The 131,905-nt window shown below is 38.1% G+C and overlaps 7 protein-coding genes across 9 annotated transcripts in view; 4 read left to right on the top strand and 3 right to left on the bottom strand.

The window, feature by feature from the left end:
- The window catches only part of LOC110166138 (probable helicase with zinc finger domain), a 19,858-nt gene extending 19,696 nt beyond the window's left edge, over positions 1–162 (bottom strand). Inside the window, exon 1 of the mRNA XM_055158463.1 lies at positions 141–162. Within this exon, the coding sequence (XP_055014438.1) occupies positions 141–162 (22 nt within the window). The remainder of the gene's footprint in view (positions 1–140) is intronic.
- A 25,981-nt stretch (positions 163–26,143) lies between these two features.
- On the top strand, positions 26,144–44,003 carry LOC110166177 (phosphatidylinositol transfer protein cytoplasmic 1). The gene is made up of 9 exons (XM_055158462.1): positions 26,144–26,149; positions 29,632–29,780; positions 33,869–33,957; positions 34,103–34,110; positions 35,151–35,222; positions 37,798–37,893; positions 38,064–38,219; positions 39,020–39,083; positions 40,317–44,003. The coding sequence occupies exons 1-9, from the start codon at positions 26,144–26,146 to the stop codon at positions 40,670–40,672; spliced, it is 996 nt and encodes a 331-aa protein (XP_055014437.1). The 3' UTR covers positions 40,673–44,003.
- A 50-nt stretch (positions 44,004–44,053) lies between these two features.
- LOC110166106 (von Willebrand factor A domain-containing protein 7-like) lies at positions 44,054–57,273 on the bottom strand. Its single transcript, XM_020931305.2, has 18 exons — positions 57,103–57,273; positions 55,505–55,732; positions 54,341–54,542; positions 54,167–54,252; positions 53,437–53,530; positions 51,907–52,035; positions 51,638–51,824; positions 50,382–50,551; positions 50,192–50,304; positions 49,675–49,791; positions 48,247–48,447; positions 47,808–47,943; positions 47,592–47,744; positions 46,601–46,693; positions 46,335–46,441; positions 46,085–46,246; positions 45,428–45,742; positions 44,054–44,912 (listed from the first exon to the last, which is right to left on the bottom strand). The coding sequence occupies exons 2-18, from the start codon at positions 55,700–55,702 to the stop codon at positions 44,490–44,492; spliced, it is 2,886 nt and encodes a 961-aa protein (XP_020786964.2). The 5' UTR covers positions 55,703–55,732; positions 57,103–57,273; the 3' UTR covers positions 44,054–44,489.
- A 3,249-nt stretch (positions 57,274–60,522) lies between these two features.
- LOC110166107 (erythroblast NAD(P)(+)--arginine ADP-ribosyltransferase-like) lies at positions 60,523–64,825 on the top strand. 3 transcript variants are annotated; one of them, XM_055158346.1, is made up of 3 exons: positions 60,523–60,643; positions 61,431–61,504; positions 63,901–64,825. In XM_055158346.1, the coding sequence occupies exons 2-3, from the start codon at positions 61,445–61,447 to the stop codon at positions 64,681–64,683; spliced, it is 843 nt and encodes a 280-aa protein (XP_055014321.1). In that variant the 5' UTR covers positions 60,523–60,643; positions 61,431–61,444; the 3' UTR covers positions 64,684–64,825. The 3 variants fall into 3 exon arrangements, with proteins under 3 accessions (XP_055014321.1, XP_055014323.1, XP_055014322.1); XM_055158348.1 differs by lacking the exon at positions 60,523–60,643 and adding an exon at positions 60,704–60,758; XM_055158347.1 differs by lacking the exon at positions 60,523–60,643 and adding an exon at positions 61,073–61,082 and having other exon boundaries at positions 61,429–61,504.
- A 2,891-nt stretch (positions 64,826–67,716) lies between these two features.
- On the bottom strand, positions 67,717–70,753 carry ftr84 (finTRIM family, member 84). The gene is made up of 7 exons (XM_020931404.2): positions 70,163–70,753; positions 69,577–69,672; positions 69,244–69,477; positions 69,016–69,172; positions 68,843–68,899; positions 68,682–68,735; positions 67,717–68,603 (listed from the first exon to the last, which is right to left on the bottom strand). The coding sequence occupies exons 1-7, from the start codon at positions 70,748–70,750 to the stop codon at positions 68,068–68,070; spliced, it is 1,722 nt and encodes a 573-aa protein (XP_020787063.1). The 5' UTR covers positions 70,751–70,753; the 3' UTR covers positions 67,717–68,067.
- Positions 70,754–72,123: 1,370 nt separating this feature from the next.
- Positions 72,124–74,297, top strand: tppp2 (tubulin polymerization-promoting protein family member 2). Its single transcript, XM_020931478.2, has 4 exons — positions 72,124–72,196; positions 73,120–73,314; positions 73,403–73,556; positions 73,681–74,297. The coding sequence occupies exons 2-4, from the start codon at positions 73,121–73,123 to the stop codon at positions 73,870–73,872; spliced, it is 540 nt and encodes a 179-aa protein (XP_020787137.1). The 5' UTR covers positions 72,124–72,196; position 73,120; the 3' UTR covers positions 73,873–74,297.
- Positions 74,298–75,092: 795 nt separating this feature from the next.
- Positions 75,093–76,836, top strand: cbln18 (cerebellin 18). Its single transcript, XM_055158461.1, has 4 exons — positions 75,093–75,195; positions 75,415–75,591; positions 75,850–75,981; positions 76,381–76,836. The coding sequence occupies exons 1-4, from the start codon at positions 75,093–75,095 to the stop codon at positions 76,686–76,688; spliced, it is 720 nt and encodes a 239-aa protein (XP_055014436.1). The 3' UTR covers positions 76,689–76,836.
- The last annotated feature ends 55,069 nt before the right edge of the window (positions 76,837–131,905 follow it).

Raw genomic sequence — 131,905 nt, 5'->3', positions numbered from 1 at the left:
CCTCTGCTGGAGATTTAAGGCCGATAGCCGATATGCCAAAAAGAACAAATGTCTATTAAAATGTTGCAACTACATCAGTATATTGGGACTTAAGTTTTTCCACGTTAAGTAATTTCAGTACATATATCTTGGGGCCTTACATTGACATAGGACATTGGCCATTGTCTGCTTTCAACAACAACAACAATAATGATAATGATTATAATAATAATAATAATAATTATTATTATTATTGTTATTATTGTTATTATTATTATTATTATTATTATCATTATCATCATTATTATTATCATTATTATTATTATCAGTTCCTGCGTCAGCAATGAAAACCCCCATATCAGCTGATCTGTAATTCAGGCCTTTTTTGAGTTGCCTAGTCAGCCATGTGTTTTTACAGATCCTTGTGTGGATTCTCTTCTTTTGCTCACGTGATCTTGAAAAACATCTGCTTTGTATGCGGCTGTGTTGAGCAACTGCCAAATGTTTGCGAATGGATGACGCAAGCATCTGGTCAGGGAAGTGGGCAACTCTCCAGATGAACCGTCCGCTGCGGCCAAACTCCGAGCTCAACTTTAGTTTGTTTACCTCCCCCCTTCCTCTGCTGTGCGGCCCCACTGCTCTCACTCAATACAGGCCACACTGAAAGAGTAGTATTCACTAGTAGGAAGTCTGAACAGAATAAACAAAGAACTGGGCAATGTTGAGGCTTTTGACAAATGACACATAATTCAGAACATATAATCGCTGCTAAGCTTTAGGTTTTAGAACATGGCTGTTACTCTGATACAGTTGCTTTGGGAAGTAATCATCTGTAGGGACTGATGCAGCTTTTCCTGTTGTGATACTGATGTCTATACTTTGGCTTGAAGTATCTGCCGATGCCCTATATTAACCGATACCAGTGCAGAAACTGAAAAATATAATTCATTTATTTTAAATACAAACAGAATATGGTAAAAATTAACCAAATGTATTGTGTAATTTTTATTTATCATTTTCTTTATCAAATAATTACTAAAACATTTAATATTATGAGACATTTTGGGCCAGTATTGTCTTATTACACCAATAGACCTAAATGGCATTTGGCTGAACCAATTGTCTTGAAAGCTGATACCTGATTCACATTTTCAGAATCAATGCCAATATTCAATAACATTATTGTATCAGTGCATCCCTAATCATTTGCACTCTTGAATTTATGCATGTTTTGGGTTATTTGGGTTATCATGTGTGTTGAAATTGAAAAATAACTTGAAAAATAAAAATATGACACATTTTATAACCAGAATTAACATGATTAATATTGTTTTTGAACAGATTCTCTTCAATTGACTTACTAAACAAACTCAAATATTATAATGTAAGGTTTTGCAGAATAATGGTCACTGTCTGTATCTCAGAGTTTACTTGCTGACACTGGTATAAACTATACTGAACAAACTGTTGTCTAAATGTCAGACTACATCGCTGTGTTATAGGCCCCTATAATATGGACTGTTGTTTTGGCAACCTGCTGCCTGTTTTTGTGTTGGATTGCTGATCCCCTTTTTAACTTTGTTATGGAAACATGGTTAGGTAGAATCAGCACAACAGTCATGTAAGTGTGGGTCAAGGACTATCACATACTTATTTTATTTAGCCACTTATGGGATTGTGGCATTAAACCTTTTCTTGCTATAAAACATTTGTGTTGTGTAAATACAGTCAAGGTCACAAAACTTGTGAACAAAATAGAAAATCAAGCTATTTAGAATTGTATAAATACCATGACGGTGGTCCACATTGAAGTAAATGCAAAAATAAGAACAGCCAGTACAAAAAATGGGAATGGTTCCAGGTGCTGTGGCGTACATCCAGAGCTGGGCATTAGGTTAGAACTGTTGCTCAGGTGATTTACAGCGTCTATTGTGTTGTCTTGGCAGCTTCTCAGTCCACTACTTTAGAGTGCTGGCTGTCTGTGGCCTTTCCGGGTTGTCTGTCTCATTTTCTTAATAAAATAATGCACTTTTAACGCAATCATATGTATTTTTAGAAATTCCAGATCCATTTACAAATTTAGTTATTTCTTTTTTTATAGAAAAGTATGGGTGGAAGGTAGCCTGCAATACACAGAGACCAAGACTTTTACCTTCTATCCAGTATTGGTTTAATTGCAAGAGTAAGCCATTTAGATTTACCAATTTGAATCAAATGTATTGGTAGGATAAACATAACTAACTTGAAGGTTCAAAATGAATGGCGTCTAGCTTTGAGGCAGAAGCATTTAAAACAAGCTCTTAGTTGTGTAAAGGAAAAGTTGGTGTTTTCATACAAGAAATTGTATTACTAGTGTACTGTAGTGTACTGTGTTATAAAACTACCTTTGCAGAAAATTGCTACCATTAAGGCCATTGCATAGTTTACTATATAGAATCTCTTTGGGATACACTTGTCAACAACATGCGTATTTCAGTTACTCATCATTTTATTGAGAGGCGTCTGCATTTGCCAGTGACTAGATGTGTGACGGAAATGTCTGACATTCCTGTTGCATCAGTTTTCACTTTTCAGAAAACAGCTGAAAGAAATGTATGCATCTCCTTTACACACACATGCACACACGCACGCATGCACCGCACACACACACACATGCATGCATGCACACACGCACACATACACACACAGCATGTCTCATATTCATAGACAGAGGCGGGCCCTCGGGGAGTCACCACAGTGCACTGGACACTCAATAAGTGGCAGTATATTGATCTGGCTGCTGGTGGTCAGGTAAAGCAGAGCACATTACAGGCTTAATAACACTGTGTCCCAGATGTCAGGCGTGTCAGCTGGCTCTGCTGCCCCAGCTCCACATGTGAATGACACTGGGACTGTTGTAAAGGCCCCTGGGATGTCTGACTGCACACTGCTCAAGTAAACATATTATTAGTGCCAGGAAAGGATCGAGATGGACACTTCATATTATTGCACTTTCTAAAAAAAATCTAGAGCTGGACAGGCTCTTATGCTTTGCATTTAAATACCCTTTAGGGAGATAAAGAGATTAAATATATATTGTTACATCAAATGTTACAATGTTCTGTCTGTGTTAAGGCCACCACACACTACAGGATTTTTTGATCTTAAACGATTTTTAAACGTGCGACAAAAAGTACACACCACAGACACAAGGAGACTCAAGTGTTCAAAAGATTAGAGCATTGCACTTCTAGTTTAGATACAAGTCAAAACTGAGTTATTATTGTCTGTGAAATGTGGTGCAGTACTTCAGATACATGATTTTTAATGCACAGAAGGCTGGAGATAAAATACATGGGAAGTAGAGTCATTATCGCAACTTCACCCGATGTAAACAGACACACGTGAGGAACTACTCTGGCCTTTTAAAGGACACTTCAAACTAGAGTCACAGCACTGTTTTGTGGACTGGGTGTCATTTGCGGAGGACAAATTCTATGGATAATGTGGATGAGTAGTTTATATTTACAATTTTACTGAGTAATAATTATTTTTGCTATTTCCAAAGTTTCTGTGTTGCGCCTCTCTGTCCATCACTCCTCTGGCCCTGACGCTCTGTTTTATTAGCTGTTACCGTAGCATCGCTGATGTTTGGTGGTTACGATATATGACAGTGTAGTTCAGAGGCACACTGACACTACATTCATGAGGAGTGCAACGGCTTCAAAATCACATATGAAGACAAAGAGCAGGGTTACGCCTCACCAAACTCAGGTAGAAGCAAATCACAGCCAAGCTCTGGCAAATTCTCCTGTACTGTGTGGTGGCCTCTAGTCACCTAGTTTGAATACTGTGAGTGTTTTTTCAGCAGTAGGCAAATGGTGGGCAAGCAAACAATTGTTATTAATCATACAAATGTAGAAAAACTATCAGGCCATACCACCTCTGATGTGCAGACATTTTACATTTGCTTTTTCTATGGGATTAAGTGAGTAAATCATTTAAAGGTGTCGTATATGAATAGCATTAACATTAGCCTAGCTTCTTACCTCAACCTCATACACTCTCTGTGACACTTATAACTGTTAGTGTTAAAGAATCTTTTTAAATGTGATATGTGTAGTCATTAAAAAAAACAAAAAAGAGGAAACCTTAACCCCCCGTGCCGAAGCCCATGCACTCTCTTTGTTCTGCCAGTCGAGGGAGACGAGAGCATCTGCAACACGTGAAACGTGAAATTGAAAATCATCAAAATCACAAAATCTGAATACATCAACATTGAACCAAGACAACAGAGCATCAGACCCCACCCACCTCTGCAACCACTGTGAATTTGAATCAACTTGATCTGCGGGAGACCAGGCTGAAGGAACTGGTCTCTGTATGAAAAATACCAATGGAAGTGTCTCAGCTAGCTTGAATTTTAGAACTGGATTTCTCCCTGATGAAGGGGTGGCAACCCTTGTTTGAACTGAGAGAGACAAGCTGCTCTCCCATCACTACGTACTCTCAGAGTGTGGTTGGATGGTACCACACTGTATCTAAGCATTTTTGACTAACTAAAATACTACTACTACTACTACTACTACTACTACTACTACTACTACTACTACTACTACTACTACTACTACTACTACTACTACTACTACTACTACTACTACTACTACTACTACTACTACTACTACTACTACTACTACTAATACTACTACTAATACTACCACTAATACTACCACTACTATGGCTACTGCTGCTGCTGCTACTACTACTAAACTGCTGCTGCTACACAACCAAACTAAACTTAAACTTGCAGCTCCAGTAATTATTTTTTTTGGCTTTTGCTTTATAGTTCTCCTTCTGAATCTAGTCACTGGTCCAATTTATATGAATTGCCAATCCATTCTGTTGCTAATTTAGGCAATTGCAGAAGTAACATCACTCTTAATAATCCTGAGTCACGGTGAAACTGAAGATATTGACATGACTGAAGACATTGCCTGTGCTCTCTACATTCCCAACATTGTCACTCAGCTGATAGCCAACAAAAGACATTTCTTCGAAAGCATTTTTCTATTACAAAGTCTTTTTGTTTTGTATGAGGTCACAATGTGATGTGTGTCCATAGCTTTTGTTATGGCAGTCACCTCCAATTAACCACTATTCCTCTGTCTAATCCGCACTTTCCTGAACCAGAGAAAGAGCTGCTTTGTGAACGCTTAGTTCCAATATTGCCAGTTTAGCTATTTACCATTTTTTCAGTCTTATTCAGTCCCAACCCTTTTCTCACATGACATGAGTGACTGTGTGCTTCTTAATGTGTTGTAATACATGTTCTGCTGTTTCCAGTTCATAATACACAGAAAAAATATGAGGTAATTAAGGCAAAAAATAAGAATGTGGTTCTGGTAAAGAAGGGATAATGGTAGAACCAAGTAGTATTAAGTAGGGCTGGTGGAAAGGGGTCTTTCACAGTTGCTTGAAAAAGTAGAGAAGTGTCTTTAGAAGAATACTCTTCAGTGTTCTTTCATATGTGCCATTTCCTTCTTAAAAAAACTTTGACCCTGACTGACCTTTTGTCCACTGGATGTTTAACCCTATGTGTGTCTTTGATCGCGGTCTCACTCATGTCAACTGTGGCTTACATCTCCCTGTGAAATTCCACACTTGACAGTTTATATGCAGTTGATGAATGATGGCACACGTTAAGATTTTTACACCACCAACACTGCTTATTCGCACACTGATGCATTAACACTCATGAGGATTGTGACATATTAAAGCTTCATTTTTAACCATGAATGGTGAGGTATTCAGTCAGTGTTGCCTACATTGAACGGCTACTCTATTAATAGTTTTCAACTTCCTGTTATAACATTTTGAGGACTTTTTCCTACTTAAAATAGTTAATTGTTATGGCAACAGTCCTAATTTTTAGTAATTCTGTAACTCATGGATCATCGATTGGCTGCACTTCTTAGGTTTTTCCTCCCATATCCTTACAAACTGAAGACCATCCGCTTGATTCCAACTGAAACAAGATTATGGTCATAGTGGGGGCCTGTTCTCTTCTAATTAACAATGTGGCGTCCACATTACAACAGCACTTAAAACTTTTTTTCTGCTCGGCCATTAAAAAAGAAAAGAAAGAAATATGGTGAGATGCACTGCACTCATAGTGATATATAGACATAGTGCTTTTTAACAAGTTGTATAAAATATGTTGTCTCCCAATTTGGTTAAGAGATTGTAGCTGTCCACGGTGCTGAAGTGACACCATATCAGATATGTCTTGCCAAGCTCATAGTGTGCTTCGTAATACAACATCAATTTAGCTTAGTCTATCTTGACATGCTATAGCATGTGGATTATTTGAAGTAGTTCAATATGGTCAGAGCAGTAGTGTTATTTCTGCATGTTTTGATTACATTTGTTTTGCAGGTTAAATGGTTTCTCCCTTCTGTAATACTAGTAAATATTGCAGCTGCTAAATACAACATTTTACAGATTTTGTCTATACCCACATCAAGATTTTTGACTGACCTGCAAATGTATAATCGTGGCATCAGCCATAGACAACTAACTCTGAACTAACTCAGTCGCTCAAATGTATACTTTATCTGAAATTATAGAAGCCTATTTTAAAACAGCAGAATACTGTCAGGTAGTGGTCATTTTAAGTGGATGACTTGGGTTTGTCCATGAGAGGGAGCATCACTTGTGTCTTCAAATCTCCTGCTATGACTATAATTAGCTCTTGTGTTTTGGTTGCCTTGGTAGCACCACAAAGTTCTTTTAACAGTGTGCATCATTTGTGAATGTGATAGAAAGATCACTTTTAACAAGTGTCCTTTTTGACCCCTTATCAGGTTAAAAGGTTACAAATGGCATGCTGGGTGCAGTCATCCCATGCCACTCTGTCTCTCTATTCCAGGAGAAGCAGTTGTGTGAACAGATTGTCGCAGAATGGACCTCCTCTGAATGTGCTGCCTGCTGTAATATTGAGAATCATTAGTGTGTGTCAGATTACAGCAGCGTGGACAGTAACGCTATCTGAGCTGTCATTATGCAACACAGACACTCACCAGAGCATGCATCAGTAATGCACAGGTCAGAAGAGGCTGCCACTCACGTCAATGGGTGAGAGAGGCATCCCAGCTGGAGAGAGATGCCAACTGACAGTGGGTCCACCCTGCAGTATTGAACATGGATTAGAATTTACTCAGTGACTATGTTGATAATGATATTGATTTAAAAACTTTGTTGCTGAACTATGCAAATGGTTGAATATTCTCTGTAGAGGAAATCTGTTTTTGTCTTTTTGTATTCCAGTGCATATTTCTTGTAAAATGGCAAATTCTTTAATTTCCCTTGAGGGCTAAAACTATTGCTAATATGCAGACATTTATTTGAGGTTACACAAGTGTGGTCATTAGATGTGTCTTGTTTAGTCTCAGCGGTTAAACTGTGATAAAGTTAGTGAGTTTGTGGCTCTGCAGCAGCAGTGCAGTAAGGAGAGGACAAAGAGTAAGGAAGGAAGGAGAAAACTCTGTCCTCAGAGTCACCGACAATAAAGTCAAACTCCAACCAGCTTCATCTAAAAATAGCACACTGCCCCTGCTGCCTCTGCACACACACATCCTAGTGGGGATTCCCATCAAAGCTGCCTTGACCTATCATGATGTTTTCATTTAGGATCAACAGTCACTGCTTTTGTCTCATTCACAGACTCTCAGTGCGCCTAACAGTTTCACATCCCCCACGCTTTATTCATTTCCCACTCATTCAGTAAAAATACTTTAGCTCACACACTGGGCTTCTACAGAGCTTTTATCATTAGCATCAATGGATGCAACATGATGATGAGAGCTGGAGTTATGTAAGCTTATGGTGTACTGTGAACAGGGTTGTGCAGAGTTAAGTAAACAGATGATAAGGGGCCCTGTTTGATCAACCCTTTTAGTTTATATAATGATTATTTTAACCCAATTTTAGTCACGCTGCAATTATATCATTTTATTGTTTTGCTTTTTAAAGGAAGTATGTGAGGATGTAAGGTGGGACTGTGCTATCTCTGCAGCATTGTCTCTACTTCCTGTTGTTTCTACTCTGACCACTCTACTTGATTGACCTATATCTTGACTGTCTGTGGCATTATTCTCTTGTATTTTTACTGCACCTGAGGCATTTCTTTAATTCTCATAACCTTTTGAATACCACAATTTTCTTTGAGCCAAATCACCCTTTCGTTCTCCATTTGATTCATGTGAAGAGGTAACTGGAGTCATCTGCCTTTTCTGAAGTCCACATTTCTTGCTAATTGGTTAAATCTGCTTGGCACTCGGTGCATTGCTAAGGCTTACCAGTCTGTGGGTTTCAGAAGGAAGAGAAATTAGGGCCGTTGTCATAATGAATAATGATTTAAGATTTTGAATGGGATAAAAGTTGTCAAAATGTTGCATATAACAGGTAGCTGAAATGCATGAATAGGAGCTGTGGGTGATAAAAGCGTCCGTTTATGCATAGAGCTGTGTTTGAGAAAAACAATTGTGAATCTCAATATGGCAATTCACCAGAATAACATAATTATTGTCTCAAGAGTGAGATTAATGTTTGAATTTTCATCACCATACTGCCCAGCCCGAGTGTTATCCCTCTTTTTAAGCTATTAGTTAACATCATATGACTTCATATGGTGCTCCTCAGAATTGTTCCTTTCACACCTGATCAACTTGAATTGTCATAAGTCACTGAAGTGCTTACTGACACAAGACTCAAGCTGAAGGAACTTTATTGCTTCTCAATGGGAGATGGTGAAAACTATGGCCTCCACCTTTGCTTATATATAGATTGCCTTAAAATCTGTGATGCACCAATTTGGCTTTTTCAGACGATACCAATATCTTGGCCTTAGGGATCAGCTGATACGTGATATAAGATGAGATCTGTCTGAAATTAAACAACTGCATAATATAAATATTAAACTGAGCTAAATAATATCAGAAATTATTTATTAACATATTTGCAACATCTGTGTTTTTTTTCTCTAGCGTATCCAATCCTAAAATGATCTAAAACCAAACAATACTGTTCTTTATATAATATAATAAGTTCCATTACCATAAATAGCATAGCTATTGTATTAACTGAAAATAAATAAGAATTAAATGTGCATTAACTATATTACAGTGACTGCAATTCTTCACAAATCTGCTTTAACATTCAGTGCAAGACTAAATGCCCCTTTGTCAATCTGTGGTTCTCAGGTATAGGTAAAAAAAAAAAAGTTTTAAAGTTTGGATCATATAATATCAGTTTAAATATTCATATACTGAAAAGCAAACTAAACATTCAGGTTTCCCCTTAATTTAGCAGTACAGGGTTCTTCCTCAAGGGCACAAGCATTTTTACTTTTTCTGCTGTGAGTCTTTCTCTTTTTGTCCATTATGTTGGTGTGATAGAAATTTAGATTGTGGAAAGATTTCTCTCAATCTGTCTTGCGTAAATGAATGTGATTTCTACCTGAAACCCAGACCAGTCATTAACATGTGTAAAGGTTCATCAGGCACAACTGTCTCCGCCTTCAGGAAGCCCTTTGTTGTCCTCAACTGTATGTTAATTTAGTACCACCCTCTGAAACCAAAGTCACTCTGCTTTGATATGTATGTAACTTGTATTTCTGTATAAATACTCAGAGCTCAAATGCTCTGGAGAGGGAGATGGGAAGAGACGGGAGGAGACAGGGGCGAGAGGCTGTTGGGCTTTGGCCGAAACAGGCCTAGGCCCTGTCCATATCTGCTGTAACAAGAATAAACCTTGGTCTATATTCCAAAAACTCATCGGGCTTCGCAAATGGATTCATTATTTATCTTCAAGAGACATATAATTTTTGCCACAACATTGGAAACTGTGCAATCTTTTGCTTTAACACTGGTGCATGGGGCCCACAATTTTGTGGCAGCAAGACCAGTACATCTGTTTGCTGATTCCGCAGCATTCTTATGGGTCATCTGATAAGTTTCAGAGAAGTAAGGTTGCAGAGCCTTGTTGAACCTCATGCTTAACGCGATAACCATTCACACATTTGACCCAGTATCTGTGCTCGATGATGGTATCAGATCAGTGCATTCCTACTTAAAATAGGTCAGTACTTTTCGTGAGGTTAATTCTGGTTTTGTTTACATCCAGCAAATTTTACAATAAAGTTTTTAGCTAGGATGGGTTGATTCAGGTAATTATATCACAGAAAAGCAATTTGATTTTTAGTCATCGCTCAGGAGGATTGCAGTAACAGTATATTGTCACATACTGCATCTGTCAGTGTCTGTTCAGCAGGTGGAAAACAACTGTGGTCTGTTGTCTGTGGGGGTAAAGTAAAAGCAGCAGATGTTTAAGACGTGCTGTTGCCCAATAAATAAATACTAAAAGTATAAACCCTATTGTGTAAATAATTCATTATTACATTGATTAATTAAAATGTTAATTTGTTTGCCTTGTGTATGGTGTGAACATTTTGAATCGCCCATACCTACATGCACACTCTTGCAGAGCAGTTTTTGGCACCATCTAACAGAGATGGGGCAAGTTTTTGTGCCGCAAGATCTCACAAGATAAAATTGTCACAAGATTGTGCAGATATGGTGAATTATGTTGTGAGTTTTATTTATTTTTTACATGCATTTTACATTTGGCTTCTGAGAAACATCCCTCTCAAAAAACAGTGCTTCAGTGACAACAAAATGTTGTTATGAGGGCAAAATTGTGCTTGAATGCACAAATTATGTCAAAACTCATCCGGTTCTCAGGCGATATCTCATGTCTCAGTTTTAAATTGTGTCCCACCCCTAGTCGTCAGCAAGCCCACCAGACAGTTAAGCTTGCGGCAATGTCCCATTAAGTTGATGTGTGTGACTGTCCTTCCAACAGCTCTGATGGTGTGTTTACATACTCTCGAGTTTCGGGGGATTTACAGTCCTTGTTTGTAAGACTTTTCATGGAAAATTACTAGGAGACGTGCTTGGCAGAGCCATGACCATGATTATTGGACCAATCATGTCTTTCAATCTTAACCATATTTTTAGATAGTTGGTAAACTACATTCATTATAACTTTGTATGTATGAGGTCAATCTGACCTCATTAAACTACCGGTATAGCAATACATAGACCTAAATCCATGTTTTTCATTGGTGCCTGGTCAACACTGAAGCGCTTGGAGATGTCCTGTGATATTGAATTATTTTGCTGACTGTGTGGTCCCTTTGTAATCAATGTCCACTCCACGGTTTGGTTTATTTTCTTTTTCTCCTGTTTGTCACTGCTTTGGTTAGGGATGGTCTGATATGGACTTTTTTGTGCTGAGCCAATCTGATACACTATATTTGTCATGCTGTTGTTGAGCACTATCTATGGAAATATTTGCAGATTTAATCATATTTTTAATCCATAACAAGACCCACAAGTTTGTTAGTTTATTGTAAAATTCACTAATTTAATTTTCACTTTTGTAAAAATGTGGGCTCTAAAATAATTTGCTACATGATTGTGTTAAAATAGAGCCATATTTTTCCCAAAAAATTTCACTTAATTTTTTGTTTTAACTCATTAGTGAGTGGTGCAAACTGTGAACGAATGAAATATTGTTGCCAGTTATCTGCTAAATTTCCAATATTATACTCATAACGATATTTGGGAAACCCCTCCCGGATCACAGAATCTCTGCTCTGCACTTCTGAGCTGATGTTTCCCATGAGCGTTCCTTGCACTCGTTTCCGAAGTTAGAATGAAGCTAAAAATACACCGAAATGAGAGGAGAAGGGCTTAAAATGTCACCTCAAATCTAAAATAGTGGCAGGTAATGGCTTCAGCCTTTTTGAAAAGCTTTTACATCTGACTCAGTTCAACTCTTCCCCAGACACATTCTAACACTATTTTCTGCCAAAGTGAGTGATACGAATTAATTGTTCTGAATACTAAATAAATGATTGATTAATGAGTACAGTCAATTAAAACCTGTAATAGATGACAAAGAGGTGTCAGATATTTTGTCAGTGTTGCATAGGAGTAGATTTTGAAGCCAGGGGGGCCAATCAGGGTATTATGGGAGTCATCAGAATCATGACATATCTAGGCCTGCCACAATAATTACTATGTCGACTTGTCCCTCAGTATATGATAATGTAAGATGATAGAACTGTATATTTTTCAGACTCAATAATTATGGTGTGTACCTTGTGTCAGGAGGGATTTAGGTTTTTCATTTATTTATATGATATGAGCTGTTCGCTAAATAAACACTCAAATATACATGGTCTAGCATTAAAGTGTGTATCGTAGATTTTTATGATTCTTTAATTTTGACTTAATTTGGTGGGATTATAACTGTATAAATGATTTTACACATGGTCTTACACAAATCAAGAAGCAATTTGTGAAGGGAAGTTGAAAAATCTGTTGAAAATTACGGATTTCTACCCCAAAGTTCAGCACAATTTACACTTAAGAAACATTTTTTCTGACACTTTTAACATGAATTCAACAAAATAAAGGTGTTTTCTTATGCTTGTATTTGTCAAATAATAGTATTTGTCACAATTTCCAACCAGAAAGTTAAATGTTACACCTAAAAAAAATCTGCAAAATGGGAAAACTAGTGTGATTTTTTATTTTTATAAATATATTGATCTTAACTGTGTTTTATTAAAATTAGTAGTCTAACCTGTCATAGGCACTTTAAATATCTAAATAAATAAATAATATGAATCAGGTGCTTGCTCACTCAATAGATTTCAGCATCGTTGTGCATTATGTCAGTGGTATAAAGCAGTTTCAGGATTATCATTTATCAAGACATTTTTTGCTAACGATATCTCATGCTTCAAAATTTGTTATTGTGACAAGTCTAACCACTTCTGTACCAACAGCGCCGGTCACTGTTTGTACATGTGCCCACTTGGGGATGCAAAGTGGGTGACAAGCCAAGCATCGAGCATATGTTCCCTCGCTTTGAAAACCACACACAGTCGCTCTCTTTCTCTCTCACGCTCTCTCACTCACACACACAGTCACACACACGCACACACACACACACAAGCTGCTGCAGCATACTATAGTGTGCTTTACACCACTCTCTCTCTTGTGGCACAGGCAGCAGCTGCAGACAGATCTGCAATTCATAGCAGTACACACTGACCTTCACCTCACTGCCTACAGCCAGGTTAGCAACGTTTCAGGGCAATTTTTCCTATTCTGCACATTGTTCACTTGAAGAAAGCTTAGAACAGGGTTAGCCAACAGGAGTTTCTTCATGTTGATTAAACTTAAGAACATGGTCTATGTAGTTCCCCCTGCTTTTTAGAGTGCTGTTGTGCACGTGGGAGTTGTAACAGTACTTTGACTTTTTATAATGTGATTGGATATTTTTATTGCATCCCAAGTAGGAACTGACTATTGCTTACATCCTGCCATAGACATTTTTATGTACAGTGCATTTTTTCATTCAATAATAATTACTGCATATTTATTAATTGGCACAGAATGATATATCTCTGTATTTCCAGGCCAGCATATGAGTACTGGCACAATGCTACAATTTAAAACTGGATTTTGATAGTAAGGCTTGGCGCTTGATGCTGACTTTGAAAATAATAAGAAACAACACAGCTGAAAAAATTATTTGTTTCTCTAATATTATGTAGTTTCACACTTCAGAATTACTTAACTGTTGATACTTTGTGGTTACATCTGGCTGGGGGTGGTTTACATTTATCTCTAATGGTGAAATGATACAACACACACATTGGAAAACACTGTCAAAAAGATAAGATTTTCTACAAACTCAAAAAGAAATACAAAATAAATTAATAATAAAACATTTTAGCAGCTTGTGATCAATACGAACGTTCATGGTCCTGTTTAGGTGTTTGATTTTCAGCTAAAGCGCTGAGAGTGAGTAATTAAAAAATGAATGCTACCTAGCTTGTGACTGTAATTTTATGTGTGGGGAACTTGTTTGACAGGACAAATCAGCTCGTCTCTTGTAGTTCTAGCTAAGTCACTTCTTTATGGTCAGACTGTTCAAATAAAGCTCAGATTAAAGTCTAATAAAGCCTTAGATAGGGCCGAGCTTACAGTTAGCATCATAACCCCTGGGATTGTTGATGACATCAGCCGCAAAACATCAGTACTACAAAATTCTTTTCAGTATCATTACCTGTTTAAATTAGTTTTAGATCTAGTTTCAGTACTTGTTTAAATATTGATTAGTATATGTATGCATTTATTTGACAACCTTACTGCATATAAAACTGGAAATGCAGGGCTAATGTTATGGCATATATTTGTTATTGTATGAGTGTCTAAATAAACCTCAATCCATCAAACCGTATTGCAGTGCCTATTCTCAGATAAACATCCTTGTGTGTGTCATGTAGCCTGTGATTAGTCTGGATTTGTGTCCACGCTGCACCTGTGTGTGATCATGTGATGAATGCTAATAGTATAGTGGGGCTGTATGCCTCAGCTGGTCAGCCTGTTACTCCCACTGTCAGGACCTCAAATCGGACAGATATCACGTCATATGCGGCCACCTCAGCAGTTTATTTCAATCCCACCTGTCTCTATAAAGCAGATATAATGTCTTCTACGTGACTGGGCCTAAAAATAACCCATCAGACTGCTATTTTTATTGTAGGCAATGTTCTTTTTTGTCAAATGTCATTGCAATCTTGTTTTACATTCAGTAGCATTTGTTTTGTGAAGTGATTTCCACAAAACCTCAGCTGAATACAAGTGCTATGAAATAAATATTTTGAAAAGTTTTTTGGGGCTGTGTAATTCAAAAATTGAGAAACTGGGGGCTACACAATTTTGGAAAAGAATAACATTGTGAATTTTGAACAAGACAAGTATGGTGTTTAGATTTGTGATATGTTTATAAAGTAGGATTGTGTTCAGAGTGCACATTGTGGATAACTCCAGGAGTATATGAACCGATAGAGGTCTAAACTACAAGAATTAATATTGAATATTTGAATATGTATATGTGTATATGTATATGTATGTGCATATGCGTATGCCGATACTGAAAAATTACTTTGATCACATATTGGCTTCCAAATATTGGTCCAGCCAATATTCTAGTTTAACATAATTGATATTATAAGACTATGAGACTTTCTGGTTGTTCTGGTTGGGTGTTTGAACTTTGGTTTGTATAAGGCTGTTCTGTAGTTACATGACTGATAAATAACAGCTACATAACACACTCGGATCAGTTTTGTCTTATTTATTTTTGTTTTAAGGAAAATACTGTTTTCGGATCATCAAAATCAGTATCGAAAGTGGAAAAGCGTCATAGCCATATTGCCATTTTTTGCCCAGCTCTCGGCTATTGTTCACTCACTAGAACCAAGGTGAGGCAAACTATTCTTTTGTGCATTGATTTCTGATCCTTGTGTCTGCCTGTCACATAGGCACACCTTGGTTATTGTCTTCATGAGGCCTTCTTCACCACTTCATACACTAATTACAACACTGCTCCACCTATTGACTGTCAGGACTGTGGAGCTGAAGCCGTCTTATCTCCATGGAGCAGCTCTGCACTGCACTCGCACTGCGGCCTGGTTGATTAAATGTGCCCACAACAGAGGAAGATTGTGTATGTGTAGTGGAGGGAGAGGTTAGCTATAAGGAGTAATGAAACTGCAGTGGTGCCTCCGCATACTGTGTAATGCTGCAGTGTGCTACCAGCCCTATATTCATTTCATTGTGTCATATTAACAACAACAAAAGCTGGAAGTGTGTGCCTTATTAGTAGTTGACCTGTCCACCAACAGGGTGTGGCGATTCAACATTAAATAAAAAAAAAAAAAAAAAATATATATATATATATATATAATATATATATATATATATATATATATATAATATATATATATATATATATATATATATATATATATATATGAAAATGTAATTAACTGCACAGACTTAATGTCTAGTATAATACCCAACATTAGGCTTGATATAGAAATTACTACAGTGCAATGTATTTAGCTGAAAGTTCAAGTTATTTTGTACACAGATTTAAAAAGGGTGGAACTGAAGACAGAAAGGATTTAGTCTCTTTATGTTTTCATCATGGTGGCTTGGTGTGCCAATTTTCTAAATGAACACACATGCAAACAATGGAGCCAATTATGGAACAATTTAGCATTTAAGAATTGTGGCTTTGTTTCTGCTGGCTTTGTTTATTAATAGAACAGAGGGTTACTATAAATAGATCTATGCGAACCTTCAGAAACATGCAGTCACTGGTTTGGGTTGTTGTGACACAGCACGTGTGTTTTACTGTACATATATTTTACTGTCCTATTTGAATTATCATTTGCATTATTGTAATGGTGAAGAAAAGTCAAAGCACTTAATCAATATGATAATGGGACATATACCAGATTAATTAGTGATATATAGTCATACACATAAAGATGTCTCTATATATCACATATGTCACCTTGAATAGCAGACAATGTATCAATGTCAGCTGTTAAGTTGAGGTCACCCTGATAATTGAAGATATTTTTCTTCTTTCTATCAAGAAATGTCTTCAGGGCAATCCTTCTGATATTTACTAAAATATTTCTATTAATGAAGAGTATAGGTAAGTAATATTAAATAAACCTTGACTTATGTGTTGTTTGTTTTGCCATCTGACATGAGGGGTAAGCTCAGTTCATGAAGTTTCTGCAGCATTGTGGTGAGCACAAATGGCCTCTCTCTGGGCTGCTGGGCTCCCAGGGGTCATTACAGTGGCCCTCTGCTGTAGAAGCCAGTGATTAGTGTAGCTATTAGTGTAGCTATTAGCCCACATGGAGGCTAAGAGGTGTGTGACCTGGGTCTCCACAGGCTGCGCACACTACCAAATTAAGATACTTAATTTGACTCGTCTTTGTTGTTTACTTATTCTGTTCACTTCTATCGAGAAACTCAGATAAGTTAGATAAGTGCTTGTTTAGAATGAAGTACTCATCACATTATAAGTCAGTTCTGATTGTAGAGTTCAATCTAATTGTTCTCAGGACTGTTCCACTTAGTTTTTCCCACATGCACATCATCCGCCTCCTCCTTCTGCTCCAGAGGAAAGAGTCACACACATTTATGGAACCATTAGGAGATGATTCAAGTTATTAACTCCAGCCACAAGGGATCAGTAAATGGAAATCACTAATGTATGCTGTATCAATTAATGTTATCTGAAAAAAACAAAAAAACAAAACATTTTACCCCGAAGAACACAAATAAGCCCATTATGTTACAAAATGTAAAAGCAAACTTCCAAATAGGGGTACAAAGTAATTTTAAAGCAATTTCAAACTTAAAATATAATTTGTAATGTAGGTTTAACACATTTCTGTTGAATTGACATAATGGGTCTTATTTTACCCCTAATCGTAGTCCTAGTGTTAAAGAGGGGGCGTGTCCAGGTCGGGCTGTACTTTGCTGCTGGAGGCTGGAGTGGGATGGTACAAGTACATTTGTGGTGATGACGTCTGAACCAATCTGTGACCACTGTAGCATTTAAAAGCACTGCCAGTGTGGGTAATGTCTGCAATCTTTACCTCATTACAAGGCAGCAAAGAGGGGTGTGGGGAAAAGTTATGTATGTGTAGAACGATGCAAGTACCCACCAGTAGAGGCAACAGGAATACAGAATTTTGGTTGGGCCATGACAGAACTGGCTGAGTATGCGTTCCAAACACTCCGCACACACGTGTGCCCCTCTCACGCACGCGTACCTCATTAAGCCAGTGCATGTGCCCTCACATCAACCTTTTTAGTTTCTCTGTGTTACTTCATCCATTTGCCTCTCTCTATTTCATATGCTTTCATATGTCTCAACAGTCCCTTCCCGCGCCTCTCACCTGAGGTACGAGTTTCCACTGCTGCAACAGCTGATCACTCACTTTCTCATCTCATGGGTCCCACTCAGGTGGATGTCTCGCAGATTATGGAATACGTTTATTGTCATATAAATGTTTCTGTTTTTACCGCTTTGTGCACAGGTATGGATTAAACCATTAACACATGAGGAAGGTGACTGTACGACCTGCATTTGCCCCACACAAGTGACTGATAAGCGCTATGATCGCACAGAGCGGGTGTAGGTGTCTGTACAGAGCAGTGCTCATGTGCATTATACATCTCTTGAGCCACTGTACAAAGCTCTACTGACTGCTGCTGCAAAGAGAGCAGCACATATGAGACGTGCCTCTGCTCTGCTGTCAATGAATGCTCTTGCGGATCTCTGTCAATCTGGTTTTCTATGGATCTGATGGTAGTCTACCTACTTCTGACTAACATTATGCACCAAAGTGGCACAATAGGAATAATTTTGTCACGAATTTAAATGAAGCTGATTACGGAAAGGGTACGATATGTGAGGATTTCCAACATCGCAGCATTAGGACAGGGTCAGAAAACACACTTTAGGACAGCGGTGTAAGCGGCCTCAGATGAATGAGCAGCTTTTGTACATTTCCATATCAAACCAAACATTAGAGCAGTGCTGAGCTGATATAGCAAGCGGGCAAGGGACTGTGCTCTGCTGCAGAAGGACATCCGGAAGGTGCAGGAACATCCCACATGGCACATGAGCATCAATGTTTAGCATTTATCATTCTAATGTAATTGCAAATGAAAGAAGTCTTGAGCATGTTACATGAATGAATGCGCCACATTACGCCTTCTTTGTTTTTAAATTCCATGAATACATGTACTCTAACACCCGTAACTAATAGACTGACTGATAAGCTAGGATTGCTCAAACGTGTGCATGAAACCAACACTCCAGGTATGTTTTTGAGGAGGTAACAATATTCTAACATGGCCTAAAGCTTGCAAGAATTAATTTTGTGTAATATATGACCTTTAATACTATACCTCTAAATCTCAACTATTAAAATAACCTTCAGATACTTGAATCCTTACCAATAAAAATAAATAAATAAAAATTACATTTTACTTACACTACAGCTAAAACAATATCCTCCCCTTTGAGCCTGCAGTCTACACCAAAGTCTGTGTACAGCCTGTGATGGTGAGGAGACGATCATAGCTGTGGACAGAAAATGATTGCACTCATTCGCTGTCTCTTCGCGCCTGACTTGCTTTATTGCTCTCATTCATTTAACTGCGCTCTCCGTGTCCTTTGTGCATGCAGGCCTGAAACGCTGCGATACACCATGTTGCTCTCCACTAATCCTGTGCCTCTACCCATTTTCTTAACCCTGTGTATTAGCTGTGTCGTCTTTCAAAACTTGACTTCCTGTGACCCTGCCTTTGTTCCCATGCAGGCACTTTGTTGAGTGTGGGGTTGTAGTGATATTGACTGCAGAGAAATGAGAGGGGCTTTCCGTTGACCACACATTGATCGAAACGGTGTCCTCCTCTGCTGTTTAGTCATATCGTGTTGCACTGACTATGCTTTGATAGAAATGCAAGACCCTTCATAAGCTCCTATAGCTGTTTGGGTTAGTTGTAAGTAAGTTTTAATTAAGTTAGTTAGGAGTGAAAGCTTCCCATTCCAAATGACCTATTGTTAAATATGGGATTAGAGTTGGGAGATCAAATTTAATATCACATTCTCATATGTTGTTTTGGAGATATACCAAATTAGAATATATATTGTCAATAATAAAAACAATCAAAAAAACACATTAAAGTGACAGTTATGCACAATTTTTTTACTTTTACAGTCCATTCATGTTTGTACCTGAATCTCAGACAGTTACAGGCACATCTTGTCACATAAAATATTATTATTATTCTACTATGACAATAATGTTGATAAAATTAAATTTTATATCTACTGGGAGGGCAATAGGAATATGATTGTGTGGTGTTAGCTGGTAGTATTGTTCCTTTTTCATATTGCTCTTGCAGTTGTGTGTGTATACATGCGTTCAAGTATCCCGGCTATGATCAGGTTTTTTGAGTGTCCCGGTTATGTGTATGTCCATGTAGACACAGTATCCTGATTTCAGTATCCTGGATATGACAGTATCCTGGTTATGAGAAACCAGGATACTCTCACTGGGTTTTTCTGATAGTATCCAGGATACTGTTGCATGTAGACGCAGTATCCTGATTTCTCTGGTGCTGTACTGAGCATGCGCAAACTCGCATAACAAAAACAACAGAAGCAGTTACTTTCCCAAAATGACTAAACTCCTACCAGGACTTTTTAAGTAATAATAAAATAATATTTTATACTTATAAACAAACTAAAGCAGTCTACTTTTTAAGACAGTCACCTTTTTAACCCAGGCTTACTTCTGTGGTGGTTTATGCTGCTCTTGAAACAAACTGACGTTGTGACGCTGTGTTGCATTTTTTCAGCTTTTTCAGTAAAAACTATTTTTGCTGAAGTTGTGACAGTGCTCCACAGTCTCATGTTCTTGTATGAATGAATGCATTGAATGTATGTCTTCTTTTTTGTTGTTAGAGACCTATTAAAAATCCTTAAGTTGACAAAGTTGCTACATGTTTAGCTCAAGGATTATTTATATCCAGGACACTCTTGATTCCTCATGTATACAGGAATATGAGTATCCTGGTTTCTCTGAGCTCATGTAAATGCCATATCCAGAATACTGTCATAGCCGGATAAGGCTCAAAACCAGGATACTGATGCACATGTTAACGCACTCATTGTCTTGAAATCCACAAAAAAAAAACACACCAAAGTTTATGTGCATCAGCAAGTCAAGAATGCATTGATTGTGGGGCTTTAAAACTGCTTTGTAGGCCATATAGAACTTATACTGTCAAGATCAACTGTCCCATGCAAAATAATACAACCCTTATGATGATGGCTGCGCCAATGGCAACTTCCAGGATAAGGTGGATAGAGGTCCAAATGCAAGGAGCAGCAACTTCAAAATGAAAACAAACAAAAAATGCGTAACACACTCAGATGCCAATTTTTCTTTTTTTCTTTCTTTGTACCACAGAATATGTGTACTGAACAAAGAAAAAAAAAGGAAAAACAAATTCTGATGAAGGCTTTTTGCCATATCTCAAATTTTTTTTCAAAAAAGAAGCAGCTATTCCACGCCATTTCATCAAATTTCCAGAAATTCTCACGCATTGCGTTTTTTCAAAAAAAAAATTGAAAAATTACCAACTGGTCCCTTACTATTATGTACCAATCCTGTGAAATGTTAGTCATGTTTGATCAGTACTTTTCAAGTTACAGCTCATTTAGTGAGGGGAGTATGTGTCAATTTATGGGCCCAAAATGCACGCAATTTTTCCTCGGCCGTTTTCACAGGTCGATATCTCCCTAAGTATCACACATAGAGGGCTGAAATTTTGTAGCCATTTAGTCCTCTACTCTGCGTTCAAATAACATCTATCAAAAGTGGGATCTCAACTCAATGTCATTTTATATGAACTTGAATATGAAAAAAAAAAAGTTAATTTTCGTGGCCTACCATTTTTAGCCCCTTTTTAAACCTACTTGTAGGTGTAGGAGAACCTTAAATTTTTTTGAGAATCAAGATATGTACTAGGACTGTTAAAAAAAACAAAAAAATGCCAAATGTTGAAAATTTGAAATAGATTATGTGTGAGGGTCCTGTTAAAAACAAGAAAACGTAACATAGTCCAGTTTTCACATGTAATTTATGGCATGTGGGTAGTGAATTTTATTTTTTTTTTCTTGAAAGACCAGAAAAAGACCTTTCATATGGTATCAAACATATGTATTTTTTGAAGCTCCTTAAATTTTTTATTGTATCTTGAACATTTGCATTTGACACAATGACACAAGCATACAGTGACCATGTACTATGTTTTATTCCAGCAGCTAAAGCTCCCAAACATGAGGAATGAACAAGAATGAATCAACAGGATGTGTTACAAGATATCTAAAAACACTGAACACAGAACATGTATGTCTTATTCGTCATCAGTATTGGTAGGCACATCTTCATAAACCCGCAGTCGGTCCCGAAGCTTCTGGATTTTCTGGTCGAGGTCACAGCAGCATGGACAGTCTCCACAAGCTTGACCACCAGAATTCTCCTCAACCTGTGGAGGCTTTTTCATCCCTGGTGGACTGGTTTTAGATGGTTCAGTTGACCATGTTGACTGCGGTGTGGCCTTATAACTTGAATCAGGTGCTTTGTCATCTGTCCACTTCATTAATTTCTTGGGAGTAGGCTCTTGGTCCCATGGTGATCCAAACATGTACTTACTCTCCTTAAAATAAAAAAAAAAAAAACACCTTCAAAACAAATGTGCATTTGGAACTATAGAGGTCAACCCCGGAATAAAGATGAATGTGAATTTTTATATGTGATAAATTCCCACAAATCCTGCAATTTCCCTTGAATGGACAATCTTCGCACTTTCCATTTAAGGCTCCATAAGATTTTCTTTACCTGCTCAGGCGATTCGAACATGATAAGGGAACTGTTTCCTCACTTCTTGGCTGCTTCCAAATGTTTGAGTTCCTTGCCCCCCTAAATCTGTTGTAACGTTTTGCATAGTCTTGAACATCAATGTGTCGTCCACAACATCCACAACTAACAGAAGACAATATCATATTGTTGAAAATTACTTGATTGTTTCTTTAATATGAGAATAATCTACAGCTGTTTTCTTGGATGTCAGATAACTTGTCACATTAAAATTATTATCAAACCATTTGATTCAGTCTTTAAATGTTTAGTGACCTTAGCTGCTGGAATAAAACATAGTATATGGTCACTGTATACTCGTGTTATTGTGTGTTGCACTATGACTGAAACCGCAAATGTGAATGTTCAAGATAGAATAAAAAATTGAAGGAGCTTCATAATATACATATGTTTGGTACCATATGAAAGGTCTTTTCTGGTCTTTCAGGAAAAAAAAAAAAAAATTCAAAATTTTTTCATCACTACCCACATGCCATAAATTACATGTGAATGTCGGACCATGTTAACGTTTCCTTACCCTCACACATAACCTATTTCAAATTTTCAACATTTGGTGATTTTTTTTTAACAGTCCTAGTACATATCTTGATTCTCAAAAACATTTAAGGGTCTCCTACACCTACAAGTAGGTTTAAAAAGGGGCTAAAAATGATAGGCCACTGAAATTATTTTTTTATTTTATTTTTTTTAAGTTCATATAAAATGACAATAAGTTGAGATACCAAACTTTCAATAGATGTTATTTGAACACAGAGTAGAGGACTACAAGCCTACAAAAGTTCAGCCCTCTATTTGTGATACTTACGGAGATATCGACCTGTGAATACAGCTGTAACTTGAAAAGTAATGATTGAAAATCACTAAAACTTCACAGGATTAGTACATGGCAGTAAGGGACTATTTGGAAAAGTTTTAAAAAATTTTTGAGATCGAAGTGCGTGGGCCATTTGTTGAAATGGCGTGGAATGAACCCTATCTGAATGCATTATACATTGTCTTATCACATTTCACAACTTATTTACTGTTGCTATTATTTATAACCACCCTGTCATAAATATACTACAGATCAACATTCACAAAAAATCCTTTGTTTTCACGCTTTAATTAATTTTGACACTTTGTACATTAGTTTGTTTCTTTCTCAATCAATGACCAGTTTGAAACCAGAGTGCCTCTTCATCTAACAAATCCAATAAGTACGAGGGCAGTAGCGGCCTCTGTGCACACGCCACGTCTCTGCTACTTAATGATCAATTAAACTCACAACATTCCAGACACGAGACTGAACACTTGGTCCCTTCACCGCTGTAGCGATTCTGTCAAGTGATTACATGTTTTGCTTGCATCCTGGAAATAACACTCCGCTTCCCCAGTCAGAACAAGCTCTTTTTCTCTGTTAGCTGAACATTGCCTATTAAGAATCTTGTTTTTGTCCACTGCACATTTGTCAAGGCGTCCTCAAGCTTTCCAGTGATTGCGCACACGGGCAGACAGAAAGGCAGGGATAATGTATGCATATCCTCACTATTTTTAGCTCTGATCACTGCTACAGCCTGGGTAAGGGCTTTTCTTAGACAGCGGTTTAAAGTGGATACATCACTTTAGTCCAATGCTTTTCTGCTCATTCTTTTCATTCAGACTATTTACTCTCCTTGGATACGCATGATGGAGGGAGCGTGTGCATCATTTACAGTAGCTATAGCAGCACTCTGCGTGGGGAGCTTTTTTTAGAAGCACCAGCTAAGCTCCTGAAATGTCAATGAAAGGATTTGAATAAAAGAGATTATGAAAGTTTTATTAAAGTTGAACTGGTGCAAATCAAATGACGACACTGTATGCAGAGATATGATATTTACAAAGGGTTGTGCTAGAAATCATGGTAATTGTCACAGTAACTCATGGGTTTCAGGTTAATGATTTTATTGCTGATTTGTAGGACTTTGTTTAAGTTGCCATAGACAGTTGCCCTGTCTTGAACAAAGTAAAGCCTTGTACAAGACAGAGATAGACATCCCATTTTCAAAACAATTAAAGCTAAGATAGCGCTCTAAATATGTTATGCGTTAATTAATATCAACAGAAGTGTGGGCGACAGTAGCTCTGACAGTAGCTATTGATCCAAAGGTTGGCAGTTCAAATCCCACAGATGAATGCTATCATGTCCTTGGGCAAGACACTTAACCCATCTTGCCCCCAGTGCCTTTGTATACTGGTGTATGAATGTGTGTGTGAATGGGTGAGTGGTTCCTTGATGTAAAGTGCATTGAGTGCCTTGAAGATGGAAAAACGCTTTATAAAAATGTGACCATTTACCTTTAATATCTCCCTCTTTAAATGTGTTCAGTTTTACAGTTTTATGTTATAAACTGAATTACTTTTAAAGATATAAAAGTATCTGAATTCACCAAACCATAAAACATCCTTTACCCGGGAATCAACTATAATGCTTTCTAAATGTACTTTGTCATAACATAACATAATTGAAGTCCTGCCATACATTTATTTTCTATATAAAAATGGCATTCAGTGCAATTTTCATCTTATCTTCAAAGGTAGGAGGTAGATTGACTTTGGTGTTGCTATAAATACATTTTACCAGCCCATGTGTTGTGCTTAATTACTGTAGTGTTTAAATGTGAGGTGTTGCTTATGGAAAGAACATAATCAAGCCACATTTGCCTGAATCATGCTATTAATCAAAAGCAGCTCTGATTCAGGGCTGATCTGCGGTACGCTCAGCCTCTTCACTGTAATCCCACACATGATTGGGCCCTTGTCCTTCCAGAGCAGACATGCCCTCTGTCCAGCTCCATAATGACCGATCACTTTTTGAATTATACCAATACAGGGGATAAACGATAAAACTGAAACTCAACTGACACTATGACCCAAGAGCAGATTTAAAAGGCAAAAACTAAAATGAAAACATTTAATACTTTGTAACCTGTAATGCAATGTATAACCAAATTGTATGTCCAAAAAATAACCAACAATTTCCAGTAGTGCAAAGAAAAAGTACAATGTCTGTTGAATAAGAAGTTATTAAAGTTTAAAGTCTTTATGTACATTTCAGAATTAGACCTTTAAACATGTAGCAGTATCTGAGTTGCGATGCAAAAATTCAGCATCCGAGTTTAAATTCGTCACTTACAACATTCATTGCTGCAGTGACCTCACTTTTCCTTTGAATCACTCAAGAAACGAGATACTGCAAATTTGACATCAAGATTTCTCAAAAACAAGACCGAGTTGAGCCATAAAATCTTACCACTAAATAAAACAGGTGTTAAGAATGTGGATTTTGGTCTTAACTTTTAAGTTTTGACAAAATATGCAGTTGTGTTTTTCCTTTGTAGGGCAGTATAGATGTGTAGTATTTATTTATTTCCATTTAATCATTATGGATTTATGTAGAATCAATAAGTGGAGCACAAAAGGCTGTTGATCAGAGGTGATCTTAGAATATAGTGGGAAAACAGTGAGAACTAATCTGGATCCTGAGCAAACTTGAGAGTGCAGTTATTTTTTATCTGACTAATAAGCCTACAGCTGCATATGTGAACAATATAAACCAATCCTCAGGTCCTCCTCCTCCGACAGCCGCTGACAGCACGGCAGCAGCTCTGATAAAGGTCACACAGTGCAAACGTGTGCACTCGTAGAGAATACGACCAGTGCTGAGCACAGGTTCATTACCACCATCTCACCATGTCGGTTTGACTCTAAAATGCTCTGAAAGTTACAATGGTGATCTGTGGTGATAACATGTGTTGCACAGATACCTACCTTATCTTGTAATTAAGATTGTTTCCAGTCCACTGCCCTTCCTCGTGCTGCTGAATCCATTATTTCTCAACTGACCCTTGAAGAAGCCCTATTTGTTTTCATGTAATAAAGTAAAAATGATTTCTGTGCTGTATCTAATTAATGTTTTTATCATCAGGAAGTAATGCAGGTTTGCTGTTAGTATGCTTAATTAAAGGTGCACTGTGTAACTGTTGTTGCAGAGGGTCCGCCACCAGCTTGTCTCCATGAAGATGCTATTGCTTTGCCTTAATGGTATGTTCCACCATATGACATTAAGCATATCTATTTCCATAGTAACAGTAAGTGAGATGTGTGGAGGTATCACCCTGCTTACAGTATGAATCTTGTTTTTCATTGAACTGAGCAATAAAGACACCTGTAACTGTATTAAATGTAAGATTTAAGTTTAATGTCATACTGTGGAACATTCAAGGCAAAGCAATTTTAGCTCCATGGAGACAAGCAAGTGATAAACCCTCCACCACAAAAGTTACACAGTGCACCTTTAATGTTAGCGTCAACATAACCGCAAAACTTGACTATGTGTGGAATGTAACTTTGAAATAAAGTACTTCTGTTTTCCATCTTTTCTAAGAAAGTAAAAATCAGGTATGGCGCCTGTTAAGTCTCACGGCTTAGAATAAGAAATTGTAGGGAGGTGGGTCGGTTGGGTCATTTGCTTCCCATTCATTTTTATCACAGAGTACCATCTTGGTTGCACAAGTGGTGGTAATATAGAGGCGCACTGTGTCTTACTCATTTCCTTTTCTAATCCATCATTGCTACTTAACTTTGCTGTCTCTTAAAGGCCTTGATCCCATCTCATTTTGAAGACTTTTATTAATTAGCGTGAATTTCTATTTGCTCTTCACAGACAGAAGATTTACTGTAGACTAGATCATGTGGAGATTGCCGACTAAATTGGTCTCACATCAAATGAATATTCTGATGTGTGTCTCAAATGGAGATGATGTTATTATATGAAGAGTAACATTAATTAACTTGTCCAATGAGCACCAATAACATCATTCAAAGGCTTCCAGCAGGGCCTAGTACCTTCCACTGTAATCACCCCTGGAAATGATTAGCTAATTAAAAATACACAGGAAGCATACATTCACACGCATTCATGCGTTGATGTACAAGGTTTATAATATCAGTAACACAGATTATCACTACCACTACCACTACTACTACTACTACTACTACTACTACTACTACTACTACTACTACTACTACTACTACTACTACTACTACTACTACTACTACTACTACTACTACTACTACTACTATTACTACTATACTACTACTACTACTACTACTACTACTACTACTACTACTATTACTACTACTACTACTACTACTACTACTACTACTACTACTACTACTACTACTACTACTACTACTACTACTACTACTACTACTACTACACTACCTACTACCACTACTACTACTATTACTACTACTACTACTACTACTACTACTACTACTACTACTACTACTACTACTACTACTACTACTACTACTACTACTACTACTACTACTACTACTACTACTACTACTACTACTACTACTACTACTACTACTACTACTACTACTACTACTACTACTATTACCTACTACTACTACTACTACTACTACTATTACTACTACTACTACTACTACTACTACTATTACTACACTACTATTACTACTTACTACTACTACTATTACCTTACTACTATACTACTACTACTACTACTACTACTTACTACTACTACTACTACTATTACTACTACTACTACTACTATACTACTATTACTACTACTACTACTACTACTACTACTACTACTACTACTACTACTACTATTACTACTACTACTACACTACTACTACTACTACTACTACTACTACTACTACTACTACTACTACTACTACTACTACTACTACTACTACTACTACTACTACTACTACTACTACTACTACTACTACTACTACTACTAACACTAATACTACTACTACTACTACTAACTACTACTACTAACTACTAATACTACTACTACTAACACTACTACTACTACTACTAACTACTACTACTACTACTACTACTACTAATACTACTACTACTACTAACACTAACTACTACTACTACTAACACTAATACTACTACTACTAACACTAATACTACTACTACCTCTACTACCACTATTACCTCTACTACTACTACTACCACTACTACCACCACTACTACTACCACCACTACTACTAATACTACTACCACCACTACTACCACCACCACTACTACTACTACACTACTACTACTACTACCACTACTACTACTACTACCACTACTACTACTACTACCACACTACTACTACTACCACCACTACTACTACTACCACCACTACTACTACTACCACCACTACTACTACTACCACCACTACTACTACTACCACCACTACTACCACTATTGCCTCTACTACCACTATTACCTCTACTACCACTACTACTACTACCACTACTACTATTACCACCACTACTACTACCACTACCTAACATTTCTGGTGGCAGGTCTGCTCACTGATTGTTATTCCTTTGCATGGAATATGTGTGAAATTTGTATTGAACTAGTTCCATAAAAACAAGCATGTGACATCACAAAGCTAAATTGTAGGCCAGATCTATGTAGAAGTTATCCCACTCACAGTAAGAATGCCTGTATTTCAAGGTATTTTTGAGCAATAAAAACTAACTTTAAGTGAATGGATACTTTTATTGCCATACTGTAGAATATTCCAGATAAAGCAATAACATCACTGCAGACCCAAGAAGGTGGTGGACCCTCTCCAAGAAAAGTTACATAGTGCACCTTATTAATATTTACAGTCATGGCTAATTTGCAATGAAGTTTTATTTCAAAAAATACTTTTCATCAGTCACAAGTTTTTTTCTGCTTTTCAGTAGCTAAGATTTTATTGGTTTTAAGATTTAGACTTTATTGATCCACAGGGGAAATTATTTGGACACAGTAACTCACACATCACAATACATTATAATAACACAGAGTATAAATGGTAGTAATAAATTCTAAACAACTAGCAAAAAAGACAGCAAGAGACTGAAGTCAAAATGAAATGGAAAATAAGTTTTAAAAAAAATCAAGCAAGAGGTCGCAAGGAAGAGATGATGATTGACAGGACATAGGGTTATCTGTTACATAAGTGTGAGTTGTTGTACATCTGTATGGAGATTGGTATGAATGTAATCCTGTATCTCTGACTGTTTGAGCACAGCTGACTGTTGGAGATTACTGATTATTGCAATATGTCATAATTGTACTACTGAATGTTTTTTTTTTTTTTTTAATTATATTCAAATGTGTTCATGTGTGTTTATGTTTTGTGTTTCAGTACCGGATCGGTCAGCTGTACATGATCAGTAAACACAGCCATGAGCAAAGTGACCGGGGAGAGGGGGTGGAGGTGGTGCAGAATGAGCCCTTTGAGGATCCAGTGCACGGCCAAGGACAGTTCACAGAGAAACGGGTCTACCTCAACAGGTCAGACACCTCCACTCACAGCACTCTCATTCAGCCACTGTTTCCACTGTTTTTCTAAATTATAACTTTATTTAATCTAATCAAGGGAATATAACCGATTACATTTAACATTTCACAAAACCTATACACATAATACAAAATAATAGATTTTAATTATAAACTGCTTTTCAGGACACTCAAATACAAACACTTTACAAAACACATTAAAACTGTCAAAAGTGCAATAAACAAATACAGCAAAGATGAAAACACATAATCATAGAGAAAAAAGTTAGACATTAAAAGCAAATTTTCTTTAATAATATTTAAACATGATATTTATTTTTTTTATCTTAGTATAGAACTGTATAATTTGAATGGAATTTTGTGTATTGAAGGTGTAGATAAATTACAAAGACAAAAACATAATGTAGCAACTAGGGCCCGACCGATATGGATTTTGTTGTGGCCGATATGATACCGATAAAATGGGAGTGGGCGCTGCCGATAGCCGATATAATCACCGATATATTCAGTCATGTAAAAATTCACTGCAAATCATGACTTGTTTAAAAAAACTTAGGTTTGGTTCTAGTGGATTTTAAATTGGGTTTATTTAGGCAACATTTATTGTTATTCTGCCTCTTTGCATCATATTTACAGACAGTAGATCATCCTAATGGCATTTTTGCATAACATTCTAGCTACTAGTGATGGGTATTCCAGTTCTTTTTAGAGAACCGGCTCTTTTGGCTCTGCTCACTAAAAGCAGCTGACTCTTTCGGCTCCCAAGTGGCTCTTCAGATTGTTATGTTGCAAGCAGGACTAAACAAGAACTGAACCAGGACTGAAAAAGGACTAAACCAGGACTAAAACAGATCTAAACCATGTGTAAAACAGGACTAAACCAGAACTGAACCAGGACTGAGTGTTGGGACTCGGGGTCTATCTCTCTCCGTCTCTCGAGCCCAAGATTAGTCCTGGTTTATTTATTTTATGCTGAACTACAGCCAAATATGCATGTTTTTTCTATCCTATGCACACGCAGATTTCTGAAAGTTTCGTTTTCAGCTGTTGCCCACTGTCAAACTGCCACAAGTCTGCACGCGGCCTGAAAAGAAAAAAAATTGAGACAGAGAAAACACAGCTCCCAATAAGGAGCAGGCTCCTGTTGTTTGCTTCAAAGAGCCGGCTCTAAGAGCCGTGTCGTTCGCGACCGACCCAAAACTACTAGCTAGTAAAGAAACTACCGCTATTAGCCTTAAGCTGTAAATGCTGTGTGCCGCTGTAATTAATTATATGCATAAATGTGGATCATTCACACCTCTATTCACAGCTCATTTATATATCAATGCTGGTCCAGAAACATATATACGGCCAATATAGTCACTTTACAATAGGCCAATAGAAAACAGCCTGTTTATGTGCGGGAGTTACAGCAGCTAATCGCTAACCAAAACTAGCTTCAAAGTCAACATATTTCCAACACTCACCGCCCACACAGGCTCCTCCTCACATCACAAGTCTGCACTAATAAATGTCCTTTTAATCCAGGCTCAAACCAATTGTCCATAAAAAGAATATAATCTCAGTGTTGCGCACATGGATCTCTGTCTGCGGGTGTAAACAAGAGCATGTGCATGATGTGACTCTGGGGGTGTGTTAAGGGAAAGCATGGACACACACACAGACAAATTACTCCGCAGATAAATACTGATGCGGAGCCACATATTAGGACATTTATCTGTCTGTAAATTGGATTACATAATGTAGAGAGTATAGCATGCCCATGTGAAATATCAACCCATATCAGCAAACATATTGGTCAATAGCCGATATGCTTCCAGGTGCCCATATCGGCTGATAATATCGGCCAACCGATATATCGGTGGGCTCTAGTAGCAACAATGTGTGACTGCAACAGAATTTGGAGGAACTGTATAAAATAGGAAAAGATGGATGCACAAATGCCGAGGGTCATTTGAGCACAAATACCTGCGTCAGCACTCACTCGACTCAAAACCAATTATAGTGAGTCAGCAGAACTGCTCTGCAGTGGAGCACAGGGAGCAGGAACACTATTGGACTCGGACAACCAGTGCCACAAACACATTCATTAATTATGTCTTAGGTTAACAAGAGATCTGAGGTCTTATCAGTAATATCTTTTGACACAGTAAATATGATTTGAATATTGATGGCACTGAATAAATGAAACACACATACTCTTGATAACTATAATAAAATGTGTTTGCATGACAGATGTGAACACAACATTTAAATGTCTTATTTTTCTTGGAAACCTGGGACATTTCGTATTGTCATTAATATACTGCCTTTGAGCATAGTCAAAATGTGCAAACATTGTAATGTCAACAATATTAATTTCCACCTCCTTCATATCTCAGCCCACTGATCTTTCTTTCACGCTCTGCATGATAATGAAGGCATATTGTGTCTAAAGGTCATCTATTAAAAATCTTCTCCTATTAGCCATTGTTCTGCTTTAAAATCATGCTATGTTTCTATAAAAAAAACTGCAGAACTAAAAACTATATTAAAGAAGTCTACAGTTTTTCATTCCAAACACCACGCAGAGCTGTTCTAGGGTGAGTCCATCTGTCTGCGGGAATGCTACTCATGTGAATCAACCATCAGGGACCAGGGCTGGACATGCTCTCACAGTCTGCCAAACTCCATTATAATTTCTGTAAAAACATGGCCATTCCCTCTAATCATATTAAAATTATTTTGTGATTCAAGATATGGTGACGACTTGGCTCCAATGACCATGTGTACTACTTCTTGTACCAAGCTAAATATTAACATAGGATAGTGTGAAAAAGTCTGAGCTCCCACCCAGCTTGCACATTTGGCAATGTGGGCTCCATCACAGCAGTTCTCTGGCAGAGATGTTTAAAAGAACAAGGAGAGAACAAGCGCAAGAATCAGCAGATGGAAGTGTGGGTGGAGTGTCAGTCTCTTTTGTTGAGAAAAAAGGGGGATAGGGAGCGAGAGAAAACAGGGAGAAGGAGGGAGAAGGAGGGAGAATGAGAGAGCGAGTTAGAGGAGACAAACCCAACACTCAGAGCACAGTGTCCAAGGCTGTTTTTATTCAGGCTTCATGCTGGGTGTGCCATTCCAGTCCAGATCAGGAAATAGTTCAGCCTGTCAGTCAAAACCAGCAGAGATGAGGCAGAGCTGGGAGAAGTGTTACTGCAGACAATGGCATTTCGCTGGATAGAAAATGGGATTGTCACAGGTTTTTGGTATTCTTCTGTGCTGTCATGTAATCATCAGTCCTACTTTCCTAGACTATATAGACTAGGGCTGGTCGATATGGAGCAAAAAATATATCTTGATATATTTTGCTATATGTCGACATACGATATATATAGTAAAATAGTTCATTATTTTAATAGATCCACGTTCCTAACCAGCAGTAAGGAGCACTGAGATATCCCACAATCCACAGCAGATCAAACCAAATGTTTCCAAATACTATTTTACAAGTTATAACTGCAGCAGATTATTAATCAAAATCTTCTGCATAAATAAACTTTACATTACTAAACTTTACAACTTATAAACCATAACAACTGCATCAGCCCTTTTGAGATTATAATGTGCTTAAGGCAGTTTTTAATCAAATTTTTAATCAAAAAATCAACAGCTGAAAGCATGTTGTTTGGAGCAGAATGAATGAACGGCACTGATGTCTGCCATGTTTATGCTTTTTTCGATTTCTATTCAAAGCAATTTTAATTTGTTTTGGGGAAAAAAAGAAAAAAAATCTAACTAATCTAATCTATGTAAATTGTAAATGATACTGTAGTTTTTTGTTATATCACCTAGACATAATCATATCTTAAAGAATAGTGGGATTGTATAATGCCATCTGTAGTGAAACATTAGCTCTGTCTCTTCAGGGCCATCTCTCTCTGAATCAAACCACTTTACACTTCCTCCTCACCAGTCTTGTCTGAGAGCAGATTTTTCTTTTACAAGTGAAACACTCCTCCTTTGATTGTAGCAGACTACCCAAAGTCATCTTATCCTCCTCTCCATGTCCCCCTCTCTCACCTGTCTCTGTCTGCATCTCTCTTCAGTAAATTACCCAGCTGGGCTCGAGCCGTGGTGCCCAAAATCTTCTACGTGACGGAGAAAGCCTGGAACTATTACCCTTACACCATCACAGGTCAGTGTCACCTTTTGCACCCAACATTATTCTTTTTCTTAAAATGTGCTTTTTCTAGTACACTGTTTATTGTTGAGTACACAGCTTTAACAAAACCTCTTCTTATATTTTCACATCTCTATTGGATCTCTGCTTTCTACAAAAGAATACACTGTGAGTATATATATATATTTTAAATTAAATGGTCTATATCAGGGGTCTCCAACCTTTTTCCTCCGGTGAGCTACTTTTATAAAACAGAGATGACAAGAGAGCTACTCATTTTAGCGGTCACAAGAAATTGAGTAAATATAAGGGCCACAGCGAGCCTTAAATGAGGTACAGTTAGATGCCTATAAAACATAAATCATTATTCATTTATTAGTGTACAAATTTAGGCATCAAAATGATACATGTACAATAGTAATAGCCATTTAAATAATCAAATTTGACTTATGCAGCATAATACTTTCATAAATTCATTCAATTCATAAATCCCTTGGTGAGCTACTTGAAAGGGAGTGGAGAGCTACCAGTAGCTCCTGAGCTACAGGTTGGAGACCCCTGGTCTATATTATGAGGTTCTGATGTATATTATTATGTTGTTTCCTCATCAAAAAACTTATTTGGAGTTGTGTTTTGTTTCATTCACACATGTTTAATACACAAACCCTGCACGTTTAGGCTGTGTTTTTCTCTCAAACAGAAAACACTCCACCTTGTGATGTCATGTGGTAATCCAGGAAGTGCTTCACACACCTTCACTTGAATCTTTTGGATGATTTCAGCCCTGGAATCTCTAATTCTTGATAATTGCCAATCTCTAATAAGATAAAGGTAGAAGGTAGCTTTTAACTTAAGATACCACTACATGACATCACAAAGGGTTACTTAAACATGTTTGATTGAAACAACTCAAGATATGTTTTGAGGAGGTAACAATATTAAAGCTCACAAAACTCCATTTTGTGTAATTTAGGACCTGCAGTGTGTCTAATATTTACTGTCTAAAGCCCTTTCCACTTGTATGTGAATCATTGCAAATAAAAGGACACTGTGACAGTGTTGTGACAGCATTGAGATGTCTTATTGTCACCATTTATAAATGGTTGCTAAAATGACTCACTTTATCCCATACAAGAATTAGTCACAGATGCTTACATCTTACGTACATTTTTGTAGTACTTACTTGTTGTTGTTTAAATTTTTTGCAGTGTTCATTTTTACCCAAGTTTTCCATCCACATAGAGACCAAATATGAAGACAACAAAGGCAGCAATGACCATGTAAGTATCAGCATTGGATATATTACATTTAATTAGGGCTGGGAATCACAGGGTCCATCACGTTTCAATATGATGCACAATATATGGCTTACAATACGATATTATCGCAATATGGCGATACATGGGCTAATTGATATATCACATGTAATACTTTGTGATATGTTGCTGTTCTTTTAATGAACCAAATACATTTTAGCAACAATATTTCTTTGTTACACCACTACTTGCGTAAAGTTAATATGAAAAGCTATTTTAATCATCAAAATATGATTTGAATGGCTTCGTGGAGACTTAACGGTCTCTCACTCTCCCAATCATGCAATATTTTGTTTTTATTTATTGTGTCTGTGCACTTGGAATAGAGAGAAACGAAATTTTTATTCCTCTGTATGGCTAGTACATGTGAAGAAATTAAACTTTGAACTTTGAAAACAGTGAATATGTCAAATGTAATGCCAAAAATTACTCATGCCGATATATCGATATAGCAGCTCAAGATAATGATACTGTATCACCAAATTTAGCATCACAATATTTTGATATTTTTGCACACCCCTTCCGTTAATTGTGAAGACCTTTCTTGTTATATAGAATACACCATTTTAATAGGTTGTTTTAACACAGAGGCGGGCATCAAATAAAACACTGATGCTACATGAGTAAGACCATTTGGCAAGTAGGTCTTTCTTTAACAACATGGACTGTGCTACAGCCAGCTCTATATGTGAGCTTTGAACTTCTGCCAAAGGCTCCTCCACTTGTTGGATAGACTAATTTCATTTAGGCAGTTGGCTATATTTTATTACACTCTGCAGTTTATATGGGCATTAGTCATCCAGTGAAAGGCTGCCATTGCCTGGGCAGTGAGTATAAAAAATAGCAGAACTGTGCGCACTAGACAAATGGCTTGAAATACATCACGGCAGGAGGCCAACACATTAGTTTTTATAGTGTCTTACTTACTATTATGTCAGACTGGCAGGGCTTTGCCAGTTGTTCTGTGAGGCCCAAGCACCCCATGTGTAACCTGCTCAAGTGTCTTATTTGAAAATCACATAAAAACACAGATGGGGAGTGAAATGGACAGACTGCCTCGGTGAATCACTGTGATGTTTTGATAGACGTGCATAATCAGCGACAAGACAAGGTGACAGATTAAATACTAATATATTGGATAATGCCCCTAGCAGTTGTCTGAAATGGAAAATTCTTGCTTTAAAAAAACAGCACATGTTCAAGAAATAAAAGAGCTAAAATGTCTAGTGGGCATGTCTTGTGCTATTGCTTACAGTGTTATCATTGAAGTCTACTATTTATGTAGCTCTGAGCGTGTAACAAATATAACAGGCAACTCAGCTCAAATTGGAGTGCATCAATTATTGAGATCTTGTGAAATTTGAGTTAAAAAAACATCAAACATTTTGGCCAAACTGTGTGATATTTGTATTTGTGACTATTTCAGCCAATATCAATATTATCTTTTTAATCATTTACCCAAGCTGTCATTATATATTTTTATTTTGTTTTCATTGACGTCATTCTTTTCTTTCTCTTTGTACAGTATTCCACATCATCTCCAGCCTGGTTCCTTATTTTCACACTTCTTCACACTCAGCACTCTCCTCTGCCCTGTCCCCCTCCTTCACTCACACACACACACATGCACGCACGCACACACACAACATCACCGCACACGCACACCATCACCACACACACACATTTACCCACAAGCCCCTCTCCCTCACTTCTTATCTGTCGTTTGTCAGCGTTTACCTCCTCCACTTGTGCCTCTGAGCTCCTCTCTCTCTCCTGCTCTCACGATTCGCTCTTTCAGTTGCTGCTCTTATATGCACTGGCATGTCACCCCATTGCACCAGCACATCGCTTGTAAAGCACACTGTAGACATTGGAACAGTAATGGATACAAACGTGCACAATAACATGTAGATCAGCTCATACCACAACAAATAAGAAGTATATGCATGTATTAGATGTAACATAATTAAATGGTCTAGCTGTAATTTCATTCACAATAAAATGACTTGTATGCATTTAAGATATGCTGTTTATGCTAGACAGATCAGATTACAAATTACCTCTGCAGCAATATAAAGCTGTGTATTTTAAACTATGTATCTTTCTATTTGTGTATTATCTTCTTCCAGTATCTGCTATGTTCCTGTTTAACACAGAACTATTATTCCAGAAAAACATCAGATAAAAATGCAGCTTAATGTATGCCCTTATCTCCCGGAGCATGTCTTTGCTATAACAGTTAATGCTTCATAAATCTGGATGCCTCTGACATTGCTGTAACACACGTGGCTTATGTCCTTGGCGCTGCGTACAGGAAGTGGATATTCAAGATTATTATCCAACACTGTTCATAACTTTGGGCAGATTATTTAGAGCATATCTCCTTTGTAACATAATTTCTATGTAGCAGTATCTTAACAATAAGATGTTTGCTAGCTGATAACATGAATGTGCCCAGAGTGCCCTCTGCTGGTTTTAAAGAAGATTCCTTGTAGACAGTCACAGTGACAAATGCTGAATCTTTGTAATTGTTTTGCAGATTTTCGACACAGAGTTAAAGGACCAAGAAAGGGAGATATGTTTTGTTGACATTGCATATGATGAGATCCCAGAACGTTACTACAAAGAATCAGAGGTAAGTTGTTTCTTGTTGGTAGTGAACATAAAAATGTATATGGAGTCTTTCTATCTTTGATGCATTTGACAAAATTGATAAGGGAACTATGTAGGGTTTTAGGTATCCAGGTGAAAATGGACAGTTTGGCAAACAATAAAAGGTTAAAGGGCTTCCACTGTTTGTTGTAGGATTTGCGATACTTCAGATCAGAGAAGACGTCACGAGGGATGCTTCAGGAGGGCTGGAAAGACACTCAGGAACCCATCATGTGTTCATATAAACTGGTCACTGTCAAGTTTGAAGTGTGGGGTCTGCAGACACGAGTGGAGCAGTTTGTGCACAAGGTCAGTGATTTATTTTTAAAGGTACAATTTGTGACTTTTCTGGTGGAGGGTTTGCTGCCTGCCATTCTAGTAATAGTTTTGCCTGGAATGTTCCACGGTATGATATTAGACATTTTATTATCTTTATTGCACTCCCTCAAACAACATGCATTCTTACTGTGAGTGCCTCTCAACAGATCTGACCTTAACTTGGACTGATGCCTGCTTGTCTCTTTGGAGACAGATGAAGCTTAAAGCTATATTTTAGAATATTCTAGGCAAAGCAGTAACAAGGACACAACGTGGCAGACCCTCCTACTGATACGTTGCACTTTGACATCATGATGGAGGTGTTGTAAAATATTCCACCATTAAAGATACATGTAGGAGTTACCATGGTGACACAATGCAGACAATAGCAAAACAAAAAAGTTTTAAGATGTCTGAAAACAAAAATACAAAATTTAGTTTAACAGCACATTTTCAGGAGCGTGTGATCAATACAAGCATTCATGGTCCTGTTTAACTGTTTGATTTTCAACAAAAAGGTGACAGTGACTAACTGAAGAACTTGGGACTGTAATGTTATTTGAGAGGGACTTTTAATGTTTAACTGCATAAATCATTTCACCTATTGTATTTACAACTAAGTCAGCTCTTTCAGCTTAGATTTTGTTAAAATATCGCACAGATTAAAACTTCAGAGTGAGCAGTACCTTCAGTTAGCATCACACCCCCAGGGAATCAGCTGCAAAGTATCAGTTGTGACTTTTGTAACCATAAGAACAGTTTTATACACTTGTTATACGTGTTGTCTGTAGGTGGTAAGGGATGTGCTGCTCCTGGGTCACAGACAGGCCTTTGCGTGGGTGGATGAATGGATTGGTAAGTATTTTGAGACTTATTTAGATTTAACATAAACAGAAAGTGAATTTGTATCATTCCACACTGTTTGTGAATCAGCATGAAATCACACTAATCTTTCTTCTACTTCAAACATTGTCATTGTCACTCTTTGTTGAGCATGCATTCACAGCTATCCTTTCATAACAATCCAAACTAATGTATTATATAATTGCCAGCCAGCCGTGTGCAAAATAAAATAACCAAGCATGATATCTACCTCGAATGAAAATGCATGAACTCTTTGCACCCAGAGATTGCTACCATTTCTAACAACTACAAGACTACATTCTTGTTTTCTTTTTCTCCACCCAAATCACACTACAGTATTTTGCCTAATTGCCAACTGGCAATGAACTGCATTGCTCTAACCCTAGATTGAGACTTCTGTGGGCACAGTGGGCACATTCACAGTGCAACCTTCTGATTCTTGGGGGTGTCTTTTTTAACTTTTTGTTGATCTCACTTCTGTGACTTGGGCCTGTCATTCTCTCAATGGATTTAAACTTTTAATAGATCCGACCTTCCATTTTAAAGCATGGACTAACCCTGGTTGTGACCCTTCCTTTTCCTAAATAAATAAATTAAAGGAATTTCAAAATTTCAACCCCCATTCCACACCTGCCCGTTCTTCCAGATATGACTTTGGATGACGTGCGGGATTACGAGAGACAAATGCACGAGAAAACCAACATTAAAGTTTGCCTTGAACAGCAAGAGCATTCCACAACAAACTCATCTTCACTGGATGAAATAGAGATCCATGACAAAGCAAGCGTATGTCATTTCATTTTGTCTTTTTGCCATTACCTTGCCTCTCTTCTCATTTCAATCTTCAGGCTGTTTTGGAGAAAATATGTCCATGTTGAAATGGTGAATAGGTGTTTTAATTCCGGTGATTAGGATGATTTAATCAAGTGTTACTTCTCAACAATGAAAATGTTAATTGCTTCAAAAAAGTATACCTTACCTTGCTAGAGTGAAGATGGAGATAGTGTTTAGGTGCATTTCATTTCATAGAATCATTCAAACACTAAATGGTTACAGTGACACTAGAAGGAAGCAAATGAAAGTACTGCATGTGTGAATTCTCTCATGGTGATACTTTCTTGTGTAAAGAACATGTGTAAATAACGCAATGTTTAGTGTGAGTAATTTTTTTGTAAATTTGTAAAATCCTTAAATGGTAATAAGGTTTTTGTATTTTCACCATAGACATGACAATGGATGAGGTCCGAGAGTTTGAGCGCACCATCCAGGAAGCCACAAACCAGAAAATTGGGATGTTTCCACCATCCATCTCCATCAGTGAGACTCCTCTGTCGTCCTGCGCTCTGACCGGCCCGGCCAGCGCCCCTTCAACCCCCATGTGCACGGACGCCCCTGAGTCCCTCTCTGTGCCCAAGGATCGGCCACGCAAGAAATCTGCTCCAGAAACCCTGACCCTGCCTGACCCTGTCCCGTCTGGTGTCCTTCAGGGCTCTGCTCCGGACCCCAACTCAATGTCAAACCACGTCCAGTCCTCCACACCTCCGTCCTCCAGCAGTGAGCTGGCTGAAATCGCAGAATAAAAGACTGAAGTCTCTTTATCATTAATTACTCTTCTGTAGCTCCATGAGACCAACTTTCCCACACCAGTGCCCAAACACCTTTACTTTGATTTGTATCAGTCCAGAACCACTTCAAACGTTTTCATCTGTGTCATTGAATCCATTGAAATCTGTTAATCTAGCCACCGTGGTGTGGCTGCCTTCCAGTGTATGTTTGAGTCCAGCTTACCATTTTTATTGTTACATCCCCTTCTGAGCTATTAATACATATTAATAGCTTTTAAACTATGAAGTAGTTGCCTTATTGCCACAGAGACAGTGGTACTCTTATTATTAACACATTTGCTGACAATGTGCCCAAAACTATGACTGTTAAGCATGGTCCCTTTTCAGTCAGTAGTTATTATATGAAGACTGTGTTGAAATTGGTGATACTGAATAGAATAGGATGGTAGTAAAGTACAGTAGTGTTAGATCAATTATTGGAAAATACAGCCAAGTAACCTGCTATTTTTGCCATTTAAACAGGGCGACTGTTCAGATTGCGATTTTGGATCTGAATCAGTGACATAAAAGGATGCAATATTATTACAATCCTTAAGAAATCCTCAGGTATCCCCAACTATCTGTCTTATGTTTGAAAAGGCACGGATACAGGTGTATCTTTTGCATTTTATACCTCGACAGTTAATTCAGTTCAGTGAAAGCACTAGTCAAATTAACTTTTAATGCTTCTACATCAGAAAAGTTGAAATATTAGTTTTATCAGCATTAACACACTTGTGATGTTAAGCTTCAGGTTTGGTTATAGCATGGCCGTTCAATAGGTTGTGTTCATGAACTTTAATTTTATATTGTCATAATTTTAGAGGGACTTTATAACTCTATGTAAGATTCATTGATTTTGCAAGAAATATCCAAATTTAGGATCTACAATGTTGACACTTGAATCACTATTTGCCATATTAACCTTACAACTTAGTCCTTTCAACTGACAATAATAACTTGTTTGTTGCTGAACAATGGCACCACTTTCTAAAGCTATTATGTAAATATTATTTCTCTTTTATTGATGTGCATTTATGCTGACAAAAGATGAACTTTATGCTTTTGGTTTATTTGTTTCATGTGGATAGGCTCTGTGATTAGAGATACCATCCATGAACAAAGTCAGCAAATCTGCTGTCAAACATTTTAACAGCAAATTCCATCATAAAACTCTGACCTGCCTCCAGCTCAGTTTTGTTAAACCATAGGCTCTAGAACACAACCTATTAGTGAAGACTGATGTTTTATACAGTGTTTCCTGAACTGAATACTGGGCAAGTATTATTTGATGTCATTGTACAAAATTTAAGAATTGCCTAAATGATCACAAACAGGTGCACGGGCATTCTGGGGTGCTTTGTCTTTAGCAAAGTTAAGGATGGGTACTTGAATTTCAGAGGCAGATATTCTGACGTTCACTTTGACAATTCTTCAGTGGCCACAAACTGACTTAAACAGTATGTTTATTTACAGTAACCATATATGTAATATTGGGAAAACAATCTTTTAACAATAGTGTTGCATGGAATCCTTATCAAATGTATATTCCATGTTAGTTGTGTATATATTGTAAAATGGATGGACTGGTACAGTATTTAGTGCAACAGTATGAACAAGTGAATGCCAACTTTGAAGGTTCTTTATAAATTTTGTCTATAGCCTGATAGGAAAGTGAACTGAACTGTAAGCATGCCCAGAGAATATACTGTAACCTTAGGCCTACAAACTCAACTCAGTGCCTCTGCATGCAACTGTATTATAACATCCACATAGGAAAACCAAATCAGTTTTAGTGAAGAAACTGGAAATTCCAATGCATTTAGTTCACCATTTCATTGATTATTACCAAAATATTCCTCAAATCAATCATATCAAATATTATCATCAGGCTGTCAAACAACAGGGCTAACCTTTATTATTTCAGTTAGTGTAAACATGAGTTCCTCCCGTTTTTAAGTTAACAAATGCATTTTGCACTTTTTCCACTTGTTTCCAGACACCTTATTTGACAATGAAGGAATGTGTTACTTACAGTTCTGTTGGACCAGCGTCCTGTGTCAGCTCATAGAGTTTTAAGGAGTCTCGCCATAAAAAATACTCTCCACATTTTGTACAGTTTCTCACATGCTTTCGCTTAACAAAACGGTAGCTTTTTATCTGTAACTGTAGCTTTTTTCATTACCTTAAAATATGTATTATTGATTAATGGCCCCTATACACCACTCAGGCAAAACATTATAACCACTGACAGGTGACACTGATCACATTTCCATGACTGCACCTGTATTTTCCAAGCAGCTCATGGAGTATTTCATCAGGAAAGCTAAGGCTCTCTAACTCTCTCACAATTGGCAAAATGCTGTATTATTAGTATTGGTATATTTACGTCTACAAATATCCAAGTTCAGGGACTGCATTAAACATACAAGTGTAAAATGTATCCCAAATCTTACAGACAAGTGGTAGATTACCTTGCATGACCTCATTCTGTATTTGCAGTATAGGTGGTTATAATGTTACATATATAGGCTGCTATATTACCTTAAAGCTTGACTGAAGTACAGACAATTTCTGTTGTCAGGAACACAGAATCACTCACACATGGGCCATTAACGTTCATGCAAATTATCCAGTTGTGTAAGATTGAAGCTCTGCTCTGTTTAAAAGAGTAACACATGGGGTATTGTATATATTGTTAATGATAACTTTAGTAGGTTTCTTACTATGAAACTTGTTGCATAGCTGTGACATGAATGTGTGCAAGAAAAGAAGGAACTTATTTGGAGAATATTTGATTCTTGGTGTAGAATGAAGTGTCTGTATCTATGAAGTTTGGCTCGACTCAAACCTCTTCTCATCGTAGTGATGCACTTTGACGCTGGTGACATTGCAGGGCAAAATCCTTAGTATTAATTGTGTTTCTGAAAGTTTTCTTTACAGTGAAGTGACAGTTTTCAGTGTTTACTGGTTAATTAGAAACAATCAGGTTTTTAAATTCCTATTTTGTAGTTTTGATTATGTAATTGCTTGTCTTGTTAAATTGATCATTTGATCTTATTTTTTTTCCAATGAAAGGACCAAGATTTGATTTGACAGTGCCCCTTATCTTCCCACAGCTGTTGCTTTGCTGGATCTTGTTGTGTAAAAGTCTGCTTGGTTCTCTGAAGTGCCATTCTTGTTGGCTGCTGGAAGTTGTTCTGAGTTCTTCCACAGATTATTGGTTATATTTTTACTGCCCTTCTGTTGTTTATGGTTCTTATGTTTTTGGAAATGGATAAATAAAAATTTATTAGGTATTCCATCATTTGTCGTTTTGTAAACTCATTGATCGTTAAGTGTATAAATTTAAGTCTTTGTACACATTAAAACCTTTTTGATTATAGAGATTGACTTCAGGTTTATTAGACTGGTATGGTTCTGGTAAAAATTCACAAAGCAATCAAATAAACTGCTAAATAGTTATTCATCTCAATGTAATCCCATGAAAATAAAAAATATAAACACATGTTACATTTTTGAGACACCACTGTGCTTACAGGAAACTGAGACAGACTATTCACCCCCATGCAAGAAAAATGTGGAATTAAGTACTTGCCTAAAGAAAAGACAACTTAAAACAGGAGTAAAAGCAAAGATGGCACAACACTGTACCATGGGTTATATTCACAGATGGGTCTCCTATTAGTAAAATATCTTAAGAGCACTTTGCCTGCTTGATGGATCTATAAATCTTCTATTAAAAAATCTTCAAGCTGTAAGAACATGGGAGCTAATCTTAATGTGAATTCTTTTAATACCACCAAACTAGAGGGAGCAGCAGACTGGCCCACAGAGGATGCCTGACACTCACTGAGTGCAGACCAATGGCTGTAGAGTTTGTTGTGGTGTTTGTTGGAGCCGCTGTTGTCGCTGCTTTGGCCTGTCCGGCACACAGTTGCACGTTCCCGACTTTATCCAGAATCCTCAGCTCTACGCTCTGTGAACAGCAGGAGGCACTGTACGTGGCCACAGTGATGTTCACACCACCTGATGATGAGGAGGTGGTGTTCAGGGTCCCACTGCCCTGGCGCACCGTCACACTATCTATGCCTGTTCCATTAACACCATCGCTGATGTTGGCGGTGAGCCCCCATTGAGAAGAGGAGCACACGGAGGAGGAACAGTCTCCTGTTGTACTGACCACCTCACACACCGGCCGGGTCACGTCTGTCACCTGCACAAGTCAAAGTCATGTACAGTATTTGTAAGTAAAAGTAAAAATAATGATCTATAGTGTAATTTTATAAACAAACAATGAATAATTATGAGACCTATGTTTTAAATATGAAATAATAATATAATAATAAATAGCCAGTTCACATTTTCATTGATCAAGCTTTTTATTAGTTCAATAGATTTTTATAATCTAATTGTAGCCTATTACTTGTAACAGTGCCATTAAGTGGGCCATTCTACTCATATTAGAACAATGAATTACTATTTATTCACCCCCACAGTATATGAATAATGAAGTACTACAGATTTTAAGTGAGCAGTCACAATAGGGTTAAATGGATTGCAAACAACTGGATGGCAAAATACAAATATTTACAAAAATATAACAAGTTCACCTACATACTAGAGTTAAGATTTAAGAGTGGTAGAGAAAAATAAGGTTTTTGTACGACATAGAATGACCACGAGTTGCTTGCAGACTTAAACCCCTCTAAAATGGGCAGATCTTCTCACCTTTGCAGCCACAGAAAAGCGGAGCACAGTGTAGTTGATGTCGGAGGCAGTGGAGTCCTGAGCGGTGATGGTGAGGGTCACATCTGACCCCGATGGAGCACTGGATGGGACAGTGATGGTCACAGTACCATTGGCCCTGCCCTCGCTCATGGTGACGGAGGATGGTGAGCTGGAGGAGTAGCTTCGGTCATTCTGGGCATTTACTGTGAACTCTCCAGATGCATTTTGATTGACCGCCCCATTGGACAAAGAGGCCACAGTGAAGGGGATGGAGAGGGAGGAACCTGGTTCAATGGACATGCTGGACACTTGGGCCTAGACATAACACAGTAGAAGTATTGGATGAGAGAAAAGCAGGTTCAGCACGAGCTATTTCTTGTAGGCGGGGCTGAGTTATAAACCCTAATGTAGAACTTCTGGTTTTATTGCCATAGTTTTATTGCCATGGTATGCCATTCTACGGGGCTGTTCAAACTGCAGTTTCTTGTCTGGGTCTGTCCTCTTGTGTTTCTAGTTTCATACACAACAGTACATTTTTTTACATATTTCATTTGATAATTATGGTTTAGATGCACAATCAAACTTTGGAATTGAAATCTTAATGATTATATGAATATTTCTCATTATTTTCATGTCCAGATAAATATGGAAGCTTACTGTGACAGAGATACTAGAAGACTTTATCTGAGTGGATGCTTGTCGCTGAAAGCTGGTCGGTGTATTCCTGGTGGTGGTGCTGTCTTCTCCTTTTATACGAAGCACAAAGTCTCCAGATGGGATGTTATCAAAGAACACAAGAATGTTCCCATCGCTCTGTGGCTGTGAGTTTAATCAAATAATCAGACAAATTATCATCAGATGAGATACACTGTGATTGAATATTATCACATGCTGGACATGGACATGCCTTCAGTGTCCCATTGACTTCAGTCGGCCCAGAACTGTCATACAGTGTGACCTCTGTGATTTTCACAGCATCACTGGTAACTGTCACCAACACTGTAGCATTACCGCCTGTGAAGAAAAAAACAAGAAAAAATATACACTGTAACATGGTAAAAGTATGCAAAAAAACAGATATATGTTTGTCAGTGTGGCCCAACACTGGCATGGCACAATATGTAATATAAAGACAGCTGAAAAGAAGCAGAATATAGGATCTTCGCTTTATACCAGTGACAGGGCGTCCCTCCTTCAGACTGTAGTCTCCATGGGCTCCCTCATGGGGTTCAACCAAGTTATAGATGAAGTTTACTGAACTCTGACCTACAAAAAAGCATAAGTGCATTGGTTGGAGTTAAACTAAAATATAATGTCAACAACCACTTTTTGCAAATATCTATTTTTAAAACCCCTTTTTAAACATGCGTGGACTCCATTTTGTCCAAACCCTGAGCCTGCCAGGAACACCCTATCACACTCTTAAAGTGATTATTACATTGTAATAGGTTTGTATTGGGGAAGCTGATTCTGTCTTATTCCTAAATTCTTTACTTGGCCTGTTTTATTCATTCTAAATTATACATTGGTGGTGTTTGGTGTTTCCACCACTGGTGGAACACAGTGGCTTCTCTGTGGTGCCTTCTGTAACACTCATTTCATTGCTGTGTTTGACTCCTAGTGTTCATTTTGTGTGGTTGATGACTGGTTTGATCACCTGTTTATTCTGAGCCTCTCTCAGCCTCCAGTCACTCTCCAGGGCCCATCTCAAGGGATTCTGCTGTTTGATTCATAGGCCCATGTAATCACTCACCCTGGCAGTCAACTGCAACACCCCGCAAGTATTAAACTATCAATTTATTACAAAACATTGTTTGTAATTAAAGGGGGAGATTGTTACGGCCCCTGGCCGCCAATTGTCCTCGTGTGTGTGTGTGTTAATTCATTATGTTACACTTATCTCTTACATGCAAGTTAATTTAATTACAACTTTTTTTCTTTCTTTTTTTACCATTTTCCATCATGGTTTTTGTTTAACTTCCTGCCCCTAGAAGAGCTGGGCCAGAACAGTTTTTTTATGTTAATCTTTGGCAATTTATTTATTTTAATTTAATTTACTTTAAATTATTATTTTTAATAAAGATAAAACATTTAGTAATGAATTGTGAGAGCCAGCTTTCCCCTATGCATTTTATCATCAATCATGTTATACTGCACTACTGACCTATGACCTTAACAGAGTATGGGTCATTGGAGTTGACATCAATTTTCCACAATCCCGTTTGGTTGTCAGTGTTGAGACTTAAGCGCCGGAGGTTTCCTGCTGTGGTCATTGAAGCCAAAGGTCCATTGGACACACTGGAGCTCTGGGAGGCACCTGCATCAGAAAAAGAAATGATTTATTTGACATTTTCCAACAGCATGAACAAACCGGGTTTACCTGAAGGACTGGAGATGTTGAAGGTGAGTGATGAGGCGCCAGTGATATAGAGGGTCATGTTTTTTATTGAACCATCCACAGTGAAATTAAATTTCTCAGGCTTTCCTGGATTACTCACCACTTGAAACACATTAACCTGGGAAAAAAACAAACAAATATTCCCATGTATAACTTTAAAATAACTTGTATATTACATAATTTTAATATATGCAGTATAACTGCATATAATTATAATTATATATAATTATATAACTAATGTTGCCAAATGTTAAACAAACAACAGTTTAGTATAATGAATGAGTGAAATGGCATTGGAAAATTAAGAATAATGCATGTAAACATCTTTATAAGAGATGGTCAGTCAGCAGAGATTATTTGCTGACTTCACTGTGAATGTTGGAATATTTTTCCATCTTCAAGGCACAGTGCGACAGCTCACCACAGCACTGGCTGATGAGTCCTCTATTACAGTGGTAGCAGCGGACAGGCCGGACTTGGTGACCTCGATGGCCTGCCCCCCAGAGGCTTTGGCCAGGTCGCGGTACAGCTGAGCGTCTGCCTGGCTCAAGGCCCGGACCGGGGCGCTCTGTACTCTTCTGCGCCGCCGTGATGCCAACACATCTGTCAACATGAACGTCACCTGGAGACAAATGCAAAAAAGACAAACCCCCAAAGGTCCCAAAAGGTCATGGTCAGTGGTCACATTTTTATATAGCGCTTTCACACCTTTAAGGCACTCAAAGTGCTTTACATTAAGGACCCGCTCACCCATTCACACACACAAACATAAGTGTTTGCACTACACAAGTGTATGCACTCTGGGGGCAAGACGGGTTAAGTGTCTTGCCCAAGGACACAGCGGCAGCTTTTATCTATCAGAGCTAGACTCACTCTGCCAACCTGTGGGTCAGTAGATCTGACCAGAGCCACTGTACAGTTTTTAGAAGCAACATCATCTGTATCCAATCTCTAAAAATAGTAATTGTCAGAATAATTCTATTATCCCATATTTGCTAAATACTTGTGTGATATTCTAGGCCTATGAGTTAACCATTTATGTACTACAATTCTTTGATTTATAATGTACCAATCACTTGTATGAAAATGAATAATCTGTTTGTGTTTGACAACTGTGTGCAGTGACCTATCGCTCTTGTGAACCTCGAGATGATTCCTCACATGAAGCCAACTCCCACTGTCACACATGCAAGAGTTATGATGGTGTCTGTCCATACCTACGGCACCTCCTGATTGTTAATCATGTTTTATGTGTTTGTACTATGCTTAGCTGCATCAGTTTCTTATTATGTCTTTGCTGGTTTCCCCTTCCCCTTGAGAATTATCATTCTATAACTAGGGCCTCCCTCCTAATGAAATAAAAAGAGGAGAGCGGCCTTGAGTCATCAGAACGTGTGGAGACTGTTGGCCTGATGCCCACTCTCTGCCCGTTCTCCTCATGAGTAAAACTGAATTAATCTCTTGTCTTTCTTCTTGTTTTTAAATGTCTAGATAAACCTAACAGTAATCCTAAATGAACTCACCTTTTATCAGTGTGATGCAAAAAAGAAAAAAAGTTTGGAAGTCTATTACAAAGTGTGAATGAAAATGAATCACCATTTCTTTACAATAATTGTGACAACCATAAAACAGTTTCTTCTTAAAACGATCATTTTACATTGTGACATTAGAGGTAGATTAATTTGAAATGTCTGAATAATATCAAAATTGAGTATTTGAAGAGATGCAAAATTTGAATATTGTGGTATAATCTAATTTACTATTATCCACCCATGATGCAGCCATACTTTTCTATGTGAGAAAAACAGACAAATACATTAATTAATAGGATTTTTATATAGGTTCTTACCACAGACTTGGTGCTCTCGATCAAAGCGTAGATGGTATTTTTCAGATGAGCGTCTTTAGCAGGAGCATCCGTGAAGACAAAGATCTCAGAGGAGGGAGGTGCAGCGGTCATGGCAAGCTGTCAGTAGAAATACTACAGATGAAGTATTTAAAGTATCTGCAATAATCTAATGTACTTGAACTGACTGTATTAAATCACAGTACAATAATGTTTAAATTCTCTATATGATGTAACATTGAACTGTAAGTTTTAAGTCGTATTATAATGCTGTTATCTCACCAAAAGCATACCTTGTGTTTTGTTTCATTCACACAACCCAGCCTAATTAAATAATATGTGAATATATATATAAATATGTGTATGTATGTGTAGATGAAACAAAATACAGCTCCAGGTATGTTTGTGATAAGGAAACAACATTATAACAGACCAGAAAATAGCGTAATATGGGCTCTAATGTAATGTAATATAATGTTAAATAATGTTTAATCTCCTAAATATAGTTGTAGAAACACACCTGTAAACCAGACAAGCACATCTCAGGGATATCCCCACCTCCACTCGCTGACAGCTTATTGATTTCCGCTTTGAATTTCTCCGCATCTGTGGTCATTACCAGAGGTCCAAACTCTGTGGGCATCATACATCATACAAATAAATGAACCCACTGATTTGAATGGGAAATGTGCAATGAAGTCACATCATACCTGGGTCATTGAACGGCACCAGTATGTAAGCAGAGGGCTCCTGCTGTGATCCTCTTTTGCTGTCAATGATTTCAAAAGAGACACGTTTTGCCTCTGCAATATCGTCAGACATGCTGCCGGTGGTGTCAATAACGAAGCACAGAACGGAGGACTGGGAGAGGCCCATCAGTCTGCCATGACAACATCCAAACATTTAAAACATTATTACAAAAATGGTGACTCACTAAATTAGAATAAATGCAAGAATATTTATAAAACAAGATACATTATCAACATATCTCAATAAGTTAGATTGAATCTAAAAGAGGTGAAGTATAATTTTTAATCCATACCATTGCTTTCTGTGAAACATTAAACGATAACAAAATCAAGCTTAGTAGCGACATAATAAATACTCTACCTCCAAATGATGATAAATGGTCACGTTTTTCTATAGCGCATTTCCACTCAAAGCGCTTTACAATAAGGAACCACTCACCCATCCACACACACTCATACACCACCGACACTAAGTGTCTTGCCCAAGGACACAATGACCGCATTCATCTGTGGGAGCTGAAATCACACCAGCTGATATTTATGTCAAGAGCAGAATTTGAAGCGCCAACCTTCAGATTAGTGGACGAACGCTCTAGGAGTTATGTCAAACGATAACTCCTTAAAGAACCTATATTACACACATTTTTTTATCTATATTACAATGCTGTATCCTCATCAAAAACATATCTGGAGTTGCCTTTGTTTCATTAACACATGTTTAACACACAAACTCAAAAGCTGTCTTCTTCTCTCAAACTGAAAACACTCTGTTCTACCTTCTGATCTTACTGAGTGCACTCCCTTGTGTTTTTAAACTCCACACCTTCAGTAGAATCATTTGAATAATTTGCAGCCAAACTTTGAAGGTACATCTGTTGTTTTAGCCTCACTGAAAAATAAAGATGTTATAGACTTTTTGTAGCAATCTCAAAGAAAGAAAAAAAAATCTTTTCAAAAAGGCAACAACTTAAGGCTGTTCTAGAGTCTTGTCAAGTAAATTAATTCAAATGAGGCAAAAAAAAAAAAAAAAAGCTGTTAACTTTAAAATTACCACTTGATGACATCACAAGATGGAGCAGAGCATTTTGAGCTTTGGAGATGTAGACAGTCTAATAATGCAGGGTTACTCAAACATGTGTGAATGAAACAAAACACAACTCCAGGTCTGTTTCTGAGGAGGTAACAACATTACAACATGACTAAAAGTAGACTTGAACCTGAGAAAGTTCTTGTCTCCCACAGCCAGTCTGATGTCCTCCAGCAGCTCTACGGTGGCATTCACAGCCAGATCTGCAGCTTGGTGATGGAGGCTACCGTGACTGGAGTGCACTGTGTCCTTACTGATGCCTCCTATGGGTGCCCGTTTACTGGTTTTATCAAAGGACCCTCCGTGACTACATTTACCTTCAACCCAACACAAAAGAAATAAAAAATAAGGCCACTGAACAAAAACGCTGGCGAGACAATTAAACAAAAGTGAAAGTACCAGCAGGTTTTTCTGAGGAGAAGATGTTGAAGTATCCAGAAGTGAGCAGGCCCTGTTGCAGCAAATCAGGCAAGAGGTTGTTGGTACAATCCCCATTAGTACAGTTTCGACATGTGCTCACATTTGGTCCTATAGTAAAGGAAAATAAGAAGAAAGCATGTATTGGTGAATTTCAGATGACATTGCAGTATTCTATTGGCCAATATTATTTAATACAGGGACAGCTGAAATTATTACTGTTAGAATATTATTGTAATATTGCATGTTCTTGAGTCAGTAGTAGTAGACAGATTCAACATTTGTGCATTTAACTTTTGGATATTTCATGGTAAAGTACAATGTAATCAGTAACCTGAAAACCACCTATTACTTTCCAGCCGAAGAAATCAAACATTCCCTGTTTGTGTGATGCTAACTATAGAGCCTGTTCTATCTGAGGCTTTTTTAGACTTTAATCTGAGCTTTATTTTAACACAACATGACCATAAAAAAACGACTTAGCTAGAACTACAACACGTGAGCTGATTTGTGCTGTTAAACAAATCTGTCACGCAACATTACTGCCACAAGCTAGCTAGCATTAGCCAACAGCTTTACAGTCAGTCTCACCTTTTTCTTTTTTTGTCTCGAAACAGGACCAACACTTGTATTGATCCCAGACTCTTGAAAATTTGTCTTTTAAATTCATGGTATATTCATAGTTTCAGTTTTCAGACAATCTTATACCTTTTTGACAATGTTTGCTAATGTGTGCATTGTTTTCACTATGATAAGTCCTAAACATTTCCACCATTAGAGTTACATGTAGAAGACCCCCAGAATGATATCGCTGCAAATATCAATATACTATACCGTGTGTGTGCGTGTGTGTATGGTACGATATTTATTGCGATATCGCGGGAAAGCCCACGATATGGTGGGGAGGCTCACGATTAGGGATGTGACAATATCCAAATCTCTCGTTTACGATTATATTTATTGCAATACTTTGTGGAGGCTAACAAAACTGTTAATATGCTACTTTTTCCTCTAAAAATGCCTTGACAAGACTTAATCCAAAGAACTAAGACTTAAAAGTGCTTAAAGTGTTATTTCTCCTTGTAGTCTGCACTGAAATGGAGCAAAGGATCATGGTCTATGTAGTTCCCTCTGTCTTTTTGTAGCTATTGCTGCACCATAACTCTTAACTTAAGCAAAGACACTTGCAATTCGATATATTGTGATGGTCCACGATATTATTGTGAGAACTTTGACGATACGATATCACGATATATCAGTTATTGTTACATCCCTAGTAGACAGATAGATGAAAGATGAAAGCACTGGCGATCTGTTTGCCCTTTCACTCATCTACATTTTTACACAGGTAAGAATTACAAGAATCACACCTCCCCTCCCCATGTTGGTGCTTTCACCACAGAGTGTTTGTCTTTTCAGAGCATTGCCACTGGGGCGTGAAAAGTATGGAAACAATGTGGTCAGTCATACACAGTGGCATATTTTCATCAAACACAAACAGAAGGACCGCACCTGCCAGGTTCTCCAGGCTCTGGTCGGGAGTGATGAGAGCGCTGTATGGAGAGGTCTTTCCCAGCTCCACCCAGTTACTGTGACTGTAGAAGTCCTTCACAAACAGAGAGACAAGGGCTAAATTATGAATCTACTGTATATATTGTATTGATACTTCACAGTGACAGCATACTGGGGGTGTTCTACATGTATCTCTAATGGTGGAATGTGTAGGAGTTACCATGGTGACACAATGCACACATTATTAGCTGTCCAAAACATTTTAAGATGGCATGAAAACTTAAGAAAAACTTACAAATTTGAATTAGAACAGCACATTTTTAGCAGCCTGTGATCAATACGAGCATTCATGGTCTCTGATTTTCAACAAAAGTGATGAGTGTGAGTAATTGAAAAATTGTTGGCTGATGCTAGCTTTTGATTGTAATGTTATGAGAGACTTGTTTAATAGATTGTTCATCAGATTGTGTTAAAATAAAGCTCAGATTAAAGTCTAATTATGCTTCAAACAAAGCCAAGCCTACACTACAGAAAAGAGTGAAGTTGTGAATGTTCATGTATGTTGGCTACATCACACCCCCAGGGGATATTAATAACATTAGCTGTAAAGTATCAATACTAAAACAATTGATTCTATTGTGTAGACAACAAATCAAATATTTTTAATCACAAAACAAAACAATAAACAAACAAAAAAAGATGTGTAATGTGAATATTTGTGTGTTTGTACTTGAAGGGTGTGACATGCTCGTCCCAAAAGAAACCGTCCAGCCATAAAGTTCTCCTGCTTCACACTGGATTTCACTGCAGCCACATCTATGGACGTAAAAACATGAGTAAGTGATTCTTAAACAGTAGAGCGATGTTTATTTTTATACGAGTGCTGCTTTAAATATGTATAAACCTGAAGTGAGGACCTCTCTGCCCCCCTTGAATGTCTCATCATCAAAGTGGTGCTCCTCGCTGAGTGCGTACACCAGGTCGACCAGCGCGTTACTGAAGTACATGGAGGCGATGGATGTGTGGTACATAACAGTGGACAGGACTGAAGTGGAGTTTCCTGAACACGCCGACTGGACTTTTTCCACTGTCAATGCATTGTCAATCTGGGAACAAAAGGGTGTTGCAAATAATTGTAGAACTTGTCACATAAACTCAAAAGCATAAAACGTTACCCTAAATAAATATATTATGTGAGTTAATGGTTAATGAAACTATACAGATTGAGAAGACTTAATTAGAAGCAAAATTACTTGCCTGGAATCATCAACATAACATAATACGTGTATTGTGATCTTACAGTAGTTCCAGTATTGATCAATGTAGGGAAATAACTGAATACATGTACAAAAATTAGTAGCCTATTCTGAATACAAATTTTCAGTACCTGTATTTCAGTATTTAATTTGGTGGTATTCAGAATACAGTTACTTTCCTAAATTAAAAGGAACACACGGCGGTACATTATCATGTAATTTCAGATTTATACTACAAATTATTAGAGATTAGATTAGAGAGGGTGTGTGCACATGTTTTCCTTCTCAAATTAGACATAAATGAATGCATGATATAGATGGCAACAGAGATAAAGCAATTTGTAATACTATGTAGTATATTTTACTAAACTATAATGCAACTTGGTGAAAAAGTATTCTAAGTATTCAGAATGCAGTACTGCAATTGCCCCATGTAACAGAATACATTCCAAAATCCATTTTAATTCAGGTATTCAGTATTCTGTATTCTGTAACTACATATACTTTCTAAGTATTCCAACACTGATATTGATCAAGATCAATCAAAACTCTTCAACTGTTGTCTATTTTTGTCCTAATCATGTAATTTTCTTCAGGATCAATACTTGTACAAATGAGCATCTAGTTTTTTTTAGCATTCTGGTTTTAGTATTGTTTGATATCTGTATCATTTGATAATTGAATAGTGTTTTTTGAGTCAATGAAAAGGCAAAACAACAAAACAGAATGAAAAAAATAATGGTAAAAAATATATAAATTATTTTCCAACAGGGGATTAAAAAATTCACTGAAAATTAGAAAACTGTTTTTACTGTAAGGCTGAAAGGTCGGCTCTCAGAGGCTGCGATATCTCTGCACACTTCTGCGGTCTTCCTCAGGACAGCCTGTCTGGTGATGTCCCGGTGAGTGGAGGAGTTTCCCCTCAGAGAGAAGAGGGGCATGAAGCTGTGAGCACCATCCCATAAGATCAACACTGAGACCACAAACACTATGGACCTGCTGGTGACCATTGTGGAGAAGATGCCCAGCAATCAGGAGGACTGGAACCAGTGAAAGAGAGGTAAGATAAATACAAGCAACTTCAATCACAATAAACACATAGGGATGACACTTCATAGCAAATACACTTTAAAGGTACTTTGTGTAACTTTTCAAATGCTTTTCTCTATGGAGATGTTATTGATTGGTCTGGAATGTTTTCCCAGTATGGTATTAAAACTTCTCATCTTCATGGAGACCAAACCAGTCCAGGTTACAGCTCAGCTCTGTGGAGAGGCAACACCACTTACCGTCAGCCTGCTCTGTTTTTTTTTTTTTAGTTACAGAAGCACCTGTAATTTAATAAATGTAAAATAGAGCTATTTAATGTCATACTGTGGAACATTCTAGGCAGAGCAATGACATACCCATAGAAACAAACAGGTGACAGACCCCCAACCAAAAAGTTACATATCGCACCTTTAATTATCCTTAACAAAGCATGAACAAAGACTTTTTTTATTAATTATTTTTATTATTCAGGCATAGTAACTACTTAATTAATACCATAACCCCTAACCTTTACTTAAGTAAATGGGTCAAATGCAGAGGACAAATTTCGTTACAGCGACAAGAGTTTAACCTTAACATTAACCTTAAGCCTGCTTGCTTAATAACCAATTTCTTCATTATTAATTAAGCCCTTTTTTATTAAATATAATTAAGGTGTAGTTCAAGAGTCTCTAGCCTGTAGCTTGGGAGCTACCAGAAGCTCTCCACCCCCTTCAGAGTAGCTCGCCAAGGGATTTCTGAATTCTCTGTATTGGGCTGAATAAGTAAAATATAATAATATAATAATAATAATAATAAGTAAAAAACATTATAAATATATAATGTTCATGCCTAACTTTGTGCGCTGATTAATGGATAATGGTTTATGTTTTATAGGCATCTAATTGTTCTGTGTCTAAGGGTTGCAGAGGCTCTAATATATACTCAATTTCTTTGCGACTGCTAAAATAGGTAGCTTTCTGGCATTTTAGTTTTGTAAAGTAACTCACTGGAGGAAACGCCTGGTGTAGTTATTATAAAGTGAAGTGGTACCTATTAGGGGGGTGGATAAAAAATGTTTATATGCAAAAGAAGGGTCTCATTTCTAACTTTTGGTTGGTTAAATTAAATCAAATTCAAAGACCTGCTAGACAACTTTTTTAACAAAATTTGTGAATTGTGAACTGAATTGAAATTGAAATTATCATAAATAAATGTATTATTTTTGCTTTTTCCATCTGTTTCACATCAGTTTGGGCACAAAAAATTTAGCTTAGAAGCATGAGAAGTTTACATTTTAACACAGAAAAAAGAGACTATGCTTATTATGATAAATTATATAAATTATTAGATGGTACTAAAACTGAATGAGCTTCCGTACCTGAGTATATTGTATAAGGCAGTGTCTCAATCTGACCAGAACTGAAGAAGTCACTTGGATGAGCGGTGAAACGTCTTCACTCTAAAACTTTTGTCCAGTTGACAGAATAGAATTTTTGTTTTGCTATAGTTAGTTTGTGTGTGTTCTTCTGTGTCCTCTCCTCCTCTGCTGCAGTCTGAGGAGGACTGCTGTGTCTTATGAGACTGTATCCTTATGCCTCTCCCTCATCACCCACTGGTTGAGCAATAACACTGATACACAGTGACTGAAACACTGACTAAACACACATTTGAAAAAAAAAAAAAAAAACTTATCTGACCTCATGTTACTCATACTTTAATATTTGCTGTTTTATCAAGAAGCAATGATGAAACAAAATGATGAAAAAGTGGAGAATTCTATTATAGAGTTCCATATTAATGACATTACACCAGGAAGAATTTTATCCAAAAATGTGGCACAATTTACTCACTACAAACGCATTTTCTGATAATTTAAAGATGATTTCAACTAAATAAAGGTGTTTTCTTATATTGTTTATTTTCCAAACCATAATTCTTGTGTGTGTCATATGACTTTTGGCCAACTCTACAGTGTGGTTTCTAGATAGCAGAATTCCATATTGTGATGTTTTTTCCATCTAGAAAATAAAATTTTAAATCTAAAAAACTGGCAAAATGGGAAAAATTTTGTATTTATTATTATTTTTTATTTTTATTTTTTTTTTAGCAAAATGTTATATCTAATGATGTTATTTTTGTTTTAGCGATGATGAGTAATCAAACCTGTCATAGGCACTTTAAGTTGTTTTCAAAAGTGTTGGTAAAAAGACATTCCTAAATAGCCTGGACTTGGAGACCAAATAATTGCTTAATGGTATTGGTCTATATATATTCATGTGCTTAATGTTTATATTTTGAAGACTTTGCCATTCAAAAGGTATAATATTTAGTTTTAAATTGTTAAATACTATGGTATTTTTTTCATCAATCTAAAGTTCAGTATGATAACATAATGCCCAGTGATATAAAATTTGCTGAACTTCAACTTTATAGACACAAACTAGTCATCTACTTGTAACACTACTATGGTGCATTTTATTTGTGTTGTTACCATGGCTACAAGATCATTTATGTGTGTACAGCTGTACTCCCAAAATGAACTGTAATTCACCGAAACAACAAAGTCAAAAAGATAAAGTGCCACTGGTGACTTTGTGACCAACAATGTCACGCTGAATCAATGGGTCATTATGAAGAAAAAAGGGAACCAGTCGAGTTACATGCCATCCAACATGCGTGTCCCCATTCTCAAACGTTGTGTTTGAGAACGAACGGGGTGTGGCGTTTTCAGTGTTTTCTAAGGCCCACAACTAGTACTGACATCTCAGCTGTTTTTGAATTAATATTTTAGCCATAAGTACGTATGACAGAATTTTTATGATTATCTAAGTTTGACTAAATTTGATGGGATAATCCCTGTTTTAAATATAAATTACAGTTTTACACCAAACAAGAAGCAATTTGCAATATGTTGAAAATTTGAAAATTGAAGAGAGCTTTAAAACATACTGATGACGCTATGGAGAATTCTATCCAAAAGTTAGGCACAATTTACTAATTTATGCATTTTTACATACACAAAAATAAATAAGTGTACATTAGAGAGGTTTGCTTGGTAACAGGTATGGAATTCCCTAATCTGATATCATGATTTCAAAGGAGGAAGTAACATTTTAAACCTAAAAAAATGAACAAATTAGGAAAACAAGTGTGAAATGAGCAGTGTAACCTGCAATTTAAATCCTACTAAGAGAGCCCACTTAGCTACATTGGTTTTGTAATTAGTAAAATCAGATTCAAACAAAAATACTTTAAAATCAGCCTATTCACATAGTAGATGAGTTTTAGGGATATAGACCCTGAGTTTAAGATGAGGTGGACAGAAAAAAAATAGCGATGATGTTTGTCAGAAATGCAAAAAATAAGTCAAGTTCATCAGAAACATGCATAAACAGATTATTTGAGTCTGTACTTTTAAAATATCACTTCACACTGGCTGTCCTTTCACTTCATGTGACCTTCTATTTTTACAATTTTGAAATATCCTATCTTAAAGTATTTCGTAACTACCTCTGATTCAGCTGAGCAGGCACTGAAACTGACTAGACTACTTCTTTTTGCGCTTTGTGGCGCCCACATAACTACAACAGTAAATGCAACTTAAATGGCAACTAAAGATTTGACCAATGACTCTAAGAAAGTCAGATTTCGGGGATTCTCCAGATTATCACACAGTAATTTTGTTTGTTTGTTTGTGATATTGATGCAACCATAATGAAGAAACATAACTGTACCACACGTCACCTATAGAATAAAATGCTATGTGTTGCTGCAGCACAGGGCAAACAATGAAAAAGACAAGATTATGGATAACTATTTACTGTTAACCTTTCATGAGACACCCTACGTATATGTATATAGGAGTAGACTGTTACTCATATGCAAGGTGATTATTTACTAGATATGGCATGTAGTACAGATGACCTCAGATACATGACATTTTTAAGTATAATGTTATTAGTCAGCATAAAGTTTAGTGCTCTTATTATGGAAAATTGTGCGAATAATAATCCATTTGCTAAGTCATGAAATACAAAAGCAATTTATTTTTTGTTACAGCAAACATGCACATATGGACACAAATTTCCATCACACTCTCTATATTTGAATCATTATTTAGTTTTAAGTGGTGCAACAAACAATATAGCCTAGAGCGAATAGTAAAGATTCAACAAAACAAATACAAAAATTTCAAGGCATAAATGATTTTGGTAGACTTGAGAAAATACAGTGGCTTGATAAATAAGTGCATTTACATGTGCACCAGTATCCAGGTTATGAGTCTTATCCTGGTTATGGCGTTTACAAGCGCTCAGAGAAACTAGGAGGTATTTTGTGCGGTAACCACAGTACAGATATGGCAAGGAGCTAAACATATAGCAACTTTGCTAACTGAAGGCTTTTTAATGAGTTTCTAAAAACCAAAAATTATGACACATTCAAGTAAGAACATGAAACTGTGGAGCACTGTCACAACTTCAGTGAAAAATACAACAAAATACAGTCTCACAGCGTCAGTTTAATTCAAGAGCAACACACAGCCTGGCATTAAAATGTAACTGTATTAAACAGTAGACTGCTTTGTGTGTGTGTCTGTGTATATATATATATAGAGAGAGAGATTTTGATAAAAACTGTTTTTACTGTTTTTGTGACGTTTTCGAAAAACCCATGAGAGCATTCTGGTTTCTCACAAGGATACTGAAATCAGGATACATGGACACTCAAAAAACCCTATCATAACAGGGTACTTGAACGCATGTCTACACCCTCAATAAGAGTTCCATGAAGTGTTTTGTACTGAGAGTCCCTGGGCTTGACTCAGCGGGTGAGGGCTGCTTTATTGGAGGTGTTACTGATTGATAATGGCCCACAGCTTGTGCTCTGTGCAGCTCAGTCCAGAGATTCTCCACAGTGAGGTGAGCAAACACAAGACCACTAGTTGCTGAGTTAGTTACTGACACTAGTTGTCATACAAACTATTTCTATCCATTCTTGGTGTTTCTTAACCCAGAAACACTGCACTAAGATGTGGTAGTATCCATTTTTTTTACATTTATATTGCAGTCTATTTGTAGTGTTATGTTCAAGGTTTTTTAATTAACACTAGAGTCATATCTTACTACTTTTCTTTCTGTGATGTAACATGTGCTTTTGGCCGCTTTGCTGCCAAGAAAAACATTAAAGGACCCATATGACACTATGTTATGATCTACGTTATAATGTTATAATCACGAACATACCTGGCATTGTGTTTTGTTTTGTTCACACTTTTAACACACTAATTCTACTTATTTATTTATTTACTTACTTTTCCAACTTGATGTCATGTGAGAATACAGGAAGTGCTCCACAGTGTTTTTAAACTCCATACACCTTCACTAGAATCATTTGCATGATTTCAGCCCTGGAATTCCCCATCTTTACTGAACTAAATGTAAAAGGTAGCTGATAACTTGAAAACTGCCATCATATGACATCACGAGGTGAAACAGAGCATTTTTAACTTTGGGGATGTAGACAGACTAATAATTTAAAAAATATGAAAACATGTGAATGAAACAAAACAAACCCAGGTATGTTTTTAATGAGGTAACAGCAGTCTAACATTCATGGCTTAAAGTTCACAAGAGTCAATTTTGTGCAATATAGGAGCTTAAAGTGACTACATTTAGATCATAACATTTGAAAATTGCTTGTGTGCAGATATTGCTTTGAAGATGTGGTCAGTATGTTCAGCTCTACTTCTGTTCCATACAGTTCTAAGAGGATTTGCACAGGTAAATGGTGATCTGTCTATGGGCCTGTTTACACAAGAATACTTGCGGGTAAAAACGACAAGATATTTTATCTGAAGTGCCATTTAGACAGTGGCGGCATTTTTGGGGCTTAAAAAAGCAAAAAATCTGAAACCACCCTCCAGAGTGGAAAAGTTTAATATGTTTCACTGTAGCATTTCCGTCTACACTGCCCAAGACTCAAAACTCTGGTCAGATCTGCTCACATCACATACATCACCACCTAGCAGCCTGACATGCATACCCAATCAAATTCCACACACTTTTGCATCACTGTATGCACACAGATTTCCTCCCGAAAATGCTTGCCTAATCGCAGAATAAAAACTGAATACGTGATGCCACTTTTGCGTCTTCTGTTCAGACTGTCATCATATAAACATACAGTCCCTGACAAAAGTCTTGTCGCTTATCCATTTTGTAGAAACAAAAGCTTATAACCTGACTTTAAATTAATCGATTGGTTTTAGAAATGTCTCATATGAAAGCTAAAACCCTCCCAAATTATGCTCAATATACTAAAATAAATTTGCTTCACTGAAGAAAGATTGATCATTTAATGAACACAGAAAGGTCAGATTTTGGCAAGACAAAAGCCTTGTCATACGATGCACCCAATCCTAGATTACAGCCTCACCTGTGATCAGTTACTGATCAGTCAATTAGTGGGTGTGTATAAAAAGAACCCCAGCACACCAGACCTTCACATCAACTACAAAATGACCTCTGACAACATGCCTAAGATCCACCCTGAGACCAAAGCGTTAATTATCAAGAGGCTGAAGACCAGATCCACTGCTGAGGTGGCTGACACCTTCAATGTGTCTCAGCATCAAGTACAAAGAATAAGAAAAAGCTCTGAAATGACTGGAGATGTTTTCGACAAGCCCAGGTCCGGCAGACCCCGCAAGACAACTGCTCGGGAGGACTGTTTGTTGATTCGAAAATCCAAGGCCCCTTTTCCACTGCAGCAGAGCTCCACCAGGCCTGGTCACCTCAAGTCCCTGTGTCAACCACAACAGTTTGTAGAATTCTGTCTGGAAATGGCCTCCATGGTCAAATCAGTGCACAGAAACCAGCACTAAACAAAAGGCAATTAAAAAACCGTGTGGCATTTGCCAAGGCCCACAGCCTGCTAAAAGGATGGACACTGAAAAAGTGGCAGAAGGTGGATTTCTCAGCTGAATCCTCGGTTGAATTACATCACAGCCAAATATTGCAGGAGACCTACTGGAGCCTACATGGATCCAAGATTCACCCAGAAAACACTTAAGTTTGGTGGTGGAAAAATCATGGTCTGGGGTTCCATCCAGTCTGGGGCTGTGCGAGACATTTGCAGGGTGGAAGGCAATATGAATAACCTAAAATATCAAGAAGTATTAGCTACTGCTTACATTCCCAACCATAAAAGGGGTCAAATTTTGCAGCAGGATGGTGCTCCATCGCATACTTCTATCTCTACATCAAAGTTTCTCAAGGCAAAGAAGATCAAGGTGCTCCAGGACTGGCCAGCCCAGTCACCAGACATGAACATCATTGAGCATGTCTGGGGTAGAATGAAAGAGGAAGCATGGAAGGCAAAACCAAAGAATCTTGATGAACTCTGGGAGGCATGTAAGACGCTTTCTTTGCTATTCCTGATGACTTCATCAACAAATTGTATGAATCATTGTCGAACCGCATGGATGCAGTCCTTCAAGCTCATGGAAGTCATACAAGATATTAAATGTGGATCTCACAGCACCACTACTTAATTCACTGATGTTATGCAACATATTTTTGTATTTAAAGTAATTTATTTGTTCAATTTTCTGTAGGCGACAAAACTTTTGTCTTGCCAAAATCTGACCTTTCTGTGTTCATTAAATGATCAATCCTTCTTCAGTAGTATATTGAGCATAATTTGGGAGGGTTTTAGCTTTCATATGAGGTTATAAGCTTTTGTTTCTACAAAATGGATAAGCGACAAGACTTTTGTCAGGGACTGTAGCCTATAATTAAAAAGGTGCATTGAGTAACTTTCTTGTGGATGGGGCTGTCAAATACTTTTCTTCATGGAGGTGTTATTGCTTTGTCTGGAATGCTTCACAGTACGTTATTAAACCTGTCTATCTTCATGGAGATCAAACCAGACCAAATTACAGGTCAGATCTGTGGAGAAGCAACCTTGTTCAGTCAGAATACCTGTTTTTTAATGTAATTTTGAGCAGTAAAACCACCTGTAACTGAATAAATGTAAGGTAGACAGAATGTCATATTGTGGAACATTCTGACAGAGCAGTGACATGTCCATAAAAACAAGCAGGTGACAAACCTCCAACCAAAAAGTTACCCAGTGCACTTTTAAATGTAACTTATACTGTTAAACTGTGTTACAGAAACCTGCTCCACCTAAATACTTAACACTGGACATGGCTCTTAACGCTGTGGATGACATGTACAGTGGCTGCAAAGACCAGATGGACTCCAAAGTGAGAAAAGAATATCTACCCCTGGAGAAAAACAGAGCGCAAAATAATTTTACTGTTGCCTGGCGTCTGGCTGAGAAAAACTACAACAAAATCTGGAAGGGCAAAAAGGGAAAAAGACCTTCAACTTCCCTTGGCAAAGAACAAATCATGTCTATTTATATGTATACCCTGGACGAACCCAATGTTTATATAGATTTTAATAACGCCGTGCGCACGCAGGGACAGAAATACAAGAGCTCTTTTAAATACCACTCGCTTCACTACTTTCTGACCAGCGCCATTCAGAAACTTAATGCGCGCAGAAACGAGGCGGAGCGGTGCGTGACCGGGTTCCGCAGGGTGAACGGGTACTTCCCTCGGGATGTCCTGAACAAACACGTGCGCTTCGGCTCGTTTACCTCAGCATCTCTGGGTTGGTACCCCAGTGCTGCGAGATTTGGGGACAGGAGTTGTTTCGAGATCACCACGTGCTTTGGAGCGGACATCTCGCTCTTCTCCAAACTCGGAGAGGCAGAGAGAGAAGTGCTCGTTCCGCCTTATGAGCTTTTCAAAGTAACACAGATAAAGAAACTGTCTGAGAACAAGCCTCTGCCCTGTCAGTTTGTCTACATGCTGAGCAGCACAGGTGTACTCTCCAGACTCAACTGCGCACTTGATTTGAGCTCAAGTAATCATCAGAAGTTAGCCTAAATACTCTTGATCTCCAAGTTTAGGGGTAACGTTCATTGTTAATTAGCTTAATAATGGCCAAGAAATTGAACCACTTCATGTTTAAAAGGTACAAAGCAGAAAATCCTCACATTTTAATAAAGGCATTTCATGTTGGCGTCAACTTTTTTTTTTTTTTTTCATTTGTCCTGCTTTTAATTTTGAAGACTCCTGAACATTTTTTAACCCTATGTGTACGATTCAACTTTTAATTTAGGATGTGGTGTTTTAGGATGGGGGTGGGGATAATGGATCAGTAAAAACAAACTTTTTCAACACAAAAATCTCAAATGCAGGATCGCTTGAGTCAATCAAAATACAATACTGAGTATGCTCACAACTTGGGAACGCAGTTATAATAAAGTTAAACACTCATAGAAGTTGACCAAGTATAAATCCCCTTTTGGAGCTTTGCGTTTTACCTTTTTCAGTTTAATTAAATTGAGTAATATTTTCTCTTGTATACAATACATTATTTACACACCATAAGTACATATTTTTTTAATTTGACGCTGACAAAATAAAGCATTGCAAAAACATTTTAGAAAACGCATAACAAATAAGGCAAACATGGCATTACATACAAGTGATTCAGTCATGTATTTTAAGTGTGTTCCATACAGGTACTCGGTTCCATTCTGCTTTCAGTGAGAATATATATATATATATAGTGTAGACACTTTTAAGACCATGTGTAATATACAAACCAATGTAATAGATTGTCTCATAATGTGCAGAGTTAAACCTTCTTGCAGCAGGCTAGTTTGTTGACCTTGTACAGGTGCAGAAGTGGCTGCATGATCCCAGTGCCCAAGGACACAGCTACACACACAGTCATCAAATTAATGTATTCAAACAAATCCATGTAATACTGCAGTGGGACTGGAGCAACTGCGAAACTAAAATTAATAATCATATTAATTAGGATAAAAAATATCATTTTAAAGGCTTTTTGTTTTGACTTGCTGCTCTCTGCTCTTTTGTTTATGTTTTCCCCTGGTCCCGGGTTCTTCAGCACCTTGAGGACAGAAAGACAGCAGAAAACTACAATTGCCATAAAGAGCAAAGTCTGGATGAAAAATGTAAAATGATGAACTACAACTGTGAAGTATAAACAACAATAGATGCAGGAGGCAAAAATGCAGAGCCAAGCAACACAGCAAAAAGCCACTCTGTATCGAAGAGGTTTATACTTGAGAAAATACACAGGGTGCACAACGCCAAGGTAATAGTCCACACAGATGCACGTTTGGAAGAGTGGTCTGGCAGTGAACAGGAAGCCCATTGAGAACAGGTAGGGGTACATGTACTGAAGAATTTGGGTATTATAGGTGATAATAAGCCATATTGCACCCAAACCAACTAATAAATCAGACAGAGACAGATTTAGAGAGAAAATATCAGACTCCATGGTCCTCTTGGTCCCAGTGAACATCAGCCAAATGACGTAGCAGTTCAGAGGCAGCAGCATCACAATGTTGAGTGAGCTCAAAGCCTGAATTAAAATAATGTTAATGTCATCAAGCCATGTGAATGTGTCGTTCATTTTTCTGTAACAAGAACAAAGAATTTCAGACAAAAAGAATAAAAAGTATCCTATAAAGATTCCCATGTGTTCCTTACCTCTCCAAAGATTTACGCTCTCCAACAGTGTGGTCAAACTGAACTAATGCTGTGAGAGGTTACGTGGTACCTGTTTTAAGTGCTGCCTGCTTTGCCTATCAAATGCTCCAAAACAACAATGTTCAGCTGCTGCTAATACAAACATGCCCTAAATGAGCGTGGTTTGACAAATTAAGTGATACTATTCAAATAGTGGATTGGAGTTAGATTACGCCGTAACAAACCACCCATTTATTAGACAACTTTTGATTAAAATGTCTCTTTTTTTTTTTTTTTACCCAATTTTAGACATGAAAGCACATTGCATTTTACTTGAAGCTGCAGGGGAAAAGGAGACTATAATAACTAATTTAATTGGATATGTGCAATATAATAGTGCAATATTTGTTTAACATGTTTTAAGTGTTTGTTTTTGTGTGTGTTTTAATTTGCAGTGTTTTAATTAATAATAATAATCATCATCATCATCATAATAATAATAATAATCGGGGCAGGACCAGGGCAGGCAATGTGGGCAACAGTAGCTCAGTTGGCAGGGTGTTTGTCCATTGATCTTCGAATCAGTTAGTGGTTCTAATCTCTCTTTCAATATAATCATCATTGGTTGAGCTGTCAGATCCACTGACCCACAGGTTGGAGGTGCAATCCCAGCTCCCACAGATGAATGATGTCATGTCCTTGGGCAAGACACATGCTCCCAGTGTGTGTATGTGTAAACTGTTGTATGAATGTCTGTGTGAATAGGTGAGTGCCCTTGACGGTGGTAAAGCACTATATAAAAATGTGACCATTTACCATCGTTTGACCAATTGACCCCCTTCTAGCTTCTAAGTAGCTTGCCAAAGGATTTCTAAATTATACATAGTGTGCTTAATGGCTCAAATTTGATGAACCACCATTGTAAATTTTGATGCATAACTTTGTGTACTAATAAATAGATAAAGGTTTATGTTTTATAGGTATTGAACTGTTCCCCATCTAAGGCTTTCTTGTGCTCAATTTGTTGTAACCACTAAAAAAAGCAGCTCTTTGGCATTTTCTTTTTGTAAAAGTAATTCACCAGAAGAAAAAGGTTGGAGACCCCTGTTCTAGAGTGTTTTTAAAGAGCAAATGTTGAAGTGACCTCCCCTTTTAACAATAGTCTGATTCAGTTAGTGGGACCTGAGACACTCACTACTTGTTGTGCTCAACCTCCATTGCACAATGCACTTTTGTCAGTGGCTGAAAAAAGAAAATAAGAATTGTTCCGGTACAGGAACCCTGTTTGGTGGTATTCAGTGAACAATTACTTTCTACAGTAAATGCATCATGATATTTGATCACGCAGTTTAGTGCATGTGTGATTTTTCTTCTTTTAATCAGTGAGATATCAATGCAATAAATGGTACAACAAACATAAAGTTATTTTTAATCATAAGCTTTTTACACAATGATATAATACAACTTAAAGTATTTCAAATATTCAGAATGCAGTACTTTGACTGAACCATAACAAAATATATTTTACATCAGGTGTTCTGTACTCTGTAACTAAATACATCTTCAAAATATTCTTCCCAACTCTTCATTCAAAACTTATGTAAATAGACAGAATTTAATTTTCTTGCTATGTAACCTATCTAAAAGATGGAGGGACTGGAGATCTTTATTGAAGACTTGTGTACTTGTGTGCTTCTACCAAACTACTACTACTACTGTTATGATTGGTGTCTGTCACTGTAATAAACTTGAAATCATTTTAACTCAGTTGGAAGTATTCTTTAGCTGACAGAGCCACACTGACGACCCTACTCCAAAACCAGCAAACAGCGGATCTGAGAACTCTGCTTTGAACTTATGTATGAGCTCCATAGATTCAGACACTGCATAGAAGGACAGGCTTTTACCCGCGTAGTCCAGGTACACCCCGATCCTACTGGCCCTGGGTGCATTGGGGAGGTCTCGATCCACTTTATTGTGCCAAGCAGAATATCCATTATCCGAGCACAGCAGGCTCCAGGACCGGTCATTGTATCCCAGAAGGCTGTGTGAGTTCTTGCCCTTACGACTGATGCTACGATAGGCCACGCCCACAGAGAACTCCCCGCTCCACTCGGCCTCCCAGTAGAACCTGAAGCCGCTCAGGGGCTCTTTGCACAGGACCTGGGAGAAGCCGTCGAAGCGCTCAGGGTGGTCCGGGTAGAACTGAGCCGTCTTCTTCCTGGTGACGCGGCGGTTCCCCTCTGATAACACCAGCTCTTTGTATGCTGTGTTGGGGTCAAAGGTCAGCCTGCAAGAGTCTATAGGGAAAGCATTAAAGCCTATATGATGTACTAGCATACAAGGATGGACATTGCATTGTAGGCTACATTACTCACATCTCAAAAAGTCATTTCTTGTTTTTGGCTCCTGAAAGTCCACTCTTGAGGGACCTGAGAAAAATTGCAAAGGATATTATTTATTGTTATATATTTGTACTGTATCTTATTTGCCTAAAGCGTATTTGATATAGACAATATATGTAGAAATATTCACTTACTTTTTACTCTTTTATCTCCATTTCTTGGCAGAAGAATATACACTGGAGTTTCACTAACTGTTGAAAACATACAGGGAACCAGGTTGTCATGTACATAAAGTATAAAATATACAACGCCAACTGCTTAACGACAATCAACAATGACACTATGATTCTCTTAAAAGACCCAAGACCTGTTTTGGAGATCTTGTTGAGTTCCTTCTTGCAGATGTCGTCCAGATGTTCCTTCATGTCCATAGCAGTTTTACTGATGTCTCCAAAAGAGAACTGGGGGTTCATGAGGACCTTCGGCACCATGGGCTCAGGAGCCACACACAAAGTGGGGAAGTTCTGTGTGAGCATGTCATCATACACATGGTTATATGGTCTAATACTGCTTTGATTGTGAGAGGAGTTTCTACCTGTAAAAAGTGTATATTGTCCTCTGTCTCCAGAATTTGCCTGAGCTCCGCGTCTCTCCTCTGCAGCTCCATGATCTCCTGCTCCAGTCGCTCCACATAGCTGTCGGCCTGTAACATGGCTGACTGCATGTTGGACATGATCATCTGGTTTATCTCTGATTTCCAGCGCTCCACTGCCTGCAGCATCTCATGGAAAGTCTTATCAGTCTCTGTCTGGGCCCGCTGAGCTGCACTCTGTACACAGAAGGTAATGTGACTTCACACCAGCAGAGGGAGCCACAGATGCACAGTTCAGAGCAGTGACTCTTTGTATTTATATGTTTTTTATCTTACCTTGAGAACATCCACATTGTGTTTCAGCTCCTGTAGCTCTTTTGCCCTCTCTTGTATTAGATGCTGAACTTCAGTCTGAGTCACAACCAAGGTTTTCTAGTGACAAAATATAGAGTGAAATGTGGTTATTTTTGACATGTTAAAATATTATTTTCTTATTTTTATATATTTTTTTCCATATTTGTTTATTGAACATTTTAACATTACCAGACAAAGAGTGCTTTATGTCACAAATCGCCTTATTTTAAATTTTATTTTATTATTATTTTCACTAGAATTGAAATACACGACAAAGTAAAACAATATGAAACAAAAAAGTATGAAATGTAAAATTAGTTTCCCTGTATGCTATTCATGAGTTTTGTTGCTCAACTTAAAGCAACACTACATGGAAAAAGAAACATAAAATCATACTCTGGAAGATTAGCCAGAGGATCAGCATCTCCTTAGAAAGAAGCAGATAAGTGACATTGTGAATGACAAACCTATCATTAATGTTTTTGATGCAGTTACTTTTAATTCACCTCACATTTAATTGACATTCCTACAATAATATTTTAGGTTTATAGTAATTTATGTGTTGAACCTGTTTCTCGATGCGCTCTTCCTCTGCTGAGGTGATGTTGTGTCCACGGTGCTCTCTAACTGTACACAGCACACAGATGCACATCTGGTCTGAGCGACAGAACAGCTCCAGGCCTTTCTCGTGGTGGGGGCAGATCTTCCTGTCCAGGTGCCCCGTCTCGTCCACCAGCTTGTGTCTCTTAAATGTGGATGATTCATAGTGCGGTTTGACATGGGTCTCACAATAATACGCCAAACACATGAGACAGGACTTGACTGCTCTTTGGCGACGGCCCACACAGAAGTCACAGAAGGATTCCCGCTGCAAGTCTGGGAAAGGGGTAAGCTCTGGTAGTTGTCTCCTGGCCTCATGGTGGACATCTGGGACATTTCTTCTCAGAACAGGACGTGGGGTGAAGGTGGAGCGACATTGGGGACAGTTGTACACCCCCATGTGGTCAAACTGGTCCCAATAAACTTTGATGCACTCGAGGCAGTAGGTGTCTCCACAGGGTATGGTCACTGGGTCTCTCAGCGTGTCCGCGCACAGGGGACAATAGGCCTCGGGGGGCAAAGGAAAGCCAGACTCAGCCATGTCGTACTCAGCCATGGAAATGATGTACCGACAAGCTATCTGTCCACTGTGAGCCTTTCAAAAGAGGCACTCCTCATGTTAACCAACATTTAAAGGCAAGGGTTTGTTATTAGTGTAAGCAGTAGCTTTATTTCCCTTCCTCTCAGAGTGTGTGCGAAACCTTGACAGATTGTGCATAACCAGCAGGTTTCAGCTAGTAAACAACTTTGGAGGTCACTTTTGTTTATCACTTCTGAGTTAATAAATGTAGTTTATATAGACCACTATGTTGTAGGCACATTGTTTTTTTGTTTTTTTAACAGTGTAAAGAGCCTTGTTTTGTTTTGTATTAGACTTTACAATATATCTAAAATAGAGTAAATTATCCTGGAACAAGCCATGAGATTGCAAGTCCTGTTGTTGAATCTCTCCACCTGACTGAGAGCTGAGTTCCATGATGGTCTGTGATGGCAAAACAGTCTGCTTGTCTCTGTTTATGGAGTCAACAAATCCAGTGTCTCTGTTTGCGTAAATGCTGGTATATGAAATGGAAAATATAAACATGCAACATTTTATTCAAGTTAGTTAGATGAAATGTATTTGCAGTTTTGACAAATTGAATAACAATGCTACACATCCGTTATCAACATCCATTATCAAGATTATTAGATCATGTTTATGTCAGACAACTGTTGGGTGAGTTTCTTATTCAATGAGTTATTTCCAGTGTAACAGAGAGATAAGATGATGTGTTTTAAATGCATATTTGTAAATTATCATTATTATCATTAGTGCAGCATCACAACAAAAGTAATAAACAGAATAAACTAGACAGCTGTCCTATCTCACAAAATATAGTGTACACCCTACTTAGTCTGTACACTGAAAATAAGTTCATAAGCTCATAAAATAAATAAAAAATTAAAAAATACTACTAATACTCCTACTACTACTACTACTACTACTACTACTACTACTACTACTACTACTACTACTACTACTACTACTACTACTACTACTACTAATAATAATAATAATAATAATAATAATAATAAAATGTATTACTAACAATTGAAACAACATTTATGATTTTTTTTTTTTTTTTTTTTTTTTTTTTTTTTTTTTGTGGTTGTAACGCCTCCAAATAAAGGATCAATTTCAGTTTTATTTTCTCAGCCAGAAAAATAAACAAGTTCCAAACAACAACGCTGTAACCATGAAGTCAGGTGTAAATTATAGAAGCGGTGGATCTAAATAGGGAGATGAGAGTCAGGCCGACCATGATGTCATACTTGGTGCTGGTTGGTGCCCTCTCCCTCCTCCTGTCTCCATTGTCTGTCCTGTCTGTGTCCTCGCGAGACTCTATGGGCGGGGTTTGGGGAGGAGACACTCTGGAGTCAGACGAGGAAGAGGAGGACGAAGGACTGTGACTACTCGCAGGAAATCAGGAGCATCCCAAAAATAGCATCCATCCAAAGACAGGTATATCTTTTATCTTTTACTTATGTTATTTTATTTTGATGTGTTTACTTACAAGCAGCTGTATAACTTCAACAATATGAATGAATATAGCATGGTCTGTGATGATGCTGTTGTACCACATAAAAGGGTAGATTTAGGGTAGATTTTGACAAGGTGTTGTTTATTCATTAGTGCAAAACATATTTGAAAAAAACAGAAACTAAATGTTATAAAATGAAATAATGTACTGAATTGCAAACCATAAGGGAAGCTGGACCATTCGGAAACTGAGATGATTGAATTAAGTTGGCCCGAGAGCAGCTCGGGTAGCAGGAAGAGAGTGTGATGGATGATTAGTATAAGTGTTTGCACATCAGTAATAGAAAATGTCCATTTAGGAGATTCGTCATGGAGGGCATTTCTTGGCAGCCTGTGGTTCAATTAGTTAATGGAGTCGTCATTTCAGAGTTCTTCCTTTTGAGCCAGGTCCCTTTTCGAGATGAGGTTCTTGATCAAAAAGTAATTATGCAGCAGCAGTAGCAGCAGCCCCAGAGCGTGTGGGCAATGAACCTTAAATTAAGGACTTATCTTGATTAGTAAACCTCAGGTCAATATGAAGTTACCTGTGGTGCACCACAAGGATCAGTTTTAAGACCATTACTTTTTAATCAGTAGTAGTAAACATAGTAAATAACATTTGTTTTGCCCATAGCAACAAAGTCACGATGATGTCTCAGTACTGCCTGGTAATAAATAAACACTGGTTTCAACAATACCAAGAATTCAATACCAAAGTGATGAATTCCAGCTTGCATGTCTAAATATTTTAATGCTGTCATCAAATACTGCACTCATATAACCCAAACCAAAAACAGACTTTGATTGAACATTTAATGTTGTTGTGAATGTGAGCATATCTGAGGAGATAGTGTTTTTTTCCACAGTATGGCTGACTCCTCAGCAGCATCATTGGCAGATGTTGAAACTGCTTTCCAGAAGTTTGCAGTTCATGGTGACACTAAAGCCACTGGCAAGGAGATGAACAACAAGAACTTTGCAAAACTGTGCAAGGACTGTCGTATCACTGATGGAAAAAACGTCACCACTACAGATGTGGACATCGTTTTCAGCAAAGTCAAGTAAGAAAATATTTCCAAAAGGCTGACCATATTATGAACACTATTTTCGGTAACACAAATCCATGTATTTCTACTTATGTTTTTTAAGGGCAAAAACAGCCAGAGTGATAACTTTTGAGCAGTTCAAGCAGGCCTTGGCAGAGCTGGCTTCAAAACGCTTTAAAGGAAAGAGCCAGGAGGAGGCGCTGCAGCAGATGTACAGCCTCATTGCTGGGAAGGAGCCTGCTAATGTTGGAGTCACCGTGAGTTATTCTAAATAATAATAATAATAATAATAATAATAATAATAATAATAATAATAATAATAAAGCAATCTGACTACTATAAAAGTGCTAGTACAAAATAGTGTTGTTGTGTCTGTTTTAGAAAGTTGCAAAGGCTGCTGCGGTGGACAGACTCACAGATGCCAGCAAGTACACAGGGGCACACAAGGAGCGCTTTGATGAGTCGGGGAAAGGGAAGGGGAAGGCGGGCAGAGAGGACATCGCCGATACTAGTGGATATGTGGGCGCGTACAAAGGCAGTGGCACTTATGACGACAAAGTTAAAGAGGCTTAACTCACCTATTATGAGAAAAGTAATAACGTTCATCTATTTTTAAATAGAAATACCAATGGGGTAATGAATGATACATGATACTTACTGGCAAGATCCTCCCATGGAACATAAAAAAAACTATTATCTTGTAGCCCACATCCTCTATCATAATTAAATTTCCATTTTACTCTGAATGTTAAAGCAGTGACCAAAATGTTGGTATTAGATTTGCATTGTGCCTTATGAATGAAAGATATGCCATTAACAAAATGCAAAAATATGTAAAATGTACATTTAAGTATAATCTCAATGTCTGTTAGCAATCACAAAATGACCAAAGTGTAATAGAACAATAATAATCTTCCAGTTTATCACTTGCATTGTGTCTTATTTATTGGTAAGTTTAGTTTGAAATGTTACTATATTGTGTTGAATGAATGTGAATGTACAAAAATAAAAATAAAACCACAGACTTATATGGTTTGTGAACATTATGAGGAAACCTCCCGACTGTAAAGCCACAGCAAAAGACAGACACAAATAATACATACATTATGTGACAATATAACAATCTGAGAACTAAATTGTGACTAATGTACTTTTTACACTGTGCTTTGGGAAAGGAATAAACTATGAATATATGTCAACATAATTACAGAGCTAACAAACAACGAATGTTAAATGTTAAATACTAAAATACCAAATAGTATGAGAATGCATTATAGGCCAGCAGATATCTCTAGCACCATCACACAGGTCTTTACCTGAGGGTCCCTGGCCTCTCATTGTTTAGATGCTTCACACACATATAGGACATATAAGACTGCAGTAACCTGAACCAGATGGGTCATCAAGAGCCAAATAAAACAATGTGCCTTTCAGAACAAACTGAGCGATGCTATCAGTTCACCTGACACCTCTGGCCTTATTAGCAGCTCACACACAATGGCTGTACATGGTCAGAAGTTTTGAGCACAGGTCTACAGGGGGCTGTGCTGGGGTGGACCCTGTCCCAAACAGGACACATACATTCACAGGGTTTAGGAACAGAACAGACTCAAAGTTACAGATTGTGCTCGACTGAAAACAAGATCCACCATCTGAATCAAAGGTAAGCATTAATTTCATATTCTGCCAAATTTTTTTAATATGCTCTTGTGACTAAATGTTCATGCTGTTCAAATGAGCTAATGTCCTCCTGTATTCCTGCAGGTTTGCGTGAGTGACTGTTGTGAAGCACCATGAGGCTCCTAGTTTATGTGGTGTTTGTAGGGGGACTTCTGCTGGACTGTGCCAACACTCAGAAAACAACAGTCACAGTAAAGGATCTTAAAGAAGCAGCAGGTAAATACAGAAAATACTGTACATACATGTTTGTATAATCATAGATGATTTACTAAAACCATTAGAAGGCGGTAAAGGCAGTAGTTACAATACTAATAGAAGATACGAATATATTACAACACAATACACCAAAAACAAACAAACAATAAAATTACTTTATTGCATTTGTTAAATAGTTTCATAGATTGACTAGTAATATTTTTCTTTTGCCCCCATCAGAGAAGTGGGTGGGTGATATTCCCTGTCTAGCGTGGGACTGCAACTGTGCCTTCAGGTCGCAGAGCTGTTGCTGTGGAAATGTGGAGCTGCAGATTTTGAGAGACCAGGTTATGGAGACATTCCAGGAAGTGTCTGGGAAAATCAACCAGCTCTCAGATGAGATCCATGAAGTCATAGGTAAACTCACATAGAGGCAAAGAAACAAGCCAAAACAGTGGTGCATGTATCTAAAAGGACACTCAAATTCTAATGTATCGCTGTCACAGAAATGTATTAAAAAAAATTGTTTACTGTAAATGAGTAAATTTGAAATAGTTAATTTCTGTCATTTGAATATTGTGTCTTGTTGAGACTTTTCTACATTTGTCTTTTTTTTAGTGTTGTGTTATATAATTAAATTCTTCCTAATATTGGTGTGGCTGCCTTCTGTGACAGGACCAGTAAATGTAGCCTTCACTGTCTTCCTGGGAGAAGACATAAAGTGTATTGGACCATTTGAGAGAAATGTCACTATCCCTTACGATGTCATCTCCCTGAATGAAGGACGTGGGTACAATTCTGGGCTGGGTAAGTATGTTAATAATATTGGTAAGATTAATAAATGATAAATAGTTAAGACACTGTAAATAATGACTATCTGCTACTTTTGTTTTGATTGAAAATGGCATTGTTTAAGTAAGTGACCCACTGACTTGACTAAACACATCAAAGGTCTGATCAACAGTTCATGAATACATAAACTGTGAGACCCAGACATGGACAGAACAGCATTTGCAATTAAAAGAAAGTATTAAATAGACGTGTCAGAAAAGAGAGAATTACTCACTTAAATGGTAATGTGCATGGTATGCATAATTGTGATTGCCTGGCAAATCCAGAATATCTCTATATTTTTATAGAGATTGATGTCTGTCTGCTCCCCAAAGCCTATCCGTGTCATTATACTATTGCTGTGTGCTCCTTTAGGACTATTCACGGCTCCAGTGTCGGGGGTGTATTCCTTCTCTCTGTCAGTGTACTCCAGGCTGCAGCAGGCCGGGCTGCACATGTACCACAGAGTACAGCTCACAAAGAATGGTCACCCAGTGGTGTCTGTGTGGGAGGACAACTCTGAGGACATGGAGGACAGTGGCTCTCAGAATGTGCTTCTGTCTCTGCAGCAGGGGGACCAGGTGTGTGCAGAGCTGGTGCAGGACAGGAAGCTCTGTGGCAACATCAGGGGACTCAACAGCTTCTCGGGATTCCTCATCTACCCCACGGAAAATGCCTCATAATTTGTCTTTAGACATTTTCATGTAATGTACTGACTCACACTTATCCAAGCTTTGGACTGGCACAAAGCTTGTCAAAGCTTTTAGAGTTTTTCTTTTTGCTGTGATTATGTTTTGAAGAGATCCCTCAGTATCCCAGTTACAGTCTGGCTATTGTATGGAAACATTTGAATCTAATGATGACCATGTTGCTTGTTTCATCAGTGATGTATCTGCAGATATTACAATTATATACCTAAGTAAAACAAGTATGACAGGAGTAATAAAAGCTAATTTCATTAAATTTCAGAGACTACTGCGTCTACTTTACATTATACACACCACTGAGAGCAACTCCGTGCTCAGAAATACAGTAATCACTGGCACCACCTTGTGGCAGAGGAGAGAATATATTTCCAAAATAAAAGCTGGTGTGGTTCAGTAATGTATCTCAGCGTCACATGCATTGTATATGTTGCACAAGTAATCACTGTGAACAATAAGAAACATTAATGTTACACGACTGTAATCTGGGCTGCAGAACACATGACCTCAGTGTCATTATGTGAGTCGATCCAGCAATTTGTATGTCTCTCTTCTTCCCCAACTCACTGCCCAGCATGCATAACCATGTGCATGATGTTTTTTTTTTTTTTTTTCTATTCCCCAAAGTGTAACACACATTTTGTATATCATAATATAGGCGTGTGTCGCTAACTAAAATTCCATATACTGCATTTTCAAAGTTGTCATTATGTTAAACCACAAGATAAATCTGAAAGTGAAAATAATTAATGCATTGTTAACAAAATATGAATACAATTAAGTTGTCTATGAAATCCAGCTTGCATATATGTCACAAACAGTACAATATATAAAACGTATGTGAGGTGTTGCTCATACTGTGTCAGTGTCAGTGGTCTAACAGCTCACCACAGGAACCAGAGCAACAGCCTTTTCCTGTCATTGCATCTTGTGTTCGTGGTTCATTCTCTTCACCCACATTTCACCTCAAAATGTGAGATGTCCAGTAATTATACACACAAACTCTAACAGTGTATGTGATGAAAAATTACATTACACCATATATGCCAAAGCAGGCATGGAAATTGTTAATGTTGTGGTGCAGCAGTATGTCTCATGGGGCACATATTCATTAACAAAAACATTTATTAACACATTTTGCAGTGAAAATATTTTACACCCAATTACATTTTATCTTTGTAACAAAGTCCCCGCCCCCATGTTGCCATGTCTGATCAATACTGTTGCTGTAATGAGTTTTCTTATCCATCTGTATTGTTGTTACTATAAAATATAAAAATCAAGGAAGCAAGCCACGCTATCTAATCTTTCCCCTTGTACAGAGTTGTCTAGAGTTGCCGTATTGAATTCAACCGTGAGGACATTCAATATGGCATTTTTTTTTTCTCTGTTGCTTATAATGTGTAGTTGGGAAACCATTTGCTAATCAGAACTTTGATGCAATGTCCTCTCAGTCTGCTGAAATACAAGAAATGCTTAGATGTGTTTCTAAAGATGAATTAGCATTATTTATATGTATTATTTGTTTATTTATTTAAACTTGATGTACTATAATCTCAATACAAGCACGGGTGATGCTGCACGTTTACCACGCACGCACAATGCATTACGTCATGTTATAGATATATTGTGCTGCTTCATTATTTTTCCAGCAGATGGCATCGTTGCCTAATGTAATAAAATATTTTCCTCCAATCTTCAGCACATCTCCCAACTATGTTCAACTATATTATGATTTTACACGTTAAGAGCAAAGAATTCCTGGTGGAGACAGGAGATGCAGATAAAAAGGTCAAAATAGGTTTATAGTGTATTTTCCAACTATAGTCACACTCAGGGAAAGTTGAGTTTATGGATCATCAGTTTTTAGTATTTTTTTTTTTTTTTTTTGGTTTTGTTTTTTTTAGATTTGGAAAAGAGAGGAAACAGGCTGTCAGACCGTAGAAATCTGGTGCAACAGACCAAAGAACATCAACGGTAAAAGACAAAGGAAGGATGGGAGTGACAGCGGTATACAGTGGATACTGTACCTGCGGAAACTGAAGCTGAGGCAGAGGAGAAAGAATAATAGCCAATTCAGTGGAGGATACAAGTTGTGTGAAGACCAAGCACTGAGGTATAAGACACTGTACAGAACTCACTATGGTGTACAAGAACAATGTTGTGCTCCCAGGTCCCGGAGCCAAGAAACTCTGAAAAGATGTTTGTATGGGGGGTAGGTAGGGAGCTATGGTGCGTCATGGGACTCCAGCAAGCAAAGTACAATGCAGGCTTCATGAGAGAAAGTGATAAGAAATACAATGAACAAGGTGTTACGGCCCCAGGCCTTAGTTGTAATATTTCTGCAGAGTTCTCTTGATTCCTGCTGCACGAGCCCTGGTCTGTGATTGGTGGGGCAAGTCCACACCCACTTCACCTGCAGCCACCTCCCCCTATTTAAGGAGATTGCCAGCACCTGTTCGGGGCTGCTGGCCTTGGTGGCCAGTCTGCCATTTTGGTTTCGTGTATGTAGTTTAGTCTCATTCTGTTTTGTGCCTTTTTTGATTTGGTCACTCGATTCTGTTTGTGGGTTTATGTGGTTTAATTTGGGGAACTTGTGTTTTAGTTTAGTGTGTGTCCCTAAGTTTTACCACTTGTTTTTGTGTAAGCCTGCGTGACCCCTTTTCTGGCACAAAACTCTGTTTATTCTGCTGTTCTGTTTCTTAGTTTAGGTTGTTTTCTGTATATTTTTAGTGTTTTGTTAATTTACCTTTACATTCCTGTTAATTAAACATTACTTAATTTATTCCATTTTACATCTTGGTTTTATTTTTGTTACTTCCCTCACCCCAAACGAGCTGGGTCGTAACACAAGGTAAATTGTGTTTTAAAGTATGGAACGGGGGAGAAGGATGAAAGCTGAATGATTCGGAGTGTGCAGAGCTGGTGTGATGGTTACGTTAATATTGACAATAGTACAAGATGACAGGTTTAGATTGGATTTCTGGATCCTGAATAGGGTTTTCCCACACCTGCTGCTGGCAAACACAAATAGAGGTGACATAAGGCAATGACGCTCAGTAAATGTATGAATAGAAGACATTTACTGTTGGGTGTTTGCATCGTACAGCATTAAAGGACTCATATTACGCCATTTTCTGATCTATGTTATAATGTTTCCTCATCAAAAACTCACCTGGAGTTGTGTTTTGCTTCATGTTTTAACACACAAATCCTGCATATTTAGGCTGAGTTCTTCTCAAACAGAAAACACTCCCACTTCCACCTTATGTTGTCATGTGGTAATACAGAAAGTGCTCTACTGTGTTTTTAAACTCCATACACCTTCACTACAATCACTGGATGATTTCAGCCCTGGAATTGTTTATTTCAACTGCACTAAAGGTAAAAAGTAGCTGTTAACTTGAAAAGTGCCTCTTCATGACATCACAAGGTGGAGCAGAGCATTTTGAGCTCTGGAGATGAAGAAAGACTAATACACCAGGATTACAGAAACATGTGTAAATGAAACAAAACACAACTCCAGGTATGTTTTTGATGAGGTAAGAATATTATAACATGGCTTAAAGCTCACAAGAATACATTTTGTGTTATATAAGACCTTTAAGTTCAGTTAAATGTCATTTTCAAGAAATCATCCTCCATCTTGAGGGGGTGCATAAGGTGGTGATACAATATACAGATTAGAAAAGATAGCCTGGTAAGATTTAGATGGACTAAAAACTGAAGAAAAAATACAAAAGGAGCCTGTGATCAATATTTGCTAGCGTTCATGGTCTTGTTTAAATGTTACATTTTCAATAAAAATGGTGACTGACTAAATGAAAAACTTGGTTAATGCTTGCTTGTGATTGCAATGCAATTTTAAACCTTTTGAGACTTTTTGAAGATACCAAACATCTTATCTTGAATTTCCCTCAGGATCAATAAAGTATCTCTCTCTCTACTTGTTATAGTTTCAACTAAGTCAGTTCTTTTTGACGAGACTGTATTAAAACCAAGCTCATATTAAAGGTCAACTTGAGTCACAAAGAGACAGAGCAGTGCTTCCACTTAGCTTTATCCCCCCAAGCAATCTTGATGGCACTAATGGAGCTTAACTGTGGCCACCTCCTCTGGTTCCTGAAGTAAATTTTCCATTCTTTTTCTCACAGACCTTTCGAAAATTAAAATATTCAGAGTTCAAAGGGACTGTGGAGGCTAAGCAGCTATGTAGTAACTAATATCCAAAAAGTGCTCATTTTAAGCCCAAAAAGCAGAGTTAAAACACAAGATTTGGCAAATGCTTTAATAACTTAGCAGTTTCAGAAGCAGATTTTAAATACAATTATAGGTCATGAGTTACCTAGCTGATTAGCCCTGAACAAGCTTTCAAACTTTAATTTGAAATAGACTTTTCAAAGAAAGTCAACGGGAAAAATGAATGAGAAATTTAGTTCTGAAACTGGGATTGGATGGTCACTTTTGAGCTCCATAAAGAATATCTGAGAACTTGGTCAAGAACAAGGATGCATTATACAACCAATATATGAAGTAAGTGATCATCAGAGGGCAGTAGAGTGCAGCTCTGCTGTGTTTGCATGTTATATGTTTTTCATCACAGAACTCTATAATAAAAAGTGAAACTGATGCACATATATAAAGTAGAGAATATTAGTGTATTGTGTTCACAGTTTACAGTCCTGTAGTGGAGTGTTATTGTGGTGAATAGGCTACAGTTAAAAACACCCCTCGTTGTCGTGGGTCAGAGAGAGCACAGTCACACACATTTATCAGAGGAGGACTGCTGCTGTTAGGCTTCAAAAGGCTAGTGTGGACTTGAAGGAGAAAGTGGATTTCTATCTCCATTGAGTTTTAATCAGGTGTTTCTATTTTTAGGTGTGTGCAAAAATATCAGAATATCGATATATTATGATATTAAATTTGGTGATGCAAGTATTGTTACATGGGCTGCTCAATATATTGCCAAAAGTGATTTTTTTTTCTGCTTATTTAGTGGAAAGAAACTTGTTTACACAATACACGTGACATAGTCACTGGCATAATTAGACTTAGATTTTAGTGATCCACAAGGGAAATTATTTGGACACAGTCGCTCACACATCACAATAATAACAAAGAGCAAATATATAGACTATAAATAATTAAAAATAAGTAGCAATAATAGCCTGGTGTCAAATAAAGCATATTATATAAATATACAAGTAAAAATCAGAGATTTGTAGTACAAGTAGCAACTGATTTAGTTTACACAAAACTAGATAATCCGTGTATCATTCGTTCATTCATTTTTCAATATAAAACCAAAAATAAGAAAACAAAAAAACAGCTGTTTTCTTCATTATTTGTCTCCAAAACCAAAATGAAAAAACGGATAATGATTTGTTTTTTCAGTTTTCGATTTTGTGTTTAAATGAAAAATTGAAAAAATGGAAAAAGACCGTTTCCTGTTTACATGACTTCCGTGACTGCGATGCTGGACTGAACCAGGACTGATCCAGGTCCGGGATCAGACCGGAACCACACCAGAACCAGACCGGGACCAGACTGGGACCAGAGCGGACTCCGAGGTTTGACTCCGAGCCTCCGTGGGGTCCGAGCCTCAGCTACGAGCTCGGTCTGGTCCCGGCCTGGTCCCGGTCTGCTCTCAGTCTCGGTCTGGTCCCGGTCTCAGTTCTGATCTCAATTTCGGTCTGGTCCCGGTCTGGTTCCGGTCTGGTCCTGGTCTGGTTCCGGTCTCAGTCCCATTCTGGTCCCGCTCTAGTCCCGGTCTAGTCCCGGTCTGGTCTCAGTCTCGGTCTCAGTTCCGGTCTGGTCTCTGTCTTGTCCCGGTCTGGTCTCAGTCTCAGTCTGGTCCCGGTCTGCTCCTGGTCTGGTCTGGGTCTCTGTCTGGTCCCAGTCTGGTCCCGGTCTAGTCTCGGTCTCGGTCTGGTCCCGGTCTGGTCTCGGTCTGATCCCGGTCTGGTCCTGGTCAGGTCTTGGTCTGGTCCTGGTCTGGTCTCGGTCTCTGTCCTGCTCTGGTTCCGGTCTGGTCTCGGTCTCAGTCCCATTCTGGTCCCAGACTGGTCTCGCTCTGGTTCCGGTCTGGTCCTGGACCTGGATCAGTCCTGGTTCAGTCCGTATGCAGCGCAAAATTTTGGCATCACAGTCACGGAAGTCACGTAAACAGGAAACGGTCGTTATCCGTTTTTTCATTTTGGTTTTGGAGACAAATAATGAAGAAAACAGTTTTTTTTTTTTTTCGTTTTCTTATTTTTGGTTTTATATTGAAAAATGAATGAATGAATGAATGATACACAGATTCTAGATCTACACAACTGTTAGAATGAGTTGTAACATGAAACTGAGATATAAACAAGATGCTCAGCTCAAACTGCTATGAAACCAAAGAAAATGACTTTTGAGTTAATGTTTTTCACCCAATTATTATCTGTGGGTCTTGAACATGACTCAAGTCTTCATTTTATGGAGCTCAACAGTGACTGCCCGCTCTGGTTCCGGAAATCAATTTTCCATTCATTATTGCGGACGTCAACAGGGCGGCCACTGAGCTTCTCTAATGCTCAATGTGATGAGGCCTGTGTGAACAATGACAACGTTGTGCCAAACACAATGAATAAATGAGCTTTAATGTTCTACTTCTGTTATTCTGGAGTGCTGTATGCACTTGACTTTTTCATTTGGGCTTAAAGACTTGAATTTAACTGTTCACTCTTAAAACTTTAAATAGTGAGCAAACCTGCTGCAAAGCTTTTCAAGTTGACTGCCCCAGGACGAGTTGATAAGTTAACCATTTCTAGAGGTCAACTAATATTAATGACTTTACCAAATAGAGAATAAAAAGCTTGCAGGACTTTTAATGTTTTTGTGTGATCTAATAGTCACATGTTTTGTAAAAAAGGAATAATTAGTTGACCCAAAGAAATGATTAACTTATCAACTCTTGTTGGCACCATGAACTCAAAAAAGCTTTGCAGCAGGTTTGCTCAATATTTTAAGTTCAGCCAACTTTATTTTTAACACTGTATGTGTCACAGAGCTAATGCTAACCTAAATTGAACTGAATAAATAATGTCAAAGTAACACATCAACTTGACATTAAATGTATTTTCATCAAGTTATTCTTATTCTTTTATTTGTTTTTACAGACATATCCTGTGCTTTGTTTCTTTCACACATGTTTAACACACAAACTGCATATTTAAGCTAAGTTCTTCTCTCAGACTGAAAACACTTTGCTTCTTCTTGTGATGTCATGTGGTAATGCAGAATATGCTCCACTGTGGCCACTTCTTAAACTCCATACAACTTCACTACAAGCATTTGGACAATGAGATCACAAGGTGGAACTGAGCATTTTGAGCTTTGGAGATAAATACAGACTAATAAACCAGAATTACTCAAACATGTGTGAATGAAACAAAACACAACTTCAGGTATGTTTTTTGAGGAGATAATAACATTCTAGCACCAGAACTAAAATGCCAACACTGTACTGTGCTTAGAAGCAAAGTTAAATTCGTGAGCAGAACCAATTCGCGACAGTCAAACAAAAACATTTTAACTTTAAAACTGAATAGGTGATCTATTTAGAGCAGGACCGGGCATTCTTTACCTCAGCAGATATTTACCCTCTTGTCCTATTTTCATAGCCCCTTTTCTTGCCCTCTCACTTCCACCCGCTCCTGTACATGTACTTCAAACAACCTCAAGGTGAAAGGCTTTGAAAGTCATTCACAAGTTCCTAGAAATCACCAAGACACTTCCTCATATACTCCAGTAACAACCGCCTACTCAAGTGTCCCTTATTTTACAAACGAACCAAGCCAAATTAAAAAACCTTGAAGCAGGGCCTAGCAATCAGCATAGGGACAGAAGCAGTGAATGCTAACCAGCGTATGTACTCAACGATGTAGAAGGAACACAGCTCTAAACCTTTGTTGCCTCTCCCTTTGGTGCGTCTCCGTATACAGTAAATCATCATTGACCAGGCGGCCGGCTACAGATGAGTGCTATAATGAGTTTACTGACACAACCTCGCTGGATTTGAGGAGTCATCAACTTGCAAATTGCTTTGTGCCGCTAACATTCATTTAGGAATATGCTGTGTCAGGTGTGCTTGAGTCGACTGGTAAGGATTTATACTATACAAGGGGATACGCGCAGATACGAATGACATTTTTCACAAAAGTGGCAAACACTACTGTACTGTATACCGGCATTTGATGCTGTATACTTGCAACTGCAAAAGTGGAACAGTCGATTCACTAACACTGCCAAAGAGATGGGAGTAGTTTAACAACATCATTCAAAAACTTTAGTTACTGCTTAATGTGTCTGGGTGAAGGATTTCAAGATATTTCATTCAAGCATGTCAATAATTTCTCTCATAAACAGAACTTGGGAGTGGGCAGTAACTAAATAATATTAATAGAGCACTATGTAAAGTTTTGGTGGACGGTTTTCCACCTGCTTGTCTACATAAAAATGTAAAGATGCCATGTCTAGAATGTTCCACACTATAGCATTAAATGTATCTATCAAGTACAGGTTTATTTATTGCTACAAAACAAAACAAAAAAGACATGCAATCTTAGCATTCTGAGCATTGTTACCCTTCCATAGATCTGACCTGTCAAGTGGCCTGGTAAAGTTTAATGTACTGTGGAACACTTCAGGCAATGCCATAACATCTCAATAAGCAGGTGGCAAACCCTAGCCAGGCTGGCGCCACCTATTCCCTCTGCTCAATTTCATTTCTCTCCAGTGACTAGGTCAGGAATCAGAATACACTAGACGGTTTGCAAAAACCCTGGAAGTGCGAGTTTGGGCACCAGCCAATCAGTGAAGAGCCATACATTCTGTGTTGGCAACGAAAAATCGAGGATTTAAAGCCATAACAAAGAGAATGTTTGGTGAATTTTATCAAGGGGAAAGATGTTATTGGCTTTCTTACTACAGGATTTGGGAAAAGCTTAATATACCAGTTAGCCCCTTTAGCTGTGCATTACATACATCACAACCAAACAGCAGCAATTGGTTAAATGAAAAAAGTACCCGCCTACCATTGAGCAAACGAATTCTAACACGGCCATGTCAGACGGTTTCTACAAAGTGAAATCAGGCTAGACAAACCCTCCACCAGAAAAAAAATCCTGCAAACTGCAATACTTTAGCAAAGATCTGTGCCTCATCAAGCCAAAAGCTTAATAAAAATGAAGTAGAAATGTTGTCAAATGTATGTTGTATTTTATGTTTTCCAACTTTCAGATTATGTACACTTCACATTGCTTTTGAATGCTTAGGTAGCCTTACTGTTTTGTTGACGTCCACCTTGCAGTACCTCTATAGATTTGATTTAAAGCCAGTTTGTGGTTATGCCCAGTGCCAGTTCCAATTTGCTACGATAACTTCCTGGATTTGAACGGACATTTTACACAGAGACAACTACAGCAGGACGGGCGGTTGATGAAAGGGCTCTTAGATGGCATCGACCACACACTCCACACTGAAGCTATACAGTCTTAAACACTGTAAATCACAATGTTCAAATGAGAAGTGAACAAGGCTGGCCCATTTCCAAATGTCCCCAGCCTCCTTTACTGCTGCTTTGAAGAATGACATAATTCTCCAGCACAAAAACACCTGTGTTTCTTTAGATCATTCTCCTTTCACACTTTTGGGTTTGCAATGGAGGTTTTCTTTATAAAGTTATATTTTGTTGACCTCAACTTACTCTCTAAGTCTTTCAGATGAAGTCACTGTTGGCCGCCTTGGAGCTTCTGTCAGTTTTGTTTCTTCTGAAAAATGATTTGGTTCAATCTAAAAGTTCTACATCAATGTTTCTTGATGTTTGCCTGTAATTCATCCAAATGACTGGTAGTTTTCAAGCAGGAACAAGTACACAATGGAAGCTAAAGGCACTCTATGCAACGTTTTGGTTGGGGGAGTCAGTCGCCTGCTTGTTTCTATGGATATGGCAATGCTCTGCCTGGAATGTTCTGCAGTATGACATTACACAGATGTACCTTATATTTAGTCAATTACAGGTTGTTTGATACCTCAAAAATATCTAGAAAAAAAACAGCACTCTAACTGTGAGCTGGAGTTGCCTCTCCACAGATCTGACCCCTAAATTTGTCTGGTTTGGTCTCCATGAAGATAGAAAGGTTTAATACCATACAGTGAAACGTTCCACACAAAGCAATAACATCTCCATTGAGCATTTGACTGACCCTCCACCAGAAAAGTGCACAAGTACACAATGCACCTTTAGGAGGAGACACTACATACAATATATATATTTTTTAAAATTTTGTTTTGTTGTTGGTTAGTTTGGTCTCTCAGGATATGAGCGTTTATGTGGTTGTTGTGTTCATGTTCTTATTTGAAGAATGAGGCTTGTTTGTTTTAAAATCAATGGGTCTTATTTAATACACCGTTATTACAGTGTACTCACATTTTGTAAAAGTACCACTACTGCTTCTGTTACCAGCACGTAACATATAACACAGCAGTGCCCCGCCATTATAGCTACTGATCATAACATCCCACTTTCTTTGAAGATGAACAATGCACAGTAATATTACCATCTGTGCTGCAATATATATTACTTCACGTAAAGAAGTAAAGAAACCCGCCCCATTCTACATACAATCAGGTGGGGACGCTTTTTTTTTTCAAGCGTTCATGCTGCCCTCCACAAAATGTCTCTCTTGGCCCATGCTTAGGACCACCCCTGTGTGTCGACTGTCTCAGTTCTTGTTTATCTGGTATAGGGTTTGTGTTACAGTTCATAGGTGCGGCAGGTGGATATGGGTGAACATTACTGGGCTCACTGGCTGTTGATGGAGTCCTCAGGAGATTGTGGCAATTGTGCCGGAGCACTTGTCCATCCTCCGATTGTGGAGCTACTACACAGTTCCTCTTGAGTTTCTGATATCAGTATCCTTGATCCTGATTGGGTCATTGCTCACCAGAGGAGAGTAGTTTGGATGAAATGTCATAAAATGCCTTTCATTTCTCCTTCTGTTTGAGTTTGTTGTCCAGTTTTGCATGTTTCTTTTGTGAAGTAGTCCTTGTGTAGCTTTTTGCAACTTTCTGTTCATTAATAGTTCTGCAGGTGATACTCCGCCCTCAAGTGGAGATGCATGATAACTGAGAAGTGCCAGGTAAGGGTTGGAGTTACTGTCCGCTGCTTTCTTGAGCAGTTGCTTCAGAATGTGGACACTTTCCTCAGCTTGTTCATTTGACTGTGGATAATGTGGACTTGAGGTGACATGACAGAACTCATACTGCTCTGCAAACGTCTGCCATTCCTTGCTACTGAAACATGGACTATTCTCACTCTCTAAAATGTTTGGGATGTCATGCCACATGCAAAAGTACTACTCCAATACCATCTTTGGACACGTCAGTTGATACTTTGAGCCTTTTGGTGTCATCATACTAGGCTAAGATTGGTGCTGTAGCGAGAGTCTCTTTCAGTCTTTGCCATTCTTGCTCATGTTTGGTAGATCACTTAAAGTGACAGTCATTGTGCAAAAGCTCACGGATGCAGGATGTCTTTGCTGTGAGGAATGAATTTGCCTATGAAGCTGACCATTCCCATAATGCACAAAACGCCTGTCTTGTCTATTGGTCTTGGCATGTTGAGTGTGGCTTTTATTTTGTCTTGATCTGGTTAAATGCCTTTAGCTGTGAGTTTGTCTCCATGTAAAAGAATCTCTTGCACTGAAAATCCACACTTGCCTCTGTTCAATGTTTAGGCTGTATTTTTGAATGCGTTCCATCAAATTGTGTAGTTTTTGGTTGAGCTCCTGGAAAGTTGAGCCCCGTACAATAATGTTGTCTATGTAAACTCCCTCTAAGCCCTCAATGATCTGTTCCTTTGCTCTGTGGAATATTTCTGGTGCTGACTTTATTCCAAATGGCAGTCTAAGAAAACAATACCTCCCAAAGGGTGTATTAAAGGTACAGAACTTTGTGCTGGTCTCATCCAGTTTTAACTGCCATAAGCCTTGTGAAGCATCAATCTTTATGAAATAGCTAGCTCCTGACTATCTCATTGATCATTTCACCATGTGTGGGTACTTGCAAATACTCTCGCTTGATGTTCTCATTCAGATCTTTTGGGTCTATGCATGTTCTTAACTCTCTATTCTTTTTCTTTGTGACCACAATAGAGTTGACCCAATCTATAGGCTCCTGAACCTTTTTAATTGCACTCAGACTGGTCATCCGGTCCAGTTCTTTTTTGAGAGAATCACACAGTGCGACTGGAGCCCTGCGAGGTGCATGTACAACTAGCTGTGCCCCTTCTTTTAGCTAGATTTTATATGTAAAGGGCAGTGTACCAAAACCTTTTAATACATCTGAAAACTGCTGTACTATTGAGTCAGTATCAGATTTAGCGTGTTACAATACACTCTTGGGATTAATGCTAACTCTTCACAGGATTTATCACCCAGTAGTGATTTACATTTTTCATTCACAACCAAAAAGTTTGCATGATGCACTTCACCTTTTACAATTCTGCAAATCTGCAAATGCCTAAACACTCTATATTGGATGCCCATTGTAATCATAACAGTGGGAACAACTGAATTGTCCACTCTGCACTTAAAGAAGTTTTAATATTTAATTTAATCAACTTAATCAACTCAAATTTAATACTTAATTAAATCAGCTCATCAAGATTTTGATGAAATATACAGAAGTATTTTGATATCTAACTCCAAGTCTGTTTTATTAAAGTTTTAACTCCAAAAAATGAGGCAAAATCAAAATTTATAGGAACATTTTCAGTTAGCTCTTACGTAGTCAAATTCGAAATAAGATATCCAAAATCCCCCCTTTTTAGCATCTAATATGTCAACAAAAAGAAACAATAGTCTTCATAAACATGGCTTTTTTCATGATTCTGTTTTGGAAAAAAAAGTTCCAAAAATTGTAGATTTGGGCAGTTTTTATACATATAATGCCTTATTTTTTATATGAAAACAATAACTGAAATGAAAAACTTGTAATATATTTTTTCTTACATTTATGCGAGTAAACTACAGGAGAAGTTTCAAAATGATATCTCTGAATTTAAGATTTTTTTTCCTGCAGTGTCTCGCCATATTATTAAATGTTCTGTTTGTTGCACCCCCGAAATGAACGACAGGACTCGCGTTCATTTTAGCTTTTGGGCAAGTTTAATTTTAGATTTCGGTTCATGTGTTAACAAGTATGTTTCGTTTTTCTGCCTTTTTTTTTTAGCAACAATGAAGAAGAAAAATGCTTTCTCATAAGTCTTTTAGTCTCACATTCTTAAAGTAACAGTACAGTAAATACCCCGTTATTATATAGGTACAATGAAATCATAGAATAAATAATATTATCAATGAAGTATGTATTTATATCAAATTAAAATTATTTTAGCTATTTAAATGAAACATTAATTTAGTCTTATGAATTTTATAACAGAAATATTGCATTTTAATTTTCAGGGCACTACATGTTCTTTAGACTTGTGAAAAAACCCTTTAGATGTACTCTCACTTTATGAAATAAAGGAAGTAGGTTATAACTTCAATCCAGCCACGCATCATCAGCATCAGAAGGGAGATTGTATTTATAGATCACAGGTCCCTTTGACTAGCACAGCCCATAATCTGGTCTCTCATCTGGTTCTTTTCCTGCTTTAGTGGAATGACTATAGACTCAAATCACAGAACAGTCTCGTCAGAATTACGCAACATTTCAGGGTGAACAAATTTTCCAAAAAAGTTGAAGTACTGAGGATCAGCCCCCACAACATTGGATTCTAAGAGCTGATAATCTCCACTGGCCTGATTTGATACTTGAGGGACAGCAGTCTGATTTCTCGGTTCTAATCAGTGTTGTTTTTGGCATATTTTAGCCCCGCCCCGGAGAGAGCAGACCTGTGATTAATGGACAGCTCCAAAAGAAAAGTCCTGGTGGGCCGACAAGTGCACAGGCAATCAGCCAATCTCTGGATTTATTTTGTTTTGTTATACAGCCCGTGATGGAGCGTCTGGAGTGACATTAATACATTCTCCCAGCCTCAATGATTTTAAAACAAAGCGATTTTTCTTTAACAACAGAGGAGTGCGTTTTATTGAGAAACTTTACCATACTGTGGTGAATGTATTTGACAAAAATGGCAACATCTTTTTGTACTGGTTTTGAGGTAATTCATGTTTCACAAGACACATTACCACTAAGACTGGAGTAAAATAAATACCTCATTTAACTGAAATTGGTCTTCATAGTGGGCTTGCCTCTCTATAGAGCTTACCTGTAACTTAGCCTATGGTGTCAACTGCATAGAGATAATTTAAAGGGCCTCTATACTATTTGCTGATCTATGTTATGGTGTTGTTTTCTTATCAAAGACATACCCTGGAGTTGCATTATGTTTCATTTTTAGACTATTGCACAGAGGGTGAATATTTGGCCACACACTGAAGAAATCTAAAATTCATTATCCAAGTTGAAATGTATAAGATACTTTTTTATGTAACAGGCTAATATGGCTAACCCTAACTTCAACTGAATTATAACATTGACCAAAAGATGAACTTCAACACAAACATCAATGGGACTAGATCACTGGTTCTCATCAAGGTTCTTCTTTTTCCCCTTGTGTTTTTGGGTTTTTTCTTCTAACTTTGCTTTTACTTCTCTTATTTGTATCAAGTATTTTGAGTGAGATGACTGCTGTTATGAGTTTGACTGATAAAAGAATACAATGAAAAGAGGCCTTTTCCTTTTCAAATTATATACTTAATTTTCTTTTTCTTATTGCTTAAGTCAAGGAGAACACTTTTCATAGTATTTTGTATGCTTCCAACCATGTACGTAATTGCAATACATACCTGTTACTTCTTTGGCTGGGTTAAACCAGTTTGCGGTCAGGGCCCTTTATATATTTTTATCAGTCAGTGCTCTAACTCAAGTGTTTTGAGTTGAGATGCGAGCATTAGGCATCATTCATGAAACATTCTTACAAACAAATCTTATTCTATAAGAACAAATCCTACGAACAGTCAGAAACACTCATAAATTCTCTGATAATGTGACTAAAATTCAAATTCCTCCATGATAGTAAATTATATATTTTATATTTATAATTATTTACCATAAACATATTACTCTGTGATCCAAGAACATGTATGAGTTGTTTTATAGAGCATGTTTCTATTGGGTCTAACAGTCTTATAGAGGCTGCAGTGAGCCTCAGTCTGTCCCAGCCACAGTGCTCTTCATATGGACCACTGTCACAGCCCTGCGCCTGGTCACCGCGCTGGACTCATCACCCCCATCACCCCCCTCACCCTCCATGACCAGAGTGGACTCTTATGCATCCCGACCCCAGTCTCCCTCACTTGCTATTTACAGTAGGTTAGTGACTGTCATAATGATAAACCCATTGGCCATATTTGGATGTTCAGGCGGCATTTCTAACCAGAGACATATTAATTTTCTATGTAAATGAATTGTGTGAAATTAATTGTAAATGAGCGTGAAGGTGTTTGTAGCTGGGTGTTGGTGAATTCAACGTGAATTCGTCATGTAAGAAGGAATTTGGCTGCTTAAGAACGCTTTGTGAATCTGGGGCAGAGTTCTCTCAGCATCTTCTTAAAGTGGAAGTTATGAAAATTTTTTAAGGAAAGGTTCATGAATGAAGCCCATAGACTGTAGAATATTTTCCTCCTACATTATCTACTGAATCCCCCTTCTCCCCCTGCACTTGTGCACGTTATATTGCACTTTATCTCCCAAGGCCAGTGCAAAGAATCTAATCTTTTCTACCTTTAAATAAACGTAATGTGATATAATAACAACATCCTCAGGAGAAATGTCCACAGTGTTTTCCTATATGGGACTGCCTCTCAGGGCTTTATACAGTGGTGTGATTGCATGTGTGCCTCCTACACCGAAGGCTTGTATGTGAGCTACTGCTAACAACCTGATTATTGCACTTTGTGGACTGTGAAGTGGCAGGTTAATAGGTGTAACTGTGTGCCCGCCTCATCTATTCACATCAGGAAAGTACACCATGCACACACACATGCACACAAACACACACACACACACGTGCGCAAACACACTTGGACACTCAGTGAAGGTGAGGCAAATAAGATCAGGTTAAAATGTTGGTTAAGTTTACCAAACTCAACTACTACTACTACTACTATTGATGGGTCCTGGTTAATAGAGATACATTGTGCAGTTCTTTGTGTGTTGCTTTTGGTTAAACAGTAAATAGAAGATAGATAGATTTATATGTAGCACCCTTGTACCATGATTGGGCACTGAAAAGTGCTTTTACATCAAGGATCTATTTCCCTGTTCACACACATTCACAGAGCAGTTTATGTTGATACAAGTAAAGGTTGTTTTGAGGGTGTGCGTGTTTGAGGCCCATCTCCGTTTCAGAATCTCAAAATTGCAAATAATCTAAAGGAAGAAGTGCAATGACAATATTTGTTTGTGTTGCTCTGGAGAGTCACATATTAGAAATACTTTTAGACACAGTTTGAAAACCTATTGATGATTTACAAGAAGTGCTCTGGAGTTGTTTGTATAAAGCAACAGCAGGTAACTTTTTTGCCCAAAAATTATTTATATTTTTATTTAATTTTATTGGCTGTATTTATTGCACTGAAAAACTTTTAAATCATGCATCCTTACTCTGACTGGGCTTACATCTCCACAAACCTGACTCTTACTTGGCCAGGAGGAGGGACTCCTCCTACTTGATTGGGTGAAAATGTTTTCTCTTTAGCTATAATCTTCCACAGTATGAAATAAAACAAAAGTATTTGTCTCCCTGGAGAATGTGTGATGGCTTTAACTATTTCTTTAGATGGAATCAAGCATGGTCTATTTCTGTTTTTGTTATGTTAAATTGTAAAACTGAAAAAGACAAAAATCGTTCAAAGTCATCATGGAATTACAAACCACAATTAAACATAATTTATTTTTGATTAGCATCCTCCTGGTGGACATTAAACTGTGTCAGTTAAACTCCTCAAAACTGCATGGATGTTATGAAATACAATGCTCCCACTTCCAGCACTGGTTTGACAGCTTTGTGGAACAGGTTTTTATTGTGCTGACCCTGAGACGAGGCTGAAATGAAGAGAGCAGGAGCCACAGGTGCGGTGCAGTCAGGTGGGCTGTGGGGTCAAAGGTCACTCACACATTACAGGTGCATCAGGTTGGTCAGTGGAGCAGCAGAGGTTCACAGCACTGAGGGGGGTGGCCTGTACTTCTGTGCATGACCCTGTGTCCAGATGGTCACTTCCTCATTTCTACTGTACCATCTGGGACTTTTATGGGAATTCTTTTCATAGCTGATGATTAAAACCAAGTTTACCATGTTATGCTTTGTTTTTGCCAAGTTGTGTATCTGTATATTGACAGAACAGACACTGGAGAGTCTCTGGAGGGCAGATGTCATTGACAGCATGCAAAACACTTAACATATGAGGAGAACATTTCACCGGAGGACACTCTGCTTTTAGAAAGGTACATCTTTCCATTTCCGTCATTACTCTTTCATGAGGAACACAGTGTAGTATTCTTCTGTTGACTTTGTTGGGCTCAGTCTGAGGGTGATTAAAGACATCCGTCCTGCTGCTGCTGGTATGAGCTCAGATCACAGAAGGTGAGGATCTCTGTGGAGAGAGGCTGTCCCTTCATACTGTGCCTTATACTGTGTATGTGTGTGCATGTGTGTGGATATACAGGCACAGCGTGGGCAGAGGGTGTCAATGTGAAGCATCCAGATAATAATGAAGGTGGTCGGCTGAGGGAGGAGATGGAGAGGAGGTCAAGTACAGCTGTACAGATACTGTACATTATAATGCTTCCCTCCGTTGCATTTAAGGAAAATTATATTTACATTAATCCATTTTATAATTTCATTTGTGTTTTCTTTGCGGTGTTCATGGCAGACAAAATGATGAATGGCTGTAGCCTCACAGCAAAAATGTGTTGGGTTTGACTTCTAGGCCTTCTTCTTGACTTCTTCTGACTTCTATGTGGTGTTTGCATGTTTTACTCATGTTTGCCACTAACATGCACAATAACAATTTCTCATGAAATCTAGCTTGAGGTTTAGAGATGTGTCCCTGGGTACTGCACTGCATTCATGCACTACTCCTGAATACCCCATACTGAGGGATGGTTCAAATGCAGAGTGTCCATTTCCCTTTGGGGACAATACATATATTTTAACCTATAATATAAATAGTAACAATACATCACACAGGCTCAGACATATACACAAATAGGAGGAATCTGCTTCTAAGATGCATGCTGCACTTTGTGCACATTTGGGCCCTCCTCCCCACTGACAAGAGGACAATGGACAATGGAAAGACACAGAGATGACCTATAGACCTGTACATGATTATGTCCAGCCCATGCAGATAGTGTGATTCTTCTCAACTGTGCATGTTTCTTTACCTCTAATTTCTGACAAAACAGCACCAGTGTGAATGTCATGACCATAAAGTTAAAATAGAACACTATCGATGCATATGTATGAGGCCAAGCCAACACTATTTAAACTTCTTTTGTGTATATATGCACACAGACTTAGAGATATTAAGTAAACTGCCTCTTTTGACATGTTATGTTGTTTTGTTATAACAACACATACTCTTCCATAAGAATAAGTAAAATACTACACAGTGTACATGTCACAAAGCACAATGCAGATTCCAGTGAAATCACTCAAAGAATATCTTCTGAGGTGAAACTAAATGCCAATGAATGCACATTATTTAAATATGAAAATATTTTTCTTCTGTAGATATTTTTCTTATGTATGAACCTCCTGAGACCCCAGCTGAGTTGAAGTTGGGCACAGATGAATAAAAAATGTCTTCCTAATGGTCTGAAAAGCATTCAAACAATCTCATTTTACAAAAACCCAAATCGAGATTGAAGCCGACTTCCTGACAAGTGAACCCGATAAACAGGAAATAGCTAGGAGTTTGGAGAGAGACATGCAATGGTCCGAATCGCATCAGGACTCACGCTACATTTACTATGAAGCTGAGCAAAATGATGGAAGAGAAAATGGTCAGGCGGGGGTTTCTGCTCTCATCTTAAAACTATAAGGTAATTACATTTTTTCATGTAATTTCACAATATAATGACTGTTTCATACTCTCCTTTTGAACTGCCTGAGTATGAAGACCTAAGGGATATTTTTCTAATAATAGTAGTTGTGCAGTTTGTAAAGTTTCTTGAATGTAATCTAACAATGTAGAAATACCCAATAAAGCCAACCAGAGCTGGAAGACTCAAAGGAAAATATTTCAGCAAGTCGGTCCCTTGTTATTTTATGCCCTCAAAGACTTAATTAGTTTTTGCTTTTATGACACCTGCAAGCACGGGGGACTCAGAGCAACGTCATTTCAACATAATAACACTTTTGTGGGAGTGTGTGTTTTTTAAGGACACAGCAAACCCCCAGTATTACAAGTAAATGTAGCTACAGATTTAAATACACAATTTTTACATTATATGTTTATTTTGGTGTTTAACTATTTAACTTTTCACTTCATTCATAATAAAAAAAAAAATAAAAATATAGTGTTTAGTAACTACCATAAATTCTAACCTATTATTTTGTAAACCTGACTTGTTTGTTTATGTTTTATTAAGGCTGTAAACTGTAATGGTAATGGTAATGGACACATTTTTATATAATGCTTTCCTCCTTCAAGGCACTCAAAGTGCTTTACATCAAGGAATCACTCACCCTTTCACACACTCTCATACACCAGTGTACACAGACACTAGAGGTGAGGTGGGTTAAGTGTGTTGCCCAAAGACACAACAACAGCATTCATCTGTGGGAGCTAGAATCACACCGCCACCTGTGGGTCCGTGGACCTGACCTCTTAACCAGTGATGTTTATGTCAAGAGCGGGATTCGAACTGCCAACCTTTGGATGAGTGGACAGACATAAATAGTAATTATAAAGTGCTTCCCAGTATGTGCATGTATAGGTGACTGAATGACGAAGACAGACATGCATTTGTTAAATTGTTAATAAAGAAGCATGAAATGGTCTGTCTGGTGGAGAAACGAGTGAGAAATCCCATCTGAAGCTGTCGCTGTCCATGGTGCTGGTAAATGACTTCATGAAGAGGGAATCATACACAGTATAAAGGAGCCTCATTTCTTCAAAGAGGGACAGAAATGAAAAGTTCAAAGTCAGACTGTTGCCCTGATAAAACTGTGCTCTTAAGTGCATATATACAGCAGGTGGACAGACTGCACAAACTCTTTGAATGAACCATGATTATAATGCAACCCTCATAGATGCATTTAGTCCTGCACATACCATACACTTCATACACACCACTGCTAAATACATTCAGAAACAACTCCTTTCACCAATGTTTATAATTTTACAGATAGGAACAATTTCTTCTTCTTGAAGTAAATATACATACTAATTTATGTAAAAATCTAACTGCGTCTTATAAGTTCTGATGGGGGGTCTGCCACCTGTTTGTCTCCATAGAAATGTTATCTCTTGTGCTGAACTGATATATGAACCTTCATAGCATTAGTGTTTCTGTTTTATGCAGCTAAACTCTGGAACAGATGTTATATAGACCTTTACTCTGACAATGTTTGAATCCAGATTACTTTTAATGCCATACTGCGAAACATTCCAGGCAAAGCAAAAACATCTCATTAGAGACAAGCAGGTGAAAAATCCACCATAGGAAATCTTACTTAGTGCACCTTTAATCAGCTGAGATCCAGAGGAAGAAACGGTCTGAGCGATATTAGCTCCCTGCCCCCACAGACAGGCTTTGACGTTAGGAGAAATCAGGACAGTGTAGCTTTTTAACCACGCCTTTGCAAACCTGCAGTCTCAATAGCAATGAGGCATGTAAACTATCCCTAAACAAATAAGTAAATACCATTTGTTTTGTTAAATAACTAAATGTAACTGATCGATCCGCTCCCACAAACCAAACTAGTCAACATGGCTTATTCTTTGTAAAATTGTGATTGCTCAAATACGGTGAATCCAGTTACTCTGTAAGGTGATTACTTTCAGATGAAATGAAATTACTCTCAACCTTATACTGCTGAAGGCTCATAGAGTCAGTGGACTCAATTGTCAAAATATTCCCCAAAGATTTTTGATGTGATTTTATTAGAGGCATCTTTTAGCTAAGCAGATGAGTATTGCTGTAACATTGTACTGTTGTACTAAAAATGTTTATATGGTGTCATTAAAGAGGCAGAAGCTGATGAACACTGTAAACAGTTATTTGCTATTTTTGTTGTTGTTGTTCCAGACTTTTATATAAAAGCCATAAAATCCTCAAGAGTGGTCTCGTCTGTGCAGCCAGGGTCAAAGTTGAGGGGTTACATATGGATGACTACAAAAGTCCACAAACAGTATCAAACTGCATTACATTAAATGTGCACTGTGTAACTTCTGGTGGATGGTCCACAATCTGCTTGTCTCCATGGTGATGTTGTTACTTTGTCTGTAATGTCCCAGTATGGCATTGAACAAATCTATCTTGCATCCATCTTGTTTTTTTTATTGACTTAAAAACTTGCATTCCTAGTGTGAGCGGGCTTGCCTCTCTGTGTCTGTAGAGGTAAATGAAAGTAATGCCATACTGTGGAACATTCCAGGCAACATCTCCATGGAAAGAAACTGGTGATGGCCTCCCCACCAGAAAAGTTATAACTGCCAGGGAGTTAAGCCAAAAGCAATGGTGTTCAATGAGGAGCCAAAGACCATCACTGAAGAAATTATTTATGAACATTTCTCCGCCCAAGAGGGGGTAGGTGCATTACTAAGTTTGATCCCAGTCAATAGAGTAAATTTGTTTTCTAATGGGACTAGGGGTGGGCCAGCTTATTCATAGAGAGACCAGTGGGACCTGCTAAAACATTTGGACTCACTTGAAGTAAGAATCAATAATGAGGAAGTGAGGGGAGTGAGGGAGGCTTGGTATTCATGTGTTTATTGCTCATGCTTATATACTTTGTAGAATGTAGAGGCAGCATTTTTTCATTTCTCCAATACATATTAAATAACATATTAATAACTTTAAAAATCTATTACCTATGTCCAATAATAAACATGTATATCAGTAACATTTGTACTTTCTTATTGTCATCTTGTTGCATCTGTTTACCTATATCCACAATCGACAAAGCTGATCATGCACTTCCAAAAAGGGCCAAAGGTTGCTGGTCATCTCAATACATTTAAATGTTTTAATTTTTTTTTTTTACATTATTAGACACATCTGAATTAGACTGTGACACCTCCATGAAGACAAGAACGTGATGCTACCATGCCAAGTTTAAGATCTGTGTAAAGGGAGTCACACTCACTGTAAGAATTCAAGATTTCAAAATATTTCTGAGCAATAAAAACAGAAAATGCAATATTGATAAGTGTAATACTATGCTGTCGAACATTCTGGGCAAAGCAGTAAAATCTCCCATGTCCCTCCAGAAAAGGTACAGTAGCCTTGTTTCCATTGGTTCTCTTTGGAGTGGATCGGTACAGCCCACAAGTGTCTCCACTGTCTAAAGAGAACTGTACTGCCATGTCTGAGTGATCCAGAGCTGATTTTTAGATTTGATTTATTAAGAAAACATGAGTTATGTTCAGGTGATGGCAGGGCTGTCAAGTAGCACAGCCCTACTCATGGACCTGGAGCCTTCCTCAGGCCATAGAGATGCTATTTTGCTGGAGGGAGCACCAACCAGGCCCTCTCCAAGGCCCCAAGTGAACCGTGCCAGTGAAAAAAAAGCTTTAGTGCATCTTTAAATCAAAAGAAGTCAGTGGCTAAAAAGCCCATTTGAAAATGGCATGGCTGTAAACTCAGTGGTGGTTGATGAATCTCTTTTGTATTTGACCACACACCTTCTCGCTGCTGCCCCCTGTTCATTTACAGAGTGTCATTACCGAGAAGATGAATGCCTGGGTCAGATCATTTACAATAAGCTGTCCAAATGACGTCATCCAAACTCTTCCGGCGCAATTTCCAATTACTCTTCCACAGGCTTCAGTCACACCTGCACCAATCTCCGAAGGTGATCGCTTGCACATTTTTAGGATCTGAAGACATGCCGTATAGAAAATGTCACCATAGAAGCTTGTAAGCAGTATATACCTAACCTTTATGAAGCAAAAGAAAAGGAGAAAAAGAACAAAGTGAAGTGCATATGAATGAAATGAATGATCTAAAGAAAAAGAAATTATTTAAAAGTCCTATATAGTCCAATCATGGCATAGTACAAGGTTCTGCACCATCCTGTCACTCCAACCACAAAAGGGTGTTCAAAGTGAGAAATGATTCAGCTGAGAGAGGTTTTGTCCCAAAGCTTTAAAGAGACATACTGTACTGAGCTGACTTTTCTCCAAGCTATAATAGTTCTTTTTTATCGTAAGTGCACTCTTGGTTGCTTTTCAGTGATTCATGCATGTTTGACTAATCCTGTTTGTCTGGTTTGTGACACGTCCCTGCACCAGCGGTGATGCACTCACTTACATTCACATAATGTAAAAAAAAAAAAAAAATGTATAAAAGATCACAGACAATATTTTCATAAGCATTTACTCTGAGCTAAAAATCGGTGCAAAATACTGAGTGATTCTCTGGTAGCACTACAAGCTCAACACAATTATTAATTAACTGGAAATAATGGGACGGTTGGCATTGGTGACAGTCGGTGTAAGTCAAAAATCAAATTCCTTCATACCAATTATTTTTCCTTACTCATAACTAAAAAGAAATGGAATTGTAAGACCCTCCTTGTATATATGCCATGTTATTATCTGTGAATCAACAAAGCAGGATTACATATTATGCTCCTGGGGTTTACAGTTTCCCATGAGACTTGGAGGCAGCATTAACACCATGCAGGGTATAATGGACTGGAGTCGGAAAGCTTACATTTGTGTGTTTGTGTGCAAATGTAGCTAACATGTACGCCCGCTTGCTCCCTATAGACTATTTGTTCATCTCTCTCCAAATAATGTGCAGAGAATCTAATCCCATTAACTCTTGTGGCTCGAAGCTGCCAATGCGTCATCAAAGTCCTCTGTGGAGCTGCTAGTTAAACTGAGAAGATCAACTGAAGAGACGGTGGCACAGTCTGCGATAGATCCAGAATCAATGGGCCAGATGAAATCAAATGTTTCATGTGTGTTCAAAGATGAAAGGAGGTGAGGGCGATTGATTCTGTCCATAGAAGTGACGGCCTCTTTGCATCATGTGAGGGTCCTGCTTGGTTGCCTCACGTCTCTCTGATTGATTTTGCCCTTATGTGGTGCGCCCTGGTGCTGTATAGAGGAGAGGTGCTGGTGAGGCGGAGGGCGAGCCATATGCCGGGCCATATGGGACCGCTGGGTCCTGCTCAGTCTGCTGTGGAGAGAGTAAACATGTCTACAACACAAGAACACACTGGGAAACACACAGACGCAAAGATGACAGAGGATAATTCAACACTGAAGATAGAAAGAGCACAGGGCTGGGATTGGGACAGGTGGGGGAAATAGCTGAGTGTTTTAAAGGCATTGCACTTGATTTTTGCTGTTGTAAATTTGAAGAACAGAACTATTAGGGCGCATATTGCTAGCCTGATTCATCAGCTGGTTTCACTTTGTGGAAACTGTCTGACCTCGCAGCATTAAGATTCATTCGCTCAACAGTAGGTGGGTACTTTTTTTATTTAACCACTCATTGCTATTTGGTCATGACGTTTGTAATGCACCAAATCCTGTAGGAAGAAAGGCAATAACGTCTTTCACCTTGATAAAATTCACCAAACATTCTCTTTGTTCTGGCTTTAAATCCTTGATCTCAGGAATTGTTGCCAACTCAGAATGTCTGGCTTCGTCTACACCCGTCTTGACTGCTTTGTTTACTGTTGTGCTTTAACTACAAAAGGGACCCAGACAGGAGCTTGAGTTTGACGTCAGTGAGTTTGGCTCTTCACAGCTCTTCACTGATTGGCTGGTGCATGGTCTACAACTTCCAGGGCTTTTGTAAATCATCTAGTGTATTCCCATTCCTGACATAGTCGCTGAAGATAAATTAAATTGAATGGAGGCACTAGGTGGCGCCAGCCTGGCTAAGTTTAAAGGGTTTTGTTTCTTTCACACATGTTTAACACACAAACCCTGCATATTTAGGCTGTGTTGATCTTATTTGGTAATGCAGAAAGTGCTCCACTGCGTTTTTAAACTCCGTACACATTCATTAGAATTATTTGGATGACGTCAGCCCCAGAATTGTCATCTCTTCTGAACTTAAGATAAAAGGTAGCTGTTGTGTGATAAAGGAACTTTAAGTTTGAAGCTGTCCAAATGTATTGCTCACTTTTTGTAATGCTCTCATCTCATTTATTAGTATTTTAGCTTCAGAGGCCAAAGCAAAGTGTTACCATCACGCTAAGGTTAACAACAATTAGCATGCTAACAACATATCAGATTTACATTCTGGTTTGCCTGCAATAAAACTGTGAATACTGCCTGGTAGGCCATGTTTGTGCAGATTACATTATTCAAAATTGTTGAAGTTACTCATTCCTGTACAATTACAACAGCTTTAAGATATATTTAAAAGCACTTTACCAGATTTTTTGTCTTACAAGCATGGATAACAGAACTAGTTCATTTAAAACAGTTTGCCAAGGTCCAAAGATAAGTCACTTTCCTTCAGAACAGCATTCAGAACATCCTAATTAGTTTTGTCATCGTGGTAAAGCTAACAACAACTGGCATGCTAACTGTGACTTCCTGATTCTTTGACAAGCATATACTATACATATTTTGACCTCAAGATCATGTACAGGTCCACCACCCACTTGTCTCCATGGAAATGTTATTGCTTTGTATATGTTCCACAGTACAGATTAAACCTAACTCTATCACAAAGGAGACAAGCAGGTTATAGATAGTTTATAGATATAGATACTTTGCTACATTACAGTTCAGATCTGTGGAGAGGCACCCCTATTCACAGAAGGAATTATTGTATTTTTGAGCAATAGAAACTGCTGTAATGAATAAATGAAAGATGCATATTGTGGCGGGCAGCAGGGGGCGCCCTTACTTTTTAATCACCTGACGCCAACTTCCTGTGTCAGCAGAAGTCGGGCATAAATACACCAAGTGGCAACGCCGCAGTCCTGACTTCTGCTGGCTGGTGTCAGAAAAGATTTTAATGCCCTCCCTCATCTAGTTTAGCTCTTTTAAACCATTTTTAATGGGTTTTAATCATATTTTTAGAGCTAAAGAAACTGGTAATTGAGATTTTAAGGTAGGACAGGTGTTATTTTTTACATAGGGTTTTTACATAGAGTTTACATAGGATCTTTAACATAGTTTTAAATATTTTAACACTTGTCTGTCCTTTTTTATCTCAGGATTGGTCTGCTACTGTTTTTGTTTATTTTGTTTATGGTGTTGTTTTTTACTGTTGTGTTTACTGTTTAAAGTTACGTTATATAATTATGTTTAACCTTTAGCTCTATTGCACTGTAACTCAATTCAATCTTTATTAAAGGTTGTATGGAGGATTTTTTTTGTTTCAAATTGTCAATGATAGCATTATAGAGATGCAGTAGCCTTGTAATTATGATGACCAAAAAAAAGAGAATAAAAATTCATCAACTCTGGACGTGGTGGGGCTAAACATTTGCCAATAGATAACGACACTGCCTCGTTATCTGTTAGCTGACAGGCTGTCAATCAAACTCCCTACGTTTCTAGCGTAACTGACTTGCCTGCGCGCCTCCGGTACGTGGTTTGCGTACGCCTGTCACGCAGTCCACAGACGCAAGCCGCACAGACGCTGTTTACTCCACCAACGCAAGAGTACTTAGCGGCTTTTTTTTACCTATATCTTCCTCGCAGTTAGCACAAAGTTTGTTGCAATGGCGACAAGAATCCAGGAGCAGTTAGCCGCAAAAGAAAGTCCGTTTTTGAGATTGCTGAAAGAAGAAGACAAGGGGAAAAGCAGCGAAGCCAAACTAAGGTGATTCTTGAAGATTCATTCCAGCGATGGCGCAACTGAAGCAGACGCAGGGTCTAAAGACTGACGCATTGGTCGCCAAATTACTCCTGGACAGGTCACTTCTGCTTATTATGAAAACGTACTTTATTTCCAAGAGCTAGACAAACGTTTTTCAGGACACGAAAGCGATATCCTATGTCTGAAAATGTAATTTTCAAGGCAAAGAAAGAGTCCGCTTGCTGCTGCGTGTTGTAGCTAGTTCATTCGCACTGAATCTCCGCGCAACCTTCTCTGCTCCCCTTTCCTGCTCCTGTCCCCCGCTGCCCGATCTCCCGCTCCTCTCCGCTCTTCTCCCTGCTCCTCACTTCTCGTCCGCGCACGAAATGTCCGCACACCCGCTCCCCCGCTCCTCACTTCTCCGCCTTGCCTAACCAACACTGTAGTTAGTTGTTTACAAGTCATGTGCAGCGCACCGGCTGTAAACAAACCTGTTTCTGGCGTAAGGAGGAGGCGGGAGGAGGCGTTTTCTACGTAGGGTAATAGCTGTGGTTAAATATGGGGGCTTTTAGGTTTAAGTTCCGGGGTCATACTTGGAAGGGGTTAACCTGTACCTATTAATTTGCACTTTGGGTTTTAAGTTATTTTGTTATGATTGCATGGTAGCATTTTCCATTTTGTTCAGGGCTACCCCCTCTCAAGTCGTCCTTGTTTGGTTGATTTTTAACATTTATTTCTGTTCCAAGACCTGTTTCCTCTGCCCAGGGGCTGCAAGGTTTTAGTCTGATTTTAGTATTGTCTATTAATAAACACTGGCCATCTTTATCATTTTAACCACTGCCTGTCATTAAATCATAAAATTTTTTATTTGCTCCTTTAGCCTTTTAATACATTTTAACTGCATATCAGTCAGGTCTCTGTCCTTTTATTACAAACTTACCTGTGTCCTTGAGTATTTTATGACACTGTATTTTAGTAGTTTAAACATTATTTATTGAAAAGCTACCTTAGGTCACAATATGTTGAATGTCATAACATGGAACATTCCAGGCAAAGCAATAACATCTCCATGGAGACAGGTAGGTACCAGACCAAAACAGTTGCACAGTGCACCTTTAAATTAGACCGACAAAGTAACGCTAATACACGCCGCATTATTTTACACTGACAGCCTTTCTATGATGAAATATGCTGCATCCATAGAGGGCGACGCGTAGGCTTACGACATAGAGAACGTCCATGATGCGATGTTTCATTCCTTTAGCTTGTGCACGTTTTTTGCTGAGTAAAGTGGATTTTTTCCCAAGATTCCTGGCGGCTCACCACATTTCTGTCAAGCCTCGACAAGCTGTGGACTCCTTTATGGATGCTTTATAATCAGTGCTGTGTGGATTTGCCAGTTGCCATATGCTGTTTGCCATGAGGAGTGCCAGCATTCACTTTCTTTTCCCATTGGATTTTTTTGTAGTCTCTGCCTGGCTTGTTATTGCCCACTGGGTGATGAATATGTAGTAAGTAAACTGCTTTTGTCATGTTGTGTTGTGACTACCAATTTACAGTACATTATCAGAGAAAATCATAGTTTTACTATCGTTCATAAATGAAGAGAGTATTAACTATTCATAAGAGTTATTATTGGGTTTGTGTCAACATCCAATAAATAAAACATGACTCAATATATTCCAATTGAGTCAACATTTCATTCTTGATTGTAGTTTGATTGCAAGCACACGCTCAGAGCCTGAGCCATGGGACAGTGATGACCCTTTGCCATTTTGTCCAGGGAGCAAGCATTTACATTATAGTTGGGACACACTTTTTCATCTATCTTTGTTTTTTTTTTTGTTTTTTTTTTCATTATTATTTGCACTGTAAATTCTCACCAAAAACATCAACTATGAAAAAACAATATATAAACTCAAAGAAAAATAGCCATCATTTAGTTTGAACCCTGGTTTGTATTTTTGGCATTTCCTGACCCTGAACTGGCATACCTGTGATGTGAAAACCATTTCAGGAGACTTCATCCAGAAGCTCACTGAGAGAAGGCCAAAGGTTTGCAATGCTGTCAACAAAGAAAAGGAGAACTTGAAAATAAAAAATACATATAAAAAAAAAAAGTTTAACTTTTTACCTTTACTACATAATTCCATACATGTTACATTATATATTTGATTTCTTTTGTATGTAAACTGTAAAAACTGATCAATGAATGGGAAGGTGTGTCCAAACTTTTAACTGGCAGCGTTTGTTAAACTACAATAATTCATCTCTATATAAACTGTAAAAGTTGTAAATTTAAGTAATAAAACTTTATTTATGTTATGCCTCTATGCTACTGTGTCTCTTGGTTCACTCTGCTGGCTTTGCCCTTCACGACAGTCCAACTTCTCATCTAGCCTCTAATCTGTCTTGCTCACATGCTTTCCTGCTGCAATCTGCTTCTCCCTCATGGACAAAATGAATGAGATTATGATAATGCTAATGCTACCGGGGCCCAAGGTTATATCTCAACATGAAATAAATGGCAACCCGAGAAATAGCAGCGGGTAGCCAATCAGAGTCTTTCATTGTGGACCATGTGACTCAGGGAGATTGGTTTGGAGAATGGCATGCCACAGTATGATGAGTGATCACTGAGACTCTGTCTGTATCATGTTTGTTTGTGTGAATGCATAAATACATTTGCATGTGTGTGACAACTCTATCTGCACTATGTGTGATACAGGGCAGGCTTCTTCAATGGCAAGATCAAAGTCACAGAGCAATGAAATATTTAAAGCTTATCTCCAAATTATGGAGATATATGCAAGTATTTTTTATTTTTTTTTACAATAACTGTTGAGATTCAAAGAAAATGTGTCTTTCAAAAACCAATATCTGCCCTGACAGAAATGAGTTTGGACAGATCTAAAATGGATGGGGCCTTTACAGAAACTTTCAGAATGAAAATTTGAACAATAATAAATTATTATAGTAATGTTTGTTGAATTTCTCGCATTCACGGAATAATTTCTTTATTTTTATTTGAGCAGCTTTAAGGGTCAGTATTATGCAATTTTCTGATCTATGTTACAACATTGTTACAACAATGATTCTGTTGTTTCTGATCTATGTTACAACATTGTTTCCTCATCAAAAACATACCTGGCATTGTCCATCCAACCATTTTCTTCCACTTATCCAGGGCCAGGTCGCAGGGGCAGCAGTCTAAGCAGGGACTCCCAGACTTCCCTCACCCTGGACACTTCCTCCAGCTCCTCCGGGGGGACCCCAAGGTGTTGCCCAGAACACCTCCCCAGGGAGGCGCCCAGGAGGCATCCGGAACAGATCCCGGAGCCACCTCAGCTCTCAACATGAAGGAGCAGTGGCTCTACTCAGAGCTCCTCCTGCGTGACTGAGCTCCTCACTCTATCTCTAAAGAAACACCCAGCCACTTTGCAGAGGAAACTCATTTCATCCACTTGTATCTGCAATCTTGTTATTACCCAGAGCTCATGACCATGGCATTGACCTGCCATTGTGATTTGTATAATTCACATTCATTTTACACACAAACCCTTCATATTTAGGCTAAGTTCTTCTCTCAAACAGAAAACACTCTGTTCCACCTTGTGATGTCATATGGGAATACAAAATGTGCTCCACTGTGTTTTTAAACTCCATACTTCTTCACTAGAATCATTTAGATGATTTCAGCCCTGGAACTGCCAATTTCTACTGAACAAAAAATACAATGTAGCTGTTAACTTAAAAACTACTGCCTCATGACATCAAAAGTGGAACAGGGCATTTTGAGCTTGGGGATGTAGAATGAAACAAAACATAACTTCAGGTATGTTTTTTTTCAGAGGGTAACAACATTATAACATAACTTAAAGCTTATAAGAGTCAAATTTGCATAATATAAGACCTTTGAAAAACAATGTTGAGAGAGATTTATGTAGTAATTTAGTAATCATATACATACATATATATATATATATATATATATATATATATATATATATATATATATATATATATATATATATATATATATATATATATATATATATAATGTCAACACATTTTAATTGTGATACTCTTACAAAGAAAAACTGAAATAATAAAAAAAAAGATGCAGATATTATATTCACAGCTTCACTCACACTGTATACTGCGCTCTCTAAGCCTTTCACTTCTTGGGCCAAGTACCATCCAATCATGTCACCATTTTCTCTTCATGTACCTCCAGCAGCCAATACTGCTCTCCTCCTCTCCACATCCCAAATCTGATCCATTCTCCTCCTCTCACACCATCTTACCAACCATCATTCACACACAGTGACAACAGTGCCACTCTTCACTCGTCTTCTTGGTGTTGAAAGCATCATTTTGGAGATGTTTTTGCTGACGAAGCCCATGCACTACTCAGGCAGACCGCAAAAAAGTCAAAGTTTTCCTTTTCGTTCTCCCATTACTCACATCACACTTTCATTTTCGCTCACTGTGTGAATTAATTCCAGTCATTGGATTTAGCCCCAATAGCTGAAGAAAAGATTGCAATTTTTCACAACAGTGACATGTTATAGACGGCGCAGAGGGTTCACTCTATTATTAACCTACATATAGAATTTCATTAGTTAGGGGTTTCAAAATGTTGCGAACATCTATCATTTAAATAGCATCAAATACAGATGTTCTGTTGGATGTGTTTGTTTGGCTTTGTGATAATTATGTGGAAAAGGCTAATTAAAGGCAAAATCCTCAGGCATTACTTATCATGTTCAACGTTCCCATAATACTCTTATTTTAGAATGTGGTTTGTGGTTGATTTGATTGGTAGTGATCAAAACAGCCTGGCTAATAACTAACTAACTAACTACTATTATCCCATAGTATCCTATATAGAGTATTTAAAGGTCCTATATTACATTATTTTCTAATCTGTGTTATAATGTTGTTTCCTCATCAAAAACATACCTAGAGTTGTGTTTTGTTCCATTCACAGGATTTTAACACACAAACCCTACATATTTAGGCTGAGTTCTTCTCTCAAATAGAAACTCTTTGTTGCACCTTGTGATGTCATGTGGTAATACAGGTAGTGTTTTTAAACTCCATGCACCTTCACTAGAAATATTTGGAAAATCAGTCCGGGAATTGCCAATCTCTGCTGAACAAAATGTAAAAGGTTGTTCTTACCTTGAACATTACAACTACATGACATCACAAAGTGGAACAGAGCATTTTGAGCTTTGGAGATGTAGACATAGTAATAATTCAAGATTACTCAAATGCTTTTAACACTTTAATTAAGGTTCCTTTATAACACCCTCTAAAAGTTTTATTTTTAAATGTCATAACAGAAAATTTGTTTGTCATGGACAAATTACAGAGAGCTTATTTCGGGGAACAATCTGAGAAAGTCTCAACTTTCTAGGGTGTAAAATCAGTTTCCTTAAGTATTAGTATGCACTCTTCTACCTTAAATTTGAGGTATTCAAATGTTTAATTAGTTCATGTTTTGTTTTTGACTCTTGCTGTTCTGAGAGGAGAGGGCTGAGCAGGGAGTGGCTTTGTTATTCCTGGTTATGTAGGCTTGTGGACGGAACTTTAGACAAGACACGTGGTCTTGTATAATCAAAAGGAGCGTTGGAATAATGTCAGTGAGAGATCGTAAGATCACTCAAACATGCACAAATGATTCAGAAAACCAAAATCTAGGAAAAAAGGCTGGGAACAAAACAGTTTAACCGTACAACTGTATTATGTATATAACATGATTACACATCATACCAAAATGTTGCATAAGCTATTTATGATAAACAATTAATTAGGATAGGCTCGCTAGTCAGGGGACCTCCTCTAGTTAGGGGCGGCAGTAGCTCAGTTGGTAGAGCATTTGCCCACTGATCTAAAGGTTGGCGGTTTGAATCCAGCTCTCAACATAAACATCACAGGTTGAGCGGTCAGATCCACTGATCCACAGGTTGGCTGGTGTGATTCCAGCTCCCACAGATGAATGCTGTCGTTGTGTCCTTGGGCAAGACACTTAACCCACCTTGCCCACAGTATCTGCGTACACTGGTGTGTGAATGTGTGTGTGAATGGGTGAGTGGTTCCTTGTTGTAAAGCGCTTTGAGTGCCTTGAAGGTGGAAAAGCGCTATAGAAAAATGTGACCATTTAGTCTGTTCGATTTTAAAAATGACACTACAGTCATCACTGCATTTGCATTTGCAGCTTTGAGACTATTGCATACAATTAAAATTCCCCATATTATTTGAAGACCCCCTGAAATCATTTTGCAACCTTCACAAGGGCCTTGACCCCAGGTTGAGAACCACTTCTCTAATGTAATGAAAATCAGCTAAAACACCAAGACAGTAAGTCCAGCATCAAACTAAAATGTTTCAGGCAGTAGTCACTCCTTAAATAGTGGTCAGTGGTGCTGATGCACTCTGGGACACACATGATGGACTAAACCACTGCAATGAGTTTGTGTATTATTGTGTATTTGCTATTTTTTATTAATAAAGTATTGGCCATATGGAGTGTTGACTGGTTAATTTGTTAATGTTAAAAAGATTACTGATGCATTCATTTTGTTCAGTAAAACCTTGATACACTGATCTGATAATTGGGGACCTGAGCTTTCTAGATGAATTGCAGTGAATCATCATTACGAAATACTTAAAGAGATTATTCAAACTACATTTAATAACAACTTTTAATTAAACACTAAATTAACATTCATGATATCTAGTTGCTCCACTGATGGTAAGCTAATGGTAGACTGAAATGGTAAACTATAATTATCAATTACAGTCCAGATAACACTACAAAAACATATTTTATAAAACATGACGACGCCAGAATGTTGCATAAGCTGTTTAATGTATAGGCTCTATTGGAATGTGAGCTCCTCTAATGCTGGGCCTTGAGTCCTGGGAGAGCCTCAAGTCCTGGAAAGGTCTCGAGTCCTTGGAGTGTCTCTCCATGAGTCTTGAGTCTTGGAAAGGCCAAGAGTCCTGGAAGGATCTCAAGTCCTGGTAGGGCCTCGAGTACTGGAAGGGCCTCTAGTCCAGGTATCTGCTTGAGTCCTGGGAGGGCCTTGAGTCCTAGGAGGATCTCAAGTTCTGGGAGGGTCTTGAGTCCTGGGATCTCCTCCTTGACAGGAACAGAATGAGTGTGCTCCACAGGCTGTGGGTCACACAGGAGACTACCTCAGGGTGGACAGTATCTGTGAGCAGGTCTGAAGTCACACTGAGGGTTCCTCTGTTGGTTTCTCTGAGGCTTTTTGAATGATGTCCTCAGGAGGGGGCAGCAGACTCCAACATACAGTACAGGTGTTTTTACAAAAGTACGCTGTGTGACTTATTAACGCGCTTGTTTGTTGAGGCTTAACTCATCTTAAAATAAAAGGTCCATTTTCATATTGTGACTGTGACTCATGGTTACAAAAGTAGAACTGGGAACTGCAACACCACTTCATAAACTTTATAGCGATAAAGCCTTTGTACATGTCTTTATGAACCTGTCTTCTGTTATAATCAAATTAAGCATTAAGGGCTTGAATACAGCCCATGAATCACATGGTTTGTTGATAATAGTATAATAAGCATGTTTTGTTGGTAATGTCTTATTAACATTATAAAACATCTACAAATGATACTTAATGCTTTATTAGTGCTTACAAATGACTAATTCTTATTATAGCCATATAAATGCTTTTCTAAGAAACCTTATTTTAAAGTGTTGCAAACTGTTACGGCCACAGGCCTCCAGATATCTGGCATCTGGAGCCCCTCCCGCTGAATGGTGGAAACCTGGACACCTGGCCAATCCCAGGCCTACACCTGGAGCTCCGGCCTATAAAAGGACCCGCCCCCTGCCACTCTGGGCAGCTGTTCTGTTTGTACTTGCTTGCCACCTTTGTGTCTCTCGTGGTGTGTTTTGTTGAGACTCTAGAGTCCTGGTGACTTAGACTGGTTTTTGTTTTTCTGTTTATTTAGTGTACTGTTTTGGTTAATTTTGCCTTATACTGTTAGCCATGAGCCTCTTTTTGTTAAACTCTTGTAAAAATCATTGTTTTGTTAGTTTTACCTTACAATTCTGTTAATAAATCAAACTTTAGTTTTACCATTTTACAAATTTGTTACTCCCCCTGTTAGCAGAGCTGGGTCGTAACAATTATCCCGGACGAGCCCCCAATTGGCCAGGTGTTAGGTTTCCACCATTCAGCGGGAAGATGCCAATGATCTGGAGGTTGAACACAAACTCAAGGTACATTTTTGAGAAGGAAACAACATTCTAACATGGCTTACAGCTCACAAGAGTTAATTTTGTGTTACACTGGACCTTTAATTGTTTATCCACGAATAAGGCGCTACATTGAGCCACACCAGTACATTTCTTTTACAATATAAAATCAACAGTCTGACTATATTTACACCAGACCAGCACTGTTCATGTTTTATAAGAGCTTTAAGAGTTGGTGAAGGTTACAAAATACTCAGTCACCTCTTGCCTTTCTTCTGCAGTGCGTGTGGACGATCTGTCATTTGGATTGACAGTTGCCACCTTTGCACTGATGGCTGAACAGTGTCACCTTTGTGAAGTGGTGCCTCTGACTCTTTCACAGTAAACATGGCCATTATGCTGCTCCACAGACACAAGGAAAGACAAGCTGATTTTACAGAAACAGGTGTTGCCTTGACACACTGTTATTTTTGACTTCTTATGACTAGTCCCAGAGAAACTACTATTTTGGTCTGTATACGCCTTTTATTGGAAAAACATACTCAATGAAATTAGGCACACCATTCATTCATTAATCTTTTTCTTATCCATTCATCCTGAAGTCATTATTGGCATGTTTATTTATTGATTTGAACGCAACATTTTTGGTAAGAATTTATGGATGACTTTGGGAGAATAGCCTTTTGATTATAAAGCATTTGTTTCATATAGTGCATTTCTAGACCCTTTACAGTCTTGTGCAGTTTTATTCAGTCACTCCACACATGCACTCTCTCACACAACATTCATATTAGGCAATATGGATGAAGTGCCTTGCCTAAGGACACAAAAACAACATGAAATAATCAGATCCAAAGTGCTGCACGTAGTGAAATGAAATCAACTACTTAATAAAAACATAAAATGGAACAAAAATAATAAAACTGGATAAAAACAACAGAATATGAACAACACGAAGAAAATGCACTAATAGGTATAACTAATTAAAATAAATAAAACAAATCAATAAAAGACTTTCCTGGGATCGAGAATACACACTTAATATTTTACGAAGATGTGATAACCAGAGAATCTCCCTGTTTTCAGATGGGCGTGATTGACAGGTAGATTAGCCAATCAGGAGCACTATATTGGAAAAAATACAAGAAAACAATATCACAGGGGACTGAAAAACATTGTGAGTTTCTGTGGAATATGAAGTGAGATAAATTTGATTTTATTTATACACTATAAGCAACCAATGAACTCCTTTGTTTCCCCCGAGACACTGAAAAAAAACAAAAAACTAAAATCTGATTTCATTATCACATTTGGCTGGGCTTCAGACACAACAGAGGGCAGAGGGACAGGACTGATATACATCTGTATAAAAACATGATACATGATACAGACAGATATCATTCTGGATTTGCTAGGCGAATAAAACCAACCAACCAAATAACCAACCAAATGAGACCACACAGCTTACGCAGTGTTAAAAGCCAGAGAATGAAAGTGGGTCTTAAGATGAGACTTGAAACACTCCACTGTGGGGGCAGAGTTGACGGGGCAAGAAGGCAGACCAAGCACACCAGCGCCTTTTCAATCCGTTTAGTTCCCACTTCAGCAACCAAGCATGCATTACAAAGTTAACCCAAAATTGTTCAAGGTCCAACAATACCACCCTGGGTTACCTCTGCAAAGATTAATTTGTGAATATGTGTACGATGCTTATTTCAGACCACAAGAGTTCAGAGACTGTGGAACAACTATGCACAGTGGATATTTCAGAGCCTATAGTGCGTGCCCTCTCTGCTGAGAGTACAGGGGTTACGTGTTAAGGACAGGACAAAGTAGTGAAAGAGAGTGAGCATGGATGAACAAATGTATTCATGTTTAATCAGCCTGCCTTGACCTTCTTTTCACAGAGTCACCCCACTTTACCCCTCAAGGTTTTAGCCTTAATAATGCCCCTTCAAACACAGTGCCTACACAGGAGGCGTAGTGTGAACAGCCAGTCATTCGATTGTTATGCGAGCACAAACGTATTTATAGCTGTTAGGGTCAGCAAAGGTTCAAGAACACCTCCAGCACTCAGTGGAAGCCTATAAATATGCTTGTACAAAACAGGCTGGTGCAAGTGAAACTAGAGCGGAGAAGATTTGGGATTTTGTTCAAAGCTAAAGCTGTGTATTAGAATGTGTTACGAGTGTGTAAACAGAGCTATAACAAGTGGAAATGTTGAAGGTCTTATTTTTTGCATTCCCAGGCTTTTTAGACTAGTTTTGACACTGTCTTAGTTTTTAATATTGCTCAATCTAAGTTAAGACTGAATTTGTCGACACAAAATGCCAGCACAGCGCTCAAGACTGCATCTGCTGGAAAAGTGAAGTATTTTATATGAGGCTACAAATGACAGTTAACATCAACAGTGATATCAAAATGTTTTAGATCAGTGGTTCTCAAACTTTTCACACCAAGTACAGCATTTAAAAACATTTGACTTTCCAAATACCACCGAATCTAAACCCATAATATCAAAACTGCCCAAACAAATGGACTGAACCAGGTCCAAAAAGAGACTTAACCATGGATAAGGGGAAAAAAAAAGATACAGCTAAATTGTCCAGGCCTCTATCAGTCACTTATCAGTTTGTTCCAGTGCTCAGTGGCTCAGTAGTTAGAGGTGCTGCGGATATGGAGGACAAGTAAGTGCCAGTAACACGCTCAAAGTTGCAATTTTGTGCATAATTCATTGTCTCCTGTACTATTATAGCAACTGTTGCCCTGGGGTAAACTGACAGAAGCAAGGCTGCCTTTCCATCCACGTCCTAACCAGGCACACCTAAATAGGTTTTGACAAGGTTCTAAATAAAGATCAACCCAAATAGAAGCCAAAAACTAATATATTTTTCTCATAAAACAAATACTCCATTCAACCTGCAGAGGGCAACATTAAAAGTAATGGTACACACACCACAGTTTGAGAAACACTGTGTTAGCTCAAATGTTTGATAGAACATTTCTTCCTTACAAAACAGCATATCCATTGTCCACCTTCTTACCTCCACTTGGTTATAGGGTCAGTAAAATATATATATTTCTCTGCCTGTCATGTCAGGTTTTGCATAATCTGTGATGTGTTCATATGGCACACATTTAAAATAAATGTGGATGCACAATAATGTATACTCCAGTTAACGTGATATATTTCCATGTTTTTGCCTCTTTGAATATTTCTCATTCACGATGCATTGGCCTTTACATACACTGAGAACGGGTCAGTGGATGTGTTTAGTGTTAGGTCAAGCAAGTGGGTACAGCCTGGCTCCAACTATGGCAAGAAAAAGGTTGAAAAAGCTTGCGTTACAGGATTTTATACACCAGCACTGCAATACATCTACAGAGTGGTTTGACTGAGTTTTAGATTTAGTTAGCTCTAACGCAATTAAGAAGACCCCAGTTGTGTTTCAAAAAGCAAAATTATTTACTTATACGGTAAAAAAAAGTTTAATAAGAAAACATTTTCTAATTCTTCATGCTTGTCATCATATTTCACTGACTATAATAAGCTACATCCAACGGTGAACTTAATGACATAGTATTAATAACATAGGAAATGGAGTAGACCGGTGCGTGGGTTAACTGGGAGCTATAATCAGAAATTGGATTATGTTTATTACAGTGTATTCTCTGTGCATCTGCCAGTCACTGTGTTTTCATAAGTCCACATTGAGTTTGTATGCAGTGGCTGTTTCTCTAGAGTCATATTTCTCACGTATTACTGTGCGCTGTGTAACTGGTCACTGGTATTGCATCGACTCTACTTCTAAGACAAAGTAACTCTGAGATATCCATAATGAAATTACTGCCATATGGGCCATTAAAAATTAGTAGCTTAGTTGGTAGTGTTCCTCCACTGAGCCAAAGGTTGTTGGTTTGAATCCTGTTCTCAGTATATTGATGGGGTTGTCAGATCAATTGAACCACAGGCTGGTGATGCTTTTTATTAATTATTATTAATCACTGCATTTATATAGCACCTTTCAAGACACCCAAAGAACTTTACAGTTCATTATTATTCACTCACTCCACACTGGTGATTGTAAACTACTATTGTAGCCACAACTGCCCAGGGGCAGACTGAAGTGAGGATGTCAATCTGTGCTATCAACCACCACCATCACACATACACCACTTTCATACTACGCAATGTGGGTGAAGTGTTTTGCCACAATGACAGTTTTTGCGACTGGTGCCCCTTGTGGCACCTGGAATTCCTAGTGGTTTCCCATCCAAATGCTAACCAGGCCTGGCCTTGCTTACCTTCTGAGGTCTGACGGGATCAGGCTTTGACAAACTGGTATGGCCAGAGATGGATATGATTTCAGTTTCAACAGATGAGTGCTGTTTTTATGTTCTTGAGCAAGACACTTGACCCTTCTACATTGGTGTATAAATGGCAATGAATTGGACTTTATGTATAGAGCCCTGAACAACACTGAAGATGATGAAAGTGGTGAATGGTAAATGGGCAATTTTTTGTTTTTTTCTGTAGCACTTTTCCACCTTTAAGTCACTCAAAGCTCTTTACATCAAGGAACTACTCACCCATTCACACACACTCATAAACCAGAGTACACAGATAATGACTAAGGTTCAAGTTCAAGGCCAGGTTCTCTTAAATAAACTTGTAAATAGCCTGTTTGTTTCATCCCTTTTTAAAAATACTTTATACTATTTTCCCCCACCAATGTGGTAAATCAAACACCTTAATACTATAAACAAATACAATACATCAGTTTGATTACATTTTGTTAACTTGTCCTTTCTGCAGAGCTGCCACAACAACAGCATGCATCTGTGGGAAATGGAATAGCACCGCCAACCTTCAGATTAGTGGACAAACACCCTACCAACTGAGCTACTGCAGCTTTCCAATAAAATCATACACAATATAAAAAACATGGAAAATGTTAAACAATGAAATAAAACAAATTGTGCAAAGAGTCACTGCTTTATTGAGTATCTGGATAGTCTTGAGCCTGAATTTAAACAGGGCAAAGTCAATGAATATGTGTGTGCGTGTGCATGTGCGTGTGCGTGTGTGTGTGTAGCAGTGAGCGGTGCCTATGAGTGCCCCCAAAGGTAGAAAAATGCGATATAAAACATGAACAATTTACAATAATACAAAACCTCAAAAAGTAACAAAAAAATAATAATAAAAATAATCTATACACATACATAATTGTATTATATACAAAAGAATGGAAAGATTGAAACCCCATCTCTCCAAAGGCCAGGCTGTGAACAGTGATGAGAGGAGTTAAATACCTGTGACGGACACTGTCTGACAGGCCAACTGGGTAAACAGTGACAGGTGCTCACTGCCTGTTCCACTGAGGAGTCCAACTCGCTGGGGTCCACGCTCAGAATGTGGGCACTAATCATAATAATGCAATGTTCCTGCAGAAATACACCACCACAAGAGAGAAGGAGAAAACCCTGACACTGTAACTAAAGCTTCAAACTGTAGTCCCAATACTAAAATACTCAATACCCTTTTCTGATACTAAAATAATAAATACAAATTTCAATACCACAATAATTATACAAATGTTTTTTATACAGTAAAATTTCATTTCCCACACAAAATAATAGCACTGTCTTTGAAGGGGATATATTATGCAAATCATTAACATAAACTTTTTGAAGCTGCTATAATAGAGTTCCCTTACCCTGATTCATCAGTCGGTTTCACTTCGTAGAAACCGTCTGACCTTACAGCTTTAGGATTCGTTAGCTCAACGTTTTATTTAACCAGTCTCTGCTATTTGGTCGTGACGTATGTAATGCACAGCTAACGGGGCTAGCTGGTATATTAAGCTTTTCCCAAATCCTGTAGGAAGAAGGGCAATAACATCTTTCCCTTGATAAAATTCACCAAACATTCTCTTTGTTCCTGCTTTAAATTGTCAATCTCGGGAATTGTTGCCAACACAGAATGTATGGCTCTTTGCTGATTGGCTGGTGCCCAAACTTGCATGTCCAGGGTTTTTGCGAACCCTCTAGTGTATTCTGATTCCTGACCTAGTCGCTGGAGAGAAATGAAATTGAGTGGAGACACTAGGTGGTGCCAGCCTGGCTAATTAATTAAGACTTTTTAAAGTATAGAATTGCATTAACAAAAGATAGATAATTACCATAGTCTCTGACATATTTGAGGTAGAACAATGTTGCTTGCGATGTTGTAGTAATAGCGGCAGCAGCAGCAACAGCCGCCATTCCGAACGACACACTGGCTGTAAACAAACCTGTTTCTGGAGTAAGGATTAGGCGGGAGGAGGTGTTTCTACTTAGGGAGCTGTGGGGGAGGGGGGGTGGTTTCACGCATGTGCAGCATTTGAAAAAGGACAAACAGTCGCTGAATTTCTCATTCCTTGAAAAATCCTCTATACAACCTTTAATTCATTAATCATTGCATTTATATAGCGCCTTTCAAGATACCCAAAGCACTTTACAGTTCATTGTTCATTCACTCAACAATCGGTGGTGGTAAGATACCACTGTAACCTCAGCTGCCCTGGGGCAGACTAACAGAAGTGAGGCTACCAATCTGCACCATCGGCCCCTCTGACCACCACCATCACTCACACATACACCATTTTCATACTAGGCAATGTAGGTGAAGTGTCTTGCCTAAGGACACAACAACAGTTTTTGCGACTGGCGCCCCACTGTGGCACCTGGAATTCCCAGCGGTCTCCCATCCAAGTACTAACCAGGCCCGGCCCTGCTTTGACAAGCCGGTATAGCCACGGCTAGTGTTCCTTCATCATCAAAGGTGTATTTAGAAAGATTTTTTGCATGTTTGAGTAATCCTGTATTGTCTAAACTTAGATTTAGACACACTTCATTGATCCACAAGGGAAATTACGGTAGCTCATACATCACAATACAGCACCAGAGGTTGTAAGAGAAACAGTACAAAGAGAAAATAATGATTGGTAGGACATAGGGTTATCCATTTCATAAAGGTGAGTTGCACTCCTACAGTTGTAGGGAGTATTGTATGTATGTATTGTATGAGTTGATTCTGAATTTCTTAAATTTATTTGCATTCATTCAAGTTTTTTTTTAATTGCGAGTCATTAATATTGTGTAGCTATTTTTAGCTAGTTTTGCTAGAGTGAAATGCAATTCATTCATTGCACATTCATTGTTTCAAACAGGAAATCAAGCTGTTTTAGATCAATATCTTGATCCAACAGAATAAGAAAAAGACAATTTATCAGACATTTGCCAGTATTTATGCTTAAATGAGCATCTAATTTTGATACTAGTTTTAGCATGAGTTTATATGTGGGTATCGATTTATCTTAACACCCCTGGTCAGCTTTGACACGGCGCAAGAGATAAATACATGCAGTATTTGTGTACCATTGAACGTGCTGTTCACAAACTCAGCCCGGTCAAGAAATCAATGCCCTCAACTTTTGTATAAAACTGAAAAAGTTGCAGACAGAAAAAGAACAAAATGTAAAAAGGTTATTACCGTCCAAATTGCCCTTCCCTCCCCCTCACTTCCACTTTTATAACTCCTGTTTTCAGCCATTAGATTATTTTCTCCATCTCCTCGCCCCCCCTACGCCTGCCCACTCCCAAAAATAAATGAGAGAAAACAAGCACATTTAGCCCGTTATTGTCTTCCCCTACTCTCCTATTCCAGAGACTAGGAAGCAGGATGCAATCCGTCACACTTGACCACATACGTACAGATGCACACAGCCGTACAGTGGCGAGCAGACAGAGCCGTAAACACATTGATAAAACCATTTCTGTAATAAGGCGTGTTTGTCAAAGTGTCATCACCCGGGCCGGGAGCCATTACCACAGCGATACATTTATAGTGGGTCTTTAAATAAACGGGCTGGGCCTTCATAGCCTGTAGTGATACCCATCTGAACGCCCACGCACCAACAGATCCTGCCCCCTCCCCTTCTACTCCATTCTCTCTTTCACTATATGTTTTTTTTTTTTTTACCATTTACGCAGCGTGCTTAATGGGAATCCCCTCTCTGTGGTGAATGAGGCGCTCACCTTTAGTCAGAGCAGTGTAAGACTGAGTAAACACCAGGATCTCGGTAAATGTCGCTGAATGGAGGTGAAGGCAAAGCAAGGCTGAGGTTTCAGAGTTAAGACTGTAAAGGTGTAGAGGCCATGTCGTACTCACTGAACTCTCTGCAAAGTAAACATGCAATTAATGCTACAAAAGGAGGTTAGACTTTTAAAAACTTTCTGTGTGCACTGTGTAACTTGTCCGCCACCTGCTTGTCTCCATGGAGATATGCCTAGAATGTTCCACAGTATGCCCATAAACTTAGAAATCTCTATGAGGACTTGCAAGCCAAATTACAGGTTAGATTTGTGGAGAGGCGACCCCTCTCACAAGAATTAATGTTGTTGTTTTATTATTTATTATTATTATTATTATTATTATTATTATTATTATTATTATTATTATTATTATTATTATTATTATTATTATTTCTTTTATTTTAATTTTTTTAGGCAATAAACACAACTGTAGTTGAATAAATGCAAGACAGATTAGTTTAACTGTGGACAATTTAAACCAAAGCATTAACATTTCCATGGAGATAAACAGGCTGCAGACCCTCTCCAGAAAAGTTGCACCGTGCACCTTTAAAAAAGGCATGAACGAATAAAGACTCATAATGAATATAGTTTATTAGTTTGTTAAGAATCATTTAATATGCTTAGTTAACGATTAGGACTTAGGTTTATGGTATGAATAATTAAGTTGTTAAATCGTTACTCAGCCTGGACCATTCTTCATGCTGTTTTAAGTTATTGTAGCTACAATTGTGTTTCCAAAGAAGAGAAGAACAAGAAGAATTGAAAGAAAACAGAGTATGTTCCTTTTTAAACCTACACACACTGGGACACATAACACAAGTATTCAAGCCTTTATCAGTCACTTCTCAGTTTGGCAGAAGTGCAGTGTGGCTCAGTAGTTAGAGGTGCAGCCGTTCTGTCCTTGACCTGCTAAAAGAGGCACTCGTGAAGTCTGTGTAATACACGTGTCTCATTTTCTGTCACTACGCTGACTCTGTGTTTCCAGCTCACTCATTACTCAGTATTGATTTTGTTTTTATTTTTTTGTCCCCATTAGTTCTCTTAAATAAACTTTACCTTTTTTAAAACAATTTGTTCCTGTTTGTTTCATCACTTTTTTTATACTTTATACAATTTTCTCCACCCATGTGTTATTGTAAAAAGATATGACCACATGAGTTTGATTACATTTTGTTAACTTGTCCTTTAGATTCCTGTTAATTAAATGACTTCTTCATTTTAATATTTTACTGCCTTGTTTTTTGTTACCTCCCTGGTCCTAGCAGAGCTGAGTCATAACATAACATAATTTTTTAGATTTTATTCCAAATCCAACAGTTAGACTAAAAAACAGCTGTCAATATAAAATTGACTGACCAGGCGCTACCAGGTGTGTTTCAAATGGTCATATTTATTTTGTGCATCTAAAAACATCAGAAATCAGATCTCATTATTGGGTTTTCTGATTATAAGATTTTCATATTTCAGAATTCAAGGTCTTCACATTGTCAGCATCATTGTCTAAAAAAAAAAAAATCTTGACTTGTATAAAAGGCTTTGGACTTAAATGTCAGACTTGGTAACCTGGCAACACCATGGCTCCATAATGAGCCGCTGTTAAGACGTACGGTGCTCATGTAATTTATAGCAACGTCTTACCATGCTACCATTTACACTAACGATAAATAGTTGATTACAAGGAGAGACTGTAGTTACCAGGACACATGTTAATCAAGACAATCCATGCTTTAACGCAAATGAAAGGAAATCAGGAAACAAGCTAAGGAAAAAGATGTGATTTGCATTTTATTTCATTATTTATTTATATAATTTTATTTTTTTATATATATACTTATGCCTTATTTGACACCAGTCTCTTGTTATTTTTGCTACTTATTTTGAATGTATTATTATTACTATTTATATTTTTGCTCTTAGTTATGATATTTATTGTGATATGTGATCTTATGTGTCCAAATAATTTAATAAAGTTTGCCTAAGTCTAAGTAATAAAATACCAGTTCCATTATTGTTGCAATTTTTTTATGCACAACTGAAAGTGAATATATTACAGATAATGGTTTATATTACTTTTTAAATTCAGCTGCTCCTCTTACTCTGTTTTATGGCCTAATACATTTAACTTTCATTTACTAGAGTTCAGGTTAGAGCCGTTGATAAAATCTGATTTACTACTTTTCATTGGCTCTCCTGTGTAGGTTGTGTGTACATCCAAACAGTGGAGGTGTGCTGTGAGAGTGTTTTATTACAAGTGCTCCAACTTTATGAGGGCATGATGGTTGCTTTTAGTCAAAATGAGATCTTTTCTGCGGGTCACCCCAGGGTTAGAGCTGAGGCAGTCTTGAGAATATTAACAAGGAGAGAGCAGGTAGAGAGGCCAGGGGGCTGTACGAGGGGTCACACACCAAACACAGGATGCCATCACTGTCTGAGCAGAATATGTATTAGAGCAGATTTCAGCACTGTTGAAGCCTCGGTTTTATACTTTAAGTTCCAATACATCGCACTTACTTCCATTGATCCTTAGTGTAACATTACATAAATACAAAGAATGGAGGCTTACATCCACAGAATGTGGTAGTTTGTTCCACTAAAACATGTAGAAAACCTACATTTTTACTCTGAGCAGGCTTGTATCTCCACAAACCCAACTCTTATTTGGTCTGAGGTAGATCCTCTTCCTGCTTGTTTCCATGGAAAAAAATGCTGTATCTCTTCCACAGTATTCCATAAAACATATCTATCACCATGGAGAATGTTAAATTTGTATAAATTTAGAGTATAGTTTTAACCTTCTATTTCATAGGGTCATGCAGTAAGTAACTTTCTAGAGTCATCCAGAAATGACCTTTAAATTGAGATTATGGATAGAGGAATTAGCCACATTCAGGTGCTCAGCTGCATTTAACACATAGGGATTTTTGAGACATATCCCACTCACCAATGTTCATTTAGCATCATAACATCATTACATGGCAATTTCACATTTCACCACACAGACAGTGGTGCTTTCTGCACTGAGGCTGTATCCACTTTGTTGATAAACAAATAATCCATCTAAGGTAATGAAAAAAGTGCATTAGCATTAGTAATGCAAAAGGGAATAAAAGCATCTTAAATTATATATGTGCCTTACCTATCAAGCGCTATATGTTTTGTTGACATATCTTGATTGTTTTTAATCAGTATGGGCAGTAGGTTGCATATTCTTCCTGTGTAGTGTGTGATTCCCCTGGGTGCAATGGTTTTCCCTTTACCAACAAGAAATATGTAAAAAGGGCCTCTAATGGAGCCAGATCTCCATCTGCAACCACAGTGGTAATCACATGAGCAATGCCACTGGGATGATCCTGGTTAAAGAAAGGTCAAATACAAACACTATAGGTATATTCACAACATCAATATCTCACCACATGCAGAACACAACACCAAGATGCATCTGTACGTGTCAATGGCTACACTCTTGGCCGATCAGAAGTATTTTTTACTTTCAGTAATAAATAAATAAATAATTATAAAATAAAACTAAAAGATAAATAAGAAAAACATAAACCCATAAGTCATTTTTGGCAGTTTATTGTTTGTATTTCCCTGAAAACCTTGAAATCACATTCAAAGTTTGAAAATACTTAAGCAGTGCAAACAAGAGAAGACTGGAACCAATTTCCAAATTATAAAATTACCTCTTGATCCACTATCACCATGCAAAAGCAAAGCAAAATTACATCATTTAATTCATTTACAGAATTAGAGTGTCCAAAATGGCCGCCAATGACGCTGCATCAATCGAAGGGGCAATTCTCCCAGTCTAAAGCCCATTCGGTCCTTTCTTTGCTTTCTAATTCTCACTTCTCTTTCATCTGATATTGGCTGGGCGGCTGCTCCTGCATTGCCATTCGCCTCACCGGCCTGCTATTTGGAGTAATGAGAAGAGTATAAAGTGGAAAGATGAGGCCCTATTCTCCCGGTTATGAGTCTACGTGTGTATTTCACACTGTATGCTCACTCTAAATGCACAAAACACATTTAACAATCTGCACTGCCATCAGCAGAATCCAAATGCCCTGACAGGACTGGTCTGAGTTTAGTGGTGTCTATATAGAAAAAGGTCTGAGCCTGAATTCAATGCACCACACAATAATACAAGAGTACAAACTTAAACAAACGGGGTTCAGGTAAGTTTGGTCTATTCAATTTAGGTTTTAATTAATAGTTTTATTATTGTTTGTAAAGCATCTTTCAGTGTCCAAAAAAGCGCTATATAAGTCTGATGTATTTTTTATTATTAAAGGGTGGTTTGTATTTGTGAGAGAGCAGATATTGATAACAAATTACCACCAGCATTGTAACCAGGCTCACACCAGACTGATATGTAGCACTCTGAAATGACTTCTACACATTTATCAGTCTGGAGTGGCTCTTGCTCATGAATATTTTGACATATCTGATTGGTCGAAGCCTCACAACTGCAGAAAAAGCTGAAAAATCTAACTTTTGTTACATCCAGCTGAAAGAAAAGCACAGACATCTTCCCTGTCCATCTTTCCTTCTGTATGTTTTTCACAAACAAAATTTAGCTAAAATAGACTGAAGTACGTCTGTTGGCGTTGCCATCTTTGTTTTGGCTCGTTTGGGCACTTTGCTTTTGGCTTCCACACAAACCTCAATGCTGCTCTGTGATTTGTCTTCCTTCTACTGGAGTAAATTTGAATTGTACAGAGGGAGTCTCTCAAGATGGATTCTCGTGAGTTTTTGAACTTACGAATATTTCAAGAATCCATCTTGTTGTGCAAGGTTACTTGCATTGTACTCTTCACCAAAATTATAGCCTATATTCAATCTCAAATACTTTTCCCAATTTTAAAGCTACTTTGGATAAATATAATTCTTGGAAAATAAAGAAGTTCATGCTTCAGGCAACAAAAAGTGAACCTGTGAGATCAGGAACTTGGATTTTTCAGAGCACATGGAGTCATGGTGCTTTAGATGTCAGATGGATTTCAGGCTGAAGAATGAAAAAAAAAAAAAAAAAAAAAACCCACTGTACTTTCTCCAGCACCCCACAATTCTAATTTAGCACCTCACAATTCACAAAGATATAATATTTTATATTGGAAAGACAATTTTCCCTTCTACCCTTGTTTGAAGCTTGAATTATTTTGGAACAGTTAGTAAATTGTCCAAAGCATAGTTTTTGACCTTGTACTTAAAGGGTCTGAAATCAGCTGTAATTTCTTTAGTTTAAAGCTTATATTTTTGGAGCTGTGTGTGCTGTCTGCTGCTGTCTCATACTGTTGTGGAAAGGGAAACGTCTAGTGTCTCCAGGGAAACCGCACAAAGTCTGGAGCGAGAGGAACAGTGGGATCCTCCAGGATGCCTTCTAAAAGTGGCCTAGACCAAGAGCTGACACCACATGGAATATACAGTTTACAGTTGTACAGGTAACTTTTCTCAACACAAACACCCAGCAAAAATAGGCTACATACACATCTACTAAGCCCTGATGAAGACCAGTCATGTTGGCTTTGGCCATTTAAATAAAGGCCTTTTAACTATACTGCTCCTCGTGCGACTTTTACTTTATTGGAGTGTGTGGATTGCGTTGCGTCTAAAGGCTACATACACACATTTAGTTTGTATACAATTAACACTCCAGTTCGGCAGACTTTAGTTTTATATTAACATAGGGGAGCAAAACAATGAAACGTGTACTAGTTCACAGCAGAGGGACTAAAGTTTGTGTCATCACTGCTGATCTTAAATGTATATTGTGTAACTTTTCTGGTGGAGGGTCCGTCAAATGCTTTTCTCTATGTGCATGTAAACGAAGTGAGTCTGGGTGCAGCCGTGTTAATTAAGCTCTAATTTAAGCCCTATTTTCTGCTAGTTTAATGAAAATCTTGCAGGTTATTGCCTTGAGGGACCCAGGGGAACAGGGACCAAGGAAAGAAAGTGAGATGACAGGGAGGAGTGTCTAATATTGTAATTAAAGCCCTTTGAAGAGCATTGCCTTTGATGGGCTCCCTTTACTTTATGTAGACTTTTTATAGACAGTGATGGCCATCTGAAAACAGAGAGTATTTTGACAGTTTGTTTATGAAAGTCAATTAGCCCCTCTCTCCCCTCACTCAGTCCTTTGAAGTCATACAGGCACACATTCTTTTCTCCTTTAGGGCAGAGCCAAAAAGAGGAGAGGGTATATCAAGAGCTCAGAGATACCAAAGAGAATGAAGCACTGCATAAAAGTTGCATTAACATTTTCTGGTGGATGATTTGCCAGCTTTTTGCCTCCATGGAGATGTTATTGCATTACTTGGAATGTTCCACAGTATGGCATTTGATTTGTTTCTGTAAGAGAGACAAGCATGCGAAGCCACCAGGTCAAGTTACAGGTCAGATCTGTGATGAGAACGTATACTTTGCAACGTATTTTTGTATTCCATGAAAAAAGCAGGAGTTGGATCCATGACTAGAAAGGTTACGTAGTGTGCTTTTAAAATGACATGCACTTTGGCTGCAGAGTTAATAACAGTGTAGTTCAGAACTGACCTGGCGCTCTCTCTTAGACCTCCGTATCCTCTGAGTCTCAAGAGCACTTCATATAGTAGGTTTGAGAGCACTTGTTGCCATAGAGACAGTGTGATAAAATGGAGAGTCCTGATTGACAGTGGTCCCTCAGATCTCAGCCAGAGCAAAGTTTCAAAGTTTTCAGCATTGTCAGGAGCTGTTGCCTTCACAACAGGAGGCAGAAGATTCTCACTGTCTTCAACTGTATCTAACACTCTCTTTGGGATGCAGTCTCATGTAATATTACAGTTATGATAAATGCATAACAACAACCAAATATCTATTGTATCCGTTGTATTTTAGGCAATTATTGGCAATATAACACAGCTAAATATGTGTATTTGACTTTCCTGTATGAATAGTGAATACCTGCATGTTTTAAACCTTCATACAATGAAAGGGCCATTATTACACAAAATTGACTCTTGAGAGCTTTAAACTATTAAGCCAAAGATGTTCATTTTGTCTTCTTATGTACTTTAACTTCTTGGGTTCTTTTTAAAGACAGTACAGTCAAGTATATTTACCTTGTTGACATTTTTCAGCTTTTGGCTGCAAGCCATCTTCAGAACTGTCACCGTTGTTGATGGTGATGTGTCGTATATCAGTTGTTGTTACTTCCTGTAGGTGTGGTCAGCATGGTGGACCTGGCAGGTCACTCAGACTGACCACGCCTTTCATCGCCCGATGTTCTCTGGAGGAGGGTGTCCCAGGTGTGTGAAAGGACGAACACTCAGCTCAATCACGGTTAATGCTATCTGTACCTCGTTTTCTGATTTGAGAGGCGTGGTCAGTCTGAGCGACCTGCCAGGTGAATCAGGCTGACCACGCCTACAGGAAGTAACAACAGCTGATATACGTATATTACTGCATATGTATTGTTTTTAAAAAAAACCCAAGACGTATAAAGCTTTAAGCCATGTTATGGCTTGTTGTTACCTCCTCAAAAACAGACCTAGAGTTGTGTTTTGTTTCATTCACACATATTTGAGTAACCCTTTATTATCATCTGTCTACATCTCCAAAGCTCAAAATGCTCTGTATCCACTTTGCGATTTCGTGAAGTAGTGTTTTCAAGTTAGCAGCTACGTTTTACCTTTTTAGCAGAGATTGGTAGTTCCAGGGCTGAAGTTATCCAAATGATTCTAGCGAAGTTGTATGGAGTTTTAAAACACAGTGAAGCACTTCCTGAATTATCACAAGACATCAAAAGGTGGAACTGAATGAAACAAAGCACAATTTCAGGTATGTTTTTCATGAGGAAACAACATTATAACATATCAAAAACTAGTGTAATATGGGCCCTTTGAGAACTTCAACTATCATCATTAAAGAAACAGTTGTGAATTGTATGTGTTTTAGTCAGTAAAGTGTTCAGTATTATTTTGAAATGCAGAACTTACTGCTATCTTTTCCTTTGATAAAAACATAATGCTTGCCTGGAAACAGGAAGGTAGCTGGTTTGTATCTCACCGTTATCTCAGTTCACTTCCTTCTTCTCTTTTCAGTCATGTTAATGTTCATGTTCATGTTGTGTGGTTAAAAGAAGCAAGTGACAACTTAAAATTTGCCACTGCAGCTTGTCCACTTTATGGCAGCTTTTTAGCAGTACTTCATCTATTTGTCCACTGATCTGAAGGTTGGCAGTTCGAATCCCGCTCTCACCATAAACATCGTTGGTAAAGCGTTCAGATCCGCTGACCCATAGGTTGGCGATGCAATTCCAGCACCACCAATGAATGCTGTCATTGTGTCCTTGGGCCCACCTCACCCCCAGTGTCTGTATACACTGGTGTATGAATGTGTGGGTGAAGGGGTGAGTGGTTCTTAGACGTAAAGCTCTTTAAATGCATTGAAGGTGGAAAGGCGCTATATAAAATGTGACCATTTACCATTGTTTCATGTTGTTCTGTTCTGTTCACTTATAATGGCAGTGAACGTATTTCTGATTCTAAATGCAGCTGAATGAACAAAAATGAAACTTCTTTAGTTTAGTTTTGTTGTGCATAAATATAATGCTTATCTATCAATCTAGTATATAAGTCAGAAATATATTTAAAAACAAATCAAGAGAAGAAATAATGTCTTCAGGGAGAAGTAATGGTCCTTCTGACTGAAAACCATATTATCCTGCGTGTCTGCATCCATCAGGTTTACCCATGAGCCATTGGGAGGTAGTGCAGCACAGGAGAGGCCTAGTCAGCAGATAGGCCCAAATGAAGACAAAAGATCTGTTTTTCTCAGTACACCCAAAAGTTGAGATTCTTAAAGATGGAGTCGAATGAATATGAATCACTTTTACACCAGAGCAGGTGGTTTTGCGAGCAGATGACATCGAACAAAATGCTTCCAAAATGTGTTTTATCGAGACGAGAAACAAAGAAATGAGTTATTTTCTTAGACACTTGTGTTTCCATCCTCACAGTGTGGCGCAGCAGACTTCTAGACACAAACACGGACGCTGATGCAACAAAACAGCAAGAGTTTTTACAGTGCTGCTCCCATAATTACTCCAGCTGAGGTGCAGGCCTGGAGAGTGGACTGCAGATGAGAACGTCCAATTCAGGGAAGTAAGATGAGAGTGGAGATGGTTTTACTTATGGCTTGTTGATGTTGAAAAATATATGTGAAGATTTCCTGATGTGTAGTTTTGCTGTAGTAGCCTTTACAGAGTTTTAAAGTGTGAAAATAAATTTAGACTGTACCAGAGGGATTCCATAGAAGTGTATGAGTCACTGAAAAAATTTAATGTTGCTTCTAATTCAATATATTAAGTCACCTATTTAATTATTTTATGTTGAGACAAAACTTTTATGATGATCTATTTACTATTTAAATGAGAACATAATACATTTATATAGTTAGCATTTCCTTTTTTCTATGAATAAGATTTGCCTTGTGAGTACCTTAGTGGTTTGTACGCACAATACTTTTAGTTATGTATAGAAATCAGTTTTAATTGAATGGGTGATATTCAATAAACAAAAGTAATATATTTTTATTCTATTTAGCTAGAAATCCTTAGCTAATCAAGAAACATTTTAGCATATAAGGCAAAAAATAAGAGACTAAAGAAACAACTTTTCTCATATTTTACATGATTGTTGAATTTAGTCTTGCCCCAGTCCAGATATATTGTATAAGAGCTTAGATTTTTATAATTAGATGTACTGGCAGCATCTAATTATAAAGTGTCTGAGAATAAGGAAGTGCATGCAAATTCTGGTTAGCATTACCACAACACCAAACACGACTGGTCTCTGAAAGTTGTGAAAAATGCTTATTAACTCATCACAGTGAATAATTAAGATGTTCGGAATAATGTTGGACCACTGCAGACCATTTAAAAAGAACTAGTTCTGTTTTTCACATTTTTCACAACAGCAAAAAGATACAGCACTTTTAATGCATCACAGAAGTCCAGAGTTAAGCCTTAAGAAACAGTAATTGTAGTAGTTTTGGGCGTGGATGGCGACTACGGCAGAGCCGATCCTATATGTCTCGATGGCTCTTGTTCCTGTGCTGGCCTCTGTCTAATATCCACATTGATTTGGCTCCATTTGCCAATACTGATCCCCCTGAAGGTCACATTTGTTCTGCTTATTCTGTGCTCTGCAGTGAAAGGCCAACAGTAGAGAAGAGCAGTGTAGACTCTCCTCTCCATCAGCACTTTTCAGCTACTTTATTCAAATAGAAAACAGGACAGACTTAGCTTCTGGACAATTGTCAATTCATGAAGCAAAACTTATCTTCAAAACAGTGGGGTACTTCATTTACCAGGAGCCAGAAAGTGCATTAAATCATTATGCCCTGAGCGCCATTCACGCCCTGAGCTCCTGAGACAGTGTCAGCATGGTCACAGTAGCTCCTGAAGAAGTCCTGAAAACCATTACCCTAACTAAGTTATTCTCGTTTGCACTTGAAGATTTTATTTTATTTTTATTACTTGATTTGTCCAATTAAACACTCACTGTGTTTTTTCTTTTTGTTTTTTCTTGATTTTTGCTGGCCTTTTTGTTCTTTGCTGTGTGGCAGTACACACAGCCTATTGTGTATTCAAGAAAGCATTTCCTTTCCTTGTCCAAGTGCCCAGTGCTGTTTGGAGACATTCCTGTGGAACTACGGAGAAGGACGCACAGAGGATGTCGTGTTGGAGTGAAAGTAAAAAAGCGAAGAAGGAAATTCAAGCCTGCAATTCCGTCAGTCCTGATGGGGAACGTAAGGTCGCTGGGAGGTAAGATGGACAGACTGTGTGCGCTTATTTGGACCAAGAGGGAGTATGTTGCCAGCAGTACCATGTGCTTCACCGAGACCTAGCTTCATACGAACTTTCCGGACAACTGTGCATCTGTACCAGACTTTGTGAGCAGTTAAAGACACTCTCCTTAGAGGTAGGAAGAAGGGCTGTTTTGGTGAACTAGATGTGGTGTAATCTTGGCCATATTACAGTGAAGGAGCATATCTGTTCACTGGACATTCAACTTTTGGCTTTGGGAATCCATCCATATTATTTACCAAGGGAATTTACTTCTACCCTGTTCACTGGAGTTTACATCCCTCCCTCAGCAGATAAAGATGCTGCCTGTGACAGGAGACACACTGTGGTCGCTGGGCTGCAGTCAAAAAACCAAGAGGCTCTACGTCTGATCCTGCACTTTCTCTTCAGACTGAGTCTGAAACTTGAAAGGATACTGGTGGTATGGAAGATCTCCTGCATTGTTCCAGTGCCCTAGAAGCCAACTCCATCTGGACTTAATGACTTCAGACCAGTTGCTTTAACATCTCTGGTCATGAAAGTGAGAAATTTGTTCTGGCTCAGCTCAGATCCCTGGTGGCACCATCCCTAGATCCTCAACAGTTTGTGTCTTCTGCAGCAGGCTCACTTTCATCAGGGTAGTGTTAAGGGCTCTGTGAGGACAGTGTTTTTCAATTTCTCCAGTGTCTTTAATACAATCCAGCCCTCTCTGTTGAGTGAGAAGCTGCTCAGGATGGATGTCAGCTCCACCATTATCTCCTGAATTACTGACTGCTTGACAGGAAGGCCTCAGTACATGTGAGTGGGGAGCATCATGTCTGATACTGTGTTCAGAAATGTAGGAGCCCCCCAGGGTACAGTCCTGTCTCTGTTTCTGTTCAATCTGTACACCACGGATTTCCAGTACAGCTCCGGGTCCTGCCATTTACAGTAGTAGAA

The sequence above is a fragment of the Boleophthalmus pectinirostris genome, unplaced genomic scaffold, assembly GCF_026225935.1.
Source record: "Boleophthalmus pectinirostris isolate CB_2022bp ecotype Guang Dong unplaced genomic scaffold, ASM2622593v1 HiC_scaffold_22, whole genome shotgun sequence".
Lineage (NCBI taxonomy): Eukaryota > Metazoa > Chordata > Actinopteri > Gobiiformes > Gobiidae > Boleophthalmus > Boleophthalmus pectinirostris.
The sequence above is the reverse complement of the archived record's forward strand: the minus strand, read 5'-3'. Positions and strand labels throughout refer to the sequence as shown.

Coding starts and splice junctions, on each gene's coding strand:
- LOC110166177 (XM_055158462.1), top strand. Junction 37,894..38,063: donor GTTACTACAAAGAATCAGAG/GTAAGTTGTTTC, acceptor TGTTTGTTGTAG/GATTTGCGATACTTCAGATC. Junction 38,220..39,019: donor TGGAGCAGTTTGTGCACAAG/GTCAGTGATTTA, acceptor TGTTGTCTGTAG/GTGGTAAGGGATGTGCTGCT.
- LOC110166106 (XM_020931305.2), bottom strand. CDS start 55,702: ATGGTCACCAGCAGGTCCATAGTGTTTGTGGTCTCAGTGTTGATCTTA. Junction 46,442..46,600: donor GGAGGGACGCCCTGTCACTG/GTATAAAGCGAA, acceptor TTTTCTTCACAG/GCGGTAATGCTACAGTGTTG. Junction 45,743..46,084: donor CTTCTAGTATCTCTGTCACA/GTAAGCTTCCAT, acceptor TGTTATGTCTAG/GCCCAAGTGTCCAGCATGTC.
- LOC110166107 (XM_055158346.1), top strand. CDS start 61,445: ATGTGGTCAGTATGTTCAGCTCTACTTCTGTTCCATACAGTTCTAAGA. Junction 61,505..63,900: donor TTCTAAGAGGATTTGCACAG/GTAAATGGTGAT, acceptor ACTGTGTTACAG/AAACCTGCTCCACCTAAATA.
- ftr84 (XM_020931404.2), bottom strand. CDS start 70,750: ATGGCTGAGTACGACATGGCTGAGTCTGGCTTTCCTTTGCCCCCCGAG. Junction 68,736..68,842: donor TGGAGATAAAAGAGTAAAAA/GTAAGTGAATAT, acceptor AATTTTTCTCAG/GTCCCTCAAGAGTGGACTTT. Junction 68,604..68,681: donor AAGAAATGACTTTTTGAGAT/GTGAGTAATGTA, acceptor CTTTCCCTATAG/ACTCTTGCAGGCTGACCTTT.
- tppp2 (XM_020931478.2), top strand. CDS start 73,121: ATGGCTGACTCCTCAGCAGCATCATTGGCAGATGTTGAAACTGCTTTC. Junction 73,315..73,402: donor ATCGTTTTCAGCAAAGTCAA/GTAAGAAAATAT, acceptor ATGTTTTTTAAG/GGCAAAAACAGCCAGAGTGA. Junction 73,557..73,680: donor CTGCTAATGTTGGAGTCACC/GTGAGTTATTCT, acceptor TGTCTGTTTTAG/AAAGTTGCAAAGGCTGCTGC.
- cbln18 (XM_055158461.1), top strand. CDS start 75,093: ATGAGGCTCCTAGTTTATGTGGTGTTTGTAGGGGGACTTCTGCTGGAC. Junction 75,196..75,414: donor GGATCTTAAAGAAGCAGCAG/GTAAATACAGAA, acceptor TGCCCCCATCAG/AGAAGTGGGTGGGTGATATT. Junction 75,592..75,849: donor TGAGATCCATGAAGTCATAG/GTAAACTCACAT, acceptor CTTCTGTGACAG/GACCAGTAAATGTAGCCTTC.